Source organism: Biomphalaria glabrata, chromosome 11, assembly GCF_947242115.1.
Source record: "Biomphalaria glabrata chromosome 11, xgBioGlab47.1, whole genome shotgun sequence".
Classification (NCBI taxonomy): domain Eukaryota; kingdom Metazoa; phylum Mollusca; class Gastropoda; family Planorbidae; genus Biomphalaria; species Biomphalaria glabrata.
In genome coordinates this window covers 27,397,272-27,521,812 of record NC_074721.1, presented here as the reverse complement: position 1 = coordinate 27,521,812, position 124,541 = coordinate 27,397,272, and the positions used below count along the sequence as shown (strand labels likewise).

Here is a 124,541-nt window from a genome sequence, read left to right as displayed (position 1 = left end):
GGTTTGCCTTTGTACTTAATCAATACATTAGCCTGCTGGGTGGGGAACCCGGTTGGTTATATCACATCCTAGCTAAACCCGTTAAACCATCCTTGACAGGAATGATGTCCTTTAACAAAAGGTACGCTTATCAACTGTCTAAACTGTCGTTCCTGTTCAGTCCCTGCTGACTTTCTTAACGCGTATTCTCCATGCTTCTTTCATATTCTTCTTTATTCGTATGTTGACACTTTTGTATTCGTGGACTTCCTTTTGGGTCGGACAACTTTTTCCCTTTAAGCTCCCGTCGCTTGTCACAGAGTTGAAGTATATCCACTGTTACCCAGGGTTATCTGGGTGTGTGGAGATTCCAAAATACTTCCAAAGCTGTATATATGATTGTTGTGTTAAGCTTATTGTCGTGTGTGTCAATATTCTGGTCATTGGAGTTAAAAGATATTGACTCTTATTGTGCCTTAAATACGGCATCTCTTTGAGAATCTTTCAGATTATCTAGGTCAAAATTTCATCCATGTAAATCCTTTTTTTTTTGCTACCTTTATTACGTGTAATTTGAAGGTCATCACAACAAGGTCAAGGTCGCTTCCAACATCAGCGTCAGTAAAACTTTTGTATTTTACTAAAGGTTTCTACTTGCTAATACAATACAAAAATAGTGTTTCACTAGTCGACCGGCGGCGCAGCATACGCTATTTTGCATGGCCGGTCTAAGGCCACTGCAACCTATGAATGCAACCACTTTCATATGACCGCACTTTCATATGAACCGCGCTAATTCAAGGTGTATAAAATATTAAATTAAACCATTTTATAACTTAAAACAGATTTTCCGTGCCCTCCTGTCGATTTATCAGGAGCTCCTGGAAATCTCCTGAAATTGCAAAATAAACGAAAAATTCCTTAAAATATACGGAAATACAGAAAAAAAGGTAATTTTGGTGTGTCTTTCAATAATAAAAATCCGTTTCGAATAAGGCCCCACAATGCTTAAGTTAAGCTCTAATATTTAGTGTTTGTAAAATGTTTTACATGTTTCGGATGTTCCTTCAGAGTTGAAGATAGTCCAAACCTCCTGCAAGACGAAGGGGGATGGGAGCGAGCAGGGTTTGACAGTCCAGTGCGCAGCCATCCGTAGTGACGTGTTCCCCCCCCCCTCTTGTTATTTCGTGGGGTGACTATTCGTAGAAATAAGAGAGTGATCTTTCCTTTACTTCTTGCTTCTCGTCCAAACTATTGAGGGAAGAAGAGAATTATAAATATAGATTTTTTTTCTTATTTAAAAAATGGATAGTAATCTGACCTAAATAATAAGCGAAGGCTAAGAGTTCCGCTAAATTGGGGAGAGTTCAATAAGGAAAAGGAAAGTTTGGACTAGGAAGTAATTATCTTCAACTCTGAAGGAACATCCAAAATACGTAAATTTTTTTTCCAAAGGTTTTGGAAACACTAAATTAACTAATTCTTTAATTTCTGATTCATCGCCATTGAGAAGCTAACAATGTTTTACTTACCAGGACAAAAACAATGTGAAAAAATCCACTCATGCTGACATCACTCAAAGTGATATCAACAGCTTTTGTATCATACCAAGGGACAGCTACTATGTTGGTAGACTTTTCAACACATTGTTTTATAGTGCCACGACCTTTTTAAAATATTGTTCTCAGAGTCGAGTAAAATGCTAGAAAGACGATTATGTCTAACTGTGACAGTATAGTGAAATGTTTTTTTTTCTGCAGATCTTCCCAAGAGAGGCAAAGTTGTAAAAACAAAAATTCCGCAAATATTTTAAAATTTATTGATGGCTCATTCTTTGGGTAAAAAATATACGTATGTTAAACGTTCTTATATTGGCAGCTATTCAAAATCAATAACTTTAATTCAATTAATTAAAAATATTTTTTTTCCCATAAAGAAATAAAAATCATATGTAGAGACCAGAGTGGCCTTTTTAGCGGCCTCAAGCATGGTAAGAGACGTTATTTATTTATTGATCGGTTAAACCATCTTTTTATTTACCCAACCTTCCGTCACACTTAGATCTCAAAAACTTAAAATACAATGTATTGAGAACTGATCTCCAAATCTATATATATAATTCTCTTCTTCGCTCAAAAGTTTAAACAAGAAGTAAAGGAAACATCACTCTCTTATTTCTGCGGATAGTCCACGAGAAAACACAAGAGTAGTGTTCACACCACGGATGGCTGCCTGAGCGCTGGACTGTCGTTTAAATTTATCAAACCCTACCCGCTCCCATCCCCCTTTGTTCTGTGGAAGGTTTGGACTAGAAAGTAAACTATCTTTAACTCTGACGGAACATTCGAAACAAACATTGTTAAACATTTTACAAACAAACATTTTACAAACACAAAACAGCAGCGCCGAACTTAACCATTGTGACTTAGAAATCATGGAAAGAGATTAAGTAATCTCCTATGTATATATATGTAAATAGCAGGGCTGTACTTAACCATTGTGGGGCCTAATGAGAAACGGATTTCGCGGGGCCAAGTTTGGGTAGGGAAGCGGACAGTAAGTGAAATTTAAAAGTTTGTATTAGAAAGTAAATTGGTCTTTGCATTTTATCCATTCTTAACTACGTACAGAACTACTTTACGAACCTTGCGTGTAGCAAAGTCATAGAGTATATTCTGTTTCCTACATAGATCACGCTCAATAGCAAGAATTACCAAATATTTCAATTTATTTTGTAGAATTGTTAACCTTAAGTAATTCTTCATTAGTTTGAGGAGCAAAAAGCTTCTTTCACAAGGTGACACAATTGCGGCTGATGCATAATGCCTCGCGTAAGATTGGCGTTTTCCATATTGAATGACACCCCAAAATGACAATTTTTGTCTTTATATTTCCGTATATTTTAAGGACTTTTTTTTGTATATTTTGCGATTTCGGGAGATTTCCAGGAGCTCTTGGTAAATCGACAGGAGGGCGCTAGAAATCTCTTTTAAGTTATACAATGGTTTAAGTTAATAATGTATACACCTTGAATTAGAGCGGGTCCTATGAAAGTAAGGGTCCTATGATCCATATATATAATTCTCTTCTTCGCTCAAGAGTTTGGACGAGAAGAAGAAGTAACGGAAAGATCACTCTTTTATTTCTGCGTATAGAGTTGTCCCACGAACTTTACGAGCCTTCCGTGTAGCAAAGTCGTACAGTGTATCATGAAAATTTTATTTCCTACATAGATAACACTCAATAGCAATGAATGTTTCAATTTATCTACGAGAATTGTTGAACTAAAGTAATTCTTCATTAGCCCATATCCTACTTTGTACACTCGCAGTGTACGTTTTTCAAAAACTTATATAAAAAAAACTATTAAAGTTTTTTCTATTTTTTCTTTTGTTTTCGTTTAAGAACATGTTTGTCTACATTTTGCACGTCCCGAGACATGACGTTAAACTGCGCTCCTCTTTCCTTAGCACTTTTGGAGCTCAAAAGTGCCCTACTTCTTTTCTATCATTGTGTCTGCCTCCTCTTTTCCTAAGTCTGCCTTCATTAATCATCACACTGTCTCCTTAACTTTAAATTCTCACTACGTCCTAGACCAGTCCGTTTGCCGTGGACTGCGACGGGTAAGGGGGGATAAAGAGATCCTGGTGTTTGAGTGGTGGCTATCTGAGGATAAACCACAACAACACAATACTTTGGCTCCAAGTTCCCCTAGACCTGAGACCCAGATGGCCCGCTCTGGGTCAACCGGCTGGTCATGCCGAGCTACCAGCATAGGTCGACGACCTATGCTGGAGGGCGGTGGCTGGAGGGTCAATCAGGGAGCTGCTGTATCGGACACATGTCCGATGTAGCAGCTGACTGAGTATAGCACCTGTGTAGCCCTGGCGGGCTCATTCTGGACATCCGAATGGCCCGTCCCCTTGTTGGACTCGATGGCGGGTGGGGAGCACAGGTGCCGAATTAACCAAAATATATATGGCCAAAAAAACACACACAAAACTACTTGCCCCAGACCTATGTCTGGGCAAGAAACGACGAATTGACGATAAAAAAGAGGAGGTCCCAAAAAGCTGTGCCACCTGGCCATTTCTGGTGGTTAGATGCACAGAGGAGGGAAAAAGCCTGACCAAGTTGAGCCCTTTTATTATCTATAAGGGACTCAAGTCAGTAGTGGGAGAGCCCAAGAGTGTGTCTAAGCTACACAAAACAATGGAACTCCTTGTAGAAGTAGACAGCAAGACACACTCTGATGGGCTTTTAAGATGCAGAAGACTCTGTGATCTCCAAGTGGAAGTCATGCCACACAAGAGTCTGAACACCAGCAGAGGTGTAATCAGCTCTAGGGACCTACTGGAATGTTCCGAGAAGGAAATAGTGGAGGGCATTGAAGGAGTCACCCATGCCCGGCGCATTACCAGGTGCAGGGAGGGTGAGGAGGTCAAAACCGTCACTATTATCCTCACATTCGGAACTAGGACACCGCCAGAGTATGTGAAGGCAGGATACCTACGAGTTCCAGTGAGGCCCTACATACCTAACCCCATGAGGTGCTTCAAGTGCCAGGGTTATGGACACGGCGCGGCAGTCTGCAAGAGGAACACTGTGTGTGCCAGATGTGCTGGAGAGGGTCATGAGGACAAGGGCTGCACAGCCCAGTTCAAATGCCCAAACTGTCAAGCTGGCCACTCAGCCTACTCCAAGGACTGCCCTGTGTGGAAACAGGAGGTTGCCGTGCAGGAGTACAAGGCAAGAAACGGATGTACCTTTAGCCAGGCAAAATTGGCTGTACTGGCCCTACCCAAGGGCCAATTCGGCTTGACAAAGACCTACGCCCAGGCTGTTGCTAAGAAAGGAAGATCCATAGCCACACAGACGGACACATTGACCCCACCACCCCCTCCTCCTCCCCCAACTCAGAAGAAAACACCGCCAAAGAACACACCTCTGAAGAAACAAGAAAGCCCTGTTGTCATGCTAAAGAACAGGTTCTCTGTGCTCGCTGATGAGAGCATGGAGACTGAGCAGCATGTCAAACCAATACTCCGGGAGAACCCGGAGACATCATGTCTGACACAGGTTCTCCTCAGAGAACCCAGCCAGACACCCCAACCTCTACCGAGTTAGAGGTTGACCAACTCCCTAAGGGGAGAAATCAAAGCGGAGAGGATGCCCGAGGTGAGAGAGGAGGAAATAACCTCCGCTCTAACCAGAGGGATCTCCCCTCTCCAGAGAGAAAGACTTCCCCCAAAGGGGGTTGTCCTCCTCTCCATCCAAACCCAAGAATAAAAATACCAAGGTCACTGGAATAAAGGGAAACCCCTCCGGGGGCCTCCCAAGGCCAAATAGCTCCAAGTAGGTCATCTAGAATAAGCCATGGATTCCAGAATTGTACAGTGGAATTGTAGAGGCCTCAAGGCCAATTACGAGGAAATGCAGCTACTGATGGACTCTGAGACTCCTGTAGCTGTCTGCTTACAGGAAACATTTCTGAAAGATTGCATCAGCTTCCGAAGCTACCGTGCTTACACCAAGAATGTTGAGGATGCAGAGAGAGCATCAGGTGGAGTCTGTATCCTTGTGAAGGATAGCATCCCCCATGAGAGGGTAGAACTACAGACCACACTACAGGCCGTAGCAGCTAGGATAACCCTTCACAAGGTTATCACTTGCTGCAGCCTGTATCTACCACCAGACGCTCCATTAAACCGAACAGACATGGAGGACCTATTGAAACAACTCCCCCGGCCTTATTTAATCCTTGGGGATTTCAATGCCCATAACACCATGTGGGGATCCAACAATACCGACACAAGAGGTCGTATGCTGGAGGATATCTTCCTCCAACATGATTTATGCATACTTAATGATGCATCACCGACCTACTTGCACCCAGGAACTGGATCATTCACATGCATTGACCTCACCGTATGCGTCCCCGGACTTCTGGACGATTTTAAATGGTCAGTTAGCAATGATCTACGGGGAAGTGATCACTTCCCAATCATCATTACTAACAATCTCCCTTCATTGGGACGACCTCAGCGGTGGAAACTGAATAAGGCCGATTGGGAACAATTCCAAAAAAGATGCTCTGAGGATATCACAGAAAATATCCTCCATGAACAGAACCCAGCTGATACCTTTGCTAGCAAGCTACTAAGTATAGCCAGGAAAGTTGTACCCCTAACCTCTGCAAATCCAAAACGGCCTAGCAAACCATGGTTTGATACAGCTTGCAAAAGTGCTATTGGTGATAGGAAAAAACGACTGGCTGCATTTATAAAGAATCCTTCCCAGGAAAACCTAAAGCTATTCAGGATAGCTAGAGCAAAGGCTAGACAAACCATACGGTCAGCCAAAAGGAATTCCTGGAGAAGTTTTGTCGGCAGTCTGGATGCCAAAACTTCTGCTAGAGCGGTTTGGAAGGCAGTAAGGCAAATCAAAGGGAAAGAATCAAATGCAATAGGGCATTTGAAAAACCAAGGACGAACTGTCACGTCCCCCAGAGAAATAGCTGACTGCCTTGCATCCTCAATAGCAGAAAAATCATCCACTGCACACTACACGCCAGAGTTCCAAAAAGTCAAAACCAGGGAGGAAAGACACCCCATTGATTTCAGGTCAGAGAACAATGAAGACTACAACAAACCGTTCTCGCTTGAGGAACTGAGGGAATCGCTGGACAAGTCACATGACACAGCGCCTGGAGAAGACGAAATCCATTACCAGTTCCTCAAGCACCTTCCCGAACCCTCATTGGCAGTCCTGCTAGGGGTCTATAACTGTGTGTGGCAAACAGGCGCTTTCCCAAACAGCTGGAGGAAAGCCACAGTTATACCGATACCTAAACCGGAAAGAGACGGCTCTGACCCAGCTAACTATCGACCAATAGCACTAACAAGCTGCATCTGCAAAACCATGGAAAGAATAATTAACAGTAGGCTGGTCTGGTACCTGGAAAGGAATAAAGTGATCTCAAACTACCAGTGCGGATTCCGGCAGGGGCGGACAACAACTGACCACCTGGTAAGGCTGGAAGCTTATATTAGAAATGCATTACTCAGAAGAGAACATCTAGTAGCTGTATTCTTCGATATAGAAAAGGCCTATGACACAACCTGGAAACATGGCATTCTACGTGACCTGGCGCTTATGGGGCTTAAGGGACACCTCCCCCGTTTTGTGGAGGAATTCCTGAAAGATCGAAAATTTCAGGTCCGAGTGGGCAACTCCGCTTCTGACACTCATGACCAGGAAATGGGTGTACCCCAGGGCAGCATTCTGTCAGTCACCCTGTTCAACATTAAAATAAATAGCATCATAAATGCGCTGTCCCCTGGCATAGAGTGCTCTTTGTATGTCGATGACTTTGTCATTCTTACTTATGGGAAAAACATGAACACCTTAGAAAGGAAATTACAGTTATGTTTAAACAAAATTCAGGGTTGGGCAAACTATAATGGTTTCAAATTCTCAGACTCCAAAACAGTTAGTATGCATTTTTGTAATCTAAGGGGACTCCACCCAGACCCTGAACTATTTATACACAAAAAGAAGATCCCTGTCGTGAAAACTACAAAATTTTTAGGCCTCACCTTAGATTCCAAATTTAATTTTCTCCCCCACATTAAGGAACTTAGGAAGAAATGCCAAAAGTCATTAAACATACTAAGAGTACTCAGCCATACGGACTGGGGAGCTGACAGAGATACCTTGCTGCTGCTCTATCGGAGTCTAATTCGATCCAAGCTAGACTACGGATCCATAATATATGGAGCAGCAAGGAAGTCGTACCTAAAAATACTGGAACCAATACAAAATGCTGCCCTGCGTCTCTGTCTCGGCGCGTTTCGTACATCACCTATCCCAAGTCTCCATGTGGAGGCTGGAGAACTCCCCATGGATATAAGAATGAAAAAGCTTGCAATGCAGTATATAGTCAAGCTAAAATCCAACCCCACGAACCCTGCTTTTGACTCCATATTTAACCCCACAGAGGTAGAATTATACAATCGAAGGCCTAACGTCATACAGCCGAAGATCTTATTTCTGAATTTGTGAACATGAACTATTTACATTAGATTTTTACCAAATATTTAAATTTTTACTACCTTTACTATTTTAACTGTGAATAGACCTTGATTTTAATTATATGACTGTATAGAATCTGGCCCTTGTTGTTTAGAGAGAGAGTAGTCCTTAAGGGACTGCAGGCACGACATGGCCTAAATTGTGCCGATGTGCCTCAAATCAACAAAAAAAAAATAAAAAAAAATCTACATTTTGCCACGTGCTGTTTGACTTTTACTATTACGTTTTATTATATTATTGCGCTTGAAAGTGACAACATTGTCAAAAATTGAAAAAAATAAAACCTGTTCGGAAAATGTAAGTAATAACACATTTATATAAATATTTTCAAATAAAACTACTTGATTTAGAAACATAAAGTATCCTAGTATTATAATTAATAAATAAATTTAAAATTTATAGCATGGTCTTTTCAAATTTTAATTTTTTTGTAACGTACACTCCCAGTGTACATGGCAGGATATGCCACTGTAGGAATCAATGACTGATATATGAATCGAAATAAATCAAGACTTTATTTAGAACATAGATTTGTTTGTTTTAACCAATATTATCATATATTATTGCTATACACCATACATGCCCTTATAATTGCAAATTATAGAACTAATAATGATGATTATAAGGTTATTATTTGAAAACATATAAACAATAATATAATAATACCTTTTATATAGTTTCTTTTGTTTTCTTTTATTTTACTTCATGCAGTTCTCCTAGGCTATAGTATTTTAACTGACTACTTAGAAAAATAATTGTCCCATTAGCAAATTATAATCCTATTGATGTATGGTTATTTGAAAAAAAAATTATAATAATAATTATAGATATTTATAATATTTTTTCAGGGTCTCAAGTAAATATTAACAGTTCACAGTGTCATCATTAAGAATCAAGATGAGAAACTGATATCTATTAGTAAATAAATGAATTAGACAAAAGCATGATTGAGTTTCAATGACATTAGAATCTTATAATTTGTTATTAGGTCCTTGTGTTATATCATAACATAATATTTTTACCTCTATGACACCGTTATTTATTATGTATACTTATTTTTACAATTTAGTCACAATTTAGTATAGCTCATTAGCAGAGCTAATACCACAAGGAAATTGAGTCAATAGACTTTATCAAAGCTAACAAACTTGAAAATGCCAAAACTATGACTGCGACCCAATGAAAAGAATTCGAAAAACATGGAATTTATGATTATTACATAACTGATAAGCATATGAATATACGAATATACGAACATATAAATTATGTTTGGTTCAACCGCACTTCAAATATTAAAATCTTTGCTTATGGACATGATCTTTGAATATCTCACTATTGTAGTATTATTTGTTGTTGTAAAAAATATAGCTGGATAGTACTGGTTAGTACCATATAATGTTGTACATTTGTTGCCTATTTTTTTTACTATATTGTTATAAATTTTTAGTAAAAAAAAGCATTAAAATATACTTTTTTTGCATTAAAATGCTTATTTGTGTGTTTTTCAATGTTATTAACTAATTTGTTTTCACTTAAAGATTGTAAAAAAAAAATATTTTTTTATATAATGTTCCTCACGGGGCCACTTCCTGCTACGTACACTGCCAGTGTACATCTCACAGAATCGTTACTATATGGAATTTTTCAAAAATTCTTTTTGCAGTGTCTTAGTTTGACCAATAGAAATTGATATTTAATAGAAAATTTATATTTAATGCAGTAATAAAGTTTTGGTAGTTAATGGGCTAATTAGTTTGAGGCGCGAGAAGCGTCTTTCACCAGATTACACAATTACGGCTAATGCATAATGCCGTTTTTAATTATCCCCCCCCCCAGGATAGGCGTTTTCCATATTGAATGAAACCCCAAAATGACAATTTCGTCTATATATTTCATGAGATTTGTATGAGTTTTCAAAAGATTTTTACTAATTCCCGGAGATTTCCATGACTTTTTCATATATTTAGCTATTTCAGGAGATTTTCAGGAGCTCGTGGAAAATCAGGCGGCGTCGAGAAATCTGTCTAAGTTATAAAATGGTTTAATTTAATAATTTACACTTAGAATTAGTGCGAGTACAATGAAATATATATGGTGTTGTACCTCCGCTCCCGAGGCAAAACTGATTTTGCGAATTACAGCACCGTTCAATACGAATAGGAAAAACTGTTGTAAATCCGACTGAAGGATCTGCAGGTTATGGGAGTCTGAACTGTTTTGGGTTATGAGCCGTCATGCGTGATACCAGTGAACTGATAGGAAGACCTAGAGCGACACTCGAAATTTTGTCTGAGGTTTGTTCTAGTGTTAAATATGTTCGTTTCGGTCAGAATAAGACGCTAACAGAAACCCTTGTTTGATATTTTAACAGTTAGACGTGCGAGAGTTCGTGGGAACAAAATAACCTATACATTGGTGGAAATATAAATCATTATTATTAAAATAAGTAAAAAATTCGTATACAAATTGGAGGGGTGTGGTATGACTTGAGGGAGTGATTACTCCTACTGCGCCCCTGGTCCGCCTGTGTTGCAGTAGCAGGGTTACCTTGAACACAGCGGCTTTTTTTGTTTTTGTTTCACTAATGGCACGAAAAAAAATAGTTTTACTTAATTGAACGTATTCTAGTTTATGCATTAGCGAGCTTCCCGTGTACATATGAAGCTATTAGGAATCGTCTTCTTCCCCCCATCACCCAAAACAGTTTCTTTTTTTTTCTATTCAACGGCCCTCCTATGATGTAAGGTTCCTTTTAAATTAAAATAAAATATTGAAAAGATGAATTCATTTTTTATTAAACAAATTAAGAAATATATTTATAAGCAGAAATCTCATCGAAGGCAATTGTTTTTAATTATGAAAAGAAAAATGTTATCTTAAATCATTATTCTTATATATTACATTTAATTTTCTTGAAATTAAGTTTAAAAGTCTCTTAAAAGTTAATAGGTTATTCAGTTTGTTTTTAATATAAAAGTTACTCAAAATAAGTCTTTAAAATTATATTACTGTAAATATTTTTTTTTTTAAATCATGACTTGTATATTCCTTACCAATTGGCACACAGTCTCTTTGTAATCTTGGCAGAAGATAATTTGAGAACGAGAAAGAAGAAGAAGATATATTGATTTTTTAAGGCAATTTTTCAAATGCAATAGCACTTTTTAATATCAACAAAAATATTAAAAACATTTATTACGTCAACTTTGCATCCAAAGGTTTGTGCCTAACATAAGGAGATGTTTTCCGATTTTTCTGACATTATTTTCAAATTAAATAGCTACGATTGTTCCGATAATCTAAATTATTTTTCATAATGTTATAAATTTACTTTATGTAAAAAAAATTACCTATCCGAAAATTAAATAAGCAATGCCTATTCTATAATCTTCTTTATATTCTATATGCCTTTATAATGCTAGTCATTGTAAGCCAGAGGCTTAATAAAATAAGTAGACAGTATATTTTGTAAAAAAAGAATACTGACAATAAACTAATAAGTTTTACTTACACATTAAACAAAAAAGTTAATTAAAATAAAAAAGGTTTTACCGATGTCCCGAACCCCACCAAAGAAAAAAGGGTCGTCATTTGCATACAACAAACGTTTCTAGGGGTCTCTACTCTCTAGTCACTTAATGCTCATTAACATTGATTTCACACTTACTGCTTAAAGTAAAATGTCAAGCAACAAGAACAAATAAACGCTACCATATATATCAGTAAACCCGTAATCCTAAGAATTTTTATAAATTGGATAATGTAGATTATTTATGCTAATTAATAGGAGTAATTTTACATTAAATTTAAGTAATGTAAAAAAAAAATCATTTAAGTAAATATAGCTTCAAACCACGGATAGTATTGTAATGACACAAGATGCGTAGAAGTTGAGGTTAATCGGGTTTTTCCTAAGTGATGTGACGAGTGATAAAAGAGCAGGATTACGAACTAGAAAAGTAACGGACAATACGCCTTTAGAGGACGACGCTAGGCTAGCGACGACAGAGGACTGTGCCCTTTTTATTGTTTATTAAATTATTGAAGTTATCAGCCTTCGTTATTAAGTATATTCTTTATTCATTCTGTTGTTGTGTCATATAGACTCGCATGCACAATTAACATATATAATCATCAACAAAATAGACCATCAACAGTATCAATACACAAACGCTGATATACATTGGCCATCATATACATTTAACATATACAACAGGAACATTATGGGGTAATTATAAAAATTAACATACATGTTTTGCAGTCAGTACAGTATTATAAACTACAACGTATGTTAAGTACCCAACCCGTAACAACTCAACAGTAGTTTATCATACATATATATATTCAAATCACCGACGACGAATTTTCGGTGGAGATTCTTCGTCCTGCAAAATGTGTTTAAAAAATATAATTATTTATAGTAATTTATAATATTTTTAACAACTATATAGATAAAAAGTATCAAGTAAAGTACAAAACTAATTAAACTTACTGCATTTCGGCTGTATGGCGACAAGTCTTCATACATCTAAAGAGAAATGAAAATAAGAATAATATATACACGTTTATGTAAGTCTTATTATTTTTAATTCATCATATTACTTATACACTAATATAATTTATTCCTTTTTTTCTTGTAATTATTGGTGTACACTTAAATATGTAAATAAAACATACAAAAACATTGCTAAAATTATGCTGAAAGCCAAGTATATAACGACTTGAACAAATTATCAAAAATAATTTCTGAATTTCTATGTATGGCTAAATTATCTTAAGAACTATGTTTATCATAAAAAATAATAATAAAAAATAGTTTACATTGAAACAATCATTTCTAGACTTGAGTTCTATGGTAGTTACGCACTAACAAAAAAGTCAATATGGAAATTAATACAAATATTAATGTACTGGAAATAGGAAACTTACAGGTGAAGGTTCGCTTGGGTTGATCACAGCCTAAACAGAAAAGTTTCAAATATACATATCTTTGGCTGTAATTGACTTACATGTACTTAACTAAAGGTCAAAATTTATTTATTATATATAGTGCACTATTTTGTAAAAAGTGTTCATTTTATGCGAAATAATTCAAGATCAGAGTTAGTAAAACAGACATAGAGAGAGAGTCAGCATCAGAGTCAGATGGAGTTAATAAAACTTTGATATTAGATTTATTAATAATGCCGCTCTAGTTGAAGTAGGCCTACAAGTGTGATTGAGTAATTTAAGTTATACTTTGTTATTAGAGAATTGAATATTTAAGATTTTATTGAGTTTTTCCGCTTGACGATCATTTGTCAGCGTTAGACTAGTATAGTATTTTATTTATACTGTAAAACTAATAGTCTGTGAATCGATATCATTACACTTCATTTTATATCATTCATTCATATTGTCATTTATAAATGGTTCTATTGATTCCTCATTTTATATATTCTGACTTCTGATTACATTTAGTGTCAAAAATAAGTAAATAGAAAAACAGCTAAACAGTTAAATATCAGCAATATAATTTAATCAATGCATAGATGACTATATGATTTGAATTGAACCGACTAACAACTGCGATACTTTTAAAAAGCGATTATTAAATGTCTCGAATTAAAGGTTCGCACTTTATTGACACAATATATTTTTTAAACTTACTTTCTCATCCTGTCAATGGGACCGAGTTTTATCAAAGTGTAAAAATGACACTATTTACATCTCAATGCTACACTCCGATTTACAACTTAGGACTCAAAGACAAGCCTTATTATTAAAAACAAATTAGCACCAGGTGACCAAGCCTAGCTCGGTTGTGTAATTTCTTATGGAAGTATATATACGCGATTTTCAACCCGAATTTATTTTGGAGATATTTTTGTAATTACGAAAATGAAAGATCGGATAAAGACTACCAACTTTTAGAAATGTAATTGTTTTGGTATAGGACAGTAGACTTTAAAGATTGAACGCATTGTTATAGTTACCAGCAAAATATCCAGCATAATATGACTTTTAATTATTCTAAGCTATATAAACTGGGAAAAGTTAGTTATTTGCTTGGAAAAAAATGCTTGACTTATCCAATTTACCAGGTCACAATAAATTTTAGCATGGAGTCAAACTAAATACTTAATTGAAAATTAATTAACTGTATAGGGAGGTTTGGAGGCGCGGTGACTGAGCGGTAAAGCGGTTGGCTTCCAAATCGGGTAACAAGGCTCGTATCCTGGTGAAGACTGGGACTTTTTATTTCGGGATCTTTGGGCACTTCTGAGTCCAGCCAGTTCTTATGAGTGCCTAATATTAGTTGTGGAAAAGTAAAGGCGGTTATTCGTTGTGCTATTTAGATGATTGAAAAAAATGATAAAAATACACTAATGTAAGCTTTACTTTTTAAAACCGTGTGTTATATATAAAACATAACTGTGTATACAGATGAGTGGTCCGTAGCGCACTAAGCATGCATGTATTGCGCTAAAAAATATTGGAAAAAATAATTTTGATTGCACAGATTTTTTATTATTTGTTGGAATCTATAACACTAAAATTGTTGCAAATACACTTAGTAAACACTTTGCTTTTTAAAAATGTATTATTTATAATTCGCTTGTAAGTATATCTCTATACAGATGTAAAAAAATATCTCTGGATGCTATGTAATATTGTTAACAGTTGGAATCACTTTCCTTAAGGACTTTCCTTACTTATATATATTATACCTATTTTTAATTTCCTAGAACTAACTTTCTTTTGAGTTAGTGTTACAATTACTTTTTTTTGTTACTCTTGTAATGCAAAAATAGATTATCTAACATTTTACCTAAGAAAACATCCAGAAACAGTTTCAAAACACTTGTAGATTTAAATGAAATGTCATTAGTCATACACTTATGAGTAATGTTATATACTAATGTTAAGCTTCAACTTGCAATAGGTATTTTAAAAGCAACTTCAAAACTTACCGGAGTAAGGCAAGTGCTAGGTGTCAGGGCCTATTTGAATTAAGTAAAAAAAGGTATATATTCTCATTTACACTTATATATATATATATATATATATATATAGGCCTATATATATATATATATATATATATATATATATATATATATATATATATATATATATATATACAACCGTTTATCATTAAATTGTTAATCGACTTTGAAAAAATATTTACTAACAGCTACAACCTAATTACAAAACTACGGGTTCTCTAGCATGAGAGCCTACTAATGTTAAAATATATTCAATTTAATATTAAAAATTCTAAGCAATACAATACAAAAATAAATAGGGAATTATTTTAAAAACTTATAAAGATATGTGCATATAAACTGTTCACATTGATGTATGTTTCATTTTTTACAAAATGTAACATATATACACACAATATTTTTTTTTAAATAAGGTAGAAGCCAAGTAGAATTATAACTCAATACGTAGGTTTGAATAATTTAAAAATAGACAAATTGTGATATATTAGTAGGATATGTGTGCACTGTTGAAACGTACCTGAGAGTCTGCAGCATCCTCTTCTTCCTCATTCTAAATAAATTATATTTAAAAAAGTATTATCATTTAAATAATCAATAATATTTAAAAACATGTGAATGCATCTATTTATCTTTTATTAATATCTATACTGAATTTTTCATTTTAATGTAACGAACTTCTCTCTGTCGATGTCTTTTTCACTTTCATTATCTCTTTTCTTCTATTGTTTTAACCATTTGTAAAATAAAGTAGCCGTTTTAGACCTTGCGATCAATAGGACAGAAATAATTCAGGTCATCTGTTATTGTGGCAAACGGTTATTGAGAAGGGTGTTATGTGGCCAGAACAACGACACACCGCTTTTTTTACCTCGACTCTGAAGCAACCTAAAAATCCCTAAATTCGAAATCCCAGACTTCTCCGAAATTCAATTACTGGTTAGGATGCTATGTAATATATATATTATACCTATTTTTAATTTCCCAGAACTATCTTTCTTTTGAGTTAGTGTTACAATTACTTTTTTTTTGTTACTCTTGTAGTGCAAAAATAGATTATCTAACATTTTACCTAAGAAAACATCCTGAAACAGTTTCCAAATACTTGTAGATTTAAACGAAATGCCATTAGTCTTACACTTATGAGTAATGTTATATACTAATGTTAAGCTTCAAATTGCAATACCTATTTTAAAAGCAACTTCAAAACTTACCGGAGTAAAGCATGTGCTAATTGTCAGGACCTATTTTAATTAAGTAAAAAAAAGGTATATCATCATTTACACTTATATATATATATATATATATATATGTATCATGGGCGTAGCCAGGGGGGGGGTTGGTGTTCAAACCACCCCGAAATGAAATCCCCCCCCCCTGCGGGACTTTAGTTACTGATTTTTTTGCTTTGATTTTGATTATTTTAGGTGATATTTTAATACCAAACCATCACTTGCTTCGGCGCAGCCAAGCGGGGTTTAAGTTTAAGACCCCCTACCAGTTTTGAGATTAAAAAAAAAAAAAGCAAACGTCAATCCCCAAATTCCAAGAGCACAGTTAAGGAGGATTTTGATTTTATAACCCCCTATTCAGTATAAAAAAAGCAAATTGTACACTTAAAATTCTATGAGCGTAGCCAAAGTGTTTTGAATTTACCCCCCCCCCCTCTTCATTAAGGTTTGAAGCTAAAAAATACCTCTTCAATATAAAAAAAGAAAATTACGCACTCAAAATGTTATGAGCGTAGGTAAATGGGTTTCGACTCAGTTTTGAGTTTAAATCCCTTTAAGCGAGGTTTGAAGGTAAAAAATACCTCTTTAATGTTAAAAACAAAGCAAATTATACACTCAAAATGTTATGTGTGTAGTCAAAGGGGTTTTGAATTTAAACTTCCCTCCAGTGGAGTTTGAAACTAACAAAATAACTCTTCAATATAAAAAAAGCAAATTACGCACTCAAAATGCTATGAGAGTTGCCAAAAGGGGTTTTCAGTTTAAACCCACTTTCAGCAGGATTTGATGCTAAAAAAATACCTCTAATATAAAAATATATATATAAATAAATATATATATATAAATAATTTTTAAAAAAAGCAAATTACACACTAAAATTGTTTGAGCGTAGCCAAACCAATATGGGGTTTTGAGTTTAAACCCCTCTCCAACAGATGGCTTTTCTTAAAAGTTTAAAACCCCTCCAAATGGTTTTGAGTTTAAAATCCCCCTACAGAGAGTTTTGAGTTGGGAAAACCTCTATCTAAATTATTAATCTAAAGCAAACTACAGTTACCAAATTCTATGACCGAAGATCAATGGGGTTTTGAATTAAAAAGAAAAAAAATAAAACAACACCAGAGATTGTTTAGTTTAAAATCCACAACATATGATTTTGACGATAAAACTTCCCTTTTCGATATAAAATCTAAAGCTAACTACAGTCCCCTAATTCCAAGAGCGTATTCAAGAAAGGTTACATATTTCTACCAGTGGCTTGGGCTCCATTAATAAAGTGCATTGAATAGTCATCTGCCGATATTGAAAAACACTAAATGTGGCTCAACAAAGATGGCTAAGACAGATTTTAGGAGTCAGTTATAGAGATCGGGTCTAAATCAAGGAAATCCTATGCCGAATTGGGAGTCGACACCTTAGTAAGGTTGTGACAGAGCGTCGCACGAGGTTTGCGGAACATGTTTTTCGACAAAATGAATTACGCATACTAAGGGTTGCGATGACATCCTAGTACAACTTGGCTCCAGTAAGGCAGTAAGAATGCATTTTAGGTTTTTGAAATAAAACTTTTCAATAGCAGGGAAATTTACTGTAGATACCTCAGAATATTCATTTTGTTGGGTTTCAAAACCAGAAAATAGTGCTTGACGGCGGGGCTTGGCCCCGAGCTGGGGGAGCTCCAAGTACTCTCCAAATCCCGATCTGCCAATGTTGGGGTGTCTACAATTTTTCCACCAACTCCAGGAAGAAACATTCTAGGGCATAATAAACGTCTTCCGAAAGAATGACTGGTCAGAATGTAATAAAGATAATGTACACACACACACATACATACTATTTTTTTTCGCGGGGGGGGGGGGGCTGAGTGGCGAAATCCCCCCCCCCTCATTTAATTGTTAATCGACTTTGAAACAATATTTACAAACAGCTACAACCTAATTACAAAACTATGGGTTCTCTAGCTTGAGAGGCTACTAATGTTAAAATATATTCAATTTGATAGTAAAAGTTATAAGCAATACAATACAAAAATAAATGGGGAATTATTTTAAAAGTTATAAAAATATGTACATATAGGCCTAGACAGTTCACATCGATGTATGTTTCATTTCTAAAAGTGCAACTTATATACACACATTATTTTTTTTTAAATAAGGTAGAAGCCAAGTAGAATTATAACTCGATAAGTAGGTTTGAATAGTTTTAAGAAAAAAAATTTTCTGATATATTAGTAGGATATGTGTGCACTGTTGAAACGTACCTGAGAGTCTGCAGCATCCTTTTCTTCCTCATCCTAAATAAATTATATTTAAAAAAGTATTATCATTTAAATAATCAATAATATTTAAAAACATGTGAATGCATCTATTTATCTTTTATTAATATCTATACTGAATTTTTCATTTTAATGTAACGAACTTCTCTCTGTCGATGTCTTTTTCCCTTTCATTATCTCTTTTCTTCTATTGTTTTAACCATTTGTAAAATAAAGTAGCCGTTTTAGACCTTGCGATCAATAGGACAGAAATAATTCAGGTCATCTGTTATTGTGGCAAACGGTTATTGAGAAGGGTGTTATGTGGCCAGAACAACCACACACCGCTTTTTTACCCCGACTCTAAAGCAACCTAAAAATCCCAGACTTCTCCGATATTCAAACACTGGTTTGGAAGCCAAGTGCTTAACGACTCAGTCATCTTGCCTCCATCTGTTTTAATGAATGCTTATTAAATTAATGAACATGAAAACTGGCCCTACAATTATTAAAATTGCACTTCATACTTAAATGTATACTTTTACTTTTGGTGCATGTTAAATATTTAGCTTCTCACTAACACTTCTTATCTTTTGATCATAGGATCTTAGTCTTTTAGTTTACCTAATCACACGAATTTTTTCCTTATTTATTCTTTTACTTTTAAAACAGTAAAGAATATATTTCTAAAATATACTTTTTTAAAAAATATTTTATAATTGTGCCAAATATGTTTTCATAGAGAATAAGGTCATGCAATTGCTCAACGTTTTTTATTACATAATAGGAGAAATGCCGATTACGACACAAAATTCTCCAGGTATTAGGCTCTTGTCATTTCTCTCTCTTTTTCTCTCTCTCAACCTCCTCCACCATCACAATGTGACTACTTAGTATAGTGACAAAACTAGTGCTATACTGCAGTTACACAAATAGAGTCTTCTTCTCCCACAGAGTTAATTTCCAAAATGCAATGACTCTGATTGAAGGAGCTAAAGAACTAATGATACTTTTTATAGGTGATTACACAGTACCACTACTTTACGATAAAGCATCTTTTTTCTTCTCTGTCTCAGAACAGAACATCGTAATTTATGTCTTTTTAGAACAAGGATTTTGGATGTTTTAGCGCAAATTTCATTGTGAAAATCGGGACGCATATCATAATTACAAAGTAATACGTATAAATTAGGAATACATAAAATGGGAAACTATGTGTAAATACAATAAGTGATGCTAGATTTTACAAAACTAGGTACACCATTTTAGTTGAAGAAAATGGTGGATTAAATGTAGCTGTCTCAAATTTTTTTTTTACTTAACGATCTTTATAAGATATACTTGTGGCATATGCAGATTCAGAGGTGCCGTAATCACAGTTCAAACTTTTGAAGAAACAATGAAGTAACACAGTTCTTGAATTTAATTCTCCTAATGTTTAACTTAACATATTGAATGTATATACTGTTCATATTCAAAGTAGATGCAGGATACAATAGTAATTATAAATAAATAAAACTAAGCAACTATTTACTAGCTTTCTAACTCAAAAGTTCCAAGCTCCTTCCCCTTACCAAATAAGCTCTTCTCTTCTTGTATACCCCTTATTAGAATAATCTAGAACAGTGGTTCCCAAACTTTTTTTCTCTCGTAGACCCCTTGCAGTGTTTTTCAATTTTGGAAAAAAAACTCATCAAGTTCAGATCTTTTTCTCAACGATTTCTAGGTCATTCTTTGATGAAATTCAAATTAAAATGAACCAAAATAAAATTTAATATATATTACGTAAAAAAACAAAAAAAAGCCTCTGATAATACCATATCTCTATGGTGTTAATTTCATTACTGGACATGTACAAATGAGATCAACAATCATAGACCCCTAATTTATTCTTTCCTTGCCTTAGACCCCTTGTAAGTCCTCGTTGACCTGTAGATTTTGCCACATTTATTGCAGACAATGCCGTCTATTTGTAGAAAAGAAATTTGTTTACACTTGCTGCATTAAGACAGGTAACAAGACATATATATATATATATATATATATAAAGATGTGAGTGTTGTTTTTTTGTCTTGCATTTATATCCAAAAAAAAGTTGTTGTTGCACATATGTGCAAAATAAAATAATTAAAACATCTAACTGAAATGCTACACATAACTAGTGCATAACTCACATGAGACATCTCTAGATCCTTCTCCACATCAATCTATGGAAGTTATTAATTGGAAGAAACTAAGTTAAATTAGAAAGAAACTGTAGAAAAGCCAATAAACTTAATATAAAACATTTCTATGTTATCGTGACTCTTTTCATTTCTCATTACTTTCAAACTTTTTAATCTCTCTCTCTCTCTCTCTCTCTCTCTCTCTCTCTCTCTCTCTCTTTCTTTGTTTCTCTCTTTCTTTCTATTAATTTTTGTTTCAAATTATTATTATTATATTTTTTTTTAAATCTAAAGCTCGAAAAATAAATTTAAAAAATAAAATTTATACTTTAAAGTCCTTGAGTACAATTATTTTTTTAAATTTCATTTTAAATATCATCTTTATAATAATTTTATCCATGTAAATTTGTAAAACATTTACTAAGTTTAACCCATGTTAATAAAAAATAACATAAGTTAAATCTAAATTTAAACGAATCCAATAGAAATTGAAACAATTTAAGTTTATAAATATTTTTTTAAGAATAATAAAAAATAATTGTTATGTAACAGAAATCGTATTTCCTTCAATACCATAAGCACCAACATTTTTTTTTGTGTATTCTTTATCTATCAGCAAAATACCATATAATTAGCCTCAGGTAGGAATATCTAATTTCTCAAAAAAAGCGTTATGAGACAATTTTTAAAAAAAGTTTTTTTGTGAATAAACACATCTACAAAATCAATACTAGATCTAGATGCTTATGATATTAAAAGCAGGTGATCATAAATTAAACTGCAATACTACATTAAAATTAGCGTACCAATGAGATATTTAGTAAATTAAAAAAAAAATCAAAACAGATGAAGACATAAATGCCATCCATAAAAACAAATATTTACTAATACATCGATGGATCACAAGTTCTAGCCACATTAATGCTGGAATTGGTGTTCTAGTTTTAACCCGAAAATAAACGCTTTGAGATAAGTGCATCCTGTGAAGTAAAGTTCCCCTTTAAGACCTTGTGGTCTATAGGGCAGATGATGTAAAGGTCATCTGTTTCTATGCCGATTAAAGAGGGTGTCATGTGGTCAGCGCAACGACCAACCGCCTTTATTTTTTCCTAAATCAAGTCAGAAACCCTTTAGAGCTGGGTGGACTCAGAAGCGCCCAAAGATAACGAAAATAAAATCATAGTCTTCACCAGGATTTTAACCCCCTGTTTGAAAGCCAAGCACTTTACCGCTCAGCTACCACGCCTCCCATCCTGTGAAGACTACTGCTTAAATGTTCAGACCGAAATTAAAGCAATAACTAAAGCGTTTCAGACAGTATAAAAAAGTATTGTGACGGAATACAAGCACCATTACATAGTATTATCTTTACAGATTTACAATTTACTATTAAAGTATTGACTAGTGACATTTAATCTAAGCTTAAGATAGTCTAAAATAAAAACAATAGTCACATTACTAACAGATACTGGGCATTTCATTAATGCAGCGGTTCTCAACCCTTTTCGCTCGTCGACCATCTTATACGATTCTCCACTAGGCTGCGACCCCGAAACGTAAAATTTATTTCATTCATAGGCCAATGTTAATTGCATTTAACTAATATTATATAGCCGTAATCAAAATGTATGCTGACATCTTTGATATATTTTAATATCAACTGAACATAGCAAAAGCTTTATATAAGTAAGTGTAGTTATTGTATAATAATTTTGTTCTTAATTTTTTTTTTCATTTTCTGACTTTCATTCTTTTCTAGTGCATGTTTTTTATATTAATGCAAACTTAAGAGACAATTGGAAAAGTAGCGCGAGGCATGAAAAACGTACATTTGTTAATACAGTGAACTGCATTACTACTAGAATAATGTTGCGACAGTATTTCCAAACACGCCGACGTCAGTACGAATGTTGATCTTTGTTCTGTTTCCCCAGGTAAGGAATTCTCCGGGTAGTAAGAGAATGAGGAATGTAACCTTCAGTATAAAGTCTCTTTATGAATTTAGTATTAAAAAGATGTTATGGGTAATAGAACAAATTGTCAAATGACATTGAAAAAAAAACAACTTTTAATTGCAGTGTCCTCGTTGCTAATATTGCCCATAATCATACAATGAGTTTTGATGACTCTCTGTACCAAACATTGAATGCCAGACCGTCATCCAAGCATATTTGGAGCACCATCTGTGCAGTCTCCACAAATATCTTTCAAATAATGAACCAAATTTGCTAATTTAATAACATACTATATAAGTTGTTTTAACATGTTTCCAAAATAAAAAAGGACACATACCACTAAATTATCACCTTAACAGAATAAATCCCACACACCCATCACTCTGTAGAAACTGCGCACACCCACGTGAAACCGTGAATCATATCCTATTTGAATGTTTCATTTCAATCTTCTTTAAGTAGTTTATATTATTATTTCAATTCAACATAACCAACAATCTGAAAAAAAAGCCATTTTCCTTGGCACAGACTGCAAAAGAGCTGAACACAGGCTACACCCCTTGATTTGTTACCAGGGCTTATATTAATTAATATTGGCATAACACACCCTTTTCTATGTTTTGAAATTGAAACGATTGGATCACATTTTAATGATCAACCTAACATACTTTTTTTCTGGTGAATTAGTGTATCTGTTTAAATGAAATTTTATGGCCCGCTTTCTCTCTGTGTCTCTTTCTCCCCCATTTTTTGTCTAGCCTTAATTTGGAAAGACCCACTTCATAATGCGAACGAAACGTTAAATCTTCGTACACTCTATGACTTTCCTTTAACTTCTCAATGTAATCAATATTGTATTTTAAACGTGCCTCGCCCACCCCCTTTTTGTTAATCCATGGAACTATACTAATGGAACACCAGCTTCGAGTTTTTTACAAATGCAAAGAGAGTCGAAGTGCCGTCGCGCATCTTTTTTCGCGCACCATACCATTTTGAAAAATCGATGATGATGCCAAAGAAAAAATTTACTACGAGAGTCACTTGGATTGACCTGCATTGAGAGTAAAACTTTCTTACTCTATATTTTATTAGATCTGTAAAACCTTTATCCATTTTCTGACTATCTGATAAAAAATAAAAATTTCATTGAATAAGGGATCGTCACAAAAGTTATTTTTTTCGATCACCCTATAAAATGCCACTTTTTTTCCAAAAAATAGAATCTAAATTCCGAAAATACAATCTTTCAGTGTTTCTGTGTTTGGTTTATTTACACTAAATCTGGATGAAGACCTGTCTACCGTTCCGCTAAATGCGTATTTGTTACGATATACTAAATTGCACGAAATAAAAATAGGAGGCCTAATACAGTTTTGACACTCCAAGCTACGCATTTCTAATCGTTTTTTTTAATTATTATCGAAAGCACTAGGTTATAGGCATACACGTCTCGTGGGAAACAAAGAAAAAGTTAATCTTGGTAATATTGTAGCCTAAATAAAATGACAAAAAAAAACAACTATAGCCTAATCTAAAATGAAATAGATCTAGAGCTAGATTTTCTTGGACGAATGATATAAAATAAGTATAAATAATAAGTCATATGATACAGATGTAAATAAACAAATACTGATGGAGTCATTCTTTAATCAATTATTAGAATTACTTGACTACCAACTGGGTATTTTTATTGCCAAAATACAATGTATTTTATGTGCATTTATTAAAAACAACAACCAAAAATTAAGCGTTTGACGCAACTAGATCTAATATTAATAATTATATAGATTCTAGTTCTAGATCCAGAAAGCTACTTCTCTAATTCAGTTTTCTAGTTTAATTCTAGTTTGATCTAGATGTCTAGACCAGTAGATCTAAATCTAGCCAGGGTTTTTGTCATGGTATAGATTTATAAAACTTCAGCCGCCTACTGATCACGATATGACAGATACTCTCTCTACTACTAGACTACTTCTAGATCTAGATCTAGTAGATCACTACATTTGACTAGATGATTACTAGATCACAGTAAAACTCAATGTGTACTTCCGACTTTAGCTCAAAAAACAAGTCTACTTCCAACGTATAGATCTACTAGTAAAGTCACAAAGTGTAAAGGATCATTATATATTCACATAAAAACATTCAGAGGCATAAATGAATCGAATAATCAGTCACTAATTTGACTAATCTAAATTGTTTTTTTTTAGTAAATGGCAAGTGTTATTGATGACTTCTGACTTGTAAACCAGTTCAGAGTTTCTAGTGGAAAAGACAGAAGGACCATTAATATAAGGCAAAGAAGTAAGATGTTTATAATCATCAAACTCACATTTCATGCATTTACAGAAGCTACAAACTATGCTACAAAAATGATAGGCTTGTTTTTGATTCCGAAGACTTATGAGGAATGCTATGTTTCCAGTGGCTACTCAGCCCCAGCTGTGACATACATATTATGCCACATTGAGCACAGGCATAACCATTGTCCACCTGTGGTAGAATCAGTTGTTTTTTTTTCTTTTTGCCGTCTACCCTCGGCAATTAATTTTCATTAGTGTATACCACACCTTTGTAAGTGACCTCCAGCTGTCTCGTTCTGAAGCTGTATGCAACCAGGTTCTCTCTTATTCTATGTCAGTTAAAGCAAGTTGGCGCCTAAGCTTGTCTTTAAAGCATTTCTGTTGTACCTCTTTATGTGCAAATGTCATGTTAGGCAAATAGGTTTTGCCTATCGGAGGGCCATTTCAGAAAGTATAGGTGTTTAAAATGAAACTCCAAATATCTGGACTTCCAGTTACCAAGAAAATAAGCTTAGGTTTCAAAGAGACGACACTGGCATTTCAGCTAAGACGATCAGTAAAATTAATAGCAACCTTAATGCAGTCCACCAAACAAGATAAAAAGAAACAAGTGTGGCTTCAATAGCATTGATGATATTTAGTTTACTTAATATATCTCATTTACTGGTATTACTATTTCAATGACTAAGGTTTTTTATTGTCAAATAGGCATAAGTACATGTACTAGTTCCTGCAATTTGATTAAAAATAATAATTAAATTGTGTGTGGTCTATATACAAATGTTTATAAGAGATCACACCTTAGATTAATTTACTTAATTTCAAAACTATGATTTTGTGTTCTGACTCTACTCTAAATAAATTATATTTTAAGAATGCAAAGTTGGAAATTCTGTTCTGATGAAAAAAAAATTAAACTACAGTAGATGTTTATGGTTTCTTTGTATTTATTTTTAAATTATTTATTCATTAAAAATTAATTGTTCATTAACATTTACTTAAAGTAAAGATCAAAAACACAAATTCAATACATGATCAGCTCTCAATTCATGCAGATCACAGCCCATCACTTAAATGTATTTACTGTCAATTCTACACACTATTCATTTCAAAATGTTGCTTTAAATTGTTATATGACAAAATCAAAGTACTGGTACCTCACATTGATGTAGGCCTAAAACAGCTTAAATAATGACAAATTTTCATTCAATAACTTGTACTGTCATTTATTATCAGACGTGCTAAAACTAATGACCTGTATCATCATCATCATCATTGGCCTCCTTCAGTCGTAGAACGACTATGGTTCATCTCAGAGCACACTTTCTCATGTGGCTGTGGAGCCCTATTTAGGAGAGACACTCCCGTCCACAGATAGCGCAGGTTAAGGTGGCTTTTGCTTTTCTTGTGCCAGTCGTGAGTTAAAACTAATGACCTGTATATATAATTGATTAAGCAGGAGCATCAACAAATCTTGAACAATAATTGTCTACAGAAAAACTTTATTCTTATCCTAACTATATACATTTACAATGTATTTAAACAAGTTCATTTATATTTATACAAATCTATATGGCCTAAAGATTATAGCGTATTTTGATGTGTGAATACCAAGTTACATTATTACATGAAAATAGTGTACTCATTTTTTAAATATTCTGGGTAATAAAAATAAAAAACTAATAATACAATAAAATTGAAGCATTAGTCAAATAAAAAAAAAATTCACTCAAGATCTATGTAAATTCTATGCTTGAAAAAAATCATTTTGAAATTAATTTAAAAAAAAAATATGGTTCTTTAGTCAATGGAATGATAGCAGCAATTATTTAACAATTTCATGATTATCCATTCATTTCAATATACTTATAACTGAAAATAATTCATAAGGTTTAGATACAACCATTTTAAATAATGATTATATTTTTTTTTCTTAATTTGCTTAATTCAAATCTAATATAAACAAGATTTCCTCTGTCAAGAAACTTATGAGGGAACAACATGCATGTTCTTCTCAGTAAGTTTTGCGAAGGGAATTAAGAATATTTAATTGATGTTTCTTTTTTTTGCCAACATTTTAAACCTTCGCACCAGGTTTTAGTTTTAAGGAGAATGCACCATATTTTATATGTTTACTGTTGTTAGAATCTTATTTTAATTTTAAAAAAGTAAAATTTCCCTTACATATCTTGCAATCTATAGGGCAGATGATATGAAGTTTTTCAGTTTCTGTGCCCCATGGTTGGTAGGGTGTCATGTACCTAGCACAACAACCAACCACCTTTTGAAAAAAAATCCCATTTCAGACCTCACAATCTATAGGGCAGATGATGTTAAGGTCATTTGATTCTTTGGCCAGTGCATCATACGGCCAGCACAACAACCAACCATCTTTACTTTTCAAAACGAAAGTCAGGTACCCATTAGAGTTAGGTGGACTCAGAGGCACCCAAAAATCTAAAAATTTTTAATCTGAGTCTTCATAGAGATTCAAACCAATGACTTAACCATTCAGCCATGGATCCCCAAACCGCCTTTACCTATTCCTTACTATTGCCGTGTATCCATTAGAGCTTGGTGGACTCAGAGTAGTATTAAGGGTTCTGAAATTGAAAATACGTCTTAATCGAACCCAGGAACCCTCAATTCAGTAGCCAAGTGCTTTACCACTCATCCACTGCACTCCCTCTTGTTTTAATGGGGCTCAGATTAATAGTTTTCAAGTACAATGTCAAACAGATTTAAAGAAATACTAAATCCAAACCTGTTGGCTGAATGACAGGATATACATAAATTTGTATAGAGCTTACAGTATAATATAACTTAAATTAAAATTGGTCCAAGACTTTTATTTTGCAACATGATGGTTTGTTTTTTTTCTGGCGGTGCTATGCAGCAGTCCAAGAATCTCATCTTTTCCCATAACAGAAAGTTATCTAGTTATAAAAATAAATAAAAGGATTTTTAAAAATAAAAAAGATATGTGTGACATATGTGTTGACCATGCTAAATGTATATATGTTATTAAGTATAATTATATAATTTTTCCATTCTAAATATAGTCTGTACCGTACCTAAAAGGAGCTACTGCAGTAATGTGTAGACATGGCCCTGACCTTAATAGTTATGAATTATTACTACAGGTGAAGGCAGATATTCAGTTAATTTGATGCACATTGAACTCATCTAAAAGCAAATAACATATATTATGATTTACATTTTCATGGAAAACTAGTTTTTCAAAAATACAAGTACTTCAGCTTATAAGAAAAGTGCATAGGGAAAAATTGCAGTACATTACCTTTAAGAGGTGCAACTAATAATTGACTTTTCAGGAATGCATGCCTTTTTCTTGCATTTCCAAACATAACTGTAATTATACAATTAGGCATATTGGCTAATTTCTTTTGAAATCATTAAAATTAAAAAATAATATTATTAAATTGAAAACATTGTTGTATCAAACATACAAATTATCAGACAATTTTGCCTAATTTCATCTAACAGTTAATTGTAAAGGAATGGCCTGCACAACAGCCAAGGTATATTAGGCATTAATGAAAGATGAATGTGCTTGAGAGTGTTATAAATAAAAGAAAATACTAGAGAAAAATGTTAAATTCCATCTCAGATATTTGGATGTTGCTTGACCATGAAAATCACACAATTCACAAAACATCTATTAGATAACTAAAATAAAAGTTGTATAGTAGTACTTACATTAAATATTGAATGAATACCAATATTATTAATGTCTGTCCAGAGAGTAGAAATAGTATAAGTATGATCCTTGAGCCATTCTGGTACGTCATCAGAACTGGTTGCCATGGTTCTACTTGTTAATAACTGAAACATTACAAACATTTTTTTTTATTTATAATTTATCACAGACTAGAATAGAAATGTTGCCAGAAAAAATACCAATGCTTAGAATACACCTGATGAAACTTTTGTAGCCTTATTACTGGTTAAAATGCACCAAAACTTCATTAATTAAATCTGATAAGAAACATATATATGTATCCCACAAGTCCAATTTTATCAGAGTGTCATTGCAAATAATTAACTAGATATCCGGTATGTGAGTTTTATATTAAAGTGCTGAATTTCAGGGGATAGATCCAACTTGACACCACATCATTTATTATTTCATGAACTCATGGATCTGGGCATGGCATGGAATGGAAACTATTATTTAATGTATATGGGGTGTAGGCAAGGCATGGATTATAAATTGTCTTGTATAGATTAGATTGGGTAAAACTGCCAATCGAAGGTAACTTTTACTGATAGATCTGGATCAATTATAAATTTATGGGGTCTAGGCCTGCATAAATTGTATCTTTTATTTATATATTTTATGTACATATATAACTAGTCTAGAATCTATAATTATATCTTAATAATAATTTTTGTAGATGTCATATAATATCTAACATATTAAGTATAGATCAGTAGATTTAGAATTTTAGCTAGTGAATTTTTTTATATTCCAAATCTAAACTGGATCTATATATCTAGAATTTAGATCAGTAGATTTAGTATTTTAGGTAGTAAAAACTTTTATATTCTAAATCTAAACTGGATCTAGGTCTAATTATTCTAGAAGCTTAGATCTAGAAGACTAGTTGTCAAGATTTGACTACACTATGGCTAATGCACTTGCTTAGTAGGCCTACTAGATAGATCAAGAGACAGAGTACTAATAGTAATAGACTCTTGCCTCGTTGGGCCTCTCAAATCAGCTACAGACTTTAGAGACAATTTAGGAAGGTGAATTTCGATCCAATTCCAAGATCTACAATCTACTATGTTAGAGTCTAGCTAGAGATGCTAGATCTAGTCTAGAAGGCTTATCAATTAAAAATAAAATCAATCATTTCTAAAGTTTGTAAAATTATATTTAGATCTAATCTATCTATTTATAATATAATACAAATTTATGTCTACTTTTTAAATATTTAAAATGATATTGCTGATGATATTAATTATTATATTGTATATTATATTGTATTATTTTAATTGAGACATTGACATACTGTCACATACTAAGTAATAAAATAATTAGATCTTATACTAACTCATAGACTCTACTTATACCGTATTATATTAAACCTTCGAGTTTACGTTCCACTATCTTGACTTGACTATATTGACTAAAAAAAGGGCACTATGATTATAGATGTAGACTATTATCTATGATGATTATCAACTGGTAGATCTATAAGTAGTATCGTCACTATAAGTATTTAATCAGTATCTATAACCACTGCATTCGTTTCATTCACAGTCTGTATCAAAAATCGTGTGAATGTGATGTGAAAGTGAAGTCTATATTTAGATAGAATTGATAGATTATAGATCTACTATTAAAAAGTATTACTATTTATTATAGATCTACTATTAATAAGTATTAACTATGTCTATACTAACTATAGAATAGCCAGTATACTCTGAGTATACTGTATGCAGTATAGCTATAGACTATAGTCTATAGACTAGATAATCGATAGATTAGATCTAGACTAGATCTATAAATATTCATGTTGATCTCATGTGTGGTCTAGATCTAGAGAAAATAGAGTGGATCTCATGACTAGACTATATTAGATCTATTGATTTTTTTTTAAATCGTTAAATAAATCTAGACCTTAGTCTAGGTGTTGTAGATCTAGATTATTCTAGATATTATACTAACTATCTAGATCTATATATAAGTTCGGTTTTTTTTTAAATTCGCATTCGAAATTTTAAATACCCATTTTAAGTATTAATATACTCATATTGGTAGGTCCGCGTTAGTCATTTATTAGATCTATTAAAGCATGTCTATATAAAAGATATTATTATTTAAAAATATATTATTATGTAAAAGATATAGTTATGAATATTTACTAAAAAAAATTAAACTATTGAATTTTTTACTTTTGCCAATTAACACTCTGGCTTGCAAAAAGGATGACTCCTCAATACTGTGAAAAGACGATAACTGCATGAGTTGATTTGGAATTGTATTTTGTAAGACTAATTTTTAAAATATATCCTTCATGAGAGAGAACGAAAAAAGGTTGTCAAAAAAAAAAGCTGACTGGACTACGCAAATAATGGACCAGCCTCTCTCTCTTGATATCTTGTTAAGAACATTGGTGACCGGGAAAAGTGGATGGTTTGGTTGCGCGGGACTGATGATAATAATGACATGTACATAAAAAAGTTCCAGATTTTTGTGTAAAATACCCAAATGAGGAAGTTCTGGAAACACCTATTTTAACGAAGTGGCCTTTAAAAAAAAAATCTTTTGTGACGATTCCTTATTCAGGGAAATTGTATCTATTTTATCAGATAGTCAGAAAATGGATAAAGTTTTTACAGATCTAATAAAATATAGTGTGGGGAAGTTTTACTCTCAATGAAGGTCAATCCAAGTGGTTCTCGGAGTAAATTTCTTCTTTGGCATCCTCATCGATTTTTCAAATGGTATGGTGCGCGAAAAAAGATGCGCGACGGCACTCTGATCATAAAATCTCGAAGCTGGTGTTCCATTAGTATAGTTCCATGGTTAATCTTAGCCTAATCTCAAAGCAAACAATGTACGATATAAGACGCCACATACATTTCTTCATACCATCTGTTTCAGGTCTAAAGAAAAAAAAAACACATTCGTGTTTGTGACGGGTCGTTTGCTGAACAAGAAACAAATCGACCTTTACTGAAACATACACATTATTTCTCTCTCTTTTTTTTTCTGTGTAAACAACATAACACATGAGATACCCCGTCCTAATCGGTAGACTACACGAACTTGGTTGAAGATAAACATTTACACATACCATGCTGTCACACCCTTGATCCCTATTTAATCCTAATTCTTCTTATCGTATTATTTATAAAAAAATAGCTGCGAAATGTGACATATCTTAAACGTATTAAGTCTTATGTATGTTATATTTCAATTCTACTGTGTTATACTAGTTTTAGATATGATTGTGTAAGTATTATATACACAACACACATAGCTGGATAGGTATTTCTTATTTTATCATTATATTTTGTTAATAATATTTATATCTTCTGACATGGTAGGTGTATCACAGATAGCTTCTGTACGTACTTATAATTTTTATCACAGATCAAGCTCAGCTATTCACACGTGGAGTAGCCATGCTTGCAAGCTAATGATAATCTACACATCTATAAGAACCCACAGTGACAGCTTAAAATAGGTGTAACATATCCAAAGATATCGCAACATTTAGTGTAGATGAAACTAAGTAGTTTCTCTTTAAGACTTTAACAAAAACAGAGCATAATTAAGTTTATGTATAAATTGTATTGGGGCAAACACCGAAGGCAGGGAACTCAAAGGCAGACTCATATTCTTGCTAACTCTGTATAATATCTTTCAATTCACGTTTATACTGTATTGTACATTTACATTTCATTTTTGTACACTTTTCATTGAGGAATAACAAGATTCATATAGCAATTTCTGAAACGAATTTCGCGAATGTAGATTCCAAATGTAGCTATTGTCTTTTTACATTACAACATTTCACCACTAGCTGAAATGTTGTTATCATTGTGACTGCTGTCAAATTACAGTCTGTCAGCACATCGACCTGTTCTTACACTTGTTTATTAAAAAAAAAAGATTGTTCACATATGCATGTGGAACCAAATAATGTGAAAGTTTAGCAGCAAAGTTTTTTTTAAATTGTGGAAATACAGCTTCTGGCACCTATACAATTCCCAAACGTTCTCTTTCAAAACATAATTTTCTTCAAAGTGTGTCCGCTGGAGCTGAAACAGTTTTTGCACTAAATGGTGAAATGAGGGTATTGAAAATTGGTTTCAAGTAATTGGGGTCTTAAAATTTGCTTTTAAATTCCTCAATCAAGGAATCCAAATAAGTCTTGTACTTTTCTACAATTTCACTAGAGATATTTTCACCTTTCAGCGAAGCAAAGTGCCAAACTCTGTTTTCGGTTGCCTGGAGAAATGGGAAAACTAGGTTTAAAAAAAATTTTAATGCACATACATTTCATGTGCAAACCACCCATTTCTTACATCTCCAATGAAAAACATGAAGTCTGTCTTCTACTCTTTATTACAAATACTAATAAGGAGTCACTTCAAAGTCCTTCAAGGACATACAGATGTCTTCCTTGGGATTCCATATTCTTCTCAATATGGTAAGCGAGCGGATACTACTGTGATACCGAACATCTGATTTTTTTTTCCCAATCTTCAAATACTTCTTGGTTAAGACTCCTAGTTCTGAGAAGTTTAATTTCTGAGATAATTGGGTCAATAATATTTTAGATAATTAATATAACTTTGCACAAACATTTCCACTTAGAGCTTATTAATGGGATAATGCCCTCTAATTTATTAAAAACCTGTTTTTCTCAGTCAACGCATGGACTTCTGATCAGTTGGTACATTAGCCTTTTGGTTTCAAGCCACCCAACACTTTCAACACAGATTCTTCATAGCAATGAATAAATACTGACCTAAGTTTGTGTCTTTGACTGCATGTTTCCAAATACTGACCTAAGTTTGTGTCTTTGACTGCATGTTTCCAAATACTGACCTAAGTTTGTGTCTTTGACTGCATGTTTCCAAATACTGACCTAAGTTTGTGTCTTTGACTGCATGTTTCCAAATACTGACCTAAGTTTGTGTCTTTGACTGCATGTTTCCAAATACTGACCTAAGTTTGTGTCTTTGACTGCATGTTTCCAAATACTGACCTAAGTTTGTGTCTTTGACTTGCATGTTTCCAAATACTGACCTAAGTTTGTGTCTTTGACTGCATGTTTCCAAATACTGACCTAACTTTGTGTCTTTGACTTGCATGTTTCCAAATACTGACCTAAGTTTGTGTCTTTGACTGCATGTTTCCAAATACTGACCTAAGTTTGTGACTTTGACTTGCATGTTTCCAAATACTGACCTAAGTTTGTGTCTTTGACTTGCATGTTTCCAAATACTGACCTAAGTTTGTGTCTTTGACTTGCATGTTTCCAAATACTGACCTAAGTTTGTGTCTTTGACTTGCATGTTTCCAAATACTGACCTAAGTTTGTGTCTTTGACTTGCATGTTTCCAAATACTGACCTAAGTTTGTGTCTTTGAGCGAAATATTGACTACTTTTTAGAATAACATGTAGAGACACTGTTTCTTTAACTTCTTCATCATAACCAAATAGAAACATAAATTTCAATAATTTATTTAGATATTTAAAAATATTTTGAAAATATTTGTGCATTTTGCGTATGTATAACCTGTGAGCACACCTAATTTCTGTAGGTGTCCGCGGACCGCACAAAAAACTCTGGCAGTGACCCGTGGACCGTAATTTGCCCACCCTAGGAATAGAGGGATGTGTTAAAGCAGGCCAGAATCCTCCATGGGCTGTAGCGCCTTGACGCTTCTGTTTATCTAATTCTGGTTAATTCTTCTTATATTAAGTGTTGATCAAACAGAATCATCACATGCCGGAGATTGTATTAACAACTTGATAATTCAATGAAGAAACATCAGTATTCTCTCCAAATTTCCTTTAATAATACTTCTTTAACTTTTATACATAATTAACTTCTCAATTCAATAAACAACTTCTTCATAAAATGAAACTTAAAGATACAACAAAACTTCACTTAGTATAACTAATGAAACTTCAACTAATGAAACTTCTACTAATGTCACTTCAACTAATGTGCCTTCAACTAATGTCACTTCAACTAATGTCACTTCAACTAATGAAACTTCAACTAATGTCACTTCAACTAATGTCACTTCAACTAATGTCACTTCAACTAATGAAACTTCAACTAATGTCACTTCAACTAATGAAACTTTAACTAATGAAACTTCAACTAATGTCACTTCAACTAATGAAACTTCAACTAATGAAACTTCAACTAATGAAACTTCAACTAATGAAACTTCAACTAATGTCACTTTAACTAATGAAACTTCAACTAATGTCACTTCAACTAATGTCCCTTGAACTAATGAAACTTTAACTAATGTCACTTCAACTAATGAAACTTCAACTAATGCCACTTCAACTAATGTCACTTCAACTAATGGACCCGCAAATATTTAAACTCATACTAACACAAGACTTATTACTCTACAAAACCGTTACTATGCGAGGATCATCGTTCTACAAGAACCGTTTTTATGCGAGGACCCCGAATAACTGACTTTTCCCCTAATTTTTACTTTTCTCCATCGTACATTCCAGAATGATGGAAACTTCTCTCCTAATTATTTATTATTTTAGTAATTTCGACCTTCTAGAAGCTGACGTATGCTTTTTTTTTCTTAACCTCATTCTTTGATTGGATGCCTAAAATTAACGTGTTTACTCTGGACAGCACTGGCTTGACCTCGGGCTTCTAGAAACTGGTCGAAATAGGTCACAGTCTCGACTCGTGACAAGCGCCACTGGGTTGTATGTCTTGTAAAGTTCTGCTTCAATATGTCAATATTTCATGCAAAAGCTGCAATGTAAAACTACTCGACGTTAAGAACGGTTAGGATTTGAGAGGGCACTCAAGAACTTTTTTTTTTAAATCGCCATTTACAATGACATTTAGAATTAAACTATTAAATTTCGCTTTGGATTGGTAGTTTTTTTTCCCTGCTCATTTCCGTCATTACACAAATGTTTCCCCAAGTGAATTTCGTTAATATCATTTCTCTAACAAACTGTAGAACAGAGCAAGGCTCGTTCACGTAGTATTTATACTTCATTGTGCGTTAAGTCTTACCAAGGATGGTTTAAGTTCATTTTTATCATCTCCACATAGCTGAACTTATTGACAATAAAATTACAAAAAAAAGCTTTAAAATGTCATGTTCTTGCTTGATAAATGTAATCTTCTAATTATCTATAAAGTTGAATGCATAGTTAATAAAAAAAAAACAACTAGGATAAAGTTCCTTGTCCTCTACATATTTCATCAGTTGTTTAAAAGAAAAAAAAAACATTTTTTAAAACCACAATTACCACTTAAATAATATTGTGCAACTAACTTTTTTTTAAACTAATAATTTTAAAGTTTAAAAAAAAACTTAATAGAATGTTAAAATGCATTTTTTTTGTCATCTTCAAATCCTGTTACAAATGTACAAATTATGGATTATGAGTACTACGCTAAGAATTTGAAAAAATATATCAAACCTTTTCTTTTAAATACCACATCACTATTCAGAGTATAGTTGTTCATTGTTGATTTTAATTTTTCTATTAGAAAAAAAAAGTTAAAATAATGTTTAAAATTTAAATTATTTTTAATTACATACATACTAAACATTTTTCCTGTAGAAGCTAAAAAGAAAGATATACAAGTGTGATGTTGTCATACAATGTGTGCACAAATAGATACATGAAGTAGAAGTAATTGTTGCACATTTAGACATTGCCGGTACCAAGTCCGGATTAGAAAGGAGGAGGGTTGAGATTGGGGTTAGTGAATTCAAACCTCAATGTCTACAGAAACGGTAAACATCGAATGTAGAGATAATCTAATATGCAGCAAGGGCAATCCGATGACGGCGTTAAGACAAACTTTATGGAGGGGTTTAGAGACCTATAAATTGCAGATATTTAAACTTTTCTACAGATGTTTTCTATTTTCGAAAATATATTTTTTTAGAGTTTTAGAGTAAGTTTGACAATACATAATCCATATCACCATTTAAATCTTGTAAAATAAAGTAAACTCTATTTCTAGCATAAGGATGTTGCAAGTGTTATGGGTTAAACTATTTCATTTTTACAATGTGAAAACGAACATACAACTGAAAACTCTGGAATAAATCAAACATAAATTAATGCTCCTTTTTTAAAGGCCTGTCGTCTTGATGGTCCTTGGTATAAACCCAAAGCATTCCTAGGAGTTTGGCTAAGATATAATACTGTATAATTCTGAAGGATCATCTTTATACAAAACTTTAACAAGTTCAGTACAATATGGTTTCTTGAGTATAAAGTTGAAGGAAAAAAATTAATTAATTAAAGACTATTAAACTATTACATTTTAATCAATTGTTCTTTTTTAAAAAGTACTACTTAGTTTTCAATAAACTTAGAAATATTTTTTGTGACCTGGTGTGAGTTTTTTCAATAAATAGCAATAAATAGCAAGCCTGGTCTGATTAGATTTTTTTTTGCAGCGTTATTTATAAGAGGACATAGACTTGTACATAGCGAGATGCCGCAAGGAGACTAAAACAAACAATGTAGGATAAAAAGCCAATCTATGATGTGAAGTCTCATGGAGTGTCGGGTTAGAAATCAGACGAGAGCAACTCCTTTTCTTTTCAAAATGATTTTGAAAAAGCAGCAAGAAACCTTCTCCTGGATAATTCTTCAATACCCACTAATCCACCTTAGTGCACTTAGCACGCTATAATTATGAAAGTGCAAAAGTTACTCGAAACATAGCAATCAATACAACGTTATAAAACAGGACAATTTTTTGTTACAAAGCTTCTATCAACTCAATCTGTCTCTCTGTGAAAAGTTTGTACACGTTATTTTTCCCACATCCAATCACGAATCAAGTTGAAATTTTTAAATAATAATTTCTTTTAACTAACAAAAAGGAAATCAATAAAACAAAATAATAATTAGTTAACTAACTATTAATAACTATTTTTTTTTTGTATCTCGAACAAGGTAAAGAAAATGCACTTGACTGATAAAGTTGTATTAGTTGAATTAAGTCTACTGTATACTTTTATAGATAGAAAGTTTAAAATTAACACTAGATAACGATTAAACCTTCTATTTTAGTAAGCATTTTCCCTGTCACTCTAAATGCATTTAATAAGCGATTACAATAATGTCTCCGTCTTTCTCCTCCCCCATCCCCTTTTTAACTGGTCCAGACAAGTGTTAGGATTATAGCATATTGAAAAAGCTAAACAAATGAAATTGCGCTATACAAAAACAATTGGTAAAAGTATATCTAATCCTTCAGATTTATTATTGTTGGTCTAGATCTAGATATATTAAAAATGTAGTTACATGGCTGATCCGAACTAATTGATAAAACTAAGCTAAATATAAGTAGTCTTTTTTTTAAAGTATTTTTTTATGTTTTTCTTGTGTATGTTTTTCTAGATCTATTAAAACTTAATAACATGATTAATTCAAAATAATTTAGAAATATGCTTTTATATAGAAATCTAGATTAACTCCACCAAAGAAAAACTGTCATTTAATTTTAAAGAAATAAACAATACAATAATACATTAAAAAATATAAATGCACATGATAATATATTGAATAGTTGAATAGATTTATGTCAATCGAAACAAACAGTTGACTTTTGATAGTCCTACACTCTTTATTTCGACAAACTCAGTAATCAAACGTGACGAATATACGTCAGCTGCAGAATGGTCACTCACGTTTCGTTTCTTTTTTCTTCCTGTGTTGACCTGTGATACATTCTTTAGTATTTATCTATAGATTATTTTATATACATTTATTTGAATGAAGTTTTTTCTTGTACGAGGACGAACAAAAGTTGCAGTTTTTCCTACAAAATGGGAACATGTTAAGAATGACCGTGGCGAAACTCCGCAACTATTTTTAAATATGAAATCCAGGAACCTTCCGTTACGACATGATGAAAATTGTGAAAAAATAAATTATGGGAAAATAAAACTGAAAAATAAATTAATTTAATTTCTTTCTTTCTAGTCAATTATCTTTACTTTGAAAATCAAACCGAATATTTTAACATATCATTTATAAGAACGTTCTTGACATTTACGGTTAATTTCTTTGAAGTTCAGCTAACCTTTTGTAATGCAGCTTTATCGGTAATCGTTAATCCAACACAAACTCGGTCCTGTAACCATCGGACTATCAAGAGTTAACTGAAGTGAGATCAATTTCTGAAATATTAAGTAAAGAAAATGTTTATAACAAACCTATTTCACTGGACATTCTTCTCATTTCATATTGACACTTTCTCAAATCATTTAATGTCTCTTCTATATAAAATATATATAACAACAATTTGCTAAAGCTGTGTTTACCATTAATTTGAACAAATATAAAATTGTTATGATTGTAATAAGTGTAAAGTGTTGCTCTGTGTGAGTTGGCTGTCTGTTGTCTAGTGCTTATTGAAAAAGACTAAGCACAGACCCAACTATAGGCAAACAACAAAGAGTTGAATAGGAATTAACAATATCTGGGTATTTATTTACAAAAGGAATGGGATATGATGTATACAAGTAATAGCATATGAAAGGTGGATGTACAATGAGTTTGAGTTAAAATCATCATTAGATTTCAGGGCGAGTTGTCCGTAAGTCACCAGGCAAGGAGCTTATCTTAATGACAGCTAATGTTGTTGAGCCAGTGACGAGGTCTAGGTCAAGCTACTCAATCGATGAAGAGGTCTCAAAAAGGACTACTCAATCAGTAACGAAATATCAGCTAGGGCTGCTAGATTAGTGATAAAGTCTAATTTAGGACTGCTTACTAGACTGCTAAGTAGCAGATGTTGAGTAACTAAGTCTTGGCAAAAGTTTTGCTGTGTCGGTAGAGGCTTCCGAACATATTACCTAAAGTGGATATAGGCTTCAATCATTGGCGTAAACAGAATTTTGTTTAGGGTAGGGGGTTTGGGGGATTCTTTTTCCTCTCTCTCCCCCCCCCATATGTATGCCGATAACGCGGCACTCATATCTCATTCGCAAGAAAGTCTACAGAATCAAGTGAATGCCTAGGTAGCTGCTTGTCAAGAGTTTAGCCTTACAATAAGTCCCTCCAAAACCAAAACCCTTGCACATGGCGTCTCGGAAATACCTGTGATACATATTAGGAACCACACACTTACGGTGGTGCAGAAATTTACCTACTTGGGATCAACAATTATCAGTAACCTAGATTTAGACATTGAGATGACAAAAAGAATAGAAAAAAAGCTACAACAGCATTGGAAAAACTCTCCAAGCGCGTCTGGAAAAATTCCAAATTAACCACAACAATCAAAATCCTAGTCTACAATGCCTATGTTGTGAGCACTCTTTTATATGGCAGTGAAAGCTGGTCCACATACATGTACCAAGAGCACAAATCGAATAGTTTCCACATGCGCTGCCTACGACGAATAATGCGCATTTCCTGGAGGGACCATGTCTCCAATCAGGAAGTTTTGAGATTGGCCACTATGAACAGCATGTTTGCTCTCCTGACACAAAGAAGACTATGCTGGCTCGGACATGTCACCCTCATGCATGCCAGATGGTAGAATTCCGAAAGATATCTTAAACGCTGAGCTTGTGGATGGAGTCAGACACAAGGGCCAACCAAGACTAACCTATAGAGATATCTGCAAGCGAGACATGAGAGCCACAGGCATCAATGATAGTATGTAGGAAGAAATAGCCAAAGACCGGAGTGCATTGAGATAGATTGTGCGTGCTGGGACGATCGTTACTAAGATCTTGTTCATCACGATTAAGGTGTAGACTTATCTTTCAATTATCCATACAGACTTTCAATAGTTGTTTTATTTTGGGGTTGATTCTATGAATTTCCATGATTTTTAATAGCCAATCATGTGGAACTGATCTGAATGCTTTATTTGTAGTCGATGAAGCACATTTATAAGTTTCTTTTTCTTCTATTAGCTTGGTGAAATATAATACCATCTGTAGTTTGCTGTAATTTACAGCACATCGACTCTTCTATGTAACCTTATGGGCAGAGCAAAATGTATACATTTTACTTTTTATAGTGAAGTTAATTGTTTATACACAGCTGACAGACAAGTGATAGGGCGATAGTTTGATGGTTCATTCGAATCACCTTTTTTTTTGGGAGGAGAGATGTTCTCCCTTTCGTGAGTTCATTGAAGACGGTTATGATATTGACTAGTTAAAACTTGATGTTAGTGGTACAGGTATGACTGATAGTTTTTTTCAACAAAAAATTGTGTATATTGTCCGGCCCAGCAGCAGTTTAGTTGTGAGATTTGATATAACTGCTGAGACTTCCTCAGCTGTGAAATCCTCATCATGCTATTATGGTATCAAGTTGTTTGTATTTTGTATTTCGTCGATCCAGCCAAGATTCCATTTCGTCTCTTAGCTGGTGATAAAGAAGTTTTTTAAGGATGCTAAAATCTTCCATTCGTCAGACGGATCTGCCCTTTAAAATTGAAACTGCATCAGCATTGACTGGAAACTTTTCTTAAGACATAGTTCAGGTATTCTGTCTTTCCATCAAACAGCTGTTTTTTTCTGAGTCAGACCATGTCGAATTAAATAACTAAACCTTTATTAAACTCCGTATTTATGTATACACTGTTGTGGGCTAATCTTGTAGGCTATCTGACTTCCCTTATATATAACTATTTATTACTTCCCATTAGCCACAGAAAATTATAAGTTAAAAATATACTTAATAACGACTTTCACTTCTATAAAATGAAACCTTTTTTTTATCACTGGGAAATCCGACCAGTTATTGTAAACGTCACAATTTCTAACCAATATCCAAAACAAACTACTTCTATACTGACGCCATGTTGCTCTCTTTGTGGCTAAGTCTACTACGTCATTCGTCTGTCTTAGTTCGTCACCACTTTTACCGTCGCTAAAACAATATACAATATATTTGTCTAACAAAACTAACCTACTCTCTAATCTAGTACATAACAACACCAAAGCGCATGCGAATGATTTTTGTTTGTTCTCAATGGGCATAGTTTATTTTGATTAGTCAAGTAAACTACAGTGTAATAGTTAATGATATGCACTACAAGAGTTATTTCCGTTAGCTTAGGCTAGTAATGACTCCTGTTTTAAGTGGGTTAGCTTTAATCTAGATGGTGACGTTATATACGATATTTTAAAAACTATACACTGTTATAAGCAACAGCAAAGTTACATCTATCTGTATTACAGAGCATCTTTCCCACACAGCTGCATGTTATATACTGTTGTCAGGAGCAGTGGTGCACCAACTTGACAACTCAGGGCTCTAAAGTAACGTAACACTTTAATGTCCAATAAACTACAGCCAATACTGTACAATTGGCAAAACTTTCACTGTACAAATATCTCTCCGATAACACCGTACCGACGTATTAACTCTTGCACTGGCCTCTACGTCTTGTTCCGGACTTGCACTGGGTTCAACAGTTCAGGACTGGTTTCACACACTGGGCTCGTTGTGTCGGACTCTATCACAGACCAAGATCAAGACGCCGGTCGTCTTGACTGTACTTGACAGTACTCCGCAATGAACCGTCGTATGCTCAGTACAGAACCACACCGTTAAAGTGTGCTGTAGTCGACCGTGTTCTGAACCCTTTAAATCCCTAATGGCCCTATAGAACCGGACGGAACATCGCTAGACCTTTCAAGCTTCGTCAGATGATTAAATCCCTCGTGACGTTCCTGAGCTCTGTTCACGACGGCGATCTTATCGAACCGTCATGTTGACACTCGTCTCGGCTGACCGTCGTAACTCGTCACGGTTGACCGCTCGTCTAGTGCTGCCTGGGCGATTTGCGTCGGCTGACTACACACATAATACTACACCCATCTGTGCAACCACCAGGTTTATAACAGAATGCATATTTGTTTATTTTATTTGTTTTAAGTTTTGAGTTTTTTCAGCATATGTGTGACAAGTCAAAAGCTTGCTGTCAGAGTCACTCAATTTTATCACAGCATTAATTATTATTATTTATTATTTATTTATTTTATTTTAATTATTTCTCATTTTAAGTCCCGATTTCTCTACCAACCCCCACCATTTTCCTCTTCTCGCTAGACTTAGTCAACCACCTTGGCGACAACTAGCCACGACTTTCTAGTTTATCTCCCCATGACCGGGGAAAAATCAAACAAACAGTCACTTACTTTGGTCTTAGGAACCGGATGTCCGACTTTCACGTCAAAACTATCTTTGAAGGAACACGCTTCCACCCCACCCACATCTCTCTTTGATGAAGGAGATTATTCGTGTCACCACGTCTCTTGACCTTTCCAATGTGCATCTTTCGTCGGCCTTTACCCACGTGAGAGATAATCTTTAGCCTATCGCATTTCCTGTTTCCGCCCATTTCTTCGGACCTTTATAAGATAGAATAGGGCGGGACAGACACTCTCTCACTTCTCATTTTTGCAGACCAGTCGAGTCTGGACTAACAATTTATTCTTGATCTTAGAGGAATATCTGGTGATAAGCCGAACCCAATCACAGTTCCATTTTAATTACTTTGTGTATATTTTTCACTGGATATTATCATGTGCATATTATTATTTTATCTATATTTAAATAGTGCATTGTGTATTTCTTACTGTCATAAGTAGAAAACATAAACATGGCATATGTATATATTTATGTATTGCATTATTATATTAATGCTACGTTGCTCAATTGATCGTAGATGCAACCATGTATGTATTCGTACATCTAATTTTATGTCTATTATCTCGGCTGACCGCCTTGATAATTTTACTAGGGCACTACTACTGCGCTTAGAGAAGATATATGAATTATCTCCCCTTTAGTCATTTTTCTAACGAGAGTTGTGCCCCTTGAAGGGACACTCTCTCCATTCAAGCGCACTCCATTGTTATTGGCCGACTGCCATGTGTAAACAAACCGTCATGGTGGCTGACAACCGTCCATTTCCCCCCCCCCCTTTTTTTTTATCTTCCAACTTATGATGTTTCATTGAGATTATTATCTCCCTTACTATGTACATTTTAAATTGCTTTTATCAGCCATCTATTTTCCAAATCCCATTTTTCATCCTCTCCTCATTGTACTCAAAAGCAATTTTACCAATCTGACTAATGCACTAATGCATCGACAAGATGCAAGAGAGACATGTCCTAACTTGTCTTTATTTATCCGCAGCCTCCCTCAGGTGTCTGCCTATTTGCTATTGAGCATTATCTATTTGCCTATTTATTTGGCTCTACTACTTGGCGCTATCGGCCCTAATTGCCTGCCTACTTGACAGTCCACTTGTCAACCTATTAGGCACGACGTACCTATAGGCATGTCTGTGCGAGACGTCATAGCTCCGCCAGATCTCCGCAGCTCACTGGACTTATCCTGCTAACGACGCTGCCCACGGCAGATCAGCTCTGCCCGCAGTACCCTTGTGCCCACGGTAGCCAGCCTCCCGCCCTACTGTGCCAACTACAGATATCAGAACTTTGGATTGAGACTCCACAAGAACTGAATCACCGGCGACCCTCTACCCGCTAGAGCGCCACCTTCAGCTGTAAGACCTCCAGCCAGGATCACAGCCAGCTGCGACATCAGCAGGACAACCAGCTAAGTGCAGAGGACAAAGTGGCATACTATCTAATTAAGTACTTAGTATGATGATACAATATTGCTAACGAGATAGATACCAATCCCCTCACCTATTTTATTCTACTTTGTATATTCATGTAAATAAATACTCCTTAAATTTTCACTATTTATATCTTTCTCCATTGTTTGTCTCGTTGCATGTCTCCTTCCGATTATCTCTGATGGACCAGTGTGTGACAATTCAAAAATAGTCATCCCCTAGATACCAAGCAAGCCAATCACACAATTCATACACGAGGTCCGTCGCTATATTTTTATTCAAGGGGGTAAAAATGGTGGTCAGTGTGGAATGCTTATCTGTTTCTGGTCAGGGGTAGTGTACATATTTGTGTTTTTATGTTTTGAATGGGTTCAAAAAACAGGAATATTTCTAAGTCTGTTTACTAAATATTTTTATTGCTATAAACTTGCATTTTATCACAAGTGCTAACACATAGCTGCTGTCAGTAGTACTTGGTGTATTCAGCTGTTTAGTTATTCTTATTGAAATATATTATACTGCGTATGTGAAATGTACTTGTATTCAGCTGTTTAGTTATTTTTATTGAAATATATTATACTGCGTATGTGAAATGTACTTGTATTCAGCTGTTTAGTTATTCTTATTGAAATATATTATACTGCGTATGTGAAATGTACTTGTATTCAGCTGTTTAGTTATTCTTATTGAAATATATTATACTGCGTATGTGAAATGTACTTGTATTCAGCTGTTTAGTTATTCTTATTGAAATATATTATACTGCGTATGTGAAATGTACTTGTGTATAAATCCTAACTTTCTTGCTTCATTGTTGATTGTTAGTAAAAAGTATATATACACGCACCTTAAAATAGTCAGCTTCCTTCATTTATAGTTAAAAGCTACTATCAGAATCATACGTCTAATCGAGCCTGTCATATATACTGATTTAGATATCACTTATTCATTTCGGGGCCTATCTATATACCGTACTAACATCCGTATAAATCCAGATCTTTATAGTAGAGTGTTCAAACTAATTTCCTTACAACTGTCAAAGGTGTTGACTTATATTTGTTCAGTGGCCATGGATGACTATACGAAATGTTAAAACAACGTACAGCCAAAACAAGAAATGTTTTCGAATTGGATTCATTTTTTTCCAACTTTGTGTGTTGAATAAACAAAAGCTGCATTACAAAGCAATTGAAACAAAACGTGTAACGAAGCATTGTGCATTTTTTTAAAATCAATTCTTTACATTTTAGCCACATCCTGACAATGAATAATCGTTCATTTTCAGAATAGACAAATCTGTGATTCTACTGGAATCTAAGAAAAAGATAAAGAAGAAAGAGAAATTGATTTTTTTATAAACAGATTTGATTTATTAGCGGCCCCCTAATAGAGAATAGATAATATTAGTTTTGTGTTGTTTGTGTATCCGTCCGTCCGTCACATTTAGATATCATAAACTAAAAAAGATGATGAAAGTACGACAGCATGATATTTTGGACCATTCAAAGTACTAATGCAACGGCTACTTTTTTCTTTTCTTAAAGTGAAAATTTTAATTTTTTAAATCAATTATGCAAGCAGTTTTTTCATAAAATTACACCATTTTTACAACTATTCACTTTTAATAGTAACAAAAACGGAAGCTTTTTAGTAAGGGATACATATTCATATATATCATAATTTAACATATTTATGCAAACAGTTTTAAGATTTTTTCTTCTATTTATTCTTTACAATTGTATTGCTAAAGAAAATACGCTCTATCATACTAACAACTACATTTAAAAAAAGTTTGCTTTTATTTTTCGAAAGAAAAAAAAAATATTCCTATGCATTTAAGTGGAAAATAATTTCAAACAACAACTAATAAATAGTTTTTCATATTATCGCTTAAACGGCTATTGCCACAACAAAGTACTGATAACTTATTCACAGTAATGTTGTTTTTTTTTGTCTTGGTGCTGTGAATAAGAAATTGACCGTTTACAGAACAATTAGATCAATTAGGTAATTATTATATGACATTACTTAGGCCATGTTCACATCGAACTTCTGCTTCACTTTCACCTATCCTTTGTCTGGTGGACCGTTGGGGCACCACACAAGATTTCTTTCTTCATTCTTCTCTGTCATTCGCCTTTGATAGATTTCATTCTGATATTCTTTCGTTGTGTCAGACAGGATCGCAGATCAAGATTAAAACTTCGCACCAAAACGTCGTAAAGCGCCATACAGAACCGCACCGTTGAACCAAGTCGTCTGTAGTAAACCCGGGCTGTACTGATCCGACCTTACAGTGACACCTCCGCATTTTATAAAGTGTCCCTAATAACATTTTTGAACCGGAAGGAACATTGATCAACCATTCTGGTTCATCACAATGGGTCTCAGCCACATTGTGGTCTGGTCAGTTATCAGAGGGTTGACTTTTGTCGGCTCTTTGGATCGACAGTTGGGACGCTTCCTATATGGGCCGAGAGCTTCATAAGAAGTCGAGTAGACCAGACCTAAAGGACGCATGTCGAGAGCTCTGCAATGCGAAACAGGCCGTCCTATCCCAGTTCGATAAAACAGTTAAACAACATTCTTTATGAATGTCGCGTTTTGCATGAGGGACGATCGGGACAAGGAAATCAGAAAGAGATAACTGGTCTGTGTACGGCATTAGGTCTGTCCTTGTACAGGGACAAGGCGACCTTAAAACTCACTGCCCTTTTCCTCTTCGTGCTTTAAAGAAATAATTCTCAGCATGGTTCGTTACTAATGGGGTTTCTGATTCAGTTCACCACATGACTACATCCCTCGTGACGCTCATGAGCTCTATTTACAACACAGATCCTTTTTGAAACGTCGTGGCTGACCGTCGCAACTCATCACGCTTGACCGCCTGTTTAGCACTGACCTGGAACGATTGCATCCGCTGTCTAGACAAAAAAACACAACCTCCCTGTGTGTCACAACCATGTTTATTACAATGCATATATATATATATATATATATATATATATATATAAACATGCATGCATATATACATGAATACAAACAACAAAATTACTTAAGTACTTAACACTTCGTTTTTTCAGTCATTAAAAGCAAAACAGAGATTATTTTTATTAACTTTTATTAAATATATAGTTATAAAAAGAAGGTGTCTTGTAAGCATAGAAAGGAATTTAAACTATTAAGAAGATTAACAGACTTTTGTCAAAGTCCATGTAAACTATTTGTGAAGATACACACTAGATTTTAGAAATAATGTTATACATTAATGTAACTAACCTTCATTGCACGAGTTTGTATCTTTAGGAGTTTCTTCATCTACACATATATCACATTTCTTTTTTATATCTACAAACATTAAACACATTAGAATTAGTATGACAATGATACATGTTAACCCTGTCTATAGTTTATTGTTCTTGTTAATTATTTTTTAAATTTACTTTAAGAATACAATTTTGATAATAATAGTTTAAAAAATATGTTGACAACATTTAGATATGTTTGTGTGAAACCACAAACTCTAAATCGGCCCTCGAACAGGTCCACTCAGGCAAGTAAAAAGGCAGGTTTCAATATTTTAAAAATAATATTAGAAACCATGACCTACAAACTATCAACAACTACAACCCTATCTTCGTCGATATAAAAAGTGTCGAAAGTATCGCCTCTACTTTTGTATTGTTAGTTCGACTAACGACTTGATTCCTCAGGATACGGAGTTGTATTAATGTTTTCACATTGTTAATATTCATATGCATTCAATGAACTGATAGTTAAGAAGATATATTTAAATCCTAGGTGTTTCTTTTAAAGACTGCATCAAAAATGAAGAGATTAGAAACAGGATTATTACAGCGATTGGATTCCACATTGACCTTTTAACCAGTGTCAACAAACGTTAACTCAAAACTCTATGGCCACATAACAAAGCCATCAGGGCTGCAAAAAGTAACAGTAACAGGAAGAAGATAAAGATGAACAAAAAGGAAGCTATGAGAAGCCAACCTGAAAGCATGTCTTTGAATGAAATTAAATTAAAAGCAAAGGACAGAGAGAAATGGAGGAATAACAAGCTCTTTATTTTGTCTAAGGTTTGTCTCTAAAACAGCGGTTCTCAACCTTTTAAGCTCGGCGACCCCTTTTCACAATCCCCCACTCTGCCGCGAACCCCCCCCCCCTTTTACACACACAGCAATAGAAGAATAGACAAAACAATCCATTTTTTCGATGGTCTTTGGCGACCCCTGGCAAATCGTCAATCGACCCCCAAGGGGGTCGTGACCCACATGTTGAGAACCCCTGCTCTAAAAACAGTGTAAATGTTTTAAATTTTGTGATGTATTAACCTTTTAGTGTTTTGTAGATGTCTGTAAAAGTGGATGTGGGTGCCGAAATAGTTAGGTGTGTTGCTTTGGATGGGGACAATTTTATGAAGTCTCAAACCAAAATAACATACGGTTAAAGGGGCGTTTTCAAGGGACCTCACAACCCTACCGATACACGAAGTACTTTAATTTTGGTTTTGATATATTTAAATCATATTTCCCCATCCTTTTTATGTTGTATTAGTGTGTTGTGTTTGGTGTTAGTTAATGTGTTTGTAAAGATACATTCTCTAATAATTTTGCATAGTTTTTTTTATGAATTTATGAGATTTGCAATCTCATCCTTTTTTTTTTAAATGTAAAGTGCCGCATTTTTGCTCCATAAATTTTAATCTCTTTCTCTATCCTAAAACTTAACGTGATATCTGGGGGGGGGGGGAATATCCCGATTGCCTAACCCCAATATGGCTGATTTTTTTATAATTATTTTCGACCCGCTCTACCTCTCAAAACGTGTGAATTTCTCCATTATTATTTTAACGACTTTTTCTGAAGGGTATATCATCTACATATGTCTTCGTTTAAAATACGGGAATCGACCCTTGGATTTTAATACCTACGAATTCTTGGTCTAACCTAAGGCTTTCTGATAGAGCAGGCATAGGGTGTATAAAAAGGGGGAAAGGGGACACCCATGCATGGCTGATCTTTTAATGACAAAGAATCTAAAACATTTTGTATAAATGTGTTAAAAATAGGCTAAGTATTTGTGTCTTTTATTAAATAGTCTTTCGTGTTTTTTTTTGTACTATTAACACTGAATAGTTGTAACAATGGTGTATTTTTATGATAGAAAAAAAAACAACAATTTCACTTTCAAATAAAAAAAATGTTGCCGTTGCATCAGTACTTTCCAATGTAAGATTTTTAATATGTTTTCTAAAAAGGATAACGGACGGGTGACATAAATTAGCGGCTATTTCTGTTTCGGGGTCCGCTAAAATGTACAATCACATGTTAGTGTAATTTTTCTATGCTTTTATTAATGTAAAATACATGTTTATATTAACTATGCAATTGTCAATAGTATTAGCCTTCAATACTTACCTCCTTAGTTACTAAGATAAAAATTCAATGGAAAAAAAAATTCACGTATTCTTTATTAAACTTACAAATAAATTAAGTATAATTCAGAAAAATTCTTGAAAGACAACAGTAAAAATCCCTTGCTTTATAAATATATGGTAAGCATCTGTTTATCTTGTTTGAAGCCAGGCCATACTAATTATTACATAAACACAGATGATGTAATAATGCAAATTTAATGTAATTCAATAATTCACCAAAAAAAAAGTTCTTAAAATTGAGTATAATAGTTATGTTGTGACGATATTTTGTATCGAAAGTTTTTGACTTTTTGTTACAACTAAACAATATTTAAAGTTAGTCCTAATAGTACAGTAAAGTTTAAAATGTATTCCTGACCTACTTATTTCATCTTTCTCAGAGCTAGTACCTGTATTACTACGTACCGATGGCAGCCCTATTATAAGTATTATGTTATCCGAGTCATTTGATACCACGATGTGTTTACTTTTTGTATAACTATAGATTTATTTGAAGAACAAAAAAAAATGAAACGTGATTTCGTAAAATTGTAACCCAATTGTACAATAAAAGTATATCTAAATTTAATAATATTTTTACCAAATCATATCTTATAAAATACAGACATTACTTTAAATAAGAAGTTGATTACATAAAAAGTTTATATATTAAACAATATTTATGTTAATTAAAATAAAAAGGGTTTGATGAAGTAAATGTACATCAACACAGGGGCGTAACTGTTATATTATCACAATACACTTAACAATACTGATGTTTAAAGTTACCCTCCAATTTTATTAACATGAAACAAGGAGAGAACAACCAGCAGAGACTAATACACAGTGAATACACACTACTGACACACTTCAGAGTAAACCGTGAAATCGTGAACATACTGAACACTAGAACAAGGGAGACTACAAGAAAACAAACACTCACACACACAACATACATAAACATAAATACACATATAAATGTAACAGTAACAAAGGATTTGGGGGCCCGGGGGAATTGACCTCTTTGGGGGCCCCTCGCATTTTGACATTCGACATATGACATGAGATTATGTATGCAAAAATTCATAAGGCCAAAATCAAATTGATTTAGTATATCAGTAAACTTAACAAAAAATAATCATTGAGACTCTTTTAATGAATAATACCGTTGTTTATTCGTTAAATATATATATATATATAGTTCTTCCAACGTGGTTCAATGATGACCATCTTGTCATCCAGGGGGCTGAGGGCTTTGCACTGGGGTTGTATGCCTCCTCATGTGGATGGTGAGACCTATGTGAGCCCGGAATATTCGGCCGCACACTGGGCAGGTTATTCCAGCTGGAGCTAGTGTCATTGGCCTTGCTTTTCTTCTCTGGCGTTTTTTTTTCTGCCATCGTTGTTCTCTTTTCTTCAGCAACCTGTGCGCCAGTTTTCACAACGCGACGCCATGATGCTCTGTCATGTGCCTCTGTATCTCAGGTGCCTGGGTCTATGTTGAACGCCTTCAAAGAAGCTTTGAGGGTGTCCCTGAAGCGCTTTCTTTGACCACTTTGCGAGCGATTTCCTTCGCTTAGTTGGCCATACAAGAGTCGTTTAGGGATGCGGTGGTCTTCCAATTTGCAGACGTGTCCTGCTCATCGCAGCTGGGACTGGATCAGGGTTATGTGGATGCTTTGCAGAAACGCTCTTCGAAGGACCAGTATCTAGTATTTTGTCTTATTATTTTACATTCAGTATTTTTCTCAGACATGTCATTAGTTAAATAATGCACAAGTGACAAATCTCGATTGATATCGCTTCACGCCGTTTAATCTGTGCATCTAATAAATCTTCATCTATACTTTCTAGTATTTGTGACTTTACTGACATTAAAGCCATGATAAACCTTTCTTGCGTCATTGTTCTTCTGAGATAGTTTTTGATGAACTTAAGCTTTGAGAATGATCTCTCACAAGACGTAATGGAAGTGACCTGACTAGCGGTATTCGGAGGAGGTTGCAAGGTTTGAGCACATGTAATTACTATATGAAGCCTGTTTCCTCAATATGTCTAGTGGTGATTGTATTACTGGTTTATTGATGAAAAGTGCTCGTGCATCAATGAAAACATTGAAAAAGCCATTTATTTCCTCATACAAACAGGAGAAGTAGCACAGTTTGTCATAAGCATGTCTTCATCTAACAGGTGTCTTGGTTTAAGAAGAAACCCAAAGGTATCCATTTTCTTTCCAGCCGTTGGAATCTGCCCTTCATCTCCATATGAAATCTGTCCAGCACTTCTGTCGAAACACGTTTGAATTGCAGTTCTATTGACAGTCCTACATTAGAACTCAACTTCCCATCAAGTCTTTTCTTTCCTCTGGTTGTTTTGATTACAAGAACCCATAGTATTCACTACCTTCTTTTGCTTTTTTGATGGATTGGGTTTTTGTCAGTTTCTCATCATTTTGCAGAAAGCATGAAATGGTACTAATTTCTTCACAGCTTCCCAAATATGCAGTCTAGACTTTTGTAGTTTCTTCTGAACTATATTAATTGGGCGCAGGAGCTTTGACTAGAATTCCTGATAGGCAAAACATTCTTAATTTGTCACTGCATGAAGAAGATTCTGTGCTAATATTATATGATATTAGGTCATTGTTGGTAGTTTATATTTTACGCGAAAGCAAAAGTTATGCTCGAGTATAGAAATACTCCGATAAGCGGACTGTCGTATTCACCATCACAACAGCTGACAAGTAGAAGACTCAGGGAATCATTGCAACTGATCCAAAACTATTGAAACCATCGGTAGCTGAAAATGCAGAGACATTACTCAAGGGACGACAGATGAAAAGCTAAGTGAAATACGATGCAAAAGCAAGACTACCTAAAGATTACTCTGTCGGAGAGTTCGTCTATGTCAAACATGGCAGAAAGCAGTTGTCATAAAAAAAAAAAACATTCATCACCCAGATCTTACATCATAAAGACAAACGATGGAAAAACATACAGAAGAAACCAATGCTTTTTAAATAAGAGTTTCGATGAAGACATCTTTGGGTACTATGATACCGATGAAGACAAAGAACTGTAAACTCAACGTCTAGAGAACTTGTTGTGCCAGTCAAGACAACCAGAAGTGGTCGAATTGTTAATGTTCCTAGTAGATATCAGTCTTAAGCACTTTAAAAGGAAGGATGTGATAATAACTTCAAAAGGAAGGATGTGCTAATTGTCGCAGTTATCTATGTAACTGTATAGTAGAATTATTTCTCTAATTGATAGTGCGGCGTTGATCACTATATTGATGACGTCATTACACTATTAATATTTTCTGTGTAGACTAGAGGACTGAGCTTTTGTTGCTTGTCACAACTTCTAGTGACGTAAATTTAGTGTGTGTGTGATTTGCGTCATTTATCGTCTAGTACAGTCTCTCCATTGTTTTGTACGTTGGTACAGATAGACGTGTTTTGAGAGCTCTTGAATTTATCCTCGGTTTTTGTTATTGGATAGCCTTAGCATTTGCCTTGGACATTTTCTTGTTGGATTATCTTGACCCCTGTTTAGGGTGAGTTTTATTTTTCATTGTATAGTTTTTCTATTTGAATTCGTTCGTATTTGTAAGTCTATAATTAGACTAGATCTAGATGATTAGAAGAATCCTTTCTTTTATCTTCTATAGGGTTTTAGCGTCAAGACTAAGTTTTAGTCGTAGTCTCAGTCCAGGACTCTATTTCAAGTATTAACGTCAAGTCTAAGTAGTGATCTTAGCTTGGTGTCAAGTCTATGTGTTAGACTCTGTGTCAAGTCTCAGTGTCAAGACTTGTTTATCCAATCTCAGTTATATATTGAGAGTACAACTTTAGGTCTACAGTCTACAGGACTGAGGTCTTTCTCTCAGTTGGTCATCTGGTGTGCAATTTGGTTTTTACATGAGTCTGAGGTTCAAGATTCCGGACTGCGGGTTGCATTGGTCAGACCTGATGGTGTAGTATCAACTATGAACTTCTACTTTTTGGAATTGTCGTCAGTGAATAGTGCCTGATCTAGAGGCTAGATCTACATATATTACCAGTTGTTGTTTTGAGATTGGAGGTCTATGTGATCCATTGAACTACCTATTATAGTTAGGGTAATATATTATGTATTTCATAATTATTTGAATGTTCTAAAAAGACTAACTGGATCATTTTAGATTACATATTATTACATATTGATATTTCATACTATTATTATCATTCATCATGGATCAGTCATTTGTAAATATATCACAAGAATAAATTTTATTGTTATTTAACATATACACGTAGTTTATTAGTTTATCTACAACTATATGTGTATGGTGTGCTTGTCAGGCTGAACTTGAGCCAAAATATTATAAGTTTAGAAAATAATAACAATAACACAAATTGAATTAATATTTAATATTAATAAATATTTACATTTGAAATACCTAATACTAGTTTGATAAATACAATAACACAAGAACCTGACACTAATATTATATAATATTTCGTCATTGTTTATTGCTTATGTTTTGTGCAAAAGAGTTTCCATTGGATTGAGGAAAGATGAATAGAGGGGTAATAACTCGAGTGTGAAGTTTAATTCTGAAATTATAGACGCCAAACCCGAATAATAGACTATTCTAGCATTATTAAGAATAACTTTTGGATGTTATACTCGATTCTGTAAATTTTGCTTCAAGGTTAATTAGTGTAGCCATTATATACTCGCCATTTAGATCTATTATTAGTAAAGGTAACATGATACCTGGAATTCGCTGTATAACATGCATTTTTATTCGTGGCAACAAAGTTTAAAATGTAAAACTAACTTTAAGAAAAAAACTTTGATCTCTGTGGGAAAAAATATTTTTAAAATGTCAACAAAGTCAAAGTACTGATAGACATAGATCTAGGTTTAGTCTTTGTTATAAATTTAATCCATAAATGTGGAAAAAAAAGACACCCGTTGACACTATTTCTCAATGAAATATATTAATTTATGTATTTACAAATAAATTTCGGACTCCCATTTGGGCCCCCCCAGGTTGGGGCCAGGGGAGATTTTAAAATTATCCCCCATCGTTCCCCCCTTAGTTACGCCACTGCAACAACCTTATGGTAAACATAAGATTTATAATTTTACGACTTAATAAAGATAAAATTAAGAGGAATAGCTAGTTCTTAAATACTCGATTTGTCATTTAATTTAGATGTTAAAGTAAATTGATCCATAGTATATTTAGTGAAAGTATTAGCATTTAATTTGAATTTGAAATTTTAGAAAATTAATCAGTCCTGAAAAAATTATTCTACTTTTAAAATATGCAACATCTAATAAATTACTTTACCTTTTAGAATATCAACTATTTTAAGCATTAAATTTTCTTTCTCTGTCTGCATTATTTTCTTCATCTCATCAAATGGCGCATTGTCTTCTATAACCCATTCTTCTCCTTTTTTCTGAACCTAACGTTTTAAGAATATCGAAAACATATAATCTTAAACATATAGAGATATGTTTTAAATACAAACAACATAGTAAAACGATAATAATTTCATAACTATCCAGTTGAAGAAGATAATCCTTATTGTGTTGTTAGATTACTGCTATGAAACTTGATACATTTAAATGCGTTGCTAAGATTGTGCATGTGTAATTGTGTGTGAGTTTAAACTTTTTTTTTCTTGTAATTATAATTTATAGCTTATTCTCTGATCTATGCCAACTTTGCAAACAAATCTGGGATATCTAATCTTTGTATCACTTTATAATATTTTGGAAACTTTTCAAATATAATATAAATTGCTTTTGGAATAATTTTTCCAGGTCTTACAGTATAGCTTTGCTCAGAGATATATTAAAATGATATTTTTATATAAACAGTAAAAAAAAAAGATGGTGATAAACTAATAATCAGATTATGCTTACTATATTGATGTCATCCTTTAGTTTTCCCAAATCTTTCTGAACGTCTTCAAAAAACGTCACTGCATATACTATATCTCTTACCACTGTATATAACCTCATCTGTTAAAAATATCGAAACTTCTTTATTATGTAAAAAACAAATATACACAATAGTTGTGCTTTTTACGGAATAACATCCATTAATACAAATTATTCTTGATTTGGATTCTGCATTTATTTCTGAAAAGCGTCTTTCAAATGGCAGTTGAAGGCTTAATTAGAGTGCTTGTAATGATTCCCAATGAGATATGCAATTAGCAAACGTATTGGCCAGTTATTTTTATGTCTGAAGATTAACTTTGATGTATTGTTCTTTTTTCTTACTTGGATGGTTAGTCTGGCATGAGATTGATCTTCTGACATTTTCTTCTAGATTCTAATTAGAGTAAGTTTCGAAATATAAGGTAGGTTTGAGTTCAGATGAGTGTTTTAAAATCGCTTCTGGCTTAGCCACAACTTCCAGTAATAGGTTCAAAATTAAGCAAAGCAAGAAATGTAAAATCACAGAGAGATGACAAAAGTCCTAAAGCTGCTCATCTATTGTCCATAATTTCAGAAGTAGAGCTTCAATATTGTCAACACCTCAAAGTTGGAGCCATTAAGTTGATGCTCTAGTTTGACATTATGAGTGTAGATCATAATTCATGATAAACAAACTGAACACTTTTTACCTTGAGCTATCCAGTGAGTCGATAGCAGGCGGTAAGAGTAGTCAGTAGAGGTCAGACATTGCTAAATGTTAGTGGATTGCGTATTTCCTATGTGGTGTATATATGAATATATATATATATATATATATAGTAATATTGTGTTTATTACGATATATTTATTTATTTATTTATTAAACGTATTAGTTGTGTCTGCTACGTCGAGTTACCAAGCGGCCATTCAAAATATCGTGTTGACTAATATCTAGAACACGGGAGTTGATATAATTAACCTTGTTACCTCAATGATAGCTAAGATTCCCTGTCAATTTTATTTGTAGTCATGTCTGACTTAAAATGTTTTTCTTTTTTTTTTAAGCTTGATAAATGTTCTTCAGACTTATGGTGATTATAATTTGGGATTTAATTAACACCACTTATTCAGGCTACTAATTTGGATTCCATTACTGTAAAATTGATGAAAATATTCAACAACACTTTTTTGCTATTGAGTGTTATTGCTATTCATCATAAACGAATCTTAAAGAGCATAATTATGTTAGTGTCTACCTAACGTTACTTTGTTGTTGTTTTTTCTAAGTTATCTCCTTTTACAAAAGTGCAAAATTGTTTCGACTTGGTTGTCACCACTGGTGGATGTCACGCTGTGCGATCCATAACCTTGCACACCCTAGTTACCCTGGGGTAAAGTCAGACTCCCGAAATTTAGCTTTATATTTAAAATAAACACAAATACAGAAATTGTATGGTCATGTGCGATTTTATTTCTATTCTAGCAAACAAAAAAAAAATCCAAAACAGTCGTACTTTCAAATATCGGTTATAACCTAAAATGTTGGTCATAGTATTTCATAGAGGAATAACGCTACTAAATTACTTTCATCTTTCTTTAGAAAAATATTTCAGAACAAGTTTCTCAACTTTATTTTGCATTGAATTACAGTTATTTCTAAACTCACTTATCAATCCATTAATCAATTAATAAATCTTGGTTGATCGATTGATTTATTAAAAACAACAACCTCCCTGTGTGTTACAACCATTTTTATTACAATGCACACACACACACACACATATATATATATATATATATATATATATATATATATATATATATATATATATATATATATATATATATATATATATATATATATATATATATATATATATATATATATATATATATATATAATATATCGATCCGTAAATCTGCCAATTTTCATTCTCTCTAACTCTATCAATCAATCAATCAACCAATCAATGTATTTATATATCTATCTATCTTTCTTTCTTTCTTTTTATCTATCTATCTATCTATTTATCTATATAATATATCATTACATCAATCATTGAATCTTTCTATTTATATATTCTTTTATCTATCTCTGGGCTTTGAATTATTGTACGAAGCTTCAGTATGATTAGAGAATGGAAAGAAGGAGATGTAGAGTGAAAAGAAATTATATCCAGACACACTAAATGCAAGCGTTGTAATAAAAATAGACTAAGACGAACAAGTATTAATGTTTCATAAAGATATATATATATATATATATATATATATATATTAAATATAGACCAATTATACTGCTCTTTCCCACTTTTCTAAGTAAGCTCGTGACTTACCTCTAGAATTATATAATAAAGAAAGTAAGAGAGTAACTTATAAGTGTCCTCTTTTTTCCCTTTACTGCAGTGTCTGTTTTATCCCTCTTTTCTTTGCCCATGTTACGCTTGTCAAGAACACACCCGTTCGCAATAGCTCGCTTCACATTGGTGTGTAGCAGCAGTGTGTGTCTGTTAATAATATCGCGAGCTACTTGGTCATACATGTTTTTAAAACGATATCCTGTAAAATGCATCCGGCTTCAGTGTATAGACTATATTCTAGCATCGACTGTCAACCTTTATAGCTCTGCGACCCACAATTCTCCACAATGCCGCGAGACATTACCTTTATTTCATTTACGTTTAGAAGTCAAAGTTACAGTTCTTTTAATAATGTTATAAATAAATATTTTATTGTAAAGAAAGACAATCGATCGAAATCTACATGTAATTCTAGATCTAACTTTTAACTCTATATCTAATTCTGCAACAATAAATTTACTTCATACATAAACATACAAAATAATGTCCATTCATTTCATATTTTAATCAAAGTAACCTTTAAATTTTGTGTTGGTAAAGCAATGTTACATACATTCGTTCGCTTTAGCTGCGAAATGTGCTTTTAGTCATGTTAATGTATACTATAATAGTTCCATTTATATGTTGTGCACACTTAACATCCTCTATCTAAACACGCTATGATCGGACAGGCTATATGAAGCTTTATATGATTGGATATTAAACAAACTAACATAGTGTTACAAATGAACAGTGATAGGTAGAGGTCAACGTAAGACCCCGGCGAGATGACACAGCAGCTAGTGTTCCCTGGAATCTACATGTACAAACAAAGACAGGATGTGACGTGTCCACACGTGTTGTTCCAGGGCACGAACAGATCTAAGTAGTGGGACAGTTACTAATGAACAGTGACAGATAAAGGTCACTACGTGTGACCCCGACTTGATGACACTGCAGCGGGTGTTTTCTGGAATCTACATGTATAAATAAAGACAGGATGTGACGTTTCCTGACATGTTATTCCAGAGGATACTAGGAGTGTTTGTTCAACTTTGGACAAGCGATTAGGGACTCTATATAAGCCAGAGAGTTAATGTTAAAGTCAGTCGTATGGAGTCGTGAGTGAGCCGTTACAGTCGATACAGACGATGTAAGACGTGTGCGGCTCTAGTGGAAGAGAAATGTGTACGACTCGATGCAAGTTAACTAGGGTAGAGTTAACTGGAGTGGACTACTGTCGTTAAAGTCTATACAGCGAACTACAGTGGACTTCAGCCGTTACAGTCGATACAGTCGATGTAAGACGTGTGCGGCTCTGATGTGGTAGACTGGAATCCGACTTGGTTCAGCTTTGGGAGACCTGGAGCGACACTGGGAAGTGTGTCGTTGGTCTGTTACGACTTGGTTCAGTTTTGGAGACCTGGAGCGACACTGGGAAGTGTGTCGTTGGTCTGTTCTGTGGAATACGACTCGGTGCAAGTTGAGAAGAGATGAATTGCAACGAAGTGAAGAGATGAATTGCAACGAAGTATAGCTAACTGTAAACTGACAGATATTGTACAGTCTTCTACGCTACATGTTACAGTGACAATTGTTAGAGTTAATAGTCATTAAAGTTCTATGAAACTGAAAGTTTAGTCGTCAAGTTCTTTGCTGTGTTTTTATTTGTGTGCCAACTAATACATCTAGCCAGAAGATTCAGAAATACGTAACAATACAATAATTAATAAGATTTTTGAGCCCTATTATTATTTCTTATAATACTAGATATACATCTTTTATAATAGTACATAGTACATAGTAGGGTCTTGATCTAGATGTCAATTTATATTATAAAAAATGAATTTAGGTCGATTGGCTATTTTGATAGCTCCATTTATACTAATTACACATTCTATTATTCGCCTAACTTATAGAATTACAATTTTGTTTAATTGATTTTAAAACACTCTCAGTGACTATATCAGCCGTAATATTTAAAGTAAGACTGGCAGACTGCGGGTGATATATGGCTAGTATCTATCTATCTATATATCTATATATAATTTGTAATAACTTAAGGGTGGCAACTCAACGATATACATGTTTATTTACATGAAGACATCACAAATACGTAAAACAACATCTGCCTTGAGCACAGCTTGAGCTCTAGACTTTGGCGAAACTCGTTACCGTCTCTTTCTAATGTAAAAATCCTCTTAAAGAGCTGAAGGTTCACATACAGCCACGTTGTCAAGACGTTAAATCTAACATTAAAGTATTATAATTTAGCAATTATTTAACAATGAAAATGACAATGTCGACTAAGAGAAAAACTGGCCAGTATACAGTATCAATAGGTTTTAATTGAATTGTCACAAGATAAACGTTTGCCAATGAATTTACATTGCATGAAAACCAATTTCAATATCGCTAAGAAACCTCGTCAGCTTTTGGATGATGTTGCAAGCATCCTGACATAAACAAAAAAAAAAACCAAAGGGTACTTTGAGAATCTTTATAAGCAATTAAAAAACGCTTGACTATTCAAACTATAGTTAAATTACAACTACAAAGCAGAACACGGTTTAGTTTCTATTTACAAGATTACAGAGCTTAGTGAATTAAAAAACTAGTCTACCTATTTTTTTTTACTTTATCATTCAAGATTTACGAGAAGTCTGTTTAACTTTAATTCATAAAGATCCCAATGATGTTTAGAAAGTATTATCAGTTTGTGGGACTTTGATTCAAAGACGAATGATGAAATGGTCAGTGGTATGAAGCAACAGCTAATAAGGAAAGATCAAAGCGTTTTTTTATCTTTAAATCTCATTCAAATTTGTTTAAATTAAATGCAAATCCCTGCCAAAAATAAGCGCATTTTAACAAGTTTGTGAAACAATAGGCGAAAATCAAGTTTAACTCTTATTGTACACTGAGGTTGAAGGCTTTTGATTTCTTTACCTTTTACACACCACAGTACAACAGGAATATTTATTTGTTAAGTTAAGTGAATAAGTAAAGTTAAGTACATTGTACATGTGTTAGTAAATTACATTTGATTGAAAACACAGATTACATTACGAAGAAAACGACAACAACGATTGTCACCCTTTAATATTAGCGAAAAAACATTGTGAAAGTAAGTTTGACCATGCTCAGATCTGCAGTAAATTTAAGTTGCAACATCACAGCCTGGCATGCTGAACAAAAACAAATAAAAATAAGCTTTATAAAATTGTAAAGGCTGCTTGTAAGATCATAGGCAACAAACAAACCGCACTTAAACTCCTATTTGAAAAAACATTGCTTAGAAAGCTATTAAAATTTTAAGGATAAAAAATAACCCTCTACATAGTGATCTCAACATTTGACCATCATAAAGAAGATAGAAGACACCGATCAAACAACAAATAGACACAAAATCGTTGAACAAACTGTAACTTAATGTTGTAAGTTTGGCATATAATGGTAAAGACAAAGCTGGGTTATGAACGTTGTCAGGTTCTTGTGTTCTTGTATTTATCAAACTATTATTATATATTTCAAATGTGAATATTTATTAATATTAAATATTATTTCAATTTGTGTTATTATTTTCTAAACTTATAATATTTTGGCTCAAGTTCAGCCTGACAAGCACATCATACACATATAGTTGTAGATAAACTAATAAACTAAGTGTATGATGTTAAATAACAATAAAATTTATTCTACTGATATATTTACAAATGACTGATCCATGATGAATGATAATAATAGTATGAAATATCAATATGTAATAATATGTAATCTAAAATGATCCAGTTAGTCTTTTTAGAACATTCAAATAATTATGAAATACATAATATATTACCTTAACTATAATAGGTAGTTCAATGGATCACATAGACCTTCAATCTCAAAACAACAACTGGTAATATATGTAGATCTAGCCTCTAGATCAGGTACTTTTCACTGACGACAATTCCAAAATAGAAGTTCATAGTTTACACTATAACATCAGGTCTGACCACTGCAACCCGCAGTCTGGAATCTTGAACCTCAGACTCATGTAAAAACCAACTGAGAGGAAAACCTCAGTCCTGTAGACTGTAGACCTAAAGTTGTACTCTCAATATAGAACTGAGACTGGAAAACCAAGTCTTGACACTGAGACTTGACACATAGTCTAACACATAGACTTGACACCAAGCTAAGATCACTACTTAGACTTGTCGCTAAAACTTGAAATAGAGTCTTGAACTGAGACTACGACTAAGTCTTTGACGCTAAAACCCTATAGAAGATAAAAGAAAGGATTCTTCTAATCATCTAGATCTAGTCTAATTATAGACTTACAAATATGAACGAATTCAAATAGATAACTATGCAATGAAAAAGAAAACTAACCCTAAACAGGGGTCAAGATAATCCAACAAGAAAATTCCCAAGGTAAATGTTAAGGCTATCCAGTAACAAAACACAAGGAGAAATTCAAGAGCTCTTAAGACACTTCTATCTGTACCAACGTACAAAACAATGGAGAGACTGTACTAGACGATAAATGACGCAAACCACACACACACAATAACTTTACGTCACTAGAAGTTGTGACAAGCAACAAAAGCTCAGTCCTCTAGTCTACACAGAAAATATTAATAGTGTAATGACGTCATCAATATAGTGATCAACGCCGCACTATCAATTAGAGAAATAATTCTACTATACAGTTACATAGATAACTGCGACAAACGTATATCTTTTGTGCTATTGTAGAAATGTTTGCTCTAATCATGTAATGCACAATTGGAAAACAAATTCTGGCACGGATAATAAAGATGATTATTATCATTATTATGTTTGAAACGAACGAGTATTCATTCTCTGGCACTGCCAGGGTCGAGTTTTGTTAAAGAGAAACAAAATTGAATGAAGTCTCTTTATGTGTCCACTGAAGAATTTTCTGGTAATGTGGCAGGTCTGCAGTAGTACCACCTTCTAACAGGCAACGAGAGTGTTCTTAGGAATGTTAAGATTAAGGGCCTTAAAAGTATATGTTAGTTCAGTTGTTATTATTCCCCCCTAGTTGATATAACAATGGGGCATATTGATTTTTGGATAACTTCCATAAACGCTTAATCTCCTAACAAATCAATTGGAATATCAGTAACAGATGTTTAAAAAAATTGATTTCCAGGGTAAAATATTAGATTTGCAAAAAGTAAGCAATAAAAAGAATGTTAAGAGAGGAGGCACACCTTAGCTTTAAACTATTTCCACGTTAAATACCAAAACTGTGATCAAAAATGTTATTGTTATTTTTAGCATTTCCTTAAAATAAATAATTGAAGCTGGATTTAGATTTTAAAAACTTAACAAGTAAGCAATGAAAAGAAAAACGTATAGCCACTAGTGAAGACAATGGAATCATCTGATTTGATTAATTTATAGACTGATATTTCAAATATTGTCAAACTCAATGAGAGACAATGTTTCCTTTAGCTTAAGTTTAGTTTTGTGATTTCAAAAATAATAAAAATTTAATAATTTTATCTTAAGATTGTAACGTTCAAAATTCAAATAGGGAACCATAACACTTTAAAACTATAAAACCATTTCAGCAAAAATTCATCACAGTAAATGTAGCCAAATTTTTTGTATAAGTTACCATGCATAATTTTTGTCTAATAATTAAAAAAATAACAATATTTTTAAAAAATGTTTTTTTATTTACATTTGCCTTCTTCTGTACCTTTGCTTGTATTTGTCAGGGAAAAAGAAGGGAGGAGGGCTGATGTTTTTTTTAAGGGAAAACATATGAAAAGGTGTAAGCGTGTCAAATAGGTTGAAAGGCTCTGATATAAAGAATGACTCCATGGCGACACAACAAACAAACATAAGATAGCAACAAAACTTCTCTGTTAGAACAAAAGACTTCTGTTTTAATTTATTGATGACCGAAATATCATCAACTCTGTCTGGTAAAAAGTGTTTACAGATTATTTCTTCCACACCTAGTCTCGAATCAAATTGAATCTTTGCTCAAATATTCATTGGCAATGCCAACTAATATAAAAAAAAAATTAAGAATGCTAAAAGCATGAAATTGCGCTAAACTAAAACAATTGGTAAAAACCTAAAAAAAATTGTATAGTTATCTATTGTTTCTATTTTATGTTTGTTTACTCTAAGCCTCAGAAGACAAGCTAATGTAATTGGGAAACATTTAGTTTATACCTTTACTTCAGTCAAGTACTATCGCTTTCCCTAGTTTGAGATACCAAACAAAGTAATTAATTGCCAATATTTTATTAACTAATTTGTTTATTTTTGTATTGTTTCTTGTAATGTCATGTAAAAAAAAAAAAGATGCATAATTTCAGCTTGATCTGAGATTGGTTCAAACTTTCGGTCAGACAGACAGAGTGAGTTGATAAAAGCTTTCTAAAAATTCAAAAACCAATCAATTAAATACCTGTTAATAATTATTTTGTTTGAAATCAAATAAGGGAAATAACTACAACATTATTAAAATATAATTAATAGTGTTGAGTTATTTCCTACAAATAGGTTTTGTCGTTTGTTTGTTTTTTCGTATTTTTTTTCAAACGATTTTTTTACTTTGCTTGTTACGATTTATTTTATTAACTTACAAAGACATTGTGAGTTCACAATTCTCTTGTACGTTCTCGTGTGAGTTATGAAGTTTATGCACACAGAGCAAGCTATTCCCGTTTATGTGAGTTGCCTTGTCATTCATTTCTGGTACTTGTCTGAAAGTGTTTTCTTGTCCCTAGCTCTTGGGCTCAAGTTTTCACATAGAAACACCGTGACGTTCTATCATTTGCTTCTGTCTCCTATGTTGCAGGGTTCATATTGAAAGTTCTTAGGAAGGCTTTAAAAATCTCTGATGCGTTTTTTTGACCATCCTAAGTTCGCTTTCCCTTGAAAGCTGACATTAAAGAGCATTCTGCGTTATGCACTTTGTCAGGCCACTTTTAACTTTTCCTTTACCCAAAACTGTTTTGTTTTTGTAAAGAAATTGGTGCCGGTACTCAGTGATGGATTGCCTAACTTTTAACTACTAATACATCAAAAATAAACTTTAAAATACAAGAACAGTAATATTCAAAATAATAATTAAATAATAATTTAAAAAGGTGCCGTTAAGCCGTACCGGTGCGTACCGTCACAAAAAAGCACTGCTTTTAACTATCCCTTAGTCTATTGGATCGCGGGACACTACGCAAGATTTGTTGAACTTCTTTTTCCATTCCTCTGTCTTTTGTCTTAGTTAGAACCTCTTGGCTGGCAATGGCAGGCCAATTCATTCTTTTATGTTGTCTTGCCATCGCTTTCTCTGTCTGCGTCTTCTTCCTTTCCTGGTACTGTTCCATGAAGGAAAGTATTTGCGAGTCCCGAAGATCTTGTAATATGACCATAGATTAATTGCTTGCTTTTTTTTTTACAATAGTTAGCAGGTCATCATGGGGTCCAATCGCTTCAGTAACCCTGTCTCTGGTTTTTGATGCTGTCTTTAAATGTGAGACCTAGTATCTTTCTGTAGCATCTCACTGTTTGGCCACTTTACTATCAGAAAAGTTGTAAGGACGATTATGTAGAAGTTGTTCATCCTTTTTTTTTTGCATGCCTTCTATAAACAAAACAATTACGTCGGTATGATGTTTGACCGATAGACACCTAGTTATGAGAATTTGGTGGATGTCTAGTTAGTTCTAAACATAGATACCAAGATATGTCATCTAAGTATTTCATTCTTTTTCTATTCATTTATTTTTTTGTTCTAGTCTAGGGCCTCATTCTTTTCAGTATTTATTATAAGACCTAAATTGGTTCATTTTGTTTCCATTTTCTGATGTTTTTCTGTAGTTTAGTCTCGGCACATTCGTAAGTTGATAAATGGTCCCTAATTATTCATTTTGCTTTGGCAGTTATAAATAATGAAAGTAAATTGAATAGATAAAATTTATCTTAAATGTACTTATTAATATTTACATACATTATAATTTAGGATTTTATCTATATTTATATTTTTTAAATGGTTTAATTTTAATACAATTGAAAAACAAAGTTCTAATAAATATTTTTTCCTAGATGATTATATAGTGTGTGTCTTTAGTGTTAAATTTTATTAATTAATTCATTTTTTATTACGTTTATATTAAATTGCAATTTCAAAGCACGCTTTCACCTTGGTATAGGTGTAGGTGTCCCTATTAGTATAATTCTAGTTATCACTAGTATTGCGATATACAAACATAAGTTGGGACTTTATGATAAAATAGAGAGTGTTTAAGGAAAAATAGATATCTTCGTTGTGTGCTGGTATTTATTTAAAGATTGTTTAGTCATCTGCACCTGTCTTCGGCAAGACACCTTCATTGGATGTTGTTTTTTACTGTAAAAACATAAACAAAAAAGTAATATAATGTTTAGAAGAAACAACGTCAAAATTGAAACTATATCCTGTCTATGTCAAAAGCAAAGATATACTCGGCTATTGTAGCTAAAAGGTCATTACTGAACACTGAGAAACTAATATCAACCAAATTTGAAAAACGCCAACAGAGATTAATTCAATCCCTTTTAAAAGGCATTAATAAATTCGGAATTACCAAGGTCGATAAGTGACCATAAGATGACATTAATAAAAAGTTTAATACAATAAATTATTATTGGGAATGTTATGAAATTGTTGTTGGATGCAATAACGAGACATAAATCATGAGACCAGCAGTGAGGATATAATTACATGTAGTAAGTATGAAGCAACAAAAAAAAAAAGAAAAAGAATGTTAGTAAGTTTAAACATCTTTGAAGAAATACAGATTGACAAATCACCAGAGACTACTTCAATAGTACAAGCAGATTGGGTAGAAAATACCCATGAAATGAAGACCAATTAAGTAGTAATGCTTTTACATTTTTGAAACAGATGAAAACTGTGATAAAATATTCCTTGGCAATAAATATTTCAAAGAGAAAAATAGCAAAATATAAAATACTTATAAAACAAAAAAAAAGCTTTGTAAGGAATATATCTTCACATTTATAGCTGCATATCTCAATAATAGAGAAGCTATTTCAATTTCCGATATCAAACAAAATAGTTATTTACAAATAATTTATAAACTATTTGTTTACTTTTTAAAATTTGATTCATGTTTACTAAATTTCATACAATTCTGTTAGCAATTTTAAGATATCTCTTTATAGGAACTTGCATAGATCAGTCGGTGAGTAGCATTTTGCGTTTGTATCATAGATTACTCGGAGCTTGTTCCTTTATTGCCATTTTGTCAATTTTATATCTATCTTGTATCTGAAAATTTGAGTATAATTTAAATAATGGATTTCTTGTGTGGATAAAACAACAACGAAAACAAATGTTTTTTCTCAGTTGTGACAGGTGGGGAAATGTGATGTGTGTTTGGCGCGTTTAATGTCTAGGGGATCATTATTTTTAAAGCTATCACGCACCAACCTATCAGCATATGAATCGGGAGCAGACACGCAACGAGACAAAGCAATGAAAGATAGATACAAAAGTTAAAATAAAAGAATATTTATTTACATAAATATACATATAAGAATAAAAGGGGGGGGGTTGCATCTATCTCTAAATAATAGTAGGTCTAATCATCACTCTTGCACCTAATAAGAGAGTATATCACTTTGTCCTCTGACTTAGCTGGTATTCCTGTTGATGTCGCAGCTGGCTGTGTCCTGGCTTGAGGTTCTGCAGCTGGAGGTGGCGCTCTAGCGGATAGAGGGACGCCGGTGATATAGTTCTTGTGGAGTCTCAATCCCCAAAATCTAATATCTGTAGTGGGCACAGTAGGGCGGGTGGCCGGCTACCGTGGGCACAAGGTTACTGCGGGCAGAGCTGATCTGCCGTGGGCAGCGTAGTTGACAGGATATGTCCTGTGAAATGCAGAGGGTTAACGTAGCTATGACGTCTCACACAGATCTGAATCTATAGGGACGTCGCACCTAATAGCTTGACAGGTGGGCTGTCGAATAGGCGGGCAATGTCGATAGCGCCAAGTAGTAGAGTTGAGTAGATCTTAGTAGGCAAGTGCAGCGCTGAATAGCACTAAACACATAGGCAGTAGTTGAGTGGCGTCGAGTAGACACTAAGCGGCAAATAGCAAATAAATAGGCAGACACCTGAGGGAGGCTGCGGATAAATAAAGACAAGTTAGAACATGTCTCTCATACATCTTATCGATGCCCTCGACTGAGGTGCATTCGTCAGATTGGTGAAATTGCTTTAGAGCACAATGAGGAGATGATGACAAATGGGATTTGGAAAATAGATGGCAGATAGTAGCAATATAAAAATGTACATAAAAGGGAAAGTAATAATATAAAAATGTACATAGAAGGGGAAGTAATAATCTCAAATAAACAACACAGGTGGATAGAGAAAGAGAAAGGGGGGGGGGGGGGAATGGGCGGTGGTCAGCGACCCAGACGATTTGTTTACATATGACCGTGGGTCGAGAACAATGGGGCGCGCTGGAATGGAGAGGGTGTCCGTTCAAGCGGCGCAACTCTCATTAGAGTAAAATGAGTAAAGGGGAGATAATTCATTACAGGGGAGATAACTCATATCTCCTTTCTAAGCGCAGTATTAGTGCGATAGTAAAATTATCAAGACTGTCAACCGAGATAAAGGAAATAAAATAAGATGTACAAATATATACATGGTTGCATCAATGATCAATTGAGCAACGTAGCATTAATAGATTAATGCAATACATAAAATATACATTAGCCATGTTCATGTTTTCTACTTACGCCAGTGAGAAATACACAATGCACTAATTAAATATAAATGAACTAAGCAAAATACACATGATAAAATCCAATGGAAATATACACAGAGTAATTAAGATGGAACTTGTGATTAAGTTCGGCTTACCACCAGGTATTCCTCTAGGAGTGAGAATAAATGATATGGTCCAGACTCGTTTTTTTTTTTTTTTTTTTTTTAGGAAACCTCAGTTTTTTAGCTTTTGACTTCAGTTGTCTAGCTTAGTACATCCTAGGAATCCTTGGGCTTTTGCCTCTTTTCTTTGCCTCTTTTTTGGGCGTTGCCTCTTTTTCGGGCTCTTGGCCTCTTTATTGGGCTTCTTTTTTTTTTTTTTTTTTTTTCAAAGAAAACACACAAAACATCCTTCTAAATTAATAATAACACAAGGAAAATTTCATAAAAAAAAAAGACATTTTTATCAAAGTCATATTCCAGGATTTTCAGTATGATCGCGGAGTAGGCTGCAGCGAAGATCTATAAAATGGTGACAGCAAGGGGTCCAGAAAATGATGACAGCAGAGGTCCAATAAAATGATGACAGCAAAGGTCCAGAAAAAGGTTACAGCAACGGTCCATAAAATGATGACAGCAAATGTCCAGAAATTGGTGAAAAAAAAAACATTCACAAAAATTTTTGAAAATGTTCCTTAAAATAAGTATTGCCAAACTATATATATTGTTATAAACCTAGTGGTGGCACAGATGGGGGTGGTGTGTGTGTGTAGTCAGCCAACGCCAATCGCCCCAGGCCAGCGCTAGATGAGCGGTCGAGCGTGACGAGTTATGACGGTCAGCCGAGACGAGTTTCAACGCACTGTAGATCGGGAAGTTGTAACTCCCTCGTCTCTGATATCCTCGCTCTTTATATAGGGTCCCTGCTGGCCTTCTAGAACCGGACAGAACGTCGCTCGACCATTCTGGGTGGTCAGATGACTACAATTCTCGTGACGCTTCTTCGCAAGGCTCGACCACACTTCGCTCGTGTCCAGCACTTCAGTAGTTCCACAGTCTTTCTTCAGCTTCTCAACCCTACGCCCAGCCATGGCCAACAGATCAAGAAATTTCTCTGAAAAAAGCAACAACACCAGCAGATTAGCTTCCGGTGTAGCTACCCTACGCCCAGCCATGGCCAACAGATCAAGAAATTTCTCTGAAAAAAGCAACAACACCAGCAGATTAGCCGAGACGAGTTTCAACATGACGGTTCGGGAAGGATCGGCGTCGTGAACAAAGCTCAGGAGCGTCACGAGAATTGTAGTCATCTGACCACCTAGAATGGTCGAGCGACGTTCTGTCCGGTTCTAGAAGGCCAGCAGGGACCCTATATAAAGAGCGGAGGTGTCGCAGTCAAGACGGTCGAGAAAAGGGGCTCAATACAGCAAGGTTCAGAAAGCGGGTTCACGACAGGAGTTCAGAACACGGTCGACTACAGCACAGTTCAACGGTGTGGTTCTGTACGGAGCATTACGACGGTTCAGTGCGGAGTACTATCAAGTACAGTTGAGACGAACGGCGTCTTGATCTTGGTCTGTGATCGAGTCCGACACAACGAGCCCAAGTGTGTGAAGTCAGTCCCGATCTGTTGAACCCAGTGCAAGCCCGGAACGAGACGGAGAGGCTAGTGCAAGACTTGATACGGCGGAACGGTGTTATCGCAGAGCTATTTGTACTGTTCTACGTGCTGCCAATTGTACAGTATTGGCTGTTATTTATGGACATTAAACCTTTACGTTATTTTGGAGCCCTGACTTGTCAAGTTCTTTAAGTTGGTGGTGTATGGTGCAGTTTGCAGAGAGCCTGGATAGGGAGATTCTTAACGCTTACAGATGTTGCTGCCATCTGTTCTTGTATGATACTGGTACTGGTTCTCTGTTGCTGCATGCTACTGGTGATCTGTTCCAGCAAGTCCGGTTCGACTTCAAAAAGATATGTGTCCGGATCTTCTTTTTCCTTCACCAGTTCTTCCCGAAGGCGTGCTCGTAAGGTTTCTTTGTTTCCGCTCGTCTTCAGATCTCGATTACGGAGCTCTTGCCTCAGTTTCTCGTGCATTTCTTCTTCAGATTCTGCAGAGCCTTCTTCATCCTGGCTCATGTCTAGATAGTCCTCTTCCTTTGGATACTCTAAAAGTTGGTTTCCAGAAATGCAAACTGGCCCACTGCCTTCTGATAATGTTAATGTCGCGCCGATTTTGCCTGATATGGTCAGATCTATGAGAGCTGAGCTGTTTTCACCTCGGGTCAAGTGAGCGATCACACCTTTTTATACTTCTCCATCCCCGCCAGTTGAGGTCAGCGTTATAATGTTCTGTTCACCTTTCACAGCATCAGAGCCAAGAACAGCCATCTTAATGAACAAGGTGTGCTCGATAAAGTCCTCGTCATCCTCCTCTGGTTCCTGAGACTTGATGACCCAGGTCACACTCTTCTTACTGGAGTTAAGTTCAGCGATCCAAAAATACTCCACATCAGCTACATCGGAAGCTAATCTGCTGGTGTTGTTGCTTTTTTCAGAGAAATTTCTTGATCTGTTGGCCATGGCTGGGCGTAGCAGTGAAAACCCCGACGAAAGACTCAAGTCCAGTGAACCGCACGTTACTAAGCTTCTGACAGAAGTCAAAACGATCTTGTCGAAAGAACAGTACACCAAAGCAGAACAATTCCTCAGAGAGTTTTCTGACATATTGCCAACTGATGAAATGGACTTTGGGCGAACAAATCAAATCCAGCATCGAATAGACACAGGAAACACTAGGCCTATACGACAGCAACCACGTCGCCTGCCGCTAGCAAAACACCAAGAAGCTATGGACATCATAGAACGAATGAGACAGCAAGGGGTTGTTGAGCCATCCAACGGTCCATGGTGTTCACCCATCGTCTTGGTAAAGAAGAAAGATGGATCCACGAGATTTTGTGTCGACTATAGATTATTAAACGACGCAACACACAAGGACAGCTACCCGCTTCCTAGGATCGACGACACATTGGACACACTTGCTGGGTCACAGATCTTTTCCACCCTTGACCTGAAGAGCGGTTACTGGCAGGTGGGACTACACCCCGAGGACAGAGATAAAACAGCCTTCTCTGCTGGTAATGGTCTCTGGCAATTTACCGTTATGCCTTTTGGACTCTGCAACGCCCCAGCAACCTTTGAAAGACTAATGGAGCATGTGCTAAGAGGACTTAACTGGACCACGTGTCTTGTGTACTTAGATGACATTATCGTCATAGGCAGAACCTTCGAGGAACATATCGCAAACCTGAAGGAAGTATTCGAACGAATCAGAAACGCTGGAATGAAATTGAATCCAAAGAAGTGCTTCTTGTTCAGAAGGAGCGTCAAGTACCTTGGGCACATCGTATCGAAGGAAGGAGTCAGCACAGACCCGGATAAAGTTGAAGCTGTAAATGGATGGCCGATCCCCGCTAATATCCAGGAGTTAAGGAGCTTTCTTGAACTCTGCACGTACTACAGACGTTTCGTACCAAACTTCTCCAGCCTCTGTAGCGCCCTTCATCAATTGACAGAACCGAAGCGGCCGTTTATTTGGACAACGGAATGTCAGGAGGCCTTTGAGCGACTTAAAAAGGCTCTTGTTTCATCACCCATTCTGGCCTACCCGATACCAGGCGAGACGTTCATACTTGACACCGATGCGAGCAATACTGGAATAGGCGCTGTCTTATCCCAAAAGATAGATGGAACTGAGAGGGTCATAGCTTACTTTAGTCGGAGCTTGTCCAAAGCCGAAAGAAACTACTGTGTCACAAGGCGTGAGCTACTGGCAGTTGTGGATGCCATACAACATTTCCACAAATATTTATATGGGCAAAAATTTATCCTTAGGACAGATCACGCTGCTCTTCAATGGCTGTTGTCATTTAAAAATCCTGAAGGTCAAGTCGCCAGGTGGATTGAACGTTTGCAAACCTATGACTTCGAGACACAGCACCGAAAAGGACAAACTCACCAGAATGCTGACGCGCTGTCTCGACGACCTTGCAGAATGGAATGTAAACACTGCAGCAAGGTTGAAGAGAAGGGATTTATCATTGATTGCCAACGTCTTGGGGTACAAGCTTCCGAGTCATGGTCCGACGAAAGAATTCGAGAAGACCAGTTAAAAGATGAAGATCTGGCTCCCATTCTGCTTATGAAGGAAGACGGGCAAAGACCGGAATGGCATCACCTTTCTGATAAGGGAACTGCAACCAAGGCATATTGGGCGCAATGGGACTCACTGACAATCGACAATGGAGTTCTCAAGAGAGTCTGGGAAACGGCAGATGGAACATGCAATCGCTTACAGATGTTGCTGCCCAAAGTGAGAGTTGCTGAGGTGCTGCAAGAAATTCATAATAATTCCAGTGGGTCACATTTAGGCGTCAACAAGACCTTTGAAAAAGTACGCCAGCGGTTTTACTGGTTCGGCTACCGAGATGATGTAGAAGAATGGTGCCAAAGGTGCGACACATGTGCAGCAGCAAAAGGCCCACACAGGAGAACGAGGGGACGTATGCAGCAATACAACGTCGGTAATCCCTTTGAAAGAATAGCGATCGATGTAGCCGGACCATTTCCTGAGTCCCAGAAAGGAAACAAGTACATTCTAGTGGTGATAGATTATTTTACTAAGTGGCCCGAAGCATATGCAATACAAAACCAAGAAGCCACCACCATAGCGGAAACACTCGTGGAGAATTGGATTAGCCGTTTTGGTGCTCCTAGGGAATTACACTCCGACCAAGGCCGAAACTTCGAATCCAAGATATTCCAAGAGATGTGCCAGGTACTCGGCATCGAAAAGACACGCACAACTCCTCTTCACCCCCAGTCAGACGGAATGGTAGAACGATTTAACCGAACACTGGAACAACACCTGTCGAAAGTCGTCGATGAGCATCAACATGACTGGGACACCTATATCCCAATGTTCCTTATGGCATATAGAGGATCGATTCACAGCACCACCGGTTACACTCCAGCAAAGATGTTGTTCGGCCGAGAGCTGCAACTACCATGTGACTTGTTATTCGGGATTCCGGGAAATGTGCCAGCCTCTTCGACAGACTATGTCGCAAATCTCCGAAAACGGATGGAGAAAACTCACGCTCTAGCCCGCAGAAACATCAAGATCAACAGTGACCAGGTGAAGACAAGGTACGACAAACGGGCCAATGCCGCTGGGTTTCATGAGAACGATCTAGTTTGGCTGTACAACCCACAAAGACGAAAAGGCAAGTCCCCAAAACTTCAAACAGACTGGGAAGGACCCTACCGCGTGGTAAAAAGAATCAACGATGTCGTGTATCGAATACAAAAGAGCCCAAGGTCCAAACTGAAGGTCGTCCACATCGACAGACTCCACAAATACCATGGTGAAGCCGGATCTGCCCGGGACGGACAGATCTAAGGAGGGGGCAGTGTTATAAACCTAGTGGTGGCACAGATGGGGGTGGTGTGTGTGTGTGTGTGTAGTCAGCCAACGCCAATCGCCCCAGGCCAGCGCTAGATGAGCGGTCGAGCGTGACGAGTTATGACGGTCAGCCGAGACGAGTTTCAACATGACGGTTCGGGAAGGATCGGCGTCGTGAACAAAGCTCAGGAGCGTCACGAGAATTGTAGTCATCTGACCACCCAGAATGGTCGAGCGACGTTCTGTCCGGTTCTAGAAGGCCAGCAGGGACCCTATATAAAGAGCGAGGATATCAGAGACGAGGGAGTTACAACTTCCCGATCTACAGTGCGTTACAACGGCTCAGTACAAGTCCGAGACGAGACAGAGACCAGTGCAAGAGTTGATACGGCGGAGAGATATTTGTACAGTCTTGTGTTACGTGCTGCCAATTGTACAGTGTTGGCTGTTATTTATTGACATTAAACTATTACGTTACTTTGAAGCCCAGAGTTGTCAAGTTCTTTAAGTTGGTGGTGTATGGTGCCATTTGCAGCGAGCCTGGATAGGGAGATTCGTAACAATATATATATATTTTTTTTAGACTTATGAGTTATTAGCATTCATTTTTATTTATATTATTTTTGCAACAATTTTTCCCTTAAGAACCTAAGACAAAGGACCTCCATCCTTTGTCCTTAGGAATTTCTGGGGTCTGCTAGAGTTACAAAAATGTACATATAATGAAGCAATTTGGTTTCTATTAAAGTACAGAGCTCAAAGTAAGTATGTGTATGAAGAGCTTAAAAAATTATTTCATTTTGGCATGTAACTCATTTTGAGATTAAATTTATTTTTATTATTATTTATTGTAATAGTGTTGTTGTTTTTTTTTTTGTTTCTGTTTTATTTTTTTTAACAATTTAGTAGTCCATTTGGTCCATTTTCATGAAATCCTGTTCTGTTTGGGTTGTCCTGAAAATTTATTAATTTGGTCAAAGGGATGTAACCAAAAGAAATTTCCACCTTGCATCTTCCAGTCCTGATTCTATTTCTTGTTGAAAAAAAAGAAATTAATAAATAGTTTATAGGTAATTTTTAGTAATTATAATCTTAAAGCAAATAAATGATGTATTAAATACATACACATGCAAATTTTTAATAGTTATTACTCATACAAACACACACACCCATACATTCAACCTTATTTTCCTCATTGTTTAAACGGACTTTATAAATTGATAATTTATGATACAAATGGCATCTACCAATTCATTGATAGAAAATAAAGAATTCCTTGAAAAAAAATAAAAATAAAAAAAAAAAAAAATTTAATTCCTTAATTTAATATATAACATATGTACATACAATGGGTCAATGTAAAATTACATTTGGGGTTAGCCTTTATAGTGTTCAATTTTAAAATCAACTATATTTCTATATATTGTGTCCAAATCATTAGGGTTAAAAATGACATTATGATACACAGCTTTAAGTCTACTGTTCCATACTAAGTTTCTGTATTCTGATACAATTATTAAGTTGAAATTATGTATCATCTTGTGTTTAGTTTTAGGTAACTTATTTAAGAGAATAGATAAATTAATATTCACATTGGTTTCACAATTTCCTTCTAATAAATCTCTTACAGTATTTCTAACATTACTAAATAAAGAACATTCTATATATAAATGCTTTTCATTGTCACCATTAACAGATTGACAAAATTTACAATATTTTACACCAGGTTTTTTCTTTGAAAATGGAGTCATCCCAAAGATAAGTCTGTAAGATATTTCCTTAGCTTTTGTAGCAATGTGTTTGTTATGAAGGTTAGTAAAAGTGTCTTTAAAATCTGTTACATTTAAATCTTTTCCCCATTTAATCCTAATAGCTAAATTTTCTTGTAACTGTTTTTTTAATGTTGTGTATATTTCTTTATATTTATTGTGTATTAAAGGTTCATTGCCAGAAAGAGTTCTTGAGATGGATCTGTAAAAGGGATGTAAGTTTGTGCCAAAATAGTGTGGAGTGTTGTTTTGTATTGGAATTAAATTGCTTAATCTCAAACCATAATAGTATATTGTAAGGGGGAAATCATTTGGATTCTTAACTACTTGACCTATGAATTTTAATCTGAGTGCACATATTTTAGTTTTGATGTCTTGTAAATTGATCCCCCCATCCTCTTTATTTTGAATGATTGTAGTATGTTTGATGTTTTTAAGTGTGTTTTTGAAGATGAAACTTCTAATTATGTTGTTTAATTGAAATATGTATTTTGTAGGGGGTTCTATAATATTGGCTAAATAGACTATCTTTGGGATGACCAAATTGTTTATAAGGATGGCTCTACCAAAAATAGTAGAACCTGTGTGCTTGTACATGTTAACTATATTGGATGCCTTAATAATAATATTTTTCCACTGATCTTCACAGAAGAAAAAAGGGTTACTATTGTATTCTATACCACATATTTTGATTTTATTTACAAGTTTAAAAGAATATTTTTCCTTAAATGTCCACTTCCCTACACCCATTATTGAGGATTTATTTATATTAATTTTAGAACCACTGGCATGGCCAAAAATTGTAAACTTTTTAACTATGTTATTAATATCATTTTTAAAGGAGGGAAAAAATGTTGTGTCGTCGGCATAAGCCTTAACTTTGACTACCGGGATGGGTCCTGGGATTTTTGTTCCTTTGATAGATGGGTCAGACCTAATAGATTCTAGAAAGGGTTCTAGACAAAGGATGTATAAAAATGGGGATAAGGGACAGCCCTGTCTAACAGATCTTTGAATTGGGAAGGATTGGCTTAAGGAATGGTTGATTATTAGTCTACTGTTAGCATTGGCGTAAATTAGTTTAATAAATTTTATTAAAAAAGAGCTGATTTTACATTTTTCTAATACTTTAAAGAGATAATTATGGCTGACTCTATCAAAAGCTTTCTCTTGATCTACAGATAACAAGGAAACGCTAGAGTTTTTTTCATGACTATAGATGATAAAATCTCGAATGAAATGTGTCATTCCATCAATACTCCTGTCGGGGTGGGTGCAGTATTGGTCTTGTCCTACGAGTTGGGGAATGAAGGGTTTAAGGCGTTTAAAAATCATTTTTGTCAGCAGTTTATAGTCTGTATTGAGTAGTGAGATGGGCCTGTAGTCACTTGGAGAACTGTTATCTGTTGTTTTTTTGGCTAATAGTGTAATATATGCCTTGTTGAAATTTTTTGGAAGTTGTCCTGTTTTAAACGCGTCACTATACAGTCGCAGTAGTAGAGGGCTTATTAAAGGAAAAAAAGTCTTATAGAACTCAAATGTCAGACCGTCCGGTCCGGGAGATTTATTGTTTTGTGTCGAGTCTAGTGCTGTTTGGAGTTCGTCTAGAGTAAATGGAGTCCCCAAAAGTTCTTCGTCGGTCTGCTTCAACTGTTTACAATATTTTAGAAAACATTCTTGAGCCTCCTTGTTTATAGGTTCCATCTGGTAGATATTTGTAAAATGACTTATGAAGACATCTTTAATTTTGTCTTCGTCTTCAACTTTGGAGCCATGTCTATCAAGAACACTTGTTATGCATTTACTAGACTGAACATTTTGTTCAATCGACAAGAAAAGTTTGTTTGGGCCTTCTTGACTTAAGTAGTTCCTACATCTAACTTCTGCTCCTTTGTAGATGTAGTTATTTAATTCTTCCAACTTTAATGAGGCTTGAGTTCTATCTATTTCGTCTTCAGCGTGTAATAGTGTGTGCTTCAGTTTCTCTAGTTCTTGTTTTCTACGTGTCTGTACCAGTGTTGATATGACCTGACATTGTTGTTTTATTGAATTTTTAACCAGTGACCATGTTGTTGTTAGGTTAAAATTTGGATTGTCTGTATCTTGTAAGCAAGACTTGAATGTGTTTGAGATTAATTCTATAAAAAAGGGTATTTCTAGAAGAGAATTATTAAATTTCCAATGACTAGTTTTCTTATTCTTTTTTTTACTTTCCTTACTTATCGTAACTATTATTGCCTTATGGTCTGAATATTCAAGGGACTCTTCCAAATGAGCTACCTTACTTATATGGTACTCCGTTGGTACGTAAATTCTGTCTAGTCTGGAAGTTACGGGATAAGCTTTATTCACCGAAGTCGTGTCCTGACCTGTGGGATTTACACTCCTATACGAATCAAGTAATTTGAATTCACTTTCAATGTCTTTCAAGAAATTATTAATGGTAGTGTACATCTGTGAAGGAAGATTCACTGTTGTTGTGTACTGCTTGTCTAGTGTAGACGTGATGTAATTAAAATCCCCTCCTAAAATTAAACTATCCCCTCTGTATGTGTCGTGTAATTTTTCACTCAAATATTCAAAAAATTCCCGTTTTTCTGTTTTTTTCGCTGGTGCATAGATGTTCGCCAGTGTAAATGTTTCATTTCTTGTTTCTACTTTTATGATGACTACTCTCCCTTTGTTGTCACTATATTTGTGGACTATTTTAAACCTATCTGACACCTGAAAAATGGCTACCCCCCTGCATCTGCTACCATAACTAAAACACCCTTCCTTAAAACCCATATCTGTTGTGTATGTGTGTGCTTTGTGTTCTGTACCTAAATTTGTCTCTTGTAAAAAAATAAAGTCTGGTTTGTACTTTCTTGATAAGTGAACTACATATTTTTGTTTGTTTGTGAGTCCGTGAATTTTGAGAGACAAAACCGTGATGTCCTCCATGATTATATATTTGAATGGGTTTGTTTGTAACTAAGGTGCATGTGTGTTTTTGTGAAAATTGAATTGATATTGGATTCCTGTAGGAAAATAAAGTCCGGTTTGCGTGATTTAGTCGAGTGAACTATGAATTTTTGTTTATTTTTCAGACTTCGAATGTTAAGTGAAAGAGGCGTAATGTCTGCCATGATTGTGTGTTGGTGGGTTATTGCGTTGTGTGTGTGTGTCTGACACTGTGCGTGTGTGTGCCTACTATTTAAAAGTAGCTCATGTGTTAGGTGGTGTGTCAGGGTCCTCCCCCTCATCAATTACTAGAGGTGCAGGAGAGCTGGGCATATCTTCCGAATCCTCCATTTCCTCTCCCGTTCTCCCCCTTTCCCTTCTCACTTCAGAGCCTTCCCCCTGGTCATCTGAGGTAGAGGACAGAGAAAGAGTTCTTTTTCTGTTTGTTTTATTTGGAGAGCTTGGCTCCGATCTAGCGTGTCCGGTAGTTTTAATTTTTTTGTGTGTGCTAGACCCTGTGTTACTTTCGCCTTTTTTGTGGAGGAAAGGGTACCCTTCCTACTGTCCATACGTTTTTCAGGTGTTGTACCTTTTTTTTTGCTTTTCACTGGTTCGAACCCATCTTCATCTACCTCAGGGGGTATAGCCTTGGTCTGCCCTTTTTCATTATCTTTTTTCAAGACTGATGCATATGTGTTCTTTTTACCTTCCAAGGCTCTCTCAACGTCCTTTTTGGGACCCCTAGGGGTAGCCCTGTTGGGACATTGGTTTGACCAATGGTCTTCCTTCTGGCAGAACCAACATTGCTGCCTTCTCCCCGGTGTGGTGATTAAGACCTTGTAAGTCCTGGGGTCTTCTTCATACTTCAGTTGTATGTAGTGGGGTAGCTCGGTACCCTTACGGGGTTTAATCCAAGCCGCCCACTTGTCACTCACCCCTAGTCTAAAAGCTTTTATTTTGGAGCCTTCTGCAGCGAGGGTACTGAAAATCTCCTCAATTTTTTTCTTTGAGATGGTGGGTGACACCCAGTGAAGGGTCACTTTTATTTTCTCTTCCTCCAGGGTGGTAACTTCCACCCTAAAGGTGTCTTCGCTTCCGAAGACCTTTCCTATGATCCTGTTCCTCACCACGGTGAGGAAACACCCAGGAACCATAGGAAAGGGTTCTCAAAACGGTACAGGGAACCCACCTCCTCCGGCCCGAGCCTCAAGGCGGCGACGATGGACGCCATCGAAGCTCGAACTGCTCCCTGTCCGGACAGTTTTATTAGTAGAGTACCTGGTTGGTGGACCAAGCCACCCTCCAGATCCTTTTTTTCTATTAGGAATGTCTTTATAGACATAGTAGAAAGAAATGAAAAAAAAAAGGAAATGAAAAAAAAAACAACAACAAATAAATGAACACACTCCTTAAGGAGTAAATTGGAGACACAACACTCCAAAGAACACACTCCTTAAGAAATAAATTGGAGGCAAAACACTCCAAAAGCAAACACAAGCAAATTTTAAAAACCGTAAATCCAAAAGAATCGAAACTCCAAAGAAAACACAAATAAACAAATAAAGAAAAAAATACTTCCAATAGATATAGATTAAACAGTGGAAACAGAGGCCTAAAACGCTGCCTCGACCTGGGAGACCTTGCTGATCAAGTGGATACACAGCGCCTTGCTTGTCCTTGCATTTGGATCGCTCCAGACTCGATAGCTCGGCTCGAAAGAGAAAGAGAGAGTCTGACTTGATTTGATTTACCTTATATATGCCAGGAAATGTCCTAGGCTAAGAATTATCTTACACGTGGGTGAATTAGACTTGAGATGGGAGTCGCACATTTGGAAGGTCAATGGGCGTGTTTGTCCTTGTGATCTCCTAGATCAAAGAGAGACGTGGGATAAAAGGGGGGGGGGGGGGAGAGTGACTTGCATTCCACACAAGGTGGTGTCAACTGCGGATGTCAGACATCTTGTCGATAAGATCAAAGTCTGTGCGTATCTTTGCCCCGGTCAAGGGAATATAACTCGAAAGACGTGGCCTAGCTATCTCCAATGTGGTAAACTAAGTCTAGCCTGGAGCGGAAAAGTTGTGGCGGGTGAATAATTTAGGGGTAGGATGTGGAAATAATTAAAATAAAATAAATAAATAATGAAAAATGATAATTAATGCTGTGATAATTTTGAGTGACTCTGACAGCGAGTTTTTGACTTGTCACATCAGTACAAGAACATTGTTGCAGTTAATGTATGAAGTAAAACCGTGGGACAGAGAGAAAAAGCCACGATTTTAAACTTAAATAAATAAGATTCTTACTTTAAAGTTTTTGAATGGGTCTATGCATTTTACTATGTGAAATTTAATAATAAGACTATAATACTTTCACTTAATCAAAATAAGATGATTAACTGTCTAAATTGTTTTGGCTGATAAAGTTAATGTACATTAATCGTGTAAATATTTTTTTTTTTCAAATTTTAGAAAAAACAATAATCTGAATATAAACATGCGTATCTTTAGTCATAACTTGAAAACAAAATTAATAATAACAACCACTACAAATGACGACAATTTATTGTAGATGTAGATTCTAATCTAATTAGATTGATGGACTAAAACCATTTTTGCAAAATGTCAACCTCGTTGACCGTCGTAGATATTTCGATCACGGGTATAACATTAAATTCAAAGCCTTTACCCCATTGCACATTTCAAAATAGAATACATTTTTATACTTATCAAGTACCCGTTATCAACTATTTATAAATATTACATTATTCAACATGAACACGGTTATCTTATAAGACTACGAAAGATAACATAACGAATTCTTGAAAAGAAACCCATTAAAAAGATTGTTTGAATGAACACAGAGTTACGTCCCACGAAGGGTCCATCTCTAGTAAACATATTTATTCTCTTATTATTATGAAAGCTATTATCTACAAAGAAGGGCTCCACAGCCATATGAAAAATTGTTCGAGATGAACCAAAGTCGTTCTACGATTGAAGGAGGCCAATAGAATTATCCATAGCGACCATCGCTTAAACAGAAATTCTTATTTGAATTTACTGCACACTGTCGCATGGTTGACTCTCTAGTTTTTCATCACATTCCTGAAAAATAATTGCAAGCAATTATGGAAATTTTAAAATATGGATTACAGGTTTTAAGATATATATTATTAACTATAATAAAAAAATAAATATTTTGAAAGCTCCAACCACACATTAGTCACATAAGTCAATTGTTTAAAAAATGTACCCACAGCTCAAAGCTAGATATAAAATCAAAGCCATACAACGACAAAATGAAATCTTTGTAAAATATTGTGTACTGATAAAAACCACTTACGGGTGAGAGCCTGTCTCGAACCCGCTCCTTCTGCAAATAAAAATAAAATAAAATAAAAAGATAAATTATTCAGTGCTATAAAATGAAAAAGAATTATTTAGTAAATTACAATATTTATCATCAAACAATAGAATGACTCGTTAAACTTGCTTCAGGGTTAACCCTATTAAGCTCAATTTATAAAACAATCATATTTATTAGATTAACATATCTAAAAAAACTTTTCAATCTTATGCAAATTTGTACTTATGCTCGCCTTCTTAGACGCTCTCCTAATAAATAAATAATATTTTAATCCGCCTTTATTTATTTATATATAAAGGAACCTGTCTTGGAGTCCTTTATACAAAGCTTCTCGATTCTCACTTCTGCTAGCGTCTCTAAGCTTGTTGTACTTCCTGTCTGATTGTATCTACCCTTTTGATTTGGAGATGGCTCCTTATATTACTTTCTCAGATGTATGTGACGTTCTGTCCACTGAACAAAAGCAATCAACTAATAAGTTACCCACAAATATATAATTTATTTTCCCATAATTAACGCCGTGAAGGTGTGTGTCCAGACTATTGGCCCGATCTCTCCCCCTTACTTTAGCACATTCGCTTTTCTAATTATCACCACCAAAAGTTTATTTTAATTAATAAACACCTTCCAAACCAAAAAAATTTAATAACAAAGTACGAGGTAGGGTAGTTCCTGTGATTGACAGCGCCTTTTAAATAAAGAAAACTGTCCAACATTTTACTTGATAAAAAAAAATGCATATTTCATAATATTAGTAAATTACATTTGATTGTATAAATAAATCTTACTAGTTCATGTAGTACTGCAGGACCCTGCAAATAGATTTGAATATTTTTAATATCAACACTAAAGAATAGAAACTATGAGAACTTTTAACGTTGATGAAAGCAATAACTAAATTACTTATAACTACATTTCAACTACTCTTAGTTTTAGACAGCAAAAGTAATTTCCTATAGTTTGATGCCTAACTGAATAGAAGCAAGAATTTCTAAATGTGAAGGAAGTGCATTACTTATATATCTTTTCTAATGGAATCGATTGACTGTAGACAAGTGGTAAGATTTAAAGAAAAAAAAGGAATTCCAAATTTTAAAAATATTTTACCATTATCAATTTCCCTCAGACATTAATATTTTCTCTCATATAAGAGATACGATCCGCCTTGTTAAGCATTTCATTTGATAGCATATTTATTCCTAAAAAAGTTATTGGCATTGGTGAGACCTAAAGCTCTAATCGACTCCACTTCACCAGACGCTTTATTTGTCAAAGTCTTAAAAGATTATGAAATTGAGCTGTAAAGTCTGTTAATGACTTAATCTATACAGGTGTTCACTTTACTAGGTTTGGAATGTATTTGGTTAGAGATTCAACAAGTTTACAATGTTGTCTTTGAGGATTTAGTGCTCGGAGGCTTTTCCTGGTCAAAATATCAATTTCAAGGCTTATCTCGTGGTACCTATATTCTTAGTGTAGAATCATTGTTAATTTTTTTTTTAACTGGACTTCCTTTTGGTCATTTTTTTTTTCTTTTTACTTTTTATTAGCAAATTCAAGTTTGTTTTTACATATTGTAATTTCCTCCATTAAACATGGGCTAAATCATTATATCAGGGATTTTAATTGTGAAATAATCTCCTCTTTGCTTTTCGATTTGTATATTGGTACCTAATAAAATACAGTGGCGTAGAGAGAAAAATAGATTTTTAGAAATTATAGATGTGAGATCTAACAGAACGTAAAAAAAAATGCAAGAAAACAAAATGAATGTAAAATAACTAGACACATTCAAGAAAATCAAGCATTCCTTATTATCATATAGAAAAATCGCTGTTGCCAACAAATAAAAAATGGCCATAATAAATATATTTCTTTTTTTTATATATATACAACATCTACAGAATTATATAAAAATAACAATTTTAAAAAATTACCAGAGATGAAATCCATCTTAGATTCTGAAATGCAATATTAGCAAAGAGTGAATAAGATAATAAAAAAATGCCATTATTGTGTATGTCTAAATAAATAAACAACAAAGCTGAAACTTGAGAACATTTAATCTTTTTTTGGTTTTAGACACTATCAAAAGCATATTTCTATATAACTATGCTATAATGCTAATGTCAAGATTGATAACAGATACTAATACGTAAACACGCTTTGCTGTAGAGAAGATTCAAGAGCTAAGGTGAAAATTCTTTACATCAATACACATTTTGTTAAGCAATTCCAAATTCCAATGTTCCCCAATTCACGAAACTGATGGTAAACAAGTTTGTCATTTTTATTGTTCCTTTATTTGTCCACTTTTACGTTTTGTTATCATTGTTTATGAGAATCAAATTGTTTCTATATTGCTCTGGAATGAAAGACGTTTGATACGATCCAGTTGTGGCATTACAATTTTTTGGAAGCTATGCAGCCATTCTATTTCGCTAATTGTCACGCTCAACTGTACATGTCATCTACCTGACCATGCTAAAGAACAAGCTGTGTTTGTGTAGGGCTATGATCAAAATATATGTCGATTTTTTTGGGTTGTTAGGTTGAAAGCAAGATCGGAACTTAGGGAAGTCCTTGAAGAGATATTTTAGTAAATAAATATCCGGATCACCGGAACATAGACAGATCTATGAGTGAAAAATAGCATATTAATCAAGAGGTTTCGTTACGGGTAGTCTCTGTACATCATTTACCTTGGTGTTGAGGAGTATATGAGAAAAGTGGTTGTTTTTATACTGAGATCTGATGAAATAAGAGGATCTGTTTCGTTTCGTTCTTCAACGAAATAAATAATAGGAATAGAAGTGAAATAGAACAAGAGATTAGACGTTTAGACAGCAAGTCGTATATTTTTAGTGAGATATAACCTGTTTTAATTATGATTTCACTTGTGTTTTAACAAATATCTTTTTCTAAAGTTGGATATATGTATGTTTTTAATTGATTTATATTGAGTTTTGTTTAAAGTGTAAACAGGGACTTCCTCTTATAACCTGGCGCCTCACCCTCTCAAAGGACCTCGAAGCAGAAGACACCGAATGGGAAGAGGCAGCATACATTTTCAGTCACCGATCTTTATCAAAACTGCTAGCTGCCCATTGCGCAGAACGGTGCAGGAATATTTAAAACAATGTAAGCTGAAAGAAGAGGCTTATTCAAAATCTACATTAAAAAACTAACATCTGTTATGTTGTACTAGTTGTATAAAGCGATAAACCATCGACACCGAGTAAGATTATAAATAGTCTTTCTCTATTTGTCCGTTGACAGTAATTTTTTTTAAACCTGCTTTATTGTCTATACATAAAAACAGAGGAGGGGAAAAGCCTACTATTACTTTTTTTATGCGTAAATCTATTTGCATGAAATATACAATCTTACTCATTTGAAAACTTGATTGAAAAAAGATTTACAGATTTGTGTTTTGAAGAAAATTCAACTAAACTACCTCAAAATATTAAATCAAATTACTATTACATTTCTAGTTTCTGTAACCTAATTATGATTAACCGAAAGACATTAGACTATACAAAAATATTAATAGATTTTCTTTTTTGGATGCCTCTAAAATTATAATAACAATTTAAATCACCAAACCTACCGAAAAAAAGGAAACATTTTGTTTTTGCTTTGTTGTTGTTTTCTTTGCAAATATTTATGGGTAATAACTTTAAATATCTCACAAAATATAAATATTAATGTTATTGTTTTAATCAGAATATAATTATTAATTATTAATAAATAATTATTTAAAACAAAATTAATATAAAAATAACGTTAAAGCATGCATTTATTTTGTCGTAGAAGTCTTATTAATTGGTATTGGAATAATAATAATGAGTGTAACAGTCATTCTACATTACATCCAAGTTATTAAGACTCTGTTATTTTTTTTTTACCAATTTCATTTTTCTTTTCTGCTTGCATTCGTCACAATTCAGTTCTGTCAAATAAAATAAATAATCATTTTAATAAGTGCACTTATATAGTTAAAAGAAGCTATAATCATTAATACAAACACGTTTCTTTCATACCAAATATAGTTTTATAAATAAAGTTCATTTTCGTATTTGATTATAACAAATAAAATATATATGTCGAAAATATAATTGTTGTTTGTAAAAATACTATATTAGGTATAAAAGATAAGTTTTCATATAATTCATCTTTTTTTTTCAATTATTAACATATTTATATTCTTTATTTGTTTTTTAATCTCTTTGCTTATGTGCATTTTTAGTAAAACAAATCAGTGTTTGAAATGAAAAGATGACGCATAACTATATGACTCATTCCTCTACTTTGAAAAAGTAGTTTAAATAATCATTTTAAGTAATATATATATATATATATATATATATATATATATATATATATATATATATATTGTTGTAACTCCGCTCTCGATCCACACTGATGGTGCACATCAGAGCGCCATTAAACACAAGTAGTGGAAGACATGTTTAGACAGGAAGAAGGACTGTGTGAGCCAGCTAAGTGTCATGGAGTCTGAACAGTCTGGTGCTGAGTGCTGTCCTATGTGATACTGTGTGATACTAGGAAACTGTTGGGGAGACCTGGAGCGACACTGGGAAGTGTGTCGGTGGTCTGTTCTGTGTTCTGGTATGAAGAACTACTCTTAGAACTTACGACTTTATAGCAGAAGTCCAAGTCTAACTAGTAACTATTACTATTTGTTGACGCTTATAATAAATAAATACATCGTTTACTGTTGCCAATACGCCTTTCGTTGAGTGCCTGCCTTAGAGTTACAACTGCCAAGTCACTGGTTTTCCTGGCTAGCTCAGGCAACCCATTTCATGCTCTAATAGCACTAGGGAAGAAGGAGTGTTTGTACAAATTTGTCCTAGCATATGGGACGAGGAATGTGCCTTTATCTTTGTGTCTTTCGGAGTATTTTAATAAATTGTGTTTTTGTTTTGAAGATTATGGTTAAGTGTTTTATGTATAATTGCTACTTTACTTTTCTGACACGAAGGCTTTCCAAATTTAGTGATTTTACTAAAGGTGTTACTCTAGTCAAATGTGAATATTCGTTTGTTAGGAATCTCTCTGCTCTATTTTGTGTATGTTCCAGTTTCTTAATATTTTCTTGAGTTGAGGGGTCCCACTCAGCCACGACGACCCTTAAGTATCTAGACATAAATATTTATTTGTATTAACTTAGAAACTAAGAGAATTGAATGTGGACGGCAGATTGTTTCTCTGTAAGACATAAAAGACACTGAAATAGCATGGTTCCTATGGGTAACTTGAATATGTTAGCTTAAATAAGATATTATCATACTTTACTTTCATGAAAGAATGACTTAGGGACATATGGTCAGATAGTTGAAAGAATTAGATAATTCTTTAAATATGATAAAGTTTGGTAATATTGTGGATAGGAAAAAGTTAAGTATTATAGGAATTAGGTAAAAAAAATGTTTAAAGGATATGTAAGAAATAGAGATCAGTCTCAAAAAATGTGCCCGGGTCATTTTTTTCACTTATTCATAATTTCTTTTTTTCTGCTGCAAGTAACAACTGAAGTGCTCACCTATCTAGAGAAGATGATTACATTGGACTCAGCGAAAAAAGGTAAGTGTTAATAGATATCCATAAAAAAAACAAAAAAACAAATATGACGATTATGACGTGTGTGGGACATGTCCTCCAATAGCGTTCTAATGGTAGCTATAACATGGAGTGCGAAACGACAAAAAATGAAAGGATATCTTCGTATAAAAACAAAAACTAACAAACTATTTATTCTATAAGTAAAGCTTATGTCTGAATCTAAAATGTAATAAAATAATTGGAAAAACTGAGAGGTCAACAAGATCCAAAGAAAAAACGTAACATTCCTCGTATATTAGTAGACAAAGATTTAAAATTCTATCAAATAAAGAAAGCCCATCAAAGCTTTCGATTTATTTGTTAAAACTATGTTTAATTAACCTAATATTAAACATTGAATAGTAACCCACCATAAACTTATTAATTAAGGATTTATTATTGGTACATGTTCGAAACCTCTAGACTAGTCTGGACAGTGCCTAAAGTGACGCTTTTGGTCGTGTCTAATCGGTAACTTATGAAGACGTTTTTTGTTACACACATAGCATTATAGTGTAGTTGTATAAAATGCTTTTAAAACAAACATTTGAATGTTAACTTTATAAAATAATCAAATTAATAGATGTTTAAGTGTAAAAGTAACAAATAATCTTTCGAAGATTATATCTTAATCAGATTTAACCTTGGTAAATGAAAAGATGGCGAGATGTGCTAAGCAGCTAATGTATGTCATTGACCTAAATCTTGTAGGCCTTCACAAATAGATGTTGTTTAATAAGATTTTGTTTTTTAAATAGAGATGTCAAAATTGTTAAAATTAAAGTAATTTAGATATACAAGAAACTGTACCTAAAGACGAAAATTGTTTTGATTTAATTAAGTATGACATTTTCTTTTGACCTTCATTATAGGCCTCATTCTAATTTGAGTTGTGTCACTACGCTGCTCATGCACATGATGTTGTGAAAGGTGCTATAATAGAAATACTATTCAACGTAAATTCAATAAAGTCTACTGCGTTCATACATTTGGGTAACTTTTTATACAGTCTTCAACTTGTGCCTTTACTTGTTTACATATCTTAGGTTTAACAATAGTTGCTAAAGGAACATTTATGCAAAATTTTATCAATTATTGGTCAAACGTTTTAAATTTCTATTCCGGTAATAAATACAAATATATATATATATATATATATATATATATATATATGTATATATATATATTTAATTTTGGTTTACACATTAGAGTTTTTAGATTGTATTAAGTATTTACCTAGGTCATCTTGATGATTTTTGTTTTCTTTTTCGATGCGTTCTGAACAAAAATACAAATTTACTTACAAATATAAAATATAACAAATATTAAAAGAATTAAATTGAAAATATCATAACACATAAGTAAAAAAAAAATTTGAGCTCTTTATTTGTATTGCTCCATTAGATGCATTAGATAGCAATCAAAATTACGTAACAAAATGACTCTTTTAATTGAAAGCACAGATTTAAATCTCTAAAAAAATTCACGAAATATAAGTCCAAAAATAAATGCAATTTTAAAATATATTTAAATTCTTTTTTCGTGACAGAAGGATAATGCATAATAGTCAAATAGGTTAAAGGATTGTTCTTAAGAGGTTAAACAATTATTCAATACATTTTAGGTTTTAACTATATGTGTAATAAAATAAATAAAATACTACATACATTTATAGCCGTAAAACATACATTTCTTCTTACCTTTTTCTACTTTCAATTGAGCTATTTCTTCTTGACACACTTGCCACTGTAAAGCTAATTGACCTATAGAATTACATATTAATATATATTTTGTGGCATAAGTTCAGGCACTGCTTGGGTGAACTAGCTTTTTTGTGGAACAAAAGAATAACAAATACAGTGTGACCTTAATCAAAATTAATAATAGACAGTAAAACAGGTTATAGAAAAATAATTATTGTTTTATACCAAAGGGAAATCATTGCTAATTACTACCAGTTATCCCATTATGCTACATAAAATATTAATATTAAATGATTAACTCATTGGTTAATTTTTAAATTGATTCGGGTATTTTTATAGACCATGAATAACTATTCAAAATAATTTCAACTTAATCAAAGAATCGGTGGTAAGAGAAACATGTCAAAGCTTATAAGAGGACTAAATCCATATTTACATTGACATATCTCATTAAATGGATTTATTCCTCTTACATTGAAATCAAACTACATAAATAGTCACAACAACCAATTAGTAAATTGTTTTTTTGTTTTGTTTTTTTCGTTTGATTGGTTCATGAATATTTTTTGAAAGATTTAACGTTATCCGAGAAAGGTAAATTGAAGAAAAAAACATGTTATAAATTTTTACTCGACTGACATAGTGAGTTCATATACGCTTTGTAATTAATTCAGTTGATCTGTAGTTTTCAATATAACAAGCTAAGTAGACTGTGATATAATAGGGAAATAACTATTTTAAAGTAATTGTAAATGCAGGAGTGATTCCCTTAAGAAGTTTTTATAAGGCATTGCAGCGTGTGTTTAGTTGCCACTTGCTCTTAAAGTATCAGCTCAATCATTGGACATGAGTTGTGAACTGTACATATTTTTATTTAATTAGTTATTGGTCATGTGCCTTACTTTTGAGGTCTTTGGGTTAATTATATCTCTTATCATTGTTGAATTTTGTATATATTTATTGATTAGCAGATTTAACCTCAAAGATTTTCAGGCAGGATATTTTCACCTTAATGTTATTCATCCTGGGGTACTTCCAAACGTGACGAATTTATTTTTAACTATCAGATAGGATTTCCCGAACGGATGATTATAAGTGGGTTTTCATGAATCTTATAAGTTTCCCTGAAGCTTATAGTTCATCAAGACATTATTTAGGCTAAAATTGGCTGTGTTGGCCTGAAGCATGTGACCCCAGAGTGGCCAAATGTGTTTGTGTGTTGACCTGAGGCATGTGACCATAATTGTTGTTGTTTTCATACACTGATGTGTGACTTCCCGAATGAGACGATAGAGTTTGTATTTATTTGTAATATATGACTAGCGCGGTGTAACATACTATTTTTGAATATGTAACTTTTGCTTATTTTTTGTTGAGAAGGTCTATGAGTAAACTGCTAGTTTTTAAACACATTTATTTGACTCTTCATGTGCATAATCTATTTGTATATATGATTACCTGAGACTTTAAGTCTTCTTTGGCATACTTATGTGTAATTATTTACCCAGAAGTTATACTTAATAACCCAGGAGATAAAAGTAGGAACCAAACTACCACTGGACAAACGTGCCAGCATACTTCAAAAACTGAACACTTGAACTTAATAACCTAATTCTAGCAAAAGGTCACATGGGAATTTGTTATTAACCTAAGGTTAAATAGAGACTGTCACATGAGACCTTGACTCTATTAAGCTATGCCCGCTACTACATCTTATAAATAGATCCAATTAGTTCTATAACACGGAGTGCTCTATTGTAGCCATCCCCCCATCTATATGTCACACAAAATATTTATTTTATTTTACTTCTTTTTTGTAATGTGTCAAACAACTACACGAATACAAAAGTTCAAAGAAAAGAACAGTGCTTCAAGTGACCCTTTGGGTCATGTTATTCAGTATTTTATGAGGACGTTTTTTTGTTACACACAATGCAATAAAGCAAACTTGTAGTTGTAAAATGTTTTAAAGTGCAAATGAGAATTTAAATTTTATTAAATGATCAAATGAACAGATGATAAAATGTAAAAGTAAAAAAAAAATATTTAGGAAGATTATATCTTAATCACATCTAACCTAAGTAAATGACAAGATGGTGAGATGGGCTAAGCAGTTTAGGTTTTAAATATATGTTTGATAAAAGAAAAGCAAAACTACAAACATTTATAGCAGTTTAAACATTATTCTTACCTTTTTTCAATTTTAATTGGGTTATTTCTTCTTGGCATACTTGCAACTGTGAAGCTGATTGGCCTATAAAATATTAACATATAGTTTTGCATAGATTCAAGTCCTGATGTTTTATTTCAACTAGCTTTTATTTGAAAAAAAAATGCATAGAGTGCGATCTCAATCAAAATTAATAATACACAGTAAAATAAGCTAAAGACAAAAAAATAATGTTTTCAAACCAAAACTTTTCTAAGGGAAAATAACAATTTTTGAGTAATTATAAATGAAGGATTGATTCTTTTTAAGAGTTTATATAAGGCCTTGCAATGTGTGCTTAGTTGCCACTTGATCCAGAGTTACCAGATATGCATTTAACTGTACTTTAAGATGTAACGTTTTTGATTTAAACTAAATCTGACATTTTGTTTTGACCTTTATTATAGGCCTCATTCTAATTTGAGTTGTATCAATACGCTGCTCATGTTTGCGAATATTTTGAATGGTGCTATAACAGTAATACTAATCGAAGTAAATTTAACAAAGTCTACTGTGTTCATAGATTTTGTGTAACTTTTTATACGTCTTCAACTTGTGCTTGCAATAGTTTACATATCTTGCAAAGTTAGTTGCTAATGGAACATTTATGCACAATTTTATCAATGATTGGTCCAACGGAAATACATACATGCATACATAAATACATACACACATATATACAGACACATATTTTTTTATTTGGTTTACAATTTATATATAAGTCGTTAATCTTAATACAAAGAAAATATCATAGTTTTAAATTTCTATTTGTATATTTGTATTTACCTAGATCATCTTGATCGTTTTTATTTTCGTTTGCGATGATTTCTAAACCTCGAAATAAAAAAAATGTACTTTATAAGTATAAAATATAACAAATAATACAATAATTTCATTGCAAATATAAAAATATCCTAATAAATAAGTCGATAAATACACGACATATTTGAGCTGTTTATTTGTATTGCTCTACTAGTTCACTTTGTAAGCTAACTAAATTACAGTACTCATTGATTGTTTTAACTTAAAGCAACAAAAAATTTTAAAAAATAATTTCAAAATGTTTAACGATAAATTTTTAATTCAAGTGCTGTGTTATGCATACCAAAATTAAAAGCGTATGAAGTTTTACAAATTTAAATACGTGCCTTACAAAAGAAATATGAATCAGATGTCAATCATGCATTGTGTGAAATGATTATTTTTAATCTTAATAATATTTGTGTGTAGAATGGTAGAAGAGTAGTAATTGATGTTTGATCCTTAAAAAACAAAATGTATTTTATAATTTATATAAAAAATCACGAAATAAAAATAAAAAAAATACATAACATTTTTAATTATAATTTTAGTAATTTTTTTGTGACTGGGATAAAAAGTTTAAAGATCTAATTTGTTAAAAAAAATGTCTAATGAGGTAAAACATTTGTTGAACATATTTTAGGTTTTAACTAAAGAAATAAACTACTACATACACATATAGCGATACAAAATAAATTTCCTCTTACCTTTTTCCAATTTTAATTGGGCTATATTTTCTTGACACACTTTTAATTGTGAAGCTAATTGGCCTATAGAATTAGATATTAATTATTTTTGTGAGTTTACGGTTAGTTTCTTAACACATTTATTTGACTCTTCGTGTACATAATCTATTTGTATATATGATTACCTAAGACTTTATGTCGTATTTAGCATACATGTGTGTAATTATATACCTAAAGGTTATAATTAATAAGATATGAAATAAAAGTATGGACCTAACTACCACTGGACGAACGTGCCAGCATACTTCAAACACTGAACAATTAAACGTGATAACCTAATTATTGCAAGATTTTACATGGGAGGAAGTATCAATAGATCCAATTTTCGCGTAACATGGAGTGCTCGTTAGTAGCAATCACCATCTATATGTCACATAAACAAATATATTATTGTTGTAATGTGTCAAACAACTACATAAACTTATGATAAAGTTTAAAGAGAAAAACAGTGACTCAGGTGACCCTTTATGTCGTGTTAAATTAGTATTTTATGAAAAGGTTTTTGTTACACACAAAGCATTATAGCGAAATTGTAGTTATAAAATTATTTTAAAACATACATGTGAATGTAAATTTTATAAAATAATCAAATGAATAGATGTTTAAGTGTAAAAGTATCAAATAATCTTTGCGAAGTTTATATCTTAATCACATATAACCTTAGCAAATAAAAAGATGGCGAGATGTGCTAAGCAGCTTATGTATAGTAAAGTACTCCTTCCAGATCTTGTGATCTATAGGGCAGATGATGTTAAGATCATCTGTTTATTTGGACAGTGGTTAACGAGCAGGGTATTATGTGGTCAGCACAATGAACAACCGCCTTTACTTTCCCCAACTAAAGTCAGGTACCCATTAGAGTTGGGTGGACTCAGGGGTGCCCTAAAAATCCCGGAATTCCAAATCAGTCTTCACCTTGATTCGAACCCAGGACCCCAGGTTCGGAAGCCAAGCGCTTAACCACTCAGCCACCGCGCCCCCTCAGCTTATGTATGACATTGATCAAACTTTTGTAGGCCTTCACAAATAGTTGTTGTTGGGTTATTTTTTTTTAAAGACAGAAATTCTTAATTATTAAAATTAAAGTAATATAGATATACATGTAATGGTAACTTAAGACAAAATTGTTTTGATTTAACTAAGTTTCCCATTTTGTTTTGACCTTCATTATAGCCTTCATACTTAATATGAGTTGTACCAGTGTGCTGCTCAAGCCCAAGGTATTGTGAATGGTGCTATAATAAAAATATTCGACCTAAATTCAAAAAAGTCTACTGCTTTCATAGATTTTGAGTAAATTTTTTATAAGGTCTTCAGCGTGTACTTTGACTTGTTTACATATCTAAGGTTTAACGTTAGTTGCTAAAGGAACATTTATGCACACTTTTATCAATGATTAGTCAAACAGTTTAGATTTTTTTTCCGAAAATACATACATACATACTTTAATACATACTAATACATACATACATACACACTTGTTTTTCTTTGGTTTAGACATTAGATAAAAGTCGTTAATCTTAATACAAAGAAAAGAACCAAGTTTTACATTTGTATATTTGTATTTACCTAGCTCATCTTGATATTTTGTGTTTTCTTTTTTGATGTATTCTGGAAAAGATTAGCACATTTAATTATAATTGTAATATATAGCAAATATTAAAAGAATTAAATTGAAAATATCTTAATGAAAATATCATAATACTTAAGTCGAAAAAAACGTCTGTGCTATTTATTGGTATTGCCTTACTAGTTCTCTTTTAAAGCAAAACAAAAAACAACAAAAAAACAACAACAACAAAACGTTACAATTAAAATTACACACCAAAATATAATTCAAATTGTCTAAATGTTAAACTATAAATAAATTTTTAATTTAAATACTACGGTATGTATACCAGAATTTTAAGCGTAAAAAGTGTAAACATATTAAATACGTGACTTACAAAAGATATATTAATCAGATGTCCATTATGCATTGTGTGAAATGATACATGTTTAAACTTAATAATGTTTGTGTGCAGATGGATGGACGAACAGTAGAGGATGTTTGATACTTTGATAACACAATTTATTTTACACTTTCTATTATTTCTAGTATTCACGAAGTATAAATACAATTTTTAATATAATTTATATAAATAGTTAATTTATTGTTCGTGACAGTAGATGGAGTACAATACGTCTAATCGGTTAAAGATAAGATAAGATTCTTGGTCCTATCAAAAGGAAATTAACTTTGACCACCTGACATTGAGTGTTATTTGTTCACTTTGGGCCAAGAAGATGAACGCACGAGATAACCACTGCGTAGAAAGTGGAAGTAAGAATTAATAAATCAAAAATTTAAGTCAGTCTTTCTTTGGTACTTGGAGAAGTACACACATTATTGGAGTTGATTTTGTTACCGGCTGTGATGCCGAGTGATGCATTATTATAGTTTTACTTAGCGTGAGATATACTTATTCTAAAGGAATTACTATTTGATACCCACTGTGATGCGTAAGTATTTTAACATGTGGGATTCTTTTTATAAAATAATATAATACTAATATACTATACAAATATCATGACATTTCTTATTTAACCTGTGATATGAACCTGAATGCTTAAAGTTTTTTTTTATTAAAGTTTATTTGGGTTTTTAGCTGAAATCAGACTCAAAGTCAGTGTGTAATTGTATATTTGTCAATGGCTAAATGTTCAACTACACGAATCGAGAAGTAACGAAGCTACAACATACATCAATCACACCATTTATTTTTCATAACACCAGCAAGACATTAACATTTTGGTAGGTAGGTTTTTAATGTATGTCTTATAAAAGAAAAGCAATACTACTGTGAAGAAACAATTCCTTTTACTTTTAAAGTTCCTTTTTTAATTGTGTAACATTTAAACATAACATATATACACGTCAACGTTTACAGATATCCAACTTCACTCGCTGACTTCCTCTCTTCTTGTTTACACACTTGTCACTTCCCGCAAGTCCCCTAACTCTCGATACCCAACACTTGACCGTGTGTCACGGTTGACCACACAGTAACCGTGTCACAACAACTTCATACATTTATAGCGATTTAAAATTTATTGTTACCTTTTTCCAATTTTAATTGAATTATTTCTTCTTGACAGACTTGCAACAGTGAAGCTGATTGACCTATAGAATTTCATATTAATATATATTTTTGCATAAACGCAGGCACTAATAGGTGAACTAGCTTTTATTTGGAAAAAAAACGCATAGAATGCGACATCAATTGAAATTATTAATAGAAAGTAAAACAAGCTATAGACAAAAGAATACTGTTTTCAGACGAAAGTTTTCTAAGTGGAAATAATCGCTAATTACTACCAGTTATTCCTTTCTGCTACATGAAAAAAATAGCTTACTAAATGATTAACTAATTGGATAATGTTTGGATTGATTCATGCATTGTTATCAACGATGAATAATTATGCAAAATTTTAACTTGATCCGAGAAAGGGAAGTTGGAGAAATACATGACAAAAAAGTAATAAGGGGAAAAACCATATATATATCGACCTATCTAATTAAGTAAAGACTAATAGCCTATGTGCAATCGAAGAATCCGCAAACTAATCTATAATCATACATAAAAAATATACAAACATTGGATATTTTTTTACAGATTTTACCAAACGAAATTATATTTATATGCTATTAAACTTTATAAAAAAAATGGGGCTCTTATCATTCTTTTATATAGAACAGCAAACAACAGAAAATAATAATTCTACATAATGTAGTGGCTTGATTGCTGCAGTGCTAAACTTAAAAGTAAATTAATTTGAAGTATGTTTTATTATTGCTAAATACTCAAGAAAGAAAAATCCGCAGAAAAAAATGTAAAGTGCCGTACATGAGAAAACTTCATGGTAGATTCGCGCCAACCTAGATATGTACCAACTATTCGAAGACCCCACCCCCTAGTGATGGGCAGGTCACATCAAAAGAATATTAGAGAACAGAAGAACAAAACATGTTCACCGGTAAAAGCCAAAAGTCAGGCGCCCCAAAGGCAGACCATACGTAAAGTGGCTTAATGACGTAAAGAACAGATCTACAACAGCTGTCCTGGCAAGGAGATGAAAGGCACAAGAAAGATCAGAATGGAGAGATGTGATAAATGAGGCCAGGGCCCTTCATGGGCTACAGCGCCACTTGGATGGATGGATGGATGTTTTATTACATTGTGACTTAAAATTATAGTACTATGAGCAAATTTAAAATAAAAAGTTGTCATGTAGTAGGTGTTATTGTAGGATTAAATTGTCTATATATTTATTTGGAGAGTAATGATCTGAAACTTCAACACTTGACTATCTTAAGTAGCATTATTATTATCAATTACTATTATTTTATTTTTTACAGATTCATGTATAGCCTACGCCAAAAATTTGGTGTGCAATGTTTCGAAATGGGTATGAGACGAATAACGTGTAATTTTTTTTTATTAAACAGACAGACAAAGTGAGCTTATTTAAACTAAAGTTAAAGCACAGTTTTTTTTTTAATATTTATCCCTATTGTATCTAGGCTTATAATTACCAAAAAATACATTTACTGACTAACTCCTTCTAGAGGCATGTGACAGGTTAGCTAAAGTGACGCGTGTTTGGCTGGTTTAATGTCTAGGGGATGATTGTTTTTGAAATTATCACACACCAACCCGTCAGCATATATACATCGGGAGAAGGCACGCAACGAGACAAGCAATGAAAGATAGATACAAAGTTAAAATTGAAGAATATTTATTTACATAAATATTTACATAGAAGAATAAAAAAAAGGGGGAGGGTTTGCATCTATCTCTAATCAATAATATATTTCACATCACTCTTACACTTAATAAGATAGTATGTCACTTTGTCTTCTGTACTTAGCTGGTTGTCCTGTTGATGTCGCAGCTGGCTGTGTCCTGGCTTGAGGTTCTGCAGCTGGAGGTGGCGCCGGTAATACAGTTCTTGGGGAGTCTCAATCCAAAGTTCTGATATGTGTAGTGGGCTTAGTAGGGTGGGTGGCCGGCTACTGTGGGCACAAGGGTACTGAGGGCACAGCTGATCTGCCGTTGGCAGCGTAGTTAACAGGACAAGTCCAGTGAGTTGCAGAGGGTTTGGCGTAGCTATGACGTTTCGCACAGACTCTAGATCTATAGGGACGTCGCACCTAATAAGTTGACAGGTGGGCTGTCGAATAGGCGGGCAAGTAGAGCCGATAGCGCCAAGTAGTAGAGTTGAGTAGATCCACGTAGACAGTAGAAGATACTCAACAGCAAATAGGCCAGTGTGCAGTGCTGAATAGCACTAAGTACAAATGCAATAGTGCAGAGGTGAATAGCACTAAGTAAATAGTGCAGGTAAATAGGCAGTTGACTAGGTAGACAATGCAGAACAAATAGGCAGGTAAATAGGCAGACACCTGAGGAAGGCTGCGAATAAATAAAGACAAGTTAGGACATGTCTCTTATGCATCTTATCGATGTCCACGACTGAGGTGCATTCGTCAGATTGGTAAAGTTGCTTTTGAGTACAATGAGGAGATGATGACAAATGGGATTTGGAAAACAGATGGCTGATAGTAGCAATATAAAAATGTACATAAAAGGGGAAATAATAATCTCAAATAAACAACACAAATTGGAAGAGAGAAAGAGGGGGGGGGGAGAAATAGGCGGTGGTCAGCGACCATGACGGTTTGTTTTCATGCGACCGTCGGCCTAAAACAATGGAGCGATCTTGATTGAGGAGAGCGTCCGTTCAAAGGGCGCAACTCTCGTTATAGTAAAATGAGTAAAGAGGAGATAATTCATATATCTTCTCTAAGCGCAGTAATAGTGCGCTAGTAAAATTATCAAGGGGGTCAGCCGAGATAAAGGAAATAAAATAAGATGTACAAATATATACATGGTTGCATCAACGATCAATTAAGCAACGCAGCATTAATAGATTAATGCAATACATAAATAAATACATATGCCATGTTTACGCTTTCTACTTACGACAGTGAGAAATACACTATGCACTAATTAAATATAAATGAAATACTAAAATACACATGATAGTATCCAGTGAGAAATATACACAGAGTAATTAAGATGGAACTTGTGATTAAGTTCGGCTTACCACCAGGTATTCCTCTAAGAGTAAGAATAAGTGAAATAGTCCAGACTCGACTGTTCAACGAGAATGAGAAATAAAAGGGTCTGGTTTGATTTGGATCTACTTTATAAAGTAGTGGGAGGGACGGGCGGAAATAGGAAATGTCCTAGGCATAAGATTATCTCTCACGTGGGTGAATTTGACAAGAGTTGCACCTTGGAGTGTCCCGATTAATCTCTTTGATCAAAGAGAGACGTGTGAGAAAGGGGGAAGAAAGATAGACTTGCATTCCACCCAAGGTGGTTTCAACCGCGGCCGTCAGACATCCGGCGGGTAAGATGAAAGAAACTGTGTGTTTATCTTTACCCCGGTCAAGGGGAGATAAGTGAAAAGCCGCCAAGGTGGTGGACTCAGTCTAGCCTGAAGAGGGAAAGGTGGGGCGGGTGATGAAATTGGGGATAGAACGGGGAAATAACTAAAATAAAATAAAGAAAGAATAATAAAAATTAATTAATGCTGTGATAAAATAGAGTGACTCTTACAGCAAGCTTTTGACTTGTCACAAGGCAATAAAAAAGGTTTCCTAATTCGTAAAGGACTTCTATTAATAAGATAGTCCCGAGCTCATACTATGTCCGCTGACATCCCCTGTCGGGGAAGGTTTGGACTAGGACGTAAATTATATTCAGCTCTAAAGAAACATCCGAAACATGTAAAATATTCTACAAGAATCATTGAATCTCATTTGTAATGGTCTCCACAGTCAAACAAAAAAAGTGTTCTACGAGATGAAGCATAGTGGTTACGACTGAAGGAGACCATGTGTGATGTGACTCATTACAACCAGTTCATTAAATAGTATGAATATAAAAAAGGTGGCAATCATGACAACCTCATCCAGCCAATTATTTTCACAACGACTATCAATAAATTGATTAATGTCGTCATGTACTGAAAGAATGCATAATTGGCAACAACTTATATAACTACTAATATTAGGAAATAAAAACGTATTTGACATAATTATAACAATATAATACATAATATTACATTAGAGAGAATCTAGATAAAACGATATTTAGAATAATATAGATTGACCATTGAAAACACAAATTAAACAGATGACCTTAAACATAAAAATGTAAACTTACCATTTCTATCACTGACCTGCTCAAGTTGAATTTTAAGTGACTTTACTAGTTTGTCCAGATCGTCTGAGTTAAATAAAAATATATTTTCTTTTAAAGACAAATGACCATACTTAAAGCGAATTTTAAGTGAAATACAAAAAAGATTACTAGGAGAGTGGCCCTCGTCTGACCACTGACAAGAAATATATATAATATTTTCATTTAAAAAAATATCGATACGTTATGACAGCATTGTTTCCTGAATAAAGCAAATTAATTTTTTATATGTGTGCATTTTTATATGAAATGCTTGATATGAGCAATTTTATGTAACTGTATCCTATACTCAAATACGACCGATTCGTAAAAGAAATCGCTCCTTGTGTTTGAAAAAAAAATATATATAAATTTTAAATTTATAAATAAACGTATTTCCTATTAAGTCAAAGGTAAGTTACTTCCAGCAACGTCAAGCGGCTAAAATTGTCTTTAAAATAAACTCGATAGCTTTGCCAAGGCTTAGTTATACTAAAATATATTTTAAAACCAGAGAGTTGACGAGGGTTAATAAAAATTACTCATAGCGTTGCAATTAACAAATTTCTTCCAAATGACGTCAAGGGAAAGAAAGTTTCTTCTACGTGACATAACATAATTAAACTAATATATATATATTTATACATGTAGGATGTTTTAGATGGAAAATTAATGGTCAAATTATATTTTATTAAAGTAAAGTAAAGTTCCCCTTTCAGACCTTGTGGTTTATATAAAGGTCATCTGTATCTGTGGCCTACGGTTAACGAGGTTGTCATGTGGCCAGAACAAAGACCAACAGCCTTTACTTTCTCCAACTAATTTCAGATACCCATTAAAGCTGGGGGAACTCAGAGGTGCCGAAGATCCCGAAATTGAAAATCCCCGTCTTCACCAGGATTCGAACCACGGACCCCGGTTTGGAAGGCAAGCGCTTTACCACTTGTCACACCACGATTTAGTAGACTGTGACTTTGGTTGATTGAGAACCACGAGATACGTGAGTTTATGAAGAAGAAGTTATTTCACGAGGAATAAGGGATATTATTGGTCACATGATTAGGGCAGAGCACATGGGCAAAAGGAGTCCACGCCTTGATTTGTTAGAAGACAGACGTGTCTTGTATTTAAGATAAAAGTATTGAGAACTATGTATGTGATAATTTTCCAAGGATTATAAGTCTATTCTATGTGAAATAATTTGTGCTATTTTGTGATAGCTGAAGTTGCCATGTATTGTGTATCTTATTATAAAAAATAAATATTTCTCCCGCTGCTAAAGAGTTTGTTTCTAAATATATATGTTGTGGTCTTATTACTGAGTAGATCCTGAGATGTACATACGTGACAGCAAAATTTAGAGTATGTACAAAGATATCTAATTAACAAAGCAAAAACACTATTATGATATAAGAAGAGGTATTTACATTATACAAGACCAACGCTCATTCAGATAAAAGACTTGACACCGCTCAGCCACCGCGCCTTTTAAATTATATTTTTATGGCTTTAAATTTTTTTTAAATTCAATACGTAAAAAAACAGACATAAAAACAGACTAAACACACAAAATAAAACGACATTAACAATAAATGCGGCACTAAAAATATCTTATTTAAAACTTTTTTGATGGAACTAATTTAGTACTTCGTGGCTGAGGATGCGGATCACACGATGCTGAACGAAAATCACAGCATGAAAAGTTTAATGTTTAAAAAATGTACGTGACATTTACATACATTTACATACACAGTGCATGCTTAACCTTATAAACATCCATAGATGTTTTCTTCTTAATTTTAGAAGATAGTCAACCAGAAAATAGAAGTGCAATTACTATTTATGTTTATTATACATTTTGTAAATATATTTAACTAAGTGTTAATATAATCTACTTTACATTTATTTATTGTTTTAAAAGTGGTGTATTATTATGAAATTTCCTTTGCATAATTATTTTTAAGATAAATTTCAGGATAAAAATCTAAACTATACAAGCCACAAGCCATGATGAAATATGATTGTTCATATTTTTTTTAGTTTTTATGTAAAAGACGAATAGACAGTTTAAATATACTAATACTGTTGTTTCCCTTTTTGGATGCCACAAAAAAAAACAAAAAAAAACAATAACATCAATTAAAATTTAAAAATAATAAAAATAGTAACAAAAGATAAAATAAACAAAATGGACTAACTCTATGAGACAATGCACCAGCAGAAGGAGAAACATATATAAGACTGACATTTAGTGCAGCGAACACAGCTACCAACTCTTGAAGAGCTTTTTCATGAAAGATGCTTTTCCAAAACACGATTCTAAAAGATAACCGGCACCCATTAAACCACTGTTACATCAGATCTGAACGAAGTGTTTGTCTCTTTTCCATTAGAATTAAAACAGAAACATTTAAGAACTTCTTCATTCCACTTTTGATCAGCTGTCGTCATCGAGAAGTCTATTTATAAAGCGCCCGTTATGAGTGTGTATGTGTTACGTGTGTGAATGCTGTTCGTTTTTGCTTCTATATTGTTATTGTACAATAGTTACGCTGAGGTTGTTAATTGTAGTGAAACTGAATTTCCATTTGATCGAATCAATAAAAATTATCTTATCTTATATTTAATGTACATATGTAATGTCATAACCATAATCTTTTTTAATGATCAAATTAGTTTGATTGACACATTCAAATTATCAATGAGCGTCAAAGAACGCGAATACGAGAGCAAATCTACACATGTAAGTTATTTATGTACAAATATTCTTACCGTTTGTAGTGTTAAGTTGTATTATTCCTTCCAACAATGTCTTATTGTTTTGTCTTACTTCAGCTAGAAATAAATGTAAAATCGACCATGTAAAATAGCTCAAAGAGTTTTTTGTAGCTTATAATTGTAAATAATAAATATAATCTTTATATATTAGTTATTATATGTTACCAATTATTTCTTTGAAGATATTTACTTGGGCTTCAGTGGCTTCGGATTGTCCTTCTATAAAGAAAAAAAAAAGCATTTTATTTAACAATACTATTAATACGCTAACTCATAACTGAATTCAATAAAAAGAGTTTTCAAAAACCAAACTCAACACTGTTTCAATGTGTTTGAAAAGGTTATACTATTTAAAATTAATAATTCTTAGACGAAAGAAACAAAGTTGCAAAATTACAAGGAACCCCACCTTACGTAATTTTAAACAAAAAACTTTTTAGTATGGATGGACAATTAATAATAATAATAATAATAATAATCTTTATTATCCATAAAGAAATTCGTCTAACAATGTGTAAACAAAAACATTATAACCATAAAAACTAACATATACATTCACATCAGATTCACTCATAATTTGCATGCGAAAAGTTTATATCAGATAGCTTCTATTTCATGATTTAATTTCCATTGGAACAAAATAGTTTTTATTTCTTTTCACTTTGCTATCGGAGTCTTGTGCCTCTTTTGTGATGGCAAAATCACAAAATCCTGAACCAAAGGGTGATTTTTTATTTCTTGAATCATTTTACATTTTATTTAAGAATGTTTTTCTCAAACAGCTGCCCAAATGTTTTTTGTTTTTTTTGCCAATGACAGCATTTAAGTTTCTATAAAATAAATTACCGAGCCTTTATGTGTTGATTTTTTATCGTAAATTTATGCGATGTATTGAAGCTAGATACTGCATTGCTGCGCCAAAAGCCGAATACCCTCGAATTAGCCTAGATTCTAGTCTCCTGGCCGTTGTAGTTTATCTTTCTTTGGTGGCCTAAACGTTTTTCCCATTGCATGACGCAAGGAAACACATGTGAGGAATGTATGGATGGAAAAGGTTATGTAAAGTAATCCACCTGAAAAAGCAGCATACTAAACCAGACAATGAGCTATATTCCTACGTGTATTTAAATATAAAAACATCGTTTTTTTGTACTACATCTCAGAGATAGTAAAAAGACATTTAATTTTTAGTTTTTTATTGATTTCTAAGAAAACAACTATCTGTAAAAACGTCTACATTGTATTTAATTCCTTAGACAAATGTTACTTTACGAAACGAGCTTAAATTGAGAATAATTTTTTAGATATCAGTTCTTGTGGATACATTTTTGTTTTTATATTTTGTTTTAAACTTTTAACAAAAATGTAATTACAAACCTGCAGATTCATTCTCCGTTTGCTAAAATAAAATTAAAAAAAATATTTTTTAATGAAATGTAATAGAAATATTACTACTACTAATAATAATAATATTTATTGTCCGTTAGGAAATTTGTCTTTTAAATTGTGCATTACACCAAACAAAAAACAGTATAACTATAAAAAAAAATGTACATTCACACCAGACTAATTCATAATTTGCATGTAAAAAGTTAAATCAGATTATTTCTATTTAATTATTTGATTGCCAGGGGAACAAATGAGTTTTTGTATCTGTTTGTTTTTGCTATCGGTGTCTTGTATCTCTTTTGTGATGGTAATATCACAAAATCCTGACCCAAAGGGTGATTTTTTATTTTATAGAACATTTTTAGCTTTTTATGGATGCTTGTCTCAAACAGCTGCCCCAAATGGGGTTTGTTTTTCGTCAGTGACTTTACCAGCATCTTTTAAGATTCTAAGAAGTTATTTTGTTATGTTCATATTGCCGTACCAGGCAGTGATATCAACTAAAATATTTATTAACTTTAAAATACATAAAGTAAGACAACGTTTCTCAAATTTCTACACGCTTCACTAATGGAGGGCGTAACATTCTCTTGAAGATGACAGACGTCTTTACAATAAGTAAAGGGTGGGAGCAACTTTGATAGTCCAAGTAAGACTTTTAAAAAATGTCAACTTTTTCACGAGAGGAGTATGTAACAATAGCGAATCCAATGTTTTATAGAAGACTTTGCACAATGTAAACCTTCTCCACTTTCTATTGTTAGAACCCTTGAATTTCTACATATCATCAGTACTGATCAGATCTTACCCTACACGGAGTACATCTTACGATGGTTATGTCCATTACAGACGTACGTAAGCACTATTTACCAAAAAGGCGCTAGCATATAACTCTTGACATGTTTTACACCTCTTCTCTATGTAGAAAATACTTAATTTTGACCTGCGCATCGGCCCGACATACAATTTTTAACGCAACATTCTTAGCAGTACATTTCTCAAGAGTAAAAACTATGATGACGTTGTAGACGCCTGGAGAATGTATTTTTGAGGGAAACTCTTGGCGCTGGACTCTAAGATCCCAAAAGCAGTTTTGCTAATAAATGTGCTAAGAAAATGTAAAATCTTGTTATGATTATGTATACTGTTGTAAACTTGTCCCCCCCCCCCCCGACTGACCATTTTTCCCCACGTGAGATCTTTTTGAATTGTTGTTTATGTTTTGGAGGCGAAACGGACCTGAGCGAGTGTGTTGAGGAAAAAGGAACTGGAGTTATGATCGTGGATTTCTCAACGGAGGATTGTTTCTTTTCTTAAATCGGTTTTGTGAATAGTTGTATGTACATTTTGATTAGGAGGACTGTGCAATTGTTTCGATTATTCGGATTATTGACTGTTCGTAGTAGATTGTGCTTCTGCAACGAGAAGAATATCGGCGACCTGAAAATCGGTGAGTTAACTATCTTTAGCCTACTCCAAAGTCGTAACAACTGGTGTCAGAAGTGTGATCCCGCCCACTCTACTTACAATGTCTACTTCTAAACGCCTTCACGAGCTCCAGATTAATGAAATCCGAAAGGAGCTAAAGAGGCGAGACATCGTAGCGTCAGGAAACAAAGAAGCCCTTGTTAGCCGTCTGAGAGAGGCCTTGAAAGAAGATGGGTTCGACCCGGACACTCACGAGTTCGAAGTGAAGACTGATCTCGGCGGAATATTGAGTGAAATGAAAAAAGAGCTTCTAGGGTCAATGCAAACAATTGCGACTAGCCAGAAAACAGATATGGAGGAATTCAGAAGTAAGCTAAGGGATGAAATCGCTGCAGTGAAGTCGGAGCTCACAGTGCAGATGGAGCAAAAGATTCAAGTCCTTAGCGACGAGGTCCAGGCAGTCAGAGTTGAGCTGGGCAAGGTTAAAGGCACAAAAGTAAATTTAGGGTCAAGCGAGGCAACTGGAAAAGTCAAGCCACCTATCTTTGATGGTACGGTTTCGTGGACAGTTTATAAAAGACAATTTGAGGCGGCTGCAAAAGTGAACAACTGGCCTTTCCTCGTAACGCAAGCATTAATCCAGTGGCTTTTTCTTCGTTTGTTCTCCAGTTTTTCCACTATCGCTAGAGCCCTTCACCAATTGACTGAGAGAAAGACGCAATTTCAATGGACGCCAGATTGTCAAGAAGCTTTTGAGAAATTGAAAGAGGCTCTCATCTCATCGCCCATGTTGTCTTATCCCCTACCAGGTAATGTGTTTCAACTTGACACGGATGCTAGCAATACAGGGATCGGTGCTGTTTTATCACATGAAGTGGACGGTAGCGAGAGAGTGGTAGCCTACTTTAGCAGAAGTTTGTCAAAAGCTGAACGAAATTATTGTGTGACTAGACGTGAGCTGCTAGCTGTAGTGGACTCCATTAAACATTTTCACAAGTATCTGTATGGACAAAGATTTAAGTTGAGAACAGACCATGCGGCCCTCCAATGGCTACTTTCCTTCAAGAATCCGGAAGGACAAGTAGCTAGATGGTTAGAAAGGTTACAGACTTATGATTTCGAAACACAACACAGGAAGGGACAAGCCCATTTGAATGCTGACGCTTTATCACGACGACCTTGTAAGCAGGAGTGCAAGCATTGCACAAAAGTAGAAGGGAAAACAAGTGCCCTGGATTGTAGGCGGTTGGAGCTAAGTGCATCAGCGTCTTGGTCTGAGGAGACGATAAGCAGAGAACAAAAGGATGACAAAGATATATCCCCAATTTTGCAATGGAAGGAAGTTGGACAACGCCCTGATTGGCATCAAATTTCTAGTACGGGAGAGATTACCAAGGCTTACTGGGCGCAATGGGACTCTCTGGTGATAGACAACGACGTCCTAAAACGGATTTGGGAATCCACCGATGGGACCTCGACACGAGTACAACTAGTTTTACCAAAGATTAGAATCCCAGAAGTGCTACATGAAATGCACAACGGCTCCACAGGTGGTCACTTAGGCGTTAACAAAACGTTAGAAAAAGTCAGGCAAAGGTTTTATTGGTGTCGTTACAAGGAAGACGTAGAAGATTGGTGCAGGAAATGTGACCGGTGTGCGGCAACTAAAGGCCCGCAACGTCGAACTAGAGGACGCTTGCAACAGTACAACGTAGGTGTCCCATTCGAGAGAATCGCACTGGACGTAGCTGGACGTTTCCCTGAGACTAACAAAGGGAACAAATACATTCTCGTGATAATGGACTATTTTAGTAAATGGCCAGAAGCTTTCGCGATGCCCAACCAGGAAACCACAACAATCTTTGCATCATTTAAACCGTTCCTCTCAGCGAGACACTTGATGACTCAAAAGGTGGATGGCCAACTAAATATGTTTTTTTTTTTTTATTTTAGGGGAGTGGTGCACTAATCAAAGTTTGACAAACACAGAAGTATAAATGATTAATGCCAGATGAACTTAATTATACATAAAATTATATATCATGGGCGTAGCCGGAATGGGTTTAACACCCTCTCTCAAAAACGAAATCCCCCATGGGAGGGGGGATGAATTCTATGAACGATTATTTTACTTTAGGTAAGATTTTAATGTTAAACAATCCCTTACTTACAGCTAAAAGGGGTTTTGAATTTAACATCACCATCCAGGGGTTTTGATGTTAAAACATATTTTTTCAATAAACAAACAATGACTGTCACTATATTCCATGAGCGTAGCCAATGAAAGATTTTGAGTTTCAAACCCCCTTCGAAATTTTTTAAAATGATAAAACCCCGCTCTCAATATAAGACTAAAACATACAACAGTAATCAGATACTGTGAGCGTAGCGAAGAGAGGGTTTTTTGTTTAAAAACCACTCTAGAGGCTTTTAAGTTAAAACGCCCTCTAATGGGTTTTGAGTTTAAAACCTCTTTAGCAGATTTTAAAGCTAAAAACCACCTCTTCAATACAAAATTTAAGCAAACTTACTAACTTAGACTTAGGTCCTCCCGCGCCGTTCGGCGCATTGGGCGGCAAGCTGTCTCCATAATGATCTGTCACTGGCAATGTCTGAAGCCTCCTCCCACCTGGTGTCCACTGTTCTGAGGTCCTCCATGAAGGTGTGTCGCCAGGTAATACGAGGACGTCCCTGTTTGCGCTTTTCTCGTTTTGGCTTCCATGTTATCGCAACTCTTGGTGTGCGTAATTCATTTTGACGTAGAACATGTCCCGCAAACCTCATGCGACGCTCAGTCACAACCTCACTAAGTGTTCGACTTCCAGTTCGGCATAGGATTTCCTTGTTTGAGATCCGGTCTGTGTAACTGACTACCAAAATCCGTCTCAGCCATCTCTGTTGAGCCACATTTAGTCTTTTCTCAATTTTGACAGATGACTTCCACATTTACATACATATGTAGCAGTTGGAATGACGATTGTGTTGAGGAGGTGTATTTTTGTCTCGAGTCCAATGGCTTGGCATCTCCATCATTTGTTATGATGCTGCCAAGGTACGTGAACTTGTCCAGCTCTTCAAGCTTTGGCTCGCCAAGTCTGACGGGGACACCCTTTGCCTTATATCCCACTCGCATAATTTTAGTCTTATCCAAGTTTATGCGGAGGCCAATTTTGGGTGCCTCTCTGTCTAGGCTCTCCGTCATTTCTTGAATGCATTTATTTGTAGCCCCAAGTAGTGCAACATCATCAGCAAAGTCCAAGTCTTTCAATCGGAGTTGTTCATGCCATGAGATACCAAAGGCAGTCTGGTTCATTGCTCTCCTCATTATGTAGTCGATGGCTAGGAGGAAAAGGAAGGGAGATAAGATGCACCCCTGTCTCACACCTGTCTCGATTGTAAAAAACTCTGTGGTTCCCTCTTCTGTTTTAATGCAGCAACTAGACTGACTGTAAAGGTGTCGTAGGATCTGGACGAATTTTTCTGGGATACTGTATTCTCTAACTATTTTCCATAGTGATTCTCGCTGGACACTATCAAACGCTTTTTTGAAGTCCACAAAACTGATCGTTAGCCGTTGTTGGTACTCCAGACTTTGTTCTATGATATTTCGTAAAACGAAAATCTGCTCTGTACATGATCTGCCTCTTCGGAAACCTGCTTGTTCTTCTCTGAGCCTTTCATCTACAGACTGTTGAAGCCGTCTCAACAAAACAGTGCTGAAAACTTTGCCAGGGACAGAGAGGAGAGTAATGCCCCTCCAGTTGTTGCAGTCTGCCAAGTTGCCCTTTTTTGGAAGCTTTACAATCACTCCCTTTTGCCAGTCCTCTGGGACTTTTGAAGTTCGCCAACAGAGATTTAAGAGATCAGTCATTCTGTTAACAATGCACTGTCCCCCATATTTTAGCATTTCTGCTGATATCATGTCTAGTCCTGGTGCTTTGTTATTCTTTAGCACTGAAATGGCCATGGTAACCTCCTCAGCAGTTATTGGGTCTGTCTTGACCTTGAGATCATTGTCTGGAGAGGGGTCCTTGAATATATAAGTTAGGTCTGGCGACAGTTGGTTAAGGGTCTCTTTAAAGTGCTCTACCCATCTTGCATCCTGTTTTCTTTCGTTAACAAAGTTTTGCCTTGCATGTCTTTTATTGGTGCCCCATGACCACTCTTTGCTCCATTGAGATCTCGGACAATACGATGGAGGGTTTTGTGTCATTTCTGCTTGCAGCTGCTTGTGCCTCTTGTCCCTTCTGCTCAATCCAGTCCCGTTTATCTCGCCGACAGCTTCTCTTTACTTTCAGATCTGCTTCCCTATAGGCTTCTTCCGCTAGGCTGCGATCCTGTGTTTCATTTTTCTGATCTCGTCTACGTTTGGCCTCTTTCCTCTCATCTATCAATTTCCATGTTCTGTCTTGTATCCACCGTTCCTTGTATGAACCTCGCCTCCTTCCGATAACTTCTTCCGCGCACCCAATAGTGGTATCTTTGAAGTTGGCCCACTCTTCTTCAAGGGTCAATATATATGCAAGAGCCTGAAAGCGGTTCGTTAGTTTCAATTGGAACTGTGCTGCAGTATTGCCGTCTTTAAGCTTCTCTACATTAAATGGGCGGGTTCGTGTGGCTCGTTTTGGTTGGCGTTTCAATCGGAGATTACATTTGCCACTGACAAGCTAGTGGTCTGAGTCGATATCAGCTCCTCTGCGGGTCCGCACGTCTAACAGAGATGACCTCCATCGTTTGGAGATACAAATGTAATCTATCTCGTTGAAGGTTTCTACATTTGGTGATCGCCATGTTTTTCTGTGTATTTGTTTGTGCTTAAAATATGTGTTTCCAATTGAAAGGCTGTTGGATGCGCAGAGAGAAATCAAGCGCTCGCCATTATCACTGATGTTTTCTGCAGAGCCATATGGTCCTATTACATATTCAAAGCCAGTTCGGTTGGGATTGATTTTGGCGTTAAAGTCTCCCATCAGTAGAATTAGGTCGTGAGTAGGTGTTTCATCAAGAGTGGTTTGTAGTTGATTATAGAAATTATCTTTGATGGTATCTTCTGCATCCTCTGTAGGGGCATATGCTTGGATGGTAGTGATTTTGATTTGCTTTGTTTGGAGTCGAGCTGTAATGATGCGGTCACTGACCGGCTTCCAAGCAATTAGCGCTGAAGCTGCTATTTTAGACATGATGATTCCTACACCACCAATGTGCTCCTTGTCATGTCCTGAATATATTATTGTCTTGCCATCATTGCTTATTTGTCCACTTGATGTCCACCGCATCTAGCAGATCCCAATGATATCCAGCCGGTAAGAGTCAAACTCTCTTAAAAGTTGGTCAAGTTTACCGCATTGATTCAGGGTTCTTACATTCCACGTGCCTATAAGAGTCGGTTTCCTTGCGTTGAAAGGCTTGCCATGTATCGGGTATTGGACTTCCAGTTGGCTTTGATCCAACACCGTCATCAGGGTTTGGCCGCCCTCGCCGCATGCATAGTTTTCATTATGTGTCGAGTTTGCCGTTTCTGTAGCAATAGTGGTTTTACAGGGTGGGGTCGCTAGCCCCACGCCAAACCCTCCTCCTTTCTCACCCGGGCTTGGGACCGGCATATGGCGGAGTTAAGCAAACTAAACAAATAAAATCTATGAGCGTAGCCGAGATTTTACCCCCCTCCCCAATTCCAGAGGGCTTTAAGATAATTTTGAGTTCAAGAGAAACCTACAGATAGCTTTAAGGTTAAAAAACCTCTTCAGTATTATTGTAAAGCTAACTACAGTCACCAAATTCTATGAGCGAAACTAAGGGGGATTTGAGTTTGTTAAAAAAAATAAAATAAAAAAATAGAGATTTTTTTAAATTTAAAATCATGCGACATAATTATAAAGCAAACTACAGTGACCCAATTTCATGAGCATAGTTAAGAGCGGTTACAAATTTCTACCAGTCGCAGGGCTCCATAAGTAAAGTGTTTTGTGAATAGTAGATTTTGGTTTTGAACAAAAAAAGACATTTAAATAGCAGGATAATGAACTGTAGAATCCTCAAAATACGCATTTCTTTGCCTTAAATAGCCAAAATAGTGCTTGGAGGCCGGGCTGTGGAAGTTCACAGCGCTCCCCCAGACCACCTAGCTGGCAAGGTGTGAAGTGTCTATAGTCTTTCCACAAACTCTAGGTAGAACCTAATCTAAAGTACAATAAATGTTTTCCAAAAAAATGAACGGTCAAAATGTAATAAAGTACACACACACACACACACACACATATATATATATATATATATATATATATATATATATATATATATATATATATAAGTGTAATTATGCCCATGCTTAGGTTCTTATTCTGATCAGTAGCACACTATTAATCACCACATACAGACAAATGATTTATGTGAAAAAAAAAGAAGAATAGAACGGCTTTAGATACAACTCCGCCTAGGGTGACGGTAAAAAGTATGACAGTGGTCGGGCAAACAAACTAAATGTAGATACTCTCTGTGGGTGTCTGCCGAGAACAGAAGTGGACGGCATAAAGATAATCTAAATCGAAGCATTCGGTAATCTCTGCGCTGGTATAGCAAAAATATGTAGATCGTAGCTGGGGCTACAAAGCCACTTGAATTACTTGGAAATACTTGTTAATCTTCGATATACTTTAGAGATCACTTGAATTACTTGTTAATCTTCGATATACTTTAGAGATCACTTGAATTACTTGTTAATCTTCGATATACTTTAGAGATCACTTGAATTACTTGTTAATCTTCGATATACTTTAGAGATCACTTGAATTACTTGTTAATCTTCGATATACTTTAGAGATCACTTGAATTACTTGTTAATCTTCGATATACTTTAGAGATCACTTGAAATACTTGTTAATCTTCGATATACTTTAGAGATCACTTGAAATACTTGTTAATCTTCGATATACTTTAGAGATCACTTGAATTACTTGTTAATCTTCGATATACTTTAGAGATCACTTGAATTACTTGTTAATCTTCGATATACTTTAGAGATCACTTGAATTACTTGTTAATCTTCAATATACTTTAGAGATCACTTGAATTACTTGTTAATCTTCGATATACTTTAGAGATCACTTGAATTACTTGTTAATCTTCGATATACTTTAGAGATCACTTGAATTACTTGTTAATCTTCGATATACTTTAGAGATAACTTGAATTACTTGTTAATCTTCGATATACTTTAGAGATCACTTAAATTACTTGTTAATCTTCGATAAACTTTAGAGATCACTTGAATTACTTGTTAATCTTCGATATACTTTAGAGATCACTTGAATTACTTGTTAATCTTCGATATACTTTAGAGATCACTTGAATTACTTGTTAATCTTCGATATACTTTAGAGATCACTTGAATTACTTGTTAATCTTCGATATACTTTAGAGATCACTTGAATTACTTGTTAATCTTCGATATACTTTAGAGATCACTTGAATTACTTGTTAATCTTCAATATACTTTAGAGATCACTTGAATTACTTGTTAATCTTCGATATACTTTAGAGATCACTTGAATTACTTGTTAATCTTCGATATACTTTAGAGATCACTTAAATTACTTGTTAATCTTCGATATACTTTAGAGATCACTTGAATTACTTGTTAATCTTCGATATACTTTAGAGATCACTTGAATTACTTGTTAATCTTCGATATACTTTAGAGATCTCTTGAAATACTTGTTAATCTTCGATATACTTTAGAGATCACTTGAATTACTTGTTAATCTTCGATATACTTTAGAGATCACTTGAATTACTTGTTAATCTTCGATATACTTTAGAGATCACTTGAATTACTTGTTAATCTTCGATATACTTTAGAGATCACTTGAATTACTTGTTAATCTTCAATATACTTTAGAGATCACTTGAATTACTTGTTAATCTTCGATATACTTTAGAGATCACTTGAATTACTTGTTAATCTTCGATATACTTTAGAGATCACTTGAATTACTTGTTAATCTTCAATATACTTTAGAGATCACTTGAATTACTTGTTAATCTTCGATATACTTTAGAGATCACTTGAATTACTTGTTAATCTTCGATATACTTTAGAGATCACTTGAATTACTTGTTAATATTCGATATACTTTAGAGATCACTTGAATTACTTGTTAATCTTCGATATACTTTAGAGATCACTTAAATTACTTGTTAATCTTCGATATACTTTAGAGATCACTTGAATTACTTGTTAATCTTCGATATACTTTAGAGATCACTTGAATTACTTGTTAATCTTCGATATACTTTAGAGATCACTTGAATTACTTGTTAATCTTCGATATACTTTAGAGATCACTTGAATTACTTGTTAATCTTCGATATACTTTAGAGATCACTTGAATTACTTGTTAATCTTCGATATACTTTAGAGATCACTTGAATTACTTGTTAATCTTCGATATACTTTAGAGATCACTTGAATTACTTGTTAATCTTCGATATACTTTAGAGATCACTTGAATTACTTGTTAATCTTCGATATACTTTAGAGATCACTTGAATTACTTGTTAATCTTCGATATACTTTAGAGATCACTTGAATTACTTGTTAATCTTCGATATACTTTAGAGATCACTTGAATTACTTGTTAATCTTCGATATACTTAGAGATAAATTAAACCATCCTGCTAATAAGACGTTATTCAGTTTTTGAGTTACCGCCATGATCATTTGAAAAGCTACGTACGTGTATTACATTGGACACTAATTAGGCGTCTTTATCTGCAGAGAGTTAGAATGAAACTCCAAATGACTTGTGTTAGAGACATTGATAATCATAACATAATGAACAAAATGAGGTTTAATAGATTAGATACATGGCATTGAGTACCGTAGCTCATGTACTGGGCTATTTATTAAAGTTGCTAATTTGGAAACAAACATACCTTAATATATGCTGGATAAGTGATAATAAGTGTATCTGAAATAAAATGGATATTTAAAAAAATATAGGTTATTAATAATGAATAGAATGACAAGAACTACTCTCAGATGAATCAGTGGTGCACATTGAAGTGTAGACAAAACTTAATGGTATTATTTTGTTTGTCTTATGAAAAACTAAAGTAACGTCCCCCTTTCAGATCTATGGGGCAGATGATGTATTTGGTCATTTGTTTAGTTAATCTTGGGAATTAGTGTTTAGCTGGAACACTAAATTTTTAACCTATCCTACGCCTATTGCATATTAAAAAGATTGTTTGTTTCCTTAAACATTCATATTGCAGAAGGTTTGCAAATCATTTGAGACCCCCCCACACACACACACACAACATGTTGGAAATCCGATATTGGTTTGGTCTTGACAGCCTGTATATTATCTTTTATTATTTAGATCTTAAAAACCTTTAACTATATTAAAATTATACTTTTTAATTTGTGTAGCTTTTAAATTTAGGAGCGAGTATTTTTTTATTTATTTTATTTTTTTTCTTTTGTCTTTGAAAGTAAACTGTTTTGTTTAATATTTAAAAGCAGTTTCTCATCAATAAGATGAATATACCTATACACGTTTTTAATACATGGCAAACAATACTAGGACTAATAGCTGTTAGCGATTTAACGCATTGATTTAATTTTACTGCTTAGCATGATGTACACATTTCTTCTCTGTTCTGCCTAAGAAGAGATGTTGCAATTGTGTACGTTATTCAAAGAATTACTCTGAAATTTGAAATACAAATATACTTGATGCCTACTAGATCCTTAAGTTTTGCGTGTATCACTTTTGATTCTTTGGAAATGCAAAAGCCAATATATATATATTTGAATGTTTGGCTGAGTGTTAAAAGCAACTGATCTACCTATGGAGGATGTTTGAGTTTAAATCCCTAATTAATCAAAGATGTGTTTGCTAAGCACCTAACCGCAACATCTTCCAGATACCCTCTCAACCCAATAGTCTGCAGAAGAGATAGGACCACAATAACGATCTAAGAATGATATAAGCATGGAAATTGTGCTCTTCAATAGCAATGGAAGCTCGCAGGTGCGATTACATAAAATTAATGAAGATTTATTTCATGGAAAATATTTATGTTTCTAATTTGGTAATAATACGGTGACTATCTAATAATAGACGGTTGTTTTTTTTTCCTAAAATTAATATTTGACTCTTTATTTTAAAACTTTAATTTACAAACCTATTTACCTCTTATTTTCTGCAATTCTTCAGCGGCACGATGTAACTTTGTTGCTGGATCTTTCATAACTTGTATCAAACATTGAAACCATCCGTCATAAGCAACAAGTCTTTCGAGCAGTACATCGGCGCCTTCGTAATGTCCTCTTCTTTTCATTGTTTTCTTAATTTCAACCTAAGTGATTATGAGAATGCACATTTCAGCATATAGTCTTGAAGAATTGTGAAAAAATGCAGCACAAAATAATGAATACAAAATAAATCCAATTATTGTATAACCCTTGGAATTATCGTTCAACTTTATGGGTATATATTCTTTCACACATTCACCTATCCGTTGAGGGCAAAACAAGAAATGTCAACTATCTTTCTTCGTTCCCCTCTGTCTTTTACCTTGAATATTACCTCTTAGACATGTTATGTTTTTTTTTTTAAGTCTTTGACTTTGACTCTTTGGTTACCCAATGTAAACTATAATTTTGTCCTATTAAAATCACATTACGATATATATATTAAAATACTTTCAGCGGGCAATTTTTATTCCAGTTAAGAATGGGATCGAAAAAACATAAACTCATGGTCTATAAAATGACATATATAACACTTGCTTATTTTGCAGTCTAATAAACATACTTATTCCATTTTCTAGTCAAATAAGTCACCATAGGACGAAGGGCGATGACTTTTATTACGCTTATAATAGACGCTTTGCACGAGTTTACATTTCTTTTTACATATTATCAAAGTATTATTTTTATTAAAACTAAAAAAAAGTAATAATAATAATAATAATGATAATAATAATAATGATAAAAATAATATAAGACAAATGTAGAAATAATTGAGGCACATCTTATTTTAAATATTGAATGCTAGAATTCTGATACAAAAAGTTATTGAAACTTTAATAGAACTATTTGTTTAAAAAGTCATGATTACGGAAAGTAATTTTCAAAAGTAGAATGGTTGTTTTTTTAATTATTTAATCATGAATGAAATCATCAAAATTGATGCTTGCTAAAAAGTTTTAATTCTACACAGCATTTTAAAAATACATTTGGTGACAAAACTTTATTATATATATATATTATATATATATATATATATAAACGTTTTGTGTTTAATATTATCGATTTTAAAGAATGACGAATCTTTTTTGCTAATTTATTTTCGGAAATTTATAGCATAAATTAACAAAATTATGGTATACAAATTTACAACAATTATTGATTATCAAATGGTAATATATATATATATATATATATATATATATATATATATATATATATATATATATATATATATATATATATATATATATATATATATTATTATATTTTATGTGTATGTACATCACAATAAATTTATTTTTAAAAATACTTACTATATCACGTTCAGAAAGCACCATCACATTGTATTTATGAAACAAATGCAGTAAATTCGGAGACCTTATATATGCACAGATGATGTCTTTTATTTTTCCTTTTAAAATCGCATTAAACTTTGGAATGTTGTCTGGACTACATTCATTAAAACTATCTGTTCGTTCGTCGGGTTGGCATACATATCCAGTTAAGGAGTTAGATTCAGTTGCATGTCCTGGCTCATTAATTGCTTGACTCACTGCTTCTGTTACATTTCCTTGCTCTGGCCCAACATATTCCTCTACGACATCTTGTCCGTTAAGTAAACGTCTTCTTTCTCCTTTACTTTCTTGTTCTTGTGTAATCAATGATTGGCTGCGACGGCACTTGCAACACAAACAACACCAAACTGAAACAATGAACCGTAGAGTTTCCAAAAATAAATGACTGAGTAAAACAAAATATTTCAATCATACTAATTGAGACCAAAGAGATAATATAAGATAAGAAAATATATGTAATTAAAATACGAAAAAGCATTATTTCCAGAACTGGCACATATTCGTCACCATAACCAAGTTACGAAATATTCTCTAACTTTTCAGATCAACACATTTCATTATTTACATTATATATGGATGAACTACAAATATTTGCGATTGGATGAAATCAGGTTTGCTTTTATTAATGAGATAAAAACAAAAACATTCGATCCAGTGGCTAAATAAAAAAAAAAGTTCATAGTGAAACAAAAATTGACGGATACAAAATTTCACATCATTTAAATAACTGTTTGTTGTCTTTATTATGAAATATTACAACTTGTATTTATTTCATCAAATGTCATATAATGAATTATAAAACGAAAAATATAATAATTTCAGAAATGTTATTTAATGAAATAAAATAATACAGTACAAAAATATTAGGGACCGAATGCTAACATAACGATCGAATAGCCAGGTTTGTCAAAATCTGCCCACTTCCACCCAAAAAAAGGGACCATTAGCTAATCGCGAAAACAACCAACAAGCCTATAGTCTTGACTTAATTTATATCTAAGTGAAAAAAAACAACAGAAAAAACAATAAAAATATACTTAAAAAATAAACATATAATAATAATAATATCAATTATTATGAATGTGTACAATAAACCTAGACATAATAATCTGTGTGATTAGAAATATTTTACCGTTTATTTGTTTAGCTTTTAGCTTTCTCAATGCGCTATGATCATATCACCTTTCTAGGCCAGTTGTAAAAGGTGGATAGAAAAAGGGGTATCTTGGTGAATGTTTACATGACATTTTTTTTTTTAAATGCATAAAAAAATGTTCACTCAGGGCTCGAGTCCTAAAGTGGACTTATTTAACTATTACCACCACATTTGTCAACATAATAATAAGGCTTGTCTGAGTCCGAAGATTAGTGAGGAATGCAGTATTTCCCTTGGCTGTGCAGCCCCAGTTGTAACCTACATATTTGGCACATCCAGGGCAAGTGTAACCGTTGTCCGCAGGTGGTCGATTTAGATTTCTTGTCGCCGTCAAGATACGAAACAAATTAAATAATTTCCAATAGTAAATTAACTAATTGGTTTTTGTTTTTATTGATTCTTGTATTTTCGTGTAGAAGAAATAATTGTGCAAAATTTCACCTTAATCCGAGATTTGGTGTTGTAGAAATAATGTGTACAAACTTTTTAACCACACAGACAAAGAGATTGAGTTGATGTATGCTTTGTAAAAATACGCCTCAATAAGATTAATACTCACAAAGTGAGGTTGGATTGTTGAAACAAATACTTAAACCTGTACAAACATCTAACACAGTAGACATTGATCGACCAGTTGTTTTTTATAGACGTAATAAAAATATAGTAATAATCGTTTACAAAAAGTAGTATATCAAATGTGATATCAGCCTTAGAATTTGGTGCTGCGCGAGATGATTTAAGTGCTGTTTCTCAAAAAAAATAAATCCAAAATTGTATTATAGAGCTTACAAAACAAACAATACAATTAATTTTCAAAATCCAGCGAACCTCAGTTAACAATAAGAGTTCAACATGTTGCTCATTATTTGTTAGAAAAAAAAAATTTTGAAAGATGAGCGTATTTTCGGCAATGGGTTTGTATTTCATTTACAATTTTATAATTAGATCTTCAAATAGGAATGAGATTGTGGACTAAAATGTTCACAAAATGATGCCGATGTAGCACAACTCACAAAGCAAATAATGGATTTATCTGGGTTTTTTTTTCTTAATGCAATATTACTTATGAAACCTTTGTAGCGTACATCCACTGATGGTGGCCCCTATGTCGTAATATGCCAAATAACTACATATTTTGAAATAATATTTCATCACTTTAAAAAATGTATATTTCAATAAACAGATAAGTTTTCAACATATCAAATTTTTGTTTTAATCCATTTTCAAACAATATAATGACACTTTTTTAAAAAAATAAAAGGTAATACATTTTATAATAGGCACTAAAATATATTCTGCTTTTTATTTTTTAGAAATATTTTGTGATTAATAGAAAGTTTTGTAATTGTTATAAAATGTTCTTAAATTAATTATGGATGGTGCTATATGTACACGAAGCCGACTTTGTTTTCTAAGCTCATTTAAACACGTTGTTATTCAAAATAAAACTTTAGAATATTTTTAATTTGTGGGTAGCTATTCAATACATTAAATGACTATTATAAAAATAATAAATAAAACACTTTTTAGTTTATAAACATATATAAAACTTGACCAATCGTTATAATGATAACAACTGTTGGTCTAGTTTGAACTCCTAAGTAACGCGCATTATGCCTCAGGCTCTCCTCCTTCCAGAAGTTCACACTAGATGGACTTTATTCGCAACATTTAGTGTTACACTTTTAAACTTAACTTAAAATCTTAAAAACGTTTTTTAATTTTACAGAAAGGGTTACGATGTAGTATATACTGAATATTTTTATATTATAAACAATTAATTTGGAGTATTTAGATTAGTAGATAATTATTTAGACTAATTGCTTAATAAGAAATTTTTTAAAAAATCAACAGCCTTAGGGGTTGGTGGTGGAGGTAAAGCAATGAGCGGGGAATCATCCCTACAAACCATCCCTTGAATCCAGTGATGTCTATATTATATAATGACTCTAAATTTTGAGCCATGTTTTCCTCGCAAGTGCCATTTTCTTTCCTGCTATCTAATAATAGATATTTTTTATTTGTCAGCTTTTCTTTTGTATCATGAAAATGAAATAGGAATCGTGTTGGTAATTTGGAAAACATCACGAATATCTCATAGCCTAAGGATACGTTATTTTTTTTTAAATTATTATCAAAATATAGGTCAAAAAGTGGCCAATTTACAAGTGCCAACATTTTAGGTTGCCTTAAATACCGGGTGCCTAAATTATTAGGGGCCTAAATTTCAAGGAGCCTACATTTTCGGAGTACTTTAATTACCGGTGCCTTAAATTCCAGTGCCTAACTTTCTAAAGCCAGATTGACTTTCCTGATTGTTACGGAGTTTTCAGACACAAGACACATAAAAAAAAAGTCAACACTGTCAAGGCCGTTTATAAAGACTTTAATATTCGAATGAGAAATGTTGTCATACTATTGGAAATGTTGTTCATGTCCATATTTTCATGGCTTTCTATTTTCTCAGAGATCACTCCAACCTAAACACGATAGAATGTGTGTATTACCTCTTTTTACTTATTTATGCCAGTTGGAACGTATGTGTGAATGCCCGGAAGTAAGTTTTGTAGGACAGAGGCCAATATGTGTATATGCTATGAAAAATGAGAACGTTTTTTGATAGTGATAACCAAGTTTTTATATATACAGATAAATCTTGACGAATAGTGAGAAACGATTGTACAATTTAGTCAAGTGTTTCCCAAAATGTATTCCGTGGAACCCTAGTGTTCCGCGAGGTCTGAATAAATCTTTCACAAACTAATGGAATAATTAACTGGTAGGCCACCACGTAAATTAGTTTCTCTTTAAAAAAAAAGCTAAATACTAAGAATGTGCGAATTTGTTCGTTACTGAAATGAACTCTAATGAATGGCAAGGCTGGAAGGATCAGTTCTCCCGTAGAGCCTTGGCGAGAAACTGTTAGGCGTTGTTGTTTTTTTTTTAATGACTAAACTTTAGAGACAAAGCCGTAGTGAGCAAAAGAAGCATAATACTTTTTTACCTCCCCCTTTTGTACCATGAACTTCACATAGAAATCTAGGTTTGTAAAGAAAATGCATTTGATAATAACATAATTACAAATAACCTTAGCATGTAACTTTCATAGCTACAATAATTTTACTTACTGTTTTACGAGCTAAAAATAAATTCTGATACACTGTGGGTTTTTTTTTAATTTTTAATCGATTTTTGCAAAATGTAATTATGAATAAGAAGCAACAATGTATTGCAAAAAATACGACCCAGCACAAAGTAAATGTTTTATACAAATTCTTCATCTGCATGGCTCAAAAAAAGGGAATGTCAGACCCCCACGTTGGTAGGCCTAGAAATGAAAAAAATAAAAACAATTATCGCTATTTAAGTTTGTCACTACTATAAATTAATTGTTTTAAATTCAATGGTATTGCTAAAAACTAGTAACTACTATTTCAGCATGTGTTTGGAATCCACATAGAAATCAACTTCCACGAATAAAATGAGGAACTTTATTTGACTCGACTTATCTCTCATCGAGAGCAAATGTGGAAAGGCTTGAGCTATGTAGATACTGCTTTTACTAACATAATGTTTTAATGAAGGAATCGTTATGGGGACTTATTGAGATACACGCTAAAGAATTTAGACAAAAGCAATGTCTGTTCACAATGGCAATGTCTTTTCGAAGATTAATTATAGAGTGCAGTGTTTAACATGGTTAGGCAGACCTAGTCGAGACATGCATATTTTTCTGCTCCTGATGCAGACAAAGACGTTGATAGGTAGGGGCCAATCAAATTTCTTTTACGTCTTTCTGTTCGTCCGTCTGCGCCTGTCTTCTACAAGGTCTTCTATTAGGTCTTTCTTCTAGACCATAAATGTGTGTCCCCTGTCTTCGTGAGCGCTATCCTCTTTTAGAGGTCATCTGCTGCCAGCTACATTTCTGTACAACAATGAGGTCGAAATTGCGCCTGAGTTGATCTTTATGACGCTCAAGTGGGTATCTAAGAGTGTGATTTTTGTCCGCATAATGCTTAATCCACTATAAAAATACCAAGCGCAGAGTGGATGTCAAACAATATTTTACAAAACTAAAGTATTTTATTAATAAACTGTTGATAACACTTGTATGATGATACTGCCCTGATGCCAGATAACATGTCTGCATTAGACTGCATTCCATCAAGAATAATAATTAAAAAAAAAACATTGTTTGCAATTAGTCAACAATTAATGTCGCTAAATAAGATCGAATCGTGGTAACTTTTTTTTAAATATTTGAAAACCTATATCACTCTTTCTCACGCTTAACATCAAGATTGAAGCTTTACACTATGAAGAACTCTGACCTAAAACAATGGTTTTCATACTTGAAATAATGACTTTCACCTAACTCCAACATCCACACAAAAGATATGTTCGTTGATACTGAATTGTGAGATCTATTCTAGACATTGGAGCACGTATGTTCGTTGTGGGTGTCAGGTGGGTTTTGTCCTCGCGCTCATCTAGGGTATGATGTACTCCGCCGGGCTCCCCACCTGAGCAGTGTTTATTAGCTTTATGCCGGGGTTATAATTTAGCCTTGGCTCGTCTGCCTGGGCACCCCTAACAGTCTAGTAATCAATTTATGCAATACATATCTAGGAACGAATAAACCAACTATTAACGTATACTAGTGAATAACAATATTGCATATAACAACAAAGGTTTAATGAGTTAATGATATATATATGATATTCTGAGGCATACATTATGAATAAATATCAATGGCAATTACAGATTACATTCAAAGGGCTATAGCACACCTTAATTTCAGTGCCATAGTTAATCAGGCCTCACAACGCCAACACAACGCCAACCCAACGCCACGGGCAATAGTCAACTACCAAGCCTACAACTCAGACTTGACTCCAGCAGAGTCCCAAGCCTGCGTCCCTAGATAAGAAAAATACACACTCCTTTGATACCGCCATTCTCACGATTATTAAAGAAACGATTGTAAAGCTAGGACATGTAGAAGATAGTAAAATAAACTAACTTACCCAATACTGGGGAATAACACCACACAGATAACTCAATCTCAAGGCACACCAAGAGAACACAAAGAGACTCATCTCAAGGCACAACAAGAGAACAATGACACCAATATAGCGCATCCTTAGAAACAGAACTAATAAGACCTTATGGTGCTCAAACAAAAATACCCTACCAGATGCGCACGACAGTGGGCTTGATCGAAGGATCTAAGTAGTGTTAAGAAAGATGTCTTGTAGCCTGCCTAAATGTTGGGCGTAACAAATGTCAACTGAACGATGGCACGTCACTCGGAACTTCGCGCCCTAGGAAGTTGGGGGGTGGGAGACACAGTTTGATAAGCGAGGACCTTACCAAATAGAAGAACTTACATTATTATAAACTGAAAAATATGACTGTTGATCTAGATTCTAGATGTAGCAAGCAAAAAGTG

The 124,541-nt window shown here is 33.9% G+C and overlaps 2 protein-coding genes across 11 annotated transcripts; both read right to left on the bottom strand.

Annotated features, from left to right (window-relative positions):
- Positions 1-8,479: 8,479 nt before the first annotated feature.
- On the bottom strand, positions 8,480-62,751 carry LOC106077540 (uncharacterized). 10 transcript variants are annotated; one of them, XM_056004258.1, is made up of 14 exons: positions 58,034-58,778; positions 55,698-55,796; positions 55,117-55,234; positions 47,616-47,684; positions 38,796-38,892; positions 36,164-36,226; positions 20,717-20,749; positions 18,549-18,581; positions 16,271-16,300; positions 15,577-15,609; positions 15,027-15,056; positions 13,003-13,032; positions 12,566-12,601; positions 8,480-12,458 (listed from the first exon to the last, which is right to left on the bottom strand). In XM_056004258.1, the coding sequence occupies exons 6-14, from the start codon at positions 36,182-36,184 to the stop codon at positions 12,423-12,425; spliced, it is 282 nt and encodes a 93-aa protein (XP_055860233.1). In that variant the 5' UTR covers positions 36,185-36,226; positions 38,796-38,892; positions 47,616-47,684; positions 55,117-55,234; positions 55,698-55,796; positions 58,034-58,778; the 3' UTR covers positions 8,480-12,422. The 10 variants fall into 10 exon arrangements, 9 of the variants coding, with proteins under 9 accessions (XP_055860233.1, XP_055860234.1, XP_055860235.1 ...); XM_056004259.1 differs by lacking the exon at positions 38,796-38,892 and having other exon boundaries at positions 58,034-58,777; XM_056004260.1 differs by lacking the exons at positions 55,117-55,234; positions 55,698-55,796 and having other exon boundaries at positions 58,034-58,782.
- An 8,345-nt stretch (positions 62,752-71,096) lies between these two features.
- LOC129921665 (nucleoplasmin-like protein ANO39) lies at positions 71,097-71,384 on the bottom strand. The gene has a single exon (XM_056003913.1). The coding sequence runs from the start codon at positions 71,376-71,378 to the stop codon at positions 71,103-71,105; it is 276 nt and encodes a 91-aa protein (XP_055859888.1). The 5' UTR covers positions 71,379-71,384; the 3' UTR covers positions 71,097-71,102.
- Between the last annotated feature and the right edge of the window lie 53,157 nt (positions 71,385-124,541).

Coding starts and splice junctions, on each gene's coding strand:
- LOC129921665 (XM_056003913.1), bottom strand. CDS start 71,378: ATGGCCAACAGATCAAGAAATTTCTCTGAAAAAAGCAACAACACCAGC.
- LOC106077540 (XM_056004254.1), bottom strand. CDS start 55,796: ATGAGGTTATATACAGTGGTAAGAGATATAGTATATGCAGTGACGTTT. Junction 47,685..55,116: donor AATAGTTGATATTCTAAAAG/GTAAAGTAATTT, acceptor TAATGTTTGTAG/ATATAAAAAAGAAATGTGAT. Junction 36,227..47,615: donor TACAAACTCGTGCAATGAAG/GTTAGTTACATT, acceptor TTTTTCTAATAG/AAAAATTAAAATCAACAATG.